Source organism: Melanotaenia boesemani, chromosome 9, assembly GCF_017639745.1.
Source record: "Melanotaenia boesemani isolate fMelBoe1 chromosome 9, fMelBoe1.pri, whole genome shotgun sequence".
NCBI lineage: Eukaryota > Metazoa > Chordata > Actinopteri > Atheriniformes > Melanotaeniidae > Melanotaenia > Melanotaenia boesemani.
In genome coordinates this window covers 11,104,106-11,248,284 of record NC_055690.1, presented here as the reverse complement: position 1 = coordinate 11,248,284, position 144,179 = coordinate 11,104,106, and the positions used below count along the sequence as shown (strand labels likewise).

General features: G+C 38.7%; 4 protein-coding genes across 4 annotated transcripts; 1 reads left to right on the top strand and 3 right to left on the bottom strand.

Moving 5' to 3' along the window:
* Positions 1 to 74,740: 74,740 nt before the first annotated feature.
* On the bottom strand, positions 74,741 to 86,236 carry treh (trehalase (brush-border membrane glycoprotein)). The gene is made up of 15 exons (XM_041994861.1): positions 86,097 to 86,236; positions 85,546 to 85,646; positions 85,308 to 85,455; positions 85,130 to 85,217; positions 83,666 to 83,766; positions 83,435 to 83,527; positions 83,132 to 83,248; positions 82,803 to 82,925; positions 81,889 to 81,938; positions 81,177 to 81,377; positions 80,873 to 81,090; positions 78,844 to 78,955; positions 77,079 to 77,191; positions 76,528 to 76,581; positions 74,741 to 76,319 (listed from the first exon to the last, which is right to left on the bottom strand). Exons 1-15 carry the CDS (start codon positions 86,174 to 86,176, stop codon positions 76,182 to 76,184), a joined length of 1,737 nt encoding a protein of 578 aa, XP_041850795.1. The 5' UTR covers positions 86,177 to 86,236; the 3' UTR covers positions 74,741 to 76,181.
* Positions 86,237 to 86,331: 95 nt separating this feature from the next.
* Positions 86,332 to 98,686, bottom strand: ddx6 (DEAD (Asp-Glu-Ala-Asp) box helicase 6). Its single transcript, XM_041994862.1, has 14 exons — positions 98,565 to 98,686; positions 97,278 to 97,860; positions 97,114 to 97,177; positions 96,795 to 96,899; positions 95,644 to 95,773; positions 94,315 to 94,461; positions 93,728 to 93,822; positions 93,473 to 93,595; positions 93,235 to 93,363; positions 92,856 to 92,972; positions 92,376 to 92,439; positions 90,547 to 90,648; positions 90,223 to 90,402; positions 86,332 to 89,404 (listed from the first exon to the last, which is right to left on the bottom strand). The coding sequence occupies exons 2-13, from the start codon at positions 97,469 to 97,471 to the stop codon at positions 90,227 to 90,229; spliced, it is 1,446 nt and encodes a 481-aa protein (XP_041850796.1). The 5' UTR covers positions 97,472 to 97,860; positions 98,565 to 98,686; the 3' UTR covers positions 86,332 to 89,404; positions 90,223 to 90,226.
* Positions 98,687 to 101,412: 2,726 nt separating this feature from the next.
* LOC121646015 (C-X-C chemokine receptor type 5) lies at positions 101,413 to 104,542 on the top strand. The gene is made up of 2 exons (XM_041994863.1): positions 101,413 to 101,507; positions 103,333 to 104,542. Exons 1-2 carry the CDS (start codon positions 101,442 to 101,444, stop codon positions 104,356 to 104,358), a joined length of 1,092 nt encoding a protein of 363 aa, XP_041850797.1. The 5' UTR covers positions 101,413 to 101,441; the 3' UTR covers positions 104,359 to 104,542.
* Positions 104,543 to 104,976: 434 nt separating this feature from the next.
* bcl9l (bcl9 like) lies at positions 104,977 to 131,151 on the bottom strand. The gene is made up of 10 exons (XM_041994860.1): positions 131,078 to 131,151; positions 130,839 to 130,972; positions 115,385 to 115,461; positions 114,846 to 115,251; positions 110,217 to 110,336; positions 109,726 to 109,900; positions 109,491 to 109,575; positions 106,801 to 109,171; positions 106,402 to 106,656; positions 104,977 to 106,315 (listed from the first exon to the last, which is right to left on the bottom strand). Exons 4-10 carry the CDS (start codon positions 115,165 to 115,167, stop codon positions 105,153 to 105,155), a joined length of 4,491 nt encoding a protein of 1,496 aa, XP_041850794.1. The 5' UTR covers positions 115,168 to 115,251; positions 115,385 to 115,461; positions 130,839 to 130,972; positions 131,078 to 131,151; the 3' UTR covers positions 104,977 to 105,152.
* Positions 131,152 to 144,179: the final 13,028 nt, after the last annotated feature.

Sequence of the window (144,179 nt, the reverse complement as noted above, 5' to 3'; positions counted from 1 at the left end):
GCAGCATGCTGTGGGGTGTATGGCATGAGTATTAGTCCCCAGAGGAAACTGTGCAGTTTCTGGGTTATATTGTCTGGTGGTATATTGCAGGTAAACGGGAAGGTGCTTGTCTTATAAATAGAATGAGAAATATTTATCCATATTCAGATTAGTTTTTTTTTACTTCTGCTTCTTTTTTGGAGCTGCTAGCAGATCTCTCCAGTTCATTGGTGTTGGCCTTTGCCCTCCATCCTTGCACTGCATATCTTGGCAGTAATTCAGCCTTTATCCAACAGTGCTATGCATTTCAAATTAGCATTTCATTTGATGGCAGCATGATGCAACTTTGTGACAAAGCTTGCCAGCACATAAATTAAACAACCTGGCATTCACACATCCTGTCCCACTGCAACAACTTTGAACCTGTTTGTTAGCATCCCAAATAACCGCCAATGGCTCTGAGATTTAGCATAAATAAATGAAGGAGCAAACAAACCAGTTCAAGCCTGATGTTGTTCCAGTGGCAATCTGGGGTTCACACTCGCTGTGTAATGATCTGCAAATAGCTGGCCGCTGAGATAAAATTCAATTGAAACTACACACCGCCACTGCCGACCACATGGCAAAGAGGCTGTTATCATTTTAACCAGGAGATTTGCCATGTGCCCAGTAAAAGCCAAACACTTCAACGGAATAGGGCTGCAGGGGGACTTTGAAACAAGACCACATGTTGCCCTGTATTGTGTTTCCCTGCAAAGGTCTCATCCATGAGAGACAAAAAAGGCGAAAGGATTTAATCAAATGCCGTGCATTTATACAGATAATGGGTATGAAACAGAATTGAGTATTGAATGAATCTCCTTGTTGTTAATATCATGGAAATTACTGTTAATGCACATGCACCTAATAAAGCGCATTGCTTTGAAGTCTGGGATGTTTGTTTCTCTGTCCTTATCTACAGGCTTATCACGAAGGGAGATCTTACAGGGAACTGCTTTAAGGATTAAAGAAGAATGGTCAGCTCTGGAATAGCAGTGGGGGAGTTAAAAGTAATGTTCACTCTGACAAAGCTATCCTGACCTAAGGTCCACTTTCCTTGTTTTTTTCTTCCACTCAACTTTAACCCAAGAACTTTGTCACCATTTGACATTTGCTTTGTTGTCATGGGGATGGTTTTACTGCTACACCTGAGCCTTTTCTGTTTCTCTCTATTTCTTTTTACCTTTTTTAAATTTAGTGGTGTATAATTCACATCCCTGCCCCATGAATAAGTACAATTATTTGAACTAAAGGTTCAATTACTGGCTTTTTCTAGTGCTTTCAACTGAATTGCATCAATTCACCAAATGGACCTTTATCCAAGCACTGAATGCAAGCAGTTAGATGGAAAAAGCAGCATTTTTCTTCTGGGCTACAGCTGCTTGAGGTATGCTCATGTTCTCTTATGTAGGGTAATGTGAAAAAAGTGAATAAAAGCTTGGATATCAGCCGAGTTCACCGTGAGTCTGTGAGCAACTTAGCTTATGTTTAGTAGAGAATTAAGGTTAATTTTACCATCTATAAAAAGTCGTAAAGAGTGTGTTTGATTTATTTTTTCAGTGATAAATTACACCTATAATGATGAATGGGTTATTATTCTGTTCAATTAAAAGCCAGAACAGACCTGAAACACATGGATACCTGTGGATCTCAGACATTATTCATCGTGTAATGGCTGTGATCCTCTCAGTGCTGTTTAAATGGACATTTATGGCAGACATAAGGCTGATAGAAAAATCTTTTTTTCTCTTCTTTTTCCCCCAGCAGTGGTCACACCACTTTCCTGTTCTATTATATATGAGCTAAGTAGAGATTTTCACTTTTGTACCAAAACATAATGAAGCCCAGATGTATTAAAATGAACAAATTGGTGTGGGACTGAAGTCCAGGAAAAGCACAGATGAGAACAGCCAGTTTTGTAGGCGATACATTTCACTGATGAATGCAGATACATCAGTTTATTTCGTTGGTGCAGGAATCAGATTTGTTCTGAAACAGTATGAAACTGCCTGCTATAAATTTGAGAGCAATCTGTTTAATCAATATAGTCAAAATACAGAAGGAAATGAAAGCAAAATTGAGGGTTTCAAGACATTATGGTCTAACAGTTTTATGTCTTTATTCTGGCTTAATTTGTCTTTTCTCATGTTATTCTCACTTAGAAAAACTGTTCAAAGTTCTAAATCTTCATTTTAATTTTATGTCCCAGATTGTAGTTAATTATCCTCCAAAATATTGCCACCATTGTTTGTGTACCGATGCAGGACAAAAGACATGCACTCTGTGGCCACTTTTTTGGGTACACCAACTACTTGTTAACAAGAGTAGCTATAATAGTTAATCAGCCAATCACAAGGCAGCAACTCAATCAATCAAGACATGATTGCTACGACTTTCTTAAGTTCAAACTGAGCATCAGAATGAGGGAGAAAGGGGATGTTAGTGACTTTGAACGTGGCACGGTTGTTGGTCTGAATATTTCAGAAATTGATGATCTACTGGGATTTTCACACACAACCATCTCTAGGGTTTACAGAGAACGGTCTGAAGAAGAGAAAATATCCAGTAATAGCAAGTTATGCAGAATAACATCACTAAACATACAACAGATCCAGCCTTGAAGCAGATGGACTACAGCAGCAGAAGACCACACCGGGTGCCTGCTGTCAGCTTTCAGCAGAAAACCTGAGCCTACAGTTCACGCAGACTCACCAAAACTGGAAAACAGAAGATGGAAAAATGTTGCCTGGTCAGAATTAGTTGGAAAAAACATCAATCTATCCTGACTTGTATCAGCAGTTTAGTGTGGTGGTGATGTAATGGAGTGGATATTTTTATGGCACATTTTTTAACCTTTAGTACCAACATGGCCTGGTTTAACCACCACAGCCTACCTGAGTATTGTTGCTGACCATGTCCATCCGTTTATGACCACAGTGCAACATCTGATGGCTACTTCCGGCAGGATAATGCACCATGTCACAAAGCTCAGATCATTTCCAACTGCTTCCTTGAACATGACAATGAGTTCACTGGCCTACAACAGCCTCCACAGTCACCAGATCTCATTCCAATAGAGCAGCTTTGGGATGTGGTGGAACGGGAGATTATCAGCATTGATGTGCAGCAATTTTGTGATGCTGTCATGTCAATATGGAGCAAAATTTCAGAGGAATGTTTCCAACACCTTTTTGAATCTATCACACCAAGAGGGCTGTTTTTAATGTAAAATGGGTTCAAACCTGCTACTAGTAAGATGGATCTAATAAAGTGTCTGGTCAGGGTAGAATTACATGCTAAGAAATTGCATCGTCTACTGGTTATTAAAGCATTTGTATGTGAACTTTAAAATAAAAACTGTAAAACTAAACTTGTAAACTGTAAAAATAATGTATTTCAGCTCTAACATAATAATTTTTTAAACCTGATCAAATAGTTTGGTAATTAAACTCACACCAAGTTGCATGTGTTGCTAATTGAATGTTTAAAAAATCATTTCATAAACACATGAGCGATTAAAAGGAATGTCTTTCTTTCATATTTTGTTTACAAATGATCGCGTGGTTGTTTTAATTGGAGATTTTCCCTGATAAATTAATATGACATTTTTTTTTCTAACACAATGTGCCATTCTGAAACCGTTTTTATTAATTTTTTTTGTATTTACATCATGACAACAAGAATAAAGGAGACTTTTTTTCTCAAAGTGAAAAAAAACGAAGACTCACCACAAAAAATAGTGATGAATGTGCAGCAATAAGATGCTTCCTATAAATATGAATGTGTGAATATCACATCTCTCGCTGTCTGATGACGGATATCAAATATATGCTGCCAAATGACTCCATCTTCATCTTATGTTTGTGACTCATCACTTTCCCAGTGCTGTGTGAGAGTTTTCCTCTCGCAGCTGAGTGCTCATTTGATGACTGACTGACTAAATATGATACACTTGATTTACAAAAAAAAAAAAAAAAAAAAAAGCTTCCTAAATGGGAAATTCAGGTTTGACGATTAAACGACCAGCATTTCAGTTTAAGGAATCAATGTTTTGTGTCAATTCAGTGCTTACCCTGATGAACAAGACAGCAAAGATTGGTGTAAACAGCATGAAAATCTTACTTAAAATTGACAGGTTTGGATTTGAAAGTTGTGTTTGAAAAGATTAGTTAGTTCTCTCTCATTTGAACGATGGTGGGGAAAAAGTTTCAGGTCTTTAACTTCAAACTTCATATTAAGAAGTAAAAAAAACAAGCAAGTTTACTACTAAAGTTGTATTAAGTGAAACAGAATGATTGAAACAGAGACCCCTGTAACTAAAACTCCTGAAGGACTTCAGTTTTTAATTTACACCTATTTGATTTTTTTTTTTTTTTAAAGAACACATATTTGAGCTTTAATGAGTTTTATTGTGTGGAGATTTGCAAAAGGCCAAATTATTTATTCAAAGAAAAAAAACCTGAGAAAAAGTTAAAAGAAAAATAATAATGAAGGCCATTTAGTTCATTATCCAGAAAAAGTATGAATAGGAAGTATTTCTTGAGAGTGAAAGCAAAGGTTACCTGTCAGCCCCTTTTGTTTTTACTCATCTGCCCCACGTGATTGATGGAGGCAGGTATGATAAGGAAGGTGACTGTTTTTCCTGCCTTCATAATGTATTCCCCTTAACTGATCGATGTTTCAGCCCTCAGGCTTTCCTGAAGATCGCTGCTAATAACCTCTGAGTAACCGCCTACATTTTCATTTTCTTACAAATGCATTGTGTTTATTGTTTTAATAGTTATATACACTCTCAGAGGTAGGGATCTTTTCTAAAGGTATCATATCATATCATACCTAACCCTCACACGAAATCAGGTCTATTGAAGCAGTAAAACATCTAAAACCTAGAGGACAGTGGCCCTTGAGGACCAGAGTTTGAGATCCCTGCCATCATTTTATATAATCTGATTACTTGTCCTTGTGGTGAATCTTGTGTGGGGAAAAACAAGTGAAGCAAAAAATCCTTGAATTACAGAACACAAACACCATTAAATTCAAAACCATGAATTATCCAGGTGCAGCACGTTTCGTCATGCTTTAATCATCATCTCTGGGAAATATTAGGATTAAAAAGGTATCGCTTCCTCTGAGATGAGGTACCTTGTTTTACTTGTTAACAGGGAAAAATATTGGATTCAATTCCTGAAAACTTTCTCATTACATGGTCTGAATATAGACTTGGGTTTTAAACTTTTCCTGTTTGTCTATAACAACTCAAATTCCAAAAAGTATAGAGTGTAAAATGTAAATAAAAACAGAATGTAATAACTTGTGAATCTCATAAAATCTTATTTTGCTGAATTATACGTCTTTTATTGTCTGTGAATGGACTCTTCTCCTGTGAAGCCATATTGTTGTGATGGATGCAGTATGTGGTTTAGCACTGACTTGCTGAAATATGCTAGGCTTTCCCTAAAAGAAAAGTTGTCTGGATGGGAGCAATGTCTCTTTGTACATTTCAGCATTGATGGAACCTTCACTTATGCGGAAGCTGCCTATGCCATAGACCATCTCACAGCCTGCAGCCCAAATTTGGCCTGTTAATGAATCTGACTGGCCCACAGTCATTCCTATATATTGTTCTAAACTGAAATATTTCATACTAGTTTTTGTATGGGTTTTTTGTTGTTGTTGTTGTTGTTTTCAACATGTAGATGTTGAACAGCAGTGGCCCCAGGACGTAGCCTTGGGGAACTCCACAGGTTATTTTGGTTTGCTCAGAATTATAGTTACCTATAGACACAGTAGTCCCTGTCAGGACTCGAACCAATTAAATGCAGTGCCAGAACACCCTACCCAGTTTTTCAGCCAGTCTAGTAAGATGTTATGGACAACCGTGTCAAATGCAGCACTGAGATATTTTTTAAGACTCAACAACTGACCTTGTGATGCATGAATTTGACCCCATACCTGTGTTTCCTGGTTCATACTGTTTTAGACAAAGCTGTATGTGTTTCTTAATTGTATGCTTTTCTTTTATTGAACAAAAAGACTTCTGAAGTACGCCAATATTCGCACTATGCAGATATGTGTTTAACTGAATCATTACCTTTTTATATGTCTTTTTATACACTAAAAGAGCTGAAATGTGTTCTTTTTTTAAGCAGCCTTTTTGCTAATTTTGTATGACAAATGTAGATTAAACAGTCCCCAATCTCATTTCATTTTCCAAATCTGGCCCTCAGCCATATTAAATTGAGTATCCCTGCCACAGACTCTAAAGCAGCCACATTACAAACATGCAGGCTTTAGAACTGTCCACAAATAACAAGCTGAGTGGTCCCTTTTCTGTTTAATCTGACCACAGAACAGTTTTCCACTTTTTATCCGACCATTTTAAGTCCATTCCAGAGAAGACATTAACTGTGTTTCTGGACCATTTTATCGAGTGATAGAGCAGGTTGAACTGAGCAGACTGTGATTTCTGGAAGAGAATGATGTCTGTTTTTAATGCAGTGTGTTCTGGGGGCCTGAAGTCACAACCGCATGTTTATTGGTTTGGTTAATTGTCCATATTTAATCCTTTAAGGACAGGCCCAAGGAAAGACAGGGAGAAAAATCTTTTTTTTTTTTTTTTACTAAAAAACGGGGTTTTGAGCATAGTTTTCACAGCAGCACTAAAAGGCTTCTTTTATACACGCTCATGTTACTGACCCAAAAAATCTAATTAGTTGTCTAATTATTTATCCAGTTCTTTTTTATTTGAACCATATACGTTACAGTCTTTTCTTGCCCCTGTTACACCTTCAGTGAGATCATATTTTCCATGATATGGTAAAATGTCTCTATTTCAACTCTGATGTGCTGTTTATGTTCTGTTAGGAATAAAATTTGGGTTTATGAGATTTGCATATGATTGCATTCTGTTTTATTTATATTTTGCACAAATTCCATTTTACAGATTATTTAGAAACAAACAGTTTGTGGCAGCATATTTGAAAAAAGATTTATTAAAAGCTTACTGATTGTTTTTTTTCCCCGCTAATTATAGAGTATAATTATTTTAATGATAATGGTAGCATATACCCTTTATCTAAGGATTACTGATCTTAAGGAAAGCTTGAGGGTCGAACCTTTAATCAATAAAAACATATGGAACTGGAATTTTCAGCACCCCATTATCATCCTTGGTGTGCTATACTTTCTTGCTAAAGGTCTAAACAACAAGTACAAAAGGAAAAGTATATATAAACTGGAAAAAAAAAAAAACTGCTTCAGGGCGACCTCACACTCTGCCCTCTCTTTATCAACATGATTACAAAACCAACTTGCTCTTCTTCTTGGGTTATGTGTGCTCTCCTAAATTATCTCTGTGCACACTAAGTGGACTGATTAAATCCTAATAACCTAGGATAGGTTTAATTTATTCATCTCTGTGGGGATTCTGAGGCAGAAGCTTTGAAATAAAAATATATTCAAATTCATAAAGTTCCACATAAAACATGCTTTTTAGTATTCACGTTACTTATCTATCTATCTATCTATCTATCTATCTATCTATCTATCTATCTATCTATCTATATATCTATCTAATATCCTGTGTACAAATTGGCACTCATATATGATAATAAAATAAATAATCTCATATTTATTGTGTGTTTTTATTTGATTATTGTAATTAGGTGTGAAACAGGTATCTCTATAAAGGTTCAATTAAATTAAATTAAATGAAGAGTGTAAAATAGCTCCATAGATGAAGAGAAATATTTCAGGTCAGATGACATACACTACCGTTCAAAAGTTTGGGGTCTCTTTGCCATGGGATTCAATAGGGAAGTGACCCCAAACTTTTGAACGGTAGTGTAAGTGGGAGAAACTCAGATATTCTGCTTCTGTTATTTAGAGAAATGCTTCTTAAAATAAAAGAAGGCTACTTGAAAAAGCTGTGATGAGGAAAGGTATTCATTTACTACCGTTAAACATGATGAGGGCCTCAGGTTGTCTGTCAAATTAAATTACAGAGCAAATGCAAAAGAAAAAAGGTGTTAATGTCACCATATTGTTTAAATGGATATGTATTCATTTCCCTTTTTATTATTAAAAAAACCTCATATTTAATAGTTATTAATAGTTATTAATTCATTCTGACTGTGGATGGCAAACATCATGGCTGATTTGAAAATGACCACATTCAGATCTGAAGGTTGTTAACATCATGCAAACCCTGTAGTTATCTAAAGCCAATTAAATTATCACAAAAGGCCTAATTATATGTGGTGTTCTTTTTTTTTTTTTTTTTTTTTTTTTGCTCCTGAAATATACATCCATACATACATGTGCAGCCATGGCAACAACCCTTCCCCACCACACACACACACACACACATACATACATAATTAATCCCAATTTAACTACATCTTACAGTTAGATTCACCTTTTTCATGACCTGAAAACTAACAAAGGACTTATCCATGCTGGCAGCCACAGCTATGCAGTTACTGGTGGGGATGGACGTATCAGTATCTAGAGTCAATACTCCAAAATCAGCCAGTCAAAATACTGGATTCTATGCTTTTTTGAGTATGGAGATACCACTCTGCTGATACAAAACATGCCATTTGTTTCCACTGGTTATTGCACATTATGTTTTATTAAATTTATCATATTACTATTACACATATTTATTTTTGACTTACTGATGTCTTTATGTACTGGTGTTCTTGAGTTTATTTATATTTCCTACTGCCCTTGCAATAAAGAGATTATGCACACTGAACAATCGTAATTTTCCTTTATGGGCCAGATGTATCTATATCGATGTGGTATCAGTATTGATGAAAAAGTACCATAAACTTGTAAAAATGTTGGTATTGCCCATCTCTAGGTACTATCACATAATTGACTTTTTCTTGAAACATGTATTAATAAAAGTACTTAAAAGTTGGAAAATTTCTAAATTCCTAAACATTTAGAGAATTAATAATCAGAAAAAGTCCAATTCACATTGGACTGATGGGAAACATGAAATATCTGGTTAAATTAATCAAATGAAAGTGTGTATGACAATTAAAGTTTTACTTAAATCACTACTGTATACATAAAATGAACACTTTAATGATTGGTTATGGAGAAAAATGTAAATCACAGGAGATGCTAGCCACCTTGTTCAGTATTTAGTTCAGTGTGCAGCATTCAAAGTGAAGCCCTAATCATCCCACTTTGATGTGTCAGACATTCATGCTTAATCTTAATCAAAATAAAGCTGCCTGTCATTAATCCTCTTTTTCTTCACTCACCCAGATCAATGTTTCCTTTTTCAGAGCAAAGATGGTAATTAATCCCAAGTCCAACAGAGCCTTCAGGCATGACTATTCAACAAAGACTCCAATCAATGCTTCTGCTTATTCTTTGTTTAGAAAATGAGTTGCTTTTTTTTTGTATCATGCTTTACATTCCATCAGAGGGAATCAATGATTCCTATAACAGCCGAATAATTAATGCTTGTGCAAAATCTGAACATCTAAACTCTGGCAGATCAGACCTGCAGCTATGTGGGGAGGGGGTTTGGACTGATATGCGCACTTATAATATTTTCAGAAATAAGTGTCTATATGGGCATCTTTTAACTTCATTTACTTTTCACTATTGACATTTCTGAGGAATTTGATTAAACCTATTTGGGAGAAGTGAAACTCAGAGGAGTGGAGTTGGGTAAAGACTGGCAAGGCAAGAGTAGCCTGGGCACAACAGATAGGGAAAGGACTGAAGGAGTGATGGGGCCACTGCCTATTTATCAAGGGTAAGGTGCATGAAATTGGCTCTTAACCTCACAGTTAGCGGGTTTAATTAGAAATCATGCTTTTGCTACAGGATGGAGGAGGAGGGGGAGTTGTCCAAACAGGGTGATAAATGACTTGTGGGACAGAAGGCTTCAGAGGAATCAGAGGAAATGGCTTGGTGAGAGTGAAATGTGGGTGACAGCTCTGGTCAAGGCAGGAGGTGAGACAACAGGGCTGAAGCAAGCAGGAGATTGCAGCTGAAGTGCAAAACCTCACTTCAAGAGCCGTGAGGGGTGGTAACATGGGGAAAACATGGTGGTAGACAGGTCCACCATCAGCAGGACAACAGAGGTCAACAGTGGACTAACCTTTCTTAGAAAAATAATCAGACAAGCAAAAAGCTCCTGACTGGGAACTAAAATCCTGATACTTTTCTAATATTTTTCATTTTCAGTCCTGCAAAGTATATATAAGGGTTCATAAAGATGTTTGAAATGAGAAGCTTCCCTAGAAATATCAGTATTACTTATACTAACCATGAGCTAAGTGTCAAAACACATCTAAAAAGAGAGTTTAAAAGTAGTCATTTTTTTATGATGATGAAAGACACTAAAAAGGCCTCAATCCACAGATAAGACAGGATGTGACAAGTTCTCTAAAATGTTCAGACATCCTACTTTGAAGTCATTGCACTGCTGAGAATGATGAGCAAACAAAAATTTGGTTTGATGGGAAGAAAAACAGCGTTCACTAGGTTAGTTTGCAGACAAGTGTGAAACAGCCTGAATGAAGGGATATGGTGAGATGGCGTGAAACATCTGAGGGGAGAGGTTCACTCAGACATGTCCAACTGGGAGGAGACACCAGGACAGACCTGGATCCTGATTGAAGGGATGAAATATCCCTTCTGGTTTGGGGATAAATGAGTGTCAGTGTTTTCCTCTTTGACCTGGATCCATCCAACAAAAAGAGTTGGGATTTACAAGAAACAGTAAAAAGCAGCAACGCATAGCAAGAATCACAATAAAATCATAAATTACATTAAAATGGTTAAAAGTAAGATAAATTAAAAAGTTAACATGCAGATTTCATGCATAGGCACAAGAGAAAAGAAATGTTTTTACAACTACAGACAGTAAAGTTCTTGATGGGAAACTAAATGAAACATTTGGTTTATTGGAAAGTAAAATTCTCAGATTGTGAACAGGAAGCAACATGAATTATTTGAGTTAAGTCAGAGGGATAGTAGCTTGTTTGAAACTTTAGCTCCATCATTGCCATTATCATGTCATTAGCTAAATTCATTACTTCAGATCAATGTGCTGTTAATATTTTTAAAAATAATGATCTTCTGCTTTGTTCTCTTTCGGACGTCAGAAGAGGTTCTCTGCTACGTTTCTCTCTAGGTGTTGCATTGGTTGTCTGATTTGTCTGTTTGGGTTTTGATTGTATAGTTATTCCGTGCTTTCTATCTTTTGTTATCTTTATCTCCTTTATTCTTGTCTTTACTCTCTCCTTTTCCTTGTTCCTGTTGGGTCAAACATTAATATGTAATTTAGCAATAACCAGATTAGAAAATAAAGAACAATACTATAGTGTCAAAAGGAGCCAGGCCAGCTGAGAGACATGGGCCCTCCAGCATGTTCTGGGTCTTCCTCAGGGCCTCCCAACAGTATAATATGCTCAGAAAAAAAATAATTAAGTTTACAGGAAACTATGTAATACGATTGGTTAAGAAGAATATCGATGAGAGGCACTATAAAGATAAGCAAAACATTTGGCATGTAATGAAATAATAAAGAAAATACCAGAAGAAGCCCAGAGGAAATTATTTGAACTAATTCCTTTCTGTTTTTAATTACACCTTAAGTGTTCCATTTTATTTGAAAATGGGACAATAATCCCAGACACAAGTCTACTTAACTTCACTAACCTGCAGCTTCACTTTTATCAAAACCAGGTAGTCCGGTGGTTATTCTTGACATTTTAAAACCAAAGAACAGAAAACATATCTATTACATGCCTGCTGTTTTGGTGTCATAAGTGTCTCCTTCCAACTACTTAATGATGACCATAAAATATCTTTTTTGGTGATAAAGTGGCATAAAACAGGATGCAGTGACAGACAACAGTGTATGTCTAACACCCAGGTACGTAACAGAATGCAAACGAGTCAACATTCTGAAAAACACAAAAGTAAAACTTTCTTGTTTTTGCAAGCGTGTTGTCATAGATCCAGCCTCTCTGGCGCTCAACAGAGGTGACACTACTCTTTGACACAAGGTGCATCACATGAAAAGGTCGGGTCCTGCACAAAAGGGCAGACTGGTGATATGATTTCAAAATGCTGCAAAAATATGAAGGATTTTTTGTAGTACCAGAGGTGCTCTGGCATCTTGATGTAGTAACATGCAGTATGCATCACTGAAACAGCTCTTAATATGTCATTCATCATGTTTTATTGATCCTTTTTATGTGGATCAGCCACAGGTCACAAATTTACAAATGAAAATTCAGTTCTGACCGAAACTGCATTTGTAAATCAAAGCACACTCTTAATGTTTTTAACCCTAAATTGGTTGCCCCTGACTAATTATCAGGCTGAATTGCTGCTTTATTGGTTGTTTGGGACATTCATGTTCACACATCTTACAATTCCTGCCTAACTGCCTAAAGTTAACTTCCTTGGACTCATGACTGACCTCAGGTTTCAAGCTAGGTTTTGAGTGAGGGCACTAATTCATGGCTGGTCAATTGATCTGCACATTAAGAGGATAACATTTGCAGGCTGAGGCTGTGCAGGAATCCTGATTAAAAGTCTATAGTTTGAGTTAACACCATTCACAATATTAATAAAATGAATCTACTGAGCTTAAATAAACAATTAATGCTGTAAATAGCATAAATAACAGCTAGTTTGGCATCCGACTAAGTCTGCAACCTTGGCCTGTGCTTAAAAAAACAAAAAGGAATAGTCTATCCTGTTTCATCATTTAACAGAGAACACATGCTTTAATGAATGCCAGGAAAAAATCTGAGTCTCATATAAATCTGAGTCTCCAGGAGATCGCTGGGAAGCATTCATGATCGGGAGGAAAGCTAGTGGTTTTGATAGAAATATCTGACTCCCTGAACCTCACCACTTTCTAATTATATTACGATTAATTGCCTGGGGTCTGTGGGACTCTGGTTACCAATGTTAAAGTATTAATGTACAGCACACCTTGTCGAATGGGCCCTGTACTGTCTAGAAAAGCCAGTTAATTAGGCCTGTGGTTAGGTGTGATGAAAAGGGAGCAGCACATAAACAAGCCCCAGCAGAGCAGGGATGCTGAGGTCACCTGCTACTGGACCTCTGACAGCCTCTCCCTGTATCACACAGGGCCACATGCTGTTCCTCTGTCTTCAGGAATGGCTGGCGGTGAAACTTTTCACACTCAGGAAAGCTCCAGCTTTTGTTAATCTCCTATCTGTCCAACTGATTTAGCTGGAGGTGTATTTCTCTGTCGCTTCCTTCAGTGTGTACCTGCACAGCTGAGAGATCTAATGTCTGTCATAAAGTTAAGCATTGCAAGCCGCATGGAGATTTTTAATGAGGCTTCCATGCTTATTTCACGCTCTGTATCTGTCCTTTTCATTTCTATCTTTTTCTTTGCTCTCTGGTCCTCTGCTCTATTCCTCACCCATGAGAAAAGTTCTTACCATGAATCAACTCTTGGCTCCTGCAGACTGAGACAGCGTCATGCTGGGATCTGTGTGTTGCCAGATAGGACCACCGTGTCCCCAGCTTACCCTTACACTTCCAGTTTGACACCCATGGTATTTACTTGCCATGGAGAAAATTGAAAAATACACAGGAGTTTGAAGTGGGCACACAGAAGTCAAACTCTGGACTTTTGAACCATGTTTTCAATCAAAGCTCAAAGCAAAGATGGTTGTTTCTGTCTACTGCAGTCCTTCATGGCCAAAACTTCTCAGACGCAGCCAACAAGAAAATGTTTCATCAAACTCAATCAGTCATGTGGTGCACAGACAGGCTTTCGTAATGCATTGTTTCACCAAGCAGGAGTGTGAGCAAAATTGGATTTTAGTTGTTTACTTGCTGCCACCATGAAAAAGAGAGATTTGAGTGTCACAGTAGGGAAAAAGTCAAATTGCCAGATTGTGAATAGGGAGCTACACGAATGATTTGACTTCAGTGAACGGGATAAAAATCTGAGGCTCGAAATCATGATGTCGATAGTGTGAAAATAGTTTGTTTTTGTTCATACAAGATGCTTTTCACAGATCAGGTCATAAAACGTTCTGCTTTTCTGCAAAAAAAGAGACACATAAAAAACATTGTTTAAAGAATTAAAAAAGAGGGATTTGGTAATTCAATTGAGAAATTGTAAGACTTAAGAAAAAAATGTATTTTAAAGCTTTTTAATTGTAGTTATAAAAGAGGAATGCAGCCCTCTTGTTAATTATCATGATCTTTATAAGTAAAGATAATGCAGGTTTGCATTAAAGTACAAACCCTCTGAACAACTTCAACAGAAGCATTATCATATCATTAGCTATAGGTTCATTACTTCTGATCTCTGGGTTTTATAGGTGCTCCTGATGATTGTCTGTTTTATTTTCTTACAGAGGCCGTAAGATGTTTTTTGCTAAGTTTTTTTGCAGGTGTAGCATTTGGTTGTCTGTTCGGGTTTTCATAGTACAGCTGCTGCTGTTGCTTTCTATCTCTTAGATCTGTATTTTTATTTTCTTGTCTTCACTCTCTCATTCTCTTTTTACTTTGCTCTCCCTCTTCCCTTGCTCCCCATCTCAGGGTCAACATTAACATGTAATATAGCAATAACAAGGTCGAAGATCACCTTATATCTGCAAAGCATCATTCACTTTTAATCTATCAAGCTTTGGTAAAGCAAATTTGTATTTTTGCCGCGACACAGCAGCCAGACCATCATTCCGCTTGCTAAGATGCTGGACAGGACAAGTTTAGAAATTAATAAATATGACAAAATTATTAACATATTTGGCTTTAAAAGTAAGTATTTCTGTCTAGTCAGGTTTCAGATGTCACTGTTTATTTGACTATTTTATCCAAAAATGATCACCTCTAGTTTCAAAAATACCAATATCATTGATGATGAACAAATGCTTCAGAACAGCAGTTCAACAAATAGGTGACGTGACAGTGGATCCTTCCTATCTGCAGGCATGGCCACATTTGTTTTTCTTATCAAACCATTATCTTTTTCATATGAAACACAGTGTCCCTCCTCTTCTAGCAGCATCATGGCATCGTGTGTATTAATAGCACACCACTTCCTGCACGTTTTCCGTCTTCAATGTACTTTCAGCTCTCATAGCTGCGTGTCATAGCTGTACGTGGCTACAGTAATAATGTGCAACATGATTTAGCTTTACATCGTTACACAGAACACCTTTTAATGAGAACAAGCTGCTCAGAATGTATTAAAGAATTTTTTTAATAATGCTGATGTGACTCCTTGCTTCCCTTCCACATGTTCCTTCCTCACATTTCATCTGCTCCCCAGTAATAACGCAAGAGAGACAGATTTTAAGGAAAGTTCTGCTCGATGGAAAAGCAGAAGATGGCAACTAATGAACCTTTGACTCTACAGCATCAGTCTGCAGTAATGTCAAAGTATTTGCAACATTTATACATCATGCTATTTGATAAAAGACCTGCCTCATTGTCTTCTCATGGAGCAGATTAAGTTTGGGGAAGAGGTCCAGCTATGTGTTCATCACTTTTGTCCTTAACCTTTTATCCCTTTTTAGATTTGAACATTTTTGGTATGTTTGCCATGCTTTTCTTTCCTAGCTGGATGTTTTCAACCCATGTTTGCTATCATTTCTCAGTTTGCTCTCTTTGATTTCATATCCAAGAGGATATTTTTGTATCAGCTTATATTATTAAAGCTCACTTTTCCTTTTTCATCAACCTTCTATGCTGACACTTAGGACCTTTTTTAAAACATAACAGCTTCTTTTTTAAGAGAATATTTATATTCCTCCTCCCCTTTAGTCTGAACTGAGAGAACAATCAGATTACTAAAAGATGCTATGAGAATCTGAGTCTGTTTCAAAGATTAAGTAGAGGAAAGGATGCGCATTAACACATTCGATCCAACTCGAGATGAAACCCAAGAAACCAAGGGGGCCTTATTTATTAAACTGACATCCAATCAGTTTATATCTGAAGTATGACTTAAGCAGAAACATCTAAGCAGTTATTTATAACAACTTTATTTCACATGGATATGGTTTTATCTTTTAGCAGAGCTGATTGAAAAATATTTGTCTTCTGGCTTTGTCAGTGATTACATCGAGACATTCAAAATGTGTCTAGCTTGAGGAGAAACACCTTTAGGAAAAATGTGCAAAGAATTGTAAACCTTACAGTGTGATCACTTATGTCTGCATATCATTGTTTAAGGGGCAATTTCTTTTTAATATAAGCCAGTTTTGTTTTAATTCCTCACCTTGTTTATTTTAAATTTTAAAATAAAACCCTTCTGATCATTTATCAAGTCCCAGAAGGATGAATTCTGCACGGTAACTTTTTAATTTATCTTGCTTTTAATCATTTTATTGTAATTTATTATTTCATTGTGATTCTTGCTATGTGTTTCTGCCTTTTACTATTTCTTAATATCTGTAATGCTTTTGTTTTATGTAAAGCACTTTGAATTGTCCTGTACATGAGACGTGCTATACAAATAAACCGCCTTGCCTTGTTCATATTTGTATAAAGCAATGAAAAACAGAAAATACACTGGATCGTTCTTACCAATATATGTTAACAGTTTTGATATTATCACTATATAACTGTTGCAAACCCCTGCTCGCTGGAGAAAATAAGCTTGTGTTTGGAAAAGTGACGTGTTAAAAAACAAACAAAAACAAAACATAAATGGACAGAAAAAATATATTTAAGGCGTCTTTTTTATTTCACTTTTAGTCTCTTCCACGACACAATTCTTCTCTCCAGCAACAACTACTACAATTATATACCAGGTCCATTATGCAGAATTAACCATGACTTCAATGAGCTTCAGGTGACCTCTTTTAGACAGTCAATAACTGTTTTTCTTTGCTGAGGAGTTGGGAACAGTGGATTTTGTTGCTCGTGCTGGCTGTATTAGCATCCAGGAATGCATCATGCCATCATTAGATTTCAGATCTGCTACTGTAGTTAATAAACTTTTACCTAATGTTCTTTCCTTCTTTGAAAATCTAAACTATTTTCAGGCAGTAAACTTGAGGATTATTGAGGAACATTGGATGTTTTGTATGTTTACCTTGCAATCAGCAAACATGGTTATGTACTGCAATCTTCTTTCAACTCCAGGAGGCTTTGAACAGTGCCACTAAGTACTGCCATAAGCAATATAGAACTGTTTGATTAATTTTACTGTGACATTGACTCTGTGTTGGATCTGAAGCTAAAATTTAGTCAGCCATTTATGAGATGTTTTATTTGATCTTGGGTCTGTATACTGATATTATTACATCTATAACGTTAAAATTCAGGCAGTTCAACCTACAATCTGCTTTAACAACCTCCTTTTTCTCTTTTAAAGACTTTTAAAGACCTGAACTTTTGAATAGAATATAAGTTTGCCTTTAGGAATTATGTTAGTGTAAGATAAAGTTCAAGAAAAATCTAAGGACAGTTTTATAACTCGGACCCCATGGGTCTATTGGCAAAGTTCCTCACTTTGACACTTGACACAATCTCTGTAAATGATCACCTCCATGCACAACCCAAGCTGTGATAATGTTAGACTGAATATCTCAGCTTCACATTCAATCATTTGTGACACTTGAGATTCTCCTTCAGCTTTCAGAGGCACAGGATCTGGGCAGAAAATCACTGTGCTCCAGCAGTTTTGGTGTGATTATAGCATTTCATGTGCAGCTGCATTGCTAGAGGAGTTGATGAAATGGTTACAGTTTCTGTTTAACAGCTCAGATAACTTGTTAAACTCTGCTGAAACCTGTAGTTAACACCAGCTTGAGCTGCACAGCGAAAACCAAAGATGTTTATTTTATAAATTCTTGAAGAAATATAAGTTTCAAAAGTTAAAATCTGGGGAACACTGAAAAACTGCAGAAAAAAAATATTGTGAGTACTGACAGTTATGAGGATGTACAATACTCACACAGTCCAGTTTTATACTTCACAGTGAATGCATAAACCTACAGTATACAAAAAACCTGAATGTTAGAATTGATGTAACTTGTTTTACGATGCTGTTACTTCACCAGTGTTTTGATTATGCAGAAGGTGACTGGACCTATTAGATACAGTATGTTTAATCTTCTATTAAAAAGGTTCAAACTGACCTGTGGCTAAGGCCTCCTGGCTGAGACTCTTAGGATTATCACAACTTAAATGACTGAAAATCTACAAGACATCTTGTTGCATGTAAGCTTTTCTGTTGCATTTATTTATTTATTTATTATTATTTTTTTTTTTTTTATAAAATCTGTTAGTTGATTTCAGTATTCACTTCCAGTGAAGTAAAACATGAGACATTGCGTTGCTGTGTGATGAATCCTGAAACAAAGCCTCTTCAGAGCAGCTGCAGACATGGCTTCGTTCATCTTGGCACCAATATCAGATGCAATCCGGTGTCAGAATGCTTACACTCTGGAAGAACTCCATGAATTTTCTCCAATTGGTAAAACGATTGCAGTGTGTTTGTCAATTGATTTGGCATCAGTTTTCCAGGGCAAAGCAACTGAAGGCAATCAGCCCCCCGCTTGTCTCCACGCAACATGTAACCTACTGATTGCTATTTTCACTCTGTGTTGCTGTTGATGGGCCTCTTCTGATGCACATAGCTGATGCCAGGAGGACACTCTACTGCACTTATTTCAAACTGAGGCTCAAAGATGGCTTATCATCCATGCTCAGTTTTTTGTTAAGCTGCATGTGCTTGTCTATCAGTTGTTGAACCTTTGCTCAAGTTAGATTGTTGTAGGATCAATAATTTTTCTCACTCAGCCATTTCAAATCTGAGGTTATCTCTTTCTCTTTTCTTTCTTTCTTCCTTTCTGTAAAAGGGGACATTTTATTAAATTAAAAACAAATAAATATGTGGCAGACAATTTTATTCTCAAGTTTACTGAAAAAGCAAATTTCATACATAAAAGCAATTTAATGTGCTTCACATAACAGAGAAAAGATATGAAGAAAATTAACAATATAGAAACAATTAAACTTGTGTTAATACATGTAATAATTAAACATCACAATAAAACAAATAAAATAACTAAATGAAAATGGTTAAAAGCAAACAACAGTCTAGATCCATTAAAAGATACGCTGATTCCTTACAGGCACGAGAAAAGAAATCTTTCTAACCTGGATTTAAGAGTGTCTGCATTTGGTGAATTTTTAATCACTGGCAGTTTGTTCCACTTGTTTGCAGCTACAGCTAAATCCTACATCTGTTTATTCTGAACTCTGGTCTGGACTAGTTGACTTCAGTCTCTGCTAGGTTTCTATTCTCTGCACATATCTCAGATGTATTCTGAGCCTAAACTGTTCTGAGATTTGTTAACTATCAGTGGGATTTTAAAATCTTCTGTGAGTGACTGGAAACTAGGGTTACTATTTTAAAACTAGTGTGTGTTCAGATCTCTTAGTCCTGGTTAAAACTCTAGCAGCAGTGTTCTGGTTGAGCTGCAAATGTTTTATGCTCTTTTTAGAAAGTCCTGTTAAAAGACCTTAAGTGTTCCAGTCGGCTGGAGATGAATGCATGGACTTTTACTCCTGGTCTTTTTGGAATACAAACATACTGAGATTTATCTCACTTGTTGGTCACCCACAGAAAGTTGGTACTGAGACCTCATCCTGCACAATTTCAAAGTTGAGGAAACACCTCATGGCAGAAAGCAGCACAGCAGTAATTTAACACCAAGTCAATGTGCTGTCATAATTCCTCTAAAATATATCAGTTCCACAAACCCTGGGCTTCACTGGTGCTCAATCCTGTGTTTTCAGTTTGTTAAGACACAAACATTTAACTATTATTACAAGTTTACCATCATAATGGCAAACATGCTGTTGATGACGCATTTAATGAAAAATGAAAATGTGATATTTATGATTTTTGACTGGTTAAAAAAAAAAAAAAAAACAACAACGAAAATGTGAACAGTGTGTACAACTTTCAGGTCGACAGCCTGTGTTTTTGCAGTAATTCAGGTCTTTCGGCCCAAGTTTGCTACACTCATGCTACCCCACATTTTCACAGCTTCTCTTGGTCTCTTGTTAAGGATAAATTCGGTAGCTGAATAATTCTTCACCTGATGTTCTTTCAAGCACTTATTTGTACTGAAGAAAACCCTTGAGTGTTTTCTCCACCTATGGAAAGCAAACTTTAAGTAATGTATGAACTACACGTCGATTCACCCAGCTGAAAAGAAAATAGTCGAAAGGCTCACAATTTATCCACTAGCTGAGATCAAATGTTATTCTGAGGTTCACACCTACCCCCTTAGTGTGTCATTTAAAGTTTTACCCTAAGTTCACATTAGGATTTCTCTCCTGCTCATGCTTGTCCACTGTGCATGCTTTAGACCAAGAACCATAGGAGTCAAAATGAGTGGAGGCACATTCACAGATATCATGAAGATCGTGAAGGTGTGAATAGCTACAAGGGATGTCTAACCAAAGAAAAACAGTCTAAAAAAAGCTTTTAAGACCTTGTCTGGAAAAACAAAACACCACAATAGCATTGCCACTCCTACAGATTTAAAATTTTTCATCACTTTCATCAGTGTGAGCACAAAAAACTTTGCTTCATCCATTTTCATGTAATCAGTTTTCTCTAGAGAAGCTTTATTTGAAAGGCTAATTGTGGAGGAACACAGCAAACTACCTGCAGAGAATAAGAACAGCGAGGTCTTGTGGAAAAATTGTTCATGCTAACCTTTTTTGTAATCGGTGAATTCCCATAATGGCAAAGAAAAAGCAAATTCAGAAAGAGTGTTCTTTCCTTCAAGTCTTTAGCAGAATGAGCATGTCCTGTTTAAGTTGTTTCCATCCAATAGTGGAGGGATGGGATGGCCGTAACTACCTGGTGTTGACTCCTGGCCACCCTATTGGCCATAGTAAGCACTGCATCACAGCCATTGTTTTTATTTTTTTCCCCATGTGAAACCAAATTCTTGCACTGCAACAGCGACACATCCTGTTTTTAGATAACTGCCACATAATCGGAGGTGCCACTCTTCAACGGCTGTGCCAAGCAAATGATTCGGCGCCACGAGGGCTCAGCAAATTTAAATTGCTGCAAAGCAGTGCCAGTGTGGAGAGTTTGCAATGACAGTGATTGACCAGAGCAGGACTGCCTGAGGGGTGGGAATAAGTTGCTATGAATGCAAGCAGACATGTCAATGTTTGGCTACTTCTGTGTATATACAGTACTTGCTGCAAGTGATGGAAGCAAAAACGCTCATTACTGGAGGTCACCACAGGGGGCAGTACACAGCACTTGGACATTGAAATAGTGAAAAGGTCAATCTACTGGTCACATTGTATTTCAACATTCAGCTTTGACTGACGGCATTGACATTTTCTGAGTGTGGCTGCTGAAACTCAGGCACATTACCACCTGATGCAAGCCACATTTGAAATGTTCTTTTGGCCCCTATTTGGTGTTGATACTAAGCAAGCGTGGCTGCCGAAACTTAGCCACTTCCCCACCATTACAAAATTGTTCTTTTCACTTACAGTGCTCTTACACTTGCGTCAGGGCGTTTAAGAAATGTGTTCTTCTGGACCACATTAGATCTAAATTTACAGCATGGACTTGGGGCAAATTTGGCATTCAAAACTGTCACACACCCAACTGACCTGGTCCTACCCAGATAGCAGACATGTTTGGGTCGGAACCAGGCTACTTTGGCCACTTGCGGCTCAATTACAGCATTGGCAAGTGTTGTGTGGGCCAGAGGTTGACCAGGTGTCAGTTGCCAGCCTGGCTTGGTTTATAACAAGCCTCCTGTGGGCCACATGTGGTCCAGATGTCAGTTATTGGCCTGGACATGTATTATAGCTACTATTTTGTGTCCAGAAGTAGTCATAATACAGGATGCCCTACTTAAAGACCCACTCCAATGCTTATTTGGAACTATTTACAATGTTCTCAGTGATCTTTAAATTGTTACTATGATGTTTTTTTGGCAAAAATCCTGAATAATCCCTTTTCCAGGACTCTGTTTCTGCAGGGGACTAGTAGCTCATTAGCAATTTGCCTCTGAGTTGTGGGCGGAGTCAGCGCTGCTCAGTGCCCTGCCGCGTTTGCATATGTATACTATTCTGGTTTTATTCTTGTTTTTATCTCTGTCCAGCACTTTGATCAACTGTGGTTGTTGTAAAGCATTTTATAAATAAAAATTGATTGATTGATTGATTGATTGATTGATTGATAACCTGTTATTTTCTAATAAGCCACGTATGTCACCCCAAAATGATCACGGATATCCATCATGGCCGCCCTGCTGAAAACATCCTGGTTCCGCCACTGCTTCCACCTACAGGCTCATATAATCATTTAGGGCTTTTGTAAAGCCTGTTATTTCTATTCCATTTTTTTTTTCCTCCACAATCTGTTTATTAATATTTTCAGAATTAAACGGAAAAAAAACAACATCACAAACAAACAACATCACAAACAATACAGTAACATTTGGACAATACAATAGTGACAATGCAAAAGAGCAGGTAAACAAAAAAAAATGTAACAATATAAACCTGGGACAGGATAAGTGCTAAACAACACTAGAATAATATTAATAAAATTAATAATAAAAGAAAATCAAAATAAAGTACCAAAGTACAATGCTGGTCAGTTGCTGCTCATCATGTTTCATGTAATGCACGTAAGGTATACAATTTGCAACTAAGGAGTCTCTCTGAAGTCTAGTTTTTGTACATATTTAAAAAAAGGGACCCACACATTACTAAATTTTTTTCAAGGACCCATTCTTTATGCACCTTTTCCATATTGACACAATTTAAGATTTCTCTCACCCAAGCTGTATGTGATGGGGCTGTCAAAGACTTCCACTTGAATAATATCAAGAATCTGGCAAGAAGAGTGAGGAAGGCTAAAAAGGCCTTTAGGGAGGAACGTTCAATCACAGCATCAGGTTTGAGTAGTCTCCCAGTAACTTTGGACTCTAAACATTTCCGACCAATAGGACTGCAAAATAGAGCAAGACCAAAACATCTGGGCTTGGTGATACCTGTCACATGTCAGGTCCACATCTTCATAGATTTGTGACAGGCTAACCATTGTAAGTTGGTGTGATGTACAACATTGCACCAGATCAGACCCTGCTTTGAGCAGATAGATAATTTATGTACTCTATCCAGGACATTCTCCCAGAGGTCCTCAGTGATCTGCCTCCCAGAGTCATTTAATTGGGTCTAAGAAAACCAGTTTTAAGGAATTAATCTGAGCATAGAGCATAGTTTAGGGAATGGTGATTTAATGGGTAGACTGGGGAACTGGGGAAATTTGCTTCTAACAAAACTGTGAATGTGGAGATACCTAAAGAAATGCTGTTTAGGAAGAGAATTTTGACATCTGTCAGAAAGATGCAAAGCTGTTGTCAATATATAAGTCTTTAAATGACTTAATACCTTAGTTGGACTAAACTATAAACGCACCATTGACCAGAGATGAAGGTAAAGCATAGTTTGCCATTAGAGGAGCTAAAAATAAGTATGTCTGTAGATCAAAATGGTGCCTGAATGGTTCCAGATTTCCAGAAATGTTTCAAGTATTACATTTTTTGCATAGCTTGAGGAATGACTCTAAATAGAAGAATTAACTAATGCTGCATAGGACACTGGATAACAGGAGTCAGCATCCAATGTAAGCAAAGCAGACATTGAATGGGGAAGAAATATGGGTACACATTGAAATAAATGTAAAATTTAAATATAAAAACTCCTTCATGAAGGTCTGAATTGTTCCAGCAGATTTTAAAGTTGTAGTGGCCTTTGAGGAGTAGCGATCCCGCTTTGAAATGAGCCAACAATTAAAGTCACCCTCTAAAATGAGAAAGTGTGAAGACATGTCTGGAAGATTAGAAACGAGCTGCTCAAAAAATTTGCATTTTCCCAATTAGGGGCATAAACTTTCACTAATAAGACCAGTGTATTACTGTATATAACTTGCTAGTAAGAATCAAGTATCTGCCATTCAGATCAGACACCACACTAAAACATATAAGTGGAATTGATTTGCGCAGCAAAATTCCAACCCCTCTTTACTGGCGTGGCCAATCCACCCACTTTTAATTCTACAATGAACAGACGGTTTCAAATGTGTTTCCTGAAAATTATACTGCCCTTGCTAATAAACTTACAAATAATAATAAAGCATCAAGCTATAGGGCAGACTAACACTAGCATTCATATTAGCATCCACATTTTAACCAAATAACTTTGTTTTTTAACTACTTAAGATTTTTATATTTATGAACTAACTTAACTCCAACAAGGATGTTATACATACAAGCATTTATTTTGTTGCAGAATGAGAAGGTAAGTTATTTTTCTGGTGTCTCCAACACTTCACCAGCCTGCCACTTCCGTGATTCTACCATGACTGCCATAGACTTAGTATACACAGACGCCTCGTAGACTGATGCTGCCTATTGGAGCTGACGTATCATAGTGGCCACCATCTTGGATGGGTCTCCCATCCACCTCCAATGAATTTATTTCTAAGGTGTATGCCCAATTACAATCATCGCAACTCCACAAATTTTTACCCAATTTTCTCGCAGCTTGGTTTGTTACAAACAGCAGAGATGTAGTTATGATAGAGGTCACTGTTACACATTAAAAATACCTGCTTTCATGCTTAAATTTTTATTATGATTTTTAACAAAGACATATAGTAAAATATTAATGAATGTATAAATAAATTGATCTGACACTTTATTAATAATAATAACAATAATAAATTTTATTTGTATTGCATTTTATATTACAGGAAATCTACAGAAAGTGCTGCAGAAAACAGGAACAAAAAGAACTTTATAGACAAGTTTGATCATTTGACTTTATCTCTGTTACATGAACGCACACACACACACACACACACACACACACACACACACACACACGCACACACAGGGAGCTAAAACCCTTGAAAATGAAGTGTTTTGCACAGCTTCTAGCATGTGCTCGCACTCATAACTCCAGGGTAGTTCATTTTACAATGTGGTGCAGTCTTACTTTGAGAAATACAGAGACAACAAAAGACAAAAGCATGGCATAGTGGTTCTTAATTCCAAATTGAGTTTTTTCACCTCAAACTCCTCAATTGGGTTCCAAATTGTGCTGCCACATTGCCTGACCCACTTGGTATGACACCACAATGGACCATCACACGACAAAAAATGCCATTGAATGGCCCTGAAGTGGAATTGTTATTCCAGCTTCAGAAAATAAAATAAAAAATAAATAAATTTAAAAAAAAAATTAACACACTTAGAGAGCTGTTTGATGGGGACAGTGAGAGTCATAAAATATATACCTTTTGAGGGTTAGTAGGGAAACTATACCAATTTGTCCCCACCAGTAGGCTATAAAAGCTAAGTAAAGTAATGACTGTATAACCATGTCCCCCCCGCCCAGCTCGCTCCTTGGCCACGGAGGATGTATAATCAGGAAATATAGAGATCCTCTTGCCTTTGAAGAGAAAGGGGGAGGATTCCTACCGCTGTATGATCCTGTCCGGATGTAGAAGAAGTGTAACCTTACAATGAAGGGTACACTAAAAAAAATAAATAAATAAAAAAACTGTAGCGGAAGAAGAAGAGGACAAAGAAGGACCAGTCACGTGGGCCATGGAGCCACCAATAGTTCCAAACAAACTCCACGCTGCCAGACTCTACTACGGAACAGACAGCAGCGATGGGATTACTGACGGTGAAAACTAAATAAACATATTATTGCTGCACATACACGTTTGTCACTGAATGCATTATTATGTTAATGTTGATTTAGTCATGATCAAGTCATGTTTGACAGTAGATTAAATAAGAGTAACCAGCACAATAATTTCATACATTATTGGAGGGAAATATTCAACTGTGGCCGTGCGTAGTCATTTCATGAGCTTCCACAGCTCGCTGAAGTGGTCCAGTGGAGTTTTTCAGTTCTTGGACAGAGCATCAATCTTTCTAAATATATTGTAGCATCAAGAACTCCAGTAGCATTAGCTTCCTCAGTTTTTAGCATGGCTGGCCCGGGGGAAGCGGTGCTTTGTGACCTTACAGACTCTTGTTTGTGACAAGTGTTTGACATCATACTCGGTTAGAAAACAGATTAATAAACCCAGAAAGTTTTAAAAGTTTGTTATTATTTATCTCGGACTAGTAAAGTGCAGTCTGAACAATTAAAGCCGAAATTAAAGTGACTTATGCATGCTAACAGTGATTGGTTTCTACTAAGTAAAGCACTTATACTCCTTCTATGCTTTTACTTTGTTAAGTTTAATCTGTTCTAGTAATCCTTACTGAAGTGAATATTGAACATTGTTCCTTATTTGCAAGATGCTTATGATAAATATATCTGCTAGATGACTAAATATAAGTACAAATGTGTCTGGCCTAACAATCCATCCGTGTCTTAGTAAGGACATGGTTGCCTCCCACCTTAACCACTGCAATGATCCTCTTTGTAATCCACAATAAAACTCCTACTGACAGTCCACAAGGAAGCAGCTCATCTGGTGTTCCAGTTTCCAATAAGGACACATATCACATCACACATTATCCCACAAATCATTCCACTTCTAATTTGTGCTGGCTGTACATGGCTGCCTCAATCACATTAAAGTCATTAATTCTTGCCTGCAGTGACTTATGGGTCTCTGCCTGGCTATTAAAACTTATCATACAGGTTTTTGACCATTGTACACTTGACACCTTCATCCTTATGCACAAGGCAGCCTCTTTTAAGTCTGTCCTTATGTGGTACAATGGTGGAATGAACCACTAATTTCAAGAATCTCTTGAATATTCACCCAAGAGCATTTCCTTTTCAAACAATTCTTACCCACGGGGACAGTATTGAGCCATATAGCTGACATGTGACCAGCAAACAGAGCAAAGAAGATTAAGAAGCTAAAATGTATTTAATAGCAGCACAGATCACTGCCATCTGCTACACTGCCTCCTTCTATGTTTCTAGTTAGATACCAAAAGTTGTGTGATGGCAAATGTTTCCAAGAAAGACTTAAGCTCATTTCAGTTCTCCGATATCTCCAACTGTTTGGTGCGTCAGATAAGCTTCTACACAGCTAACCAGATGAAAGCATGAAAAGGCTTGGATGCCTTTACCTACCTCATGTGTGGATTGGTAAAGCAGAAAATATTTAGATCCTTAAAATACTCAGTTTAGTGTGTGTTTTGTTTTTGTTTTTTTGGGGTTTTTTTTAGCATTTGTGCCATGTGTACTTGGTGTAATGAATGAATGAAATGAATGAAATGAAATGAAAAATACTTTATTAATCCCTTTGCAGGGAAATTCATGTTTTCAGTACAACCCATCCAAGACTAGACAAAACAACATATGATGACACAAACAGAACAGGCATACTGACGGAGCAGCCATTTCTACAGCGCTCCTTGTCTTAGATATAGGTGAAAGGTAACATTAGGGGGAGTAAGATGTAGCTAGAGAGGATAAAAAAGGCATCTCCACACTGGGCCTAAGGGCCCATTATTGAGATACAAAAACACTCCTCAGTACATACAGACATAACTCAGACAATCACAACATCAGAAACACATGGCGGGGAGGGGAGGGGGGGTCTCCCATCGCAGCAAGTGCAGACGCAGCTGCATTCTCAGAGCGCGTCCAATCACCCACTGTCCGGGAGTGGAAGGAGGTGGAAGGACAGCAAGGCAGTGAATAACGGGGAGGTGTATCTGTAGTGGTGTTGTGGTGTAAACCAGGGGTTCAAAACCTTTTTCTACCATGCCCCACTTTGGAGGAATAAACATTCCTAGCTTTTAATTCTTTAATATATATCTGTATATCTGTAATATTTATATATATATATATATATATTAGGGCTGTCAAAAATAACGCATTACCGGCATCAATTCATTTATGTAGTAAATTTTTAACATATTTAGCTCATGTGCAGTATGACAAGCCCCATACACCCGTCATTTCTCTGTCATGACGGCGACATGTGGAGAGGTACATGTAGAAGATCAGCTAGCTGGTTCTATGGATAGATTTGAGAATAAACACAGCATTTATGGAGCGACCCAAGGACGTTGCCTTCATGGAAAATGTGGGTGTATTAACACAAACTCTTTTCCCGGTCAGAGGCTTCCTCACCTGCACTTTTCCCGCATTCTTTATAACACTTATCCTGCGTTTTGCACCAGCATGTCTGCTCTAGAGGATCTCTGGACGTCTCAGCTGCTTCTTCCCTCTTGTCCGTGAATTACGACGGCTGTCGGTGATCAGCTGATCGACTCTTCTCTTTTGTTGCAGGTGTTTATGAATCCGCTGAGAAGAAGGAAACTAGCGATTCATGGTTCACAATGTCACATATTCACCTCAAAGTATTGCTTTTGGCAGGACCTTCTCTAACAAAGTAGCAGACTAAAACATGTAGCCGACGACAGAAAGTAGCTGCAGAAAAGAGTTCAGCTATGCAGGGGTGGGTCTAGAAAAGCTCTGACAGGGGCCAGGCAGGAGCACCGACCAGGAGGGCACAAATTAGACCTTTTACAGGTCTAGATTTTATGAAATATTGATTACAACATAAGTGATCATATAATGTCAAAAAAAGGGGAAGAAAAACTTCCCAATGATGTATTTTATGATGTACTTTTAACAGTTGTTTACTTTGGGTGATGCTGCTGTAGGACTTTTATCACTGCTGCACAAACACTCACACTTCAGTGATAAAAGTAAAAAGCTGTTTTTATCCACATCATCAGTTTTATCAGAGTTTATCAGAGTATATATAAAATTAGAAAAAAAATTCATTCAGAATTATGATCTAGAACAGGGGTGCCCAAGTTCGGTCCTCGAGATCTACCATCCTGCAACTTTTAGATGCAACTCTTCTCCAACATACTTGAATAAAATGTCATCTGCATGTCATTCAGCTCTGCAGAGGCCTGGTAATGAGCCAGTCATTGGATTCAGGTGTGTTGGAGAAGGGTTGCATCTAAGAATTGCAGGATGGTCTCGAGGACCGGACTTGGGCACCCCTGATCTAGAACACGGTACAGATGTTTTAGAACAGCATGTAGAAGTACAAATTGGTTCATTGCTGCCACCAAGTGGTCTGGAGTGTGGATGCTGGCAGAGGAGCTCATTAACTGACCATTGGACATCTGACATTTTCCCAAGAGAAGGTCAGTTAACAGTAAACAGGCAAATTTCAGGCATAGTTGCGAATCATGATTAATCATAATTACTTCCTTTGAAAGCTGTGATTAATCTGATTAATCATTTTAATTAATCATCATCATTAATCATTGTGTGTGTGTGTGTATGTATAACTATTAGTACTATAACTATATTATTTATAACTACATAACTTACTATACTTACAGACATAAGGAAGATTTAATAAGAAGCACATTTACTGTTAAAGTAAGAGCAAGATATCTACCCTCTTTCATCCCAGTTACCTGTTTCTCCATATCTCTCTCATTCTTTTCTCCCTTTGATGCGTTCAGTAAGCTCTGATCTCTGGCTGTGTCTGAATGTCCACCCTACTCCCTAACCCCTCGTTCACTACATAGGGCTGTACTACATAGTGAATTCATTGTCTTGGCGATTCAGACACGAAGCTGCCTATTTTTTCCTCGCCGCAAACCACTTGACTACCGCCGTCACCACGGCAACCACAATGCATCAAGATGTCATTACAAATCTAATCCAAAGTTGTTGTCACGGTCTGCGGTGGAGGTGAGGACCCAAGTGCAGGCAGTTAGGGCAGGAGGCAGAACGCGGTGCAAGTAACAGGGTTTATTTCCCAAAACGCAAGACAGGGAACCAAACAAGACAGGGGATAAACCATAACATGTACCGCATATGACCACATAAGAGGACATACGAGGATCTGACAAGGAGTGACTGAAAACCAAGGACATATATACATGGAGGGAGTAATGAGAAACAGGTGAAGTGGATGAATAATTAGACCAGGTGTTCTAACAAGGCAGAAACAGAAACCACAGAGCACACAAGGGAAAAACTAACTTAACCTGACAAAACCAAAAACCCAAACCATGATCTTAAAGCAGAAACTAATGACAAAAACCAGAACTATAACCCAAAACCATAACTAGAAAACGAACATGACCCACACACAGCCCATGATAGTGACAGTTGTGTGTAAATATTTTTATTTTTCTTCCTTATGTTGTATTTTATTCTTTGTTTGTTTGCTTATAGGTAATTTTGCGCAGCTAAATTTTTTCATCTCCTTGCGCCATGTTGAGCTTCAGCCAGCAATGCATTGTGGCCTATATTGACCCGTCTAGTGACCATCGATGCTCACTACTTTTCAAGATGCATTGTGGGTAATTTTAAGTGCCCTACTTTTTTCTCTCCGGACATTCGGACACTCCGAAAAAATGGCGTGACCCCTATATAGGACACTATGTAGGGAGTAGGGTGCACATTCAGACACATCCTGTGTTATGCAGGTCTTCTTTTTCTTCTTCTTCATATGTTTTGGCAGTTAGCAAAAACAAATTGGTTTACTGCTGCCACCAAGTGGTCTGGAGTGTGGACACTGGTGCCTCATAGCCCACAGCAGCTTAACCCTCAGTGTTGAAGAATGTGAGGTTAGGTATACACTGAGAGCCGTCAACCAGAGGAAGACCGCGGGACCTGATGGTGTCCCGGGACGGGTGCTGAAGGACTGTGAGGATCAGCTGGCTGATCATCCCCTCCAGAGATGGAGGGGATGAGTCGTTGTATAGGGACAAGGTGGAGCAGCTGTTGGTGTGGTGTAAGGAGAATAACCTGCTTCTAAATATGACAAAGACCAAGGGACTGGTTATCATCTACAGGAGAAATAAAATGGACATTTTACCACTTTACATTGGCGGGGACTGTGTAAAAAAGGTAGAGGACACCCATGAGTTGCGGAAGAAAGCCCAGCAGAGACTCTACTTCCTCAGGGCACTGAGGAAAAACAATGTCAGCCAGAGACTGCTGCTGTCATTCTACCAGTGGACCATAAAAAGTATCTTAACATACTACATAGGTGTTTGGTTCTCCAGCTGCACTGTGGACAGTGCTCCAGAGGGTCGTAAACACGGCCCAGAATATCATTGGATGCCCTCTCCCCACACTGGAAGAGCTACACAGTTCCCACTGCGTCAGGAAAGCACATCATACCCTGGACGTTCCCTGTTTGAACTGTTACCATCAGGAAGGAGTTACAGATCTATCAGAGCTAGAACAAACAGACTGAAAAACAACTTTTTTCTGCACTAAACAACCTCAAATAATTTTTTGCTGTCTGTTTACATACAATATGTGCAATATAATGAGTATAAGGTCGACTGCGTGGAAGATTAGTTGTTTTTTGTTTTTTGTTTTTTGTTTTTGTTTTTGTTTTTGTTTTTTTTGTTTTTTTATTTAACTAGCTGTTTCTGTTCAGAAATCTGTGGTTGAATGTTAAATGGATGTTGCTGCACTGCATTTTTGACTGTTGTTTACATGTTACAATGACAATAAACGTCTATTCTATTCTACAATGTTTCCAAGAGCCCAAGTTGTCAAAACATTAGTTTGTCTACTACATTTTCCGAATTCCCACAACACAACAGAAGCTTAACAGAGAAGGTCCCTAGACAACTTAAGTGATTTACAAAGCTTTAACAAAGTGATCACTGCTAACTCTGGCCTTCTTTGACTCAGCTCCTTGTTAACCCAACAAAAAGTTCACAAGTCAATTTTCTTGATGTCTTTTAGTAAAATCCTTAACTCTTTTACATTGACTTTGCAAGGAACCTGAAGTAACTTCAATCAGTTTAATGATCTGATAGATCAGATCAGACAAAAACAATGCAAATATAAGTCATCTAGCAATGAACAAGAACACATTTGCTACACACATTTTGGTCTACAGTGAGTTTCACTTCCTGTTATGATGCGGATTTGATATCACATCAATATAAGCAACTGGGGATTGCCCATCAGTGTGGATGGATGGATGGATGGATGGATGGATGGATGAATCAACCAAATGAATGAACTGTAAAAACTGTGCATGTTAAAGGAGTCAAGACTGAACATTTCACTCCCTGTCCTGTACAAAAATTTTCAGCATACTGCTTCTTTTTGTCTCCACTTTATTTGAGACATAATAATAAAGAAAAGTGATGTCCAAGTAGCTCAGTGGTGGAGACAGCCATATAATCATCACACCCCATGATGAACTTTTGCATGTCATTCTCCCTCCTTTTCCACAGCTCACAAAAGCACCATGCAGAGCAGTCGACACAGGGCACAAATTAGATTATTAAAATGACCCAAATGGCATTTCAGCGACTTATAATGGTCTCCAGTGATGGTCGGTTTTCACAGTGAAAAACTTAAAAAGTCTATAAAAGTTTAGAATTTGCTTAAAATCTATGTCTCAGCTGTCAGTGTGTGGGTTTGGTATGTTCCAATCACTCACATCATATTGCCAAAATATGGCAAAATATGAATATTTCAATTAACCATCTAGAAATTTGATTCTTGGACACAGTTTTGAAAAAACCTTGATTATTTGAAACATTCTGAACACACAGATGGACAGCAGAGGAAAGCTTTTAGCATTCAAATGCTTCTGAACTTGCTGAGAATAAATTGATTTGTGGTTTAATATCACTGTAAGGGTAACTTAACAGGTAAGTAACAGAACTGTGCATTTATTCTGTATTGGTAGCAGCTAGCCATTAATCTGTAATGCATTTTGATTCAACACCTCAAGCAATTTGGGACACCTTCTGTCCCACACTGACTTTGATCAAGCAAAGAAGGCCTGTGTTAGCATCACTTGACATCGGGAAAAGACACATAACAGTGAAATCTTTTTCAAACAACTGTAGGGATTGTGGGTGTTTGCTCATTTGAACTCAGACTAGCTTCTCCAGCTGCTCAACTTCACAACCTCCTGCTTTGCTGTCATGTTTGAAGCTGGACCGCTTGATCTCTTTCTCAAGTGATGAGATTTATTCACTTTGAGCAAGTTGTACTTATTTTAGTTTAAAACGTGTAGATTAATGTTTGGCTTGAAGTTTTTTTTTAAGTCAAGTTGTGATCGCAAGAAATGACATTAACCCTTTAAAGCTCAACCTAAGGAAAATTTGGGAGAAAAGTCCCAATCTGAAGTCTTTATTTGGCCCTTTAACAAAATTTAAAAATAAATAAATAAATAAATATTGCTCTGTATTGCTGTGAGGGAGACACATCATCATGGCACATGTTGGCATAGAAAAGGTAGATGGAAATGGAAAAAGTATACTTCTAAATACTGAGTTTTGTTGGGGGTTTTTTTTTATTTGTTTTGTTTTTTTAATAAGGGCTGATGAGCAAAAAGGCAAATGAAAATGTCCTTTATTTGTTCAATTCACACGTTACTTATATCACATGAACAATCATCTGTTTCTGCTTCCAGAGAATGAACATGTTTATTTACTGACATGAAAGAATAATCACAACAGTTACATTATTGTCAAAGTATGACGAGAATAAAGTTTTCTGATTCTGAATGGCTGAAAAGAACATTAAAGACTTCTCACAAATTATCTCTCAAATATTTGTGTGTGTGTGTGTCATCTTTGAAGTTTTCTCTCATTTATTACAAACATAAGAATGTAGCTCAAACCCTCTCTGCATAGTGACACTGTGTAGTCTAGTTTATTCACACTAAAGCAAGTAATGTAAACATGTCTGATGCATCATTTTTATAAATTAACATTTAAAAAGATTCAAATTCATGTTGTTGCTGAATGGAAACGCCATGCTCTGCAGGGGTTTGGGACTCAGAGGATGTTGAGCGTCGCTATCTTCAAGTCTGAGGCTGCGGTATTTATCCTAGTTCTCCACTGAGGGGAGGGTGGAACATCAAGTGATTACTTGTACTGCCACATCAGCAGAGGATAGAGTCCAGATGGTGAGTTGTTCTTTTGTCCTAAAGAAAAAACTTAAAAAGGACAACCATACACGATATGTATGGCAGCCATTAAGCATGACTGTACTGTTTGTGCTATTGTTCTACTATATGTAGTCTGACAGTTAAGACCTTTTCAAGAAGAAAAAATGCAAATGCAACATGTCTGTGTCATAAAACATAAAATAGTTTAGATTTAGCTCACTTGTCATTTGAAATGAAATGCCATGGTATTTCTATAAAGTTGTTTTTCATAACGAGACAAATTTGCATGAAAATTTGACTTCTTATATGAGATGTCATTATTAAAAAGACCTCCAGGTCATTAAATTTGGAATGATCATTGATATTAAAGCAAAATGAGAGTGTGCTTGTAGCCTGCAGTCAGTGTCACCAGGCAAACAGGACGTTTAGGAAAAGACAATTTGCTGTGTTGCTCTTTAGCAAGAAATGTCAGGGTCCTGGTTGGATGCTTCACCGGATCCCTGCTTGTCTTGCTGCCAGTCCCAGGGAATTATGGGAATAATAAGAGCCGACTGTCTTTTAAACATTTTTCCAGTACTCAGTAGAAAAATTTTCACTTTTGGACCTGACACTGAATTTCTTCTCTGCAGTAGCTACAGCTGTTTAAAAAATGAGGATACAGGATGTAGTTTACAAAAGGCAACCAGATAACATCAGAAAATGTGAAAGGCCCACTCTAGAGCCAGTTATTGTTTTTTTGTTTGTTTGTTTGTTTTGTTGTTGTTTTGTTTTGGGTTTTTTGTTTGTTTGTTTGTCTGTTTGATTTTTGCTTTTGTTTGTTTGTTTGTTTGTTTGCTTCTTTTTCTCTCGGTTCCTGTAGTTACATTGTAATTGAATTCATATTGTGCCAAATATCAACAAAAGTCATTAGAAGTCATTAGAAGACTTGACGTTAAGATCACAATTGCAACGTCAAACATGTTTTTTTAACAGAAGTTCCCAAAATGTAGCTTCAATACCTTGAAAATAAACAACATGTTAAATTTGTAATGTGTTGGATTTCATATTAAAATTGCTAACTGATGACAATTCATAGCTGAAACTGGAGCTTGTGATACACTATTACATACAAGTCTAAATCAGCATTTCTGGTATACTTTGGTATTTGATACAACTTAGCAGCTTAGTGTTGTTTGCAGCTGAAGGACAGATGTGAGACTGTGTAGTTACTTCCAATAAGAAAATTCCAAACAGAAGATCACTTGCAGCCTTTTTCATATGCATACATGATGGCTTCAATGGGGACAAAATCATTCCTCTATTTGCAAATTATCTCCCAGCCAAACAAATAAATTATTTGCAGTTCTTTCATGGAAGAGCAGCCAAGCATATTTTCTATGATCCATGTGGAAATTATCTGTAAAATCTAAGCAGTGAAATATCACTGCATGAGGAACATCTGCAGTCAACCTGAGCCAGGGAGGAGACACAACTTCATAAGGAAAGAAACTCCATCTATTTCTATTTGCTCTTTATAAGGGTATAATTTTATTCTCTTTTTATTCTGTATATGAAAGTGATTTCTGCTTTCTGTCTGTTGTGAGCTCCTAAATCTATTTCACACTGTTGCCCTCAGGAGAACACAGTCATGTCCATACTTTTCTTCCACACAACACTGACATCTCACTGTTTCCTATCGGCTGCTTATCTTCCTGCTCCTCATCACCTTTTCCTGACACCAGATAATGCACTGACAGCCCATTACTGTTATCATGCTGTCCTCCTCAATCACCGATGCCACAAGTTGCATCAAAATATCTTAGAACGAAATTGCAGCCCCTGTTTCTCATAGTTTTGTGTCATCATTAGAACTCAGTCAGAGGTCTTTGCTTCTCTCTTTCATAAAAGTGTTTTGCCGACTTGCAGGATTTTTGATAAATATTAACATCAAGCAGTCTTCAGGCACAGAGATAAACCAGATCAATTTTACAAAAGTGCTGACATAGTTTAAGGTTTCTTTGTAAAATGAGTAAACATGAAGGATTATAAGGACTGTACAACTTTCCTGATTCCCTGCAGAAATAAAATTAAATATATATAGCTCATATTTGTTCAGAACAGATCACACTTCTTGTAATTATCTTATAACATGATAATGTTATGGCACCGCGTCACACCCCAGCCACCACACTGCCCATGTTAAATGCACACCATGACTCATTTGTCAAAGAAACACAAGACAATTATTGGAGGAAGACAAGATAAGGAGCAAGAGAGAGCAAGAGATAAGACAAGAGTTAACAGCAAACTGACTTATACTGGCTGGAAAGAGCTCAGATTAGAGGCAGAATGCAAGCAGAGGCACTGCTTGCCGACAGGTTGGTCGGTTCGGACCCTGAGCCAGAAAGGGGTCCCTGAGGACTAACAAACTTTCAATCACTTCAAAGCAATGACAGTAGCTATGCTTACATGTACAAATATTTAATCTGTTCTATTGAAATCAATCTGTTCGGAGATTCTAACTGACATGTTTGAATGCTAGATAAAGTGATCGAATCAGTTGTGTGTTTACACGATGGAAACATGGTGGAATAATAATTCATGATATGATGAAGAAGAAGGTTAATTTTTTCTATTTTGAACATTTTGACCATGGAAATCCTAAATAATTGGTAACCCTTCTAGTTTCCAACAAAAACTTTTTTTTTTTGTTTTTTGTAACAAAAATAGAAACACCTGATTTAGAAAATACTCTGTCTTTGGTTGTCAGATGAAAGCTGCATCCAATTAGGTTCAATTATCAAGCTATGAATGTTGAGTTATAGAATTTATAGGTGAGAAATGTAGATAAAGCTGCCAGACAGCATTCAAAAGTTGTATTTGTGTAATCAATTTCCATGACAACCAATCGTTTCTGTTAATAACATAATAATGCTAAAAGTAGCCTATATAACATCATAATTGTTACGGCCCAGGCTAGTCAGCCTGTGTCTGAGTATGTTAATTTGAGTGTGCGGTTGCTTGCAGGTGATTGGCCGAGATATCTTTGGGTGCTGCGCCTCTCCTCTCCACTGGGATTGGACGGCTACGGCTCCGTTCTTCCTTGGCCCTGCCCTCCAGAGACTCTCCCTCTATATAAAGGCTGGAGCTGCCTTCAGTCAGGGCAATTGTGCGTGAATACAGCACAGCTTGCCACAGGATTCTCTTGTGTAGTGACAGCACCTGCGTGTGCTTTATGGAGAACTTTGTTGCCCTGTGGGGTTTGTGAACAGTGGTATTTGTTTGACTTGTACTGTTGAGTGCGATTTTGCCTCCAGTGAGAATATTTTACTTTTGTTTGTTAACCTGTTGTATACAGTTAACCTCCTTTTAGTTGTTAAATAGCCGGTTTGAGCCTTACCTGAGTTTCAGGACACTTTAAGTTGTTGTTATTATTTACAGCTTCTTGGTCAGGGTTTTTGACAATTGTTATAGTGCCTTTCTTTTTGTTTTGGTATTATTTGTTGTTGGCACTCAACCTTAGTTTGTGTATTTATTTATTGTAAATAAATGTCTTTTATTTCAAAGAGTTGGACTCCGACACCATTTGTTACTTTCCCTCTCGCCCCTAGACTATAGAGGGGTCGTCACAATAATATAAGGTTGATTAACGTTGGCTAAAGGGGCCCACCATGAAATTTTGCCCAGGGCCTCAGCAGACTCTAGAATCACCTCTGGATGTCAGACGGATGCAGAATTGGTTGCTGCTTCACTGAGAAAATCAGCAGTGCTTGTTTAAAAGGGCTTTTAAAACTTGATCATCATTTTATCCAATGTTCTTTCTTTTTCCTTTTTCTTTTGTTTTTAATGTTAAATTATGTTTCTTGTATTCTGTAAAGCACTTTGAATCACCCTGTCGTTGAATTGTGCCTTGCCTTGCCTTGCCTTTAAACTGAGACTGGGAAATTATTTCCATTACTCCTCCATGGCTAAAGAAGAAATGTCTGTTCACTCAATAATCAACTTTGTTTTGCCATTTTTTGTGCTGTACCAGTACATAGTTTCAACACATTATATGTCAGCATGAGAAAATAGGTCATTTCATGTACTCCTTTGAGATCAAATTGAACCTAAAACAATGGCAAGTTGCCCAAAGTGTGTGTAATAAAAGAACAGAAGCCTATGTTGCTATAATTACTTAGAGAAATAACACTCCTCTGTAGATCCCATCTGGTGAGTTGAAAAATGTCAGTACCAAACTAATCACTGTGGAGAAAAATATGTTAACAGTGATGCTGGAAGAAAGACGTGGACTACAAACGAAGGTTTTACAAACTATTTTGAACACATAAAACCAAGATATTTAAAAGAGAAAACAATCTGTACTGAATTCTTTGGTAGTATTGATGAGACAAGAGTCTGACCTGAAGGTTGCTGCCACGGAGACAGAGAGCGTGAATGGAGAAAGTGGAAGATGCCCTTTGAATGCATGAAGAGGGAAAATGACTAATTTAAATCTAAATAGAGCCCGTCTGGCTGCTGGTCTTCTCTCTTTATCTCTTTTGTCTCTGTCTATTTTTTTACTGACAGATGAGAGACACTGAATGAAGTGAATCTATGGAGGAGTCATTGTTGATCAGCATTTACGTTGTTGTTGCAATTAAAAACAAAGAAAGCAGAAATTCACTCTATTGCATCACATCCTTCCTTATTTCTAATACTGATGCATACTATATATTTCTTTATAATCATATTTTGAGTATACAAAGTCTTAAAAACTATTTCTATATTACATTTCCCATTCTGACTTCCTTTAATAACAACAGCACACCACATTTGATGATTGCAACTGCAGGTCCAAAGATGAATAGTTAACAAGAGAATTTGAGAGTTGAGAGAATTTATTTATTTATTTATTTATTTATTTATTGTACATATAGACAAATAAAAAAGGAAATGAAACCCAAAAATAGCTAAATCACAAAATGTCACAATTCAAAAGGTGTGAGAAGAAGCCAGATATTATTTCATCTAACCTCTTCTTCATACCCTAATGAATTATAATAAATATAATTATCATAGTCACTATATATTCCTTATTAGTAGTAAACACTAGACAATACCATAAAAGACATCATATTATAATGACACAATAATAGTAATAAGGATAACACTTGGTAAACTATATTACCTAAAACAACAGTTTTTGTAATGGCTATGCATTAATAACAATAACTATTTCATATTCATGGTAATAATGATTGTAATATGAACTCCCTAATTCAAAGAATGGGTGTGCATTAGTTTTGTTTTTTTTTTTAACCTGTGTGCATTAGTTTTAACATCTAAAAGTCAAACCTCAAAAGTCAAAAATCTAAAACTACATAATTAACTGTTTTCAGCCAAATAAAATCCCCAAAGTCCCATCCAGACAGATTCCGCCAGGAGCCAGTCTGTGTCATCCTTGTGAATGCTGTTTTGCTTTAATAATTTGGCATTGATATCAGAAGTGGAAACAACACAAACATTTATTTGACCTTTTAAGCAATACTACTAACCTGTGGCACACTTATGCACCACTAATGAAGATTAATTCAGCATCTATCTCGCATCCTGTCTCGTCTCTTTTCTCTTTCTGGCAGTAAAAGTCATTCTGTTGTTGTATCTTGTTTTATCTGTTGCTCCGTCCCTTCCTCCTTTTGTTCCCTCCCTTTCCCGGATGATTTCTCGCTTTCTTTCTTTCATGAGTCCACCATAGTGCTCGTTCAAAATGATCAGTGTGTTGATTTTCAGTTGCTGATGTGTGAAGAACCATGAAGCAGAACACAGCTGTAGACAGTTACTTAACTTACGGATGCTACAGAGCAACGATGGCTCCAGGAATGTAAATAATTAATGTAAGTCTGCCATCGAAATGAATCAGAGACACAGTGTTTTAAGGTTAAGGAAAGTTATGAAGTTGGTGGTGGATGGACAGACCATGACAAAGAGATGAGACCAAAACTTTTCCCTGCTAATTATTTCATTTAAGTTTCTAGATTAATCCTGGTAACACTGAGTGTCTTTGAGGGGTCAAATGTAGTTTCAGTGATAGACAGTACTGTTTACAAGTCCTGAGTCACCTCTTATTTTCTTCATGTGCTGCTAGAAAAACAGGAAAAAGGTGCAGTGAAATATGAAATCTGGTTAGCATATTTATTCTTCAACATAGCTTGAACCCTCTTTAAAAAGCTTTCTTGTCATTGTTTAGGTAGTCTTTAGGAATATTTCTCCAGATTTTTGAGGAACACTTCAACGCATTACAATACATTTACTGGTAAAAGGCCTGCTTTTCTTAAGGACCTGCTTTTATGGTAATCATTCCCCATTTATACTTTGATATAATGAAAATTAATCGTGGCATAAAAGTGGCATTTTTATGTCAGAAAATGGATTTACACTGTGACAATTATTCTGCATTTCACTTATGAAAGTGCTGCATACTTGTACAGAACTACCTGTGGTATATAGTATCACTATGATATATGGTTATGGTTATGGTTATCGAATGCATCAGGTTCATGCATATTTCAAATTCAAGAGTCGGGGAGGAAACTTGCATAATTTTCCTTGCATAAAGATTCCATGCACATTTACGTCATCTGAGTTAAGTGCCACATTTTGACTGGAGAAGACACCTGAGATATACAAAGCACCAATGTTCATGCAACACCTGGATGAAGGTGTCATATTTATTCAGTCAGTCTCAATGAGAGTGAGCAGAATGCAGCAGATGGGATGCTCTCAGATGAGATGACTGTTTAATACATTTAGATTTGTTCATTCTTCTCTGAGTCTGCTCTGCTTGCACAGTGGGGTGTATGTCCTGGTTGTTGGGACATCTGCTTGTTATAGACTTGAAAATTAATCCTTTTCATTTTCTGGTGCAAGTTATTCCAACAGTGCTTTAATTAAAAACATGTCATATTTTGGACAGATACGGATCAACCATGTTTAGACACAGTAAAATCCAGATTTACTTTGTTTTCATTTGTCTTTGAAGACAAAAATTTGCATAACCATAAAATAACACTTGAATTCAAGAACCTTTTAGGCATACAAAGAAGGATTATAACCGAGGGAAACATTATTAGTTTTTACTGAAAAAAAAAAAAATCACCAGCCATTTTATCAGATCCATCACTTTAATCACCCGTTAAAACAAATATCTAATCTGCCAATCAAATAGAAGCAACTCGAGTCATGTAGACAAGGTCATGATGACTTGCTGAAGGTCAAACTGAGCATCAGAATGAGGAAGAAAGGCGATTTAAAGGTCCCATATTATACACTTTATTCCCAATCTGAGACCATTCATTAATATCTAAATGAAATATTTCCGCCATGGTATGGACAAATCGACCCTCAGTTTGAGTGCAGCGGCTTCTCTTCACCTCCCTCTTTTTAGCAGCTTCAGAAATGTGCCGTTTATGGTGGGCGGAACCCTGGTGGAGCAGCTCAGCTGTTGGCTCCGCCCATCGCATCGCCCGTCATGAGGTGATTGACAGGTTAATATATTTTCAAGCTATCAGACTAATAAGGCCGAAACGATAAAATAACTGCCAGCTCTTACCTCTCCAGCTGTGTCACGGACAGTTGGTATTGAACCTGGCTTCAGCTTCAAACGGTTGGCGAAGCCTGCTTTCCATGCCCACATGTTGTGGAAACAGTCCTCTTTGAAATGCTGGCCACAGACATGCAAAACCTTTGGAAGTTTTCCGGGTACATTTCCTCCAAAAATAAAATTAATCCACTCAGTCCTCGTGGGTTCAGTGGATGGAAGTAAAAAAACGTTTTCGTGTTCATTTATGCAGCCACAAACAGAACAGTGCTTCTGTCGCTTAGCCATGTCCGCTAACGAGGGTTGCCGAAAAGGAAAAACACTGGGCGCTAGGTGATTTTTAGAGGGCGGGCTTTGAGAGCCGGTAGACGGGTCCATCGCTCTGTGGGGAGTGGTTATTGTCCCTTATGACGTCATAACGTACACGCTTTCAAACAAGCTCATTTCAGCGCTTACTTCCCTAGAGGTGGAGCAGGGGGGAGAGAGAGCGCCTGAAAGAGTTTCACACTTACGGGTCTCCTACACATGCGGGGGGACCAGTATGACTGTTCCACAACCATTAAAAAGTGAATTTTGCATAATATGGGACCTTTAAGTTACTCTGAACACGGCATGATTGTTGGTCTGGTATTTCAGAAACTTCAGAATTTTCAAACCCAACCATCTCTGGGGTTTACAGGTCTGAGAAGAAGAAGAGATGTACTGTAAAAGTCCTGCTTTGGATTTTATTAATCAACAGATGTCACAGTTTGAAACAAAAGAGAAAACCAGATTAGCAGTGTTTGGAGGGGAACGCGCTCCAACTGCTAAATTATTGGCTTGAATATGGAAAATTAGGAAAAAGAAAGAAAGTTCTACCTAGATGTGTGAGATCCACACATCTGACAGCGGAGCCATTCATGACCTGAACATCTCTGACGAGGATGGATTTTATCATCTAAAGACTCAGCATGTCGGGGGTCCTTCATACCTGACTGAAACTCTTTCCCCTCTCCAAAACTAACAGCAAATATGTTTCTGCTGACAGTAACAGTTAGTAGAATCTCCTTAACACATTCTGTGTTTAATTTTTATTCAAAAACGGTCTGCTCAACGTATCATTTTGATGTGCTTTAACTGTCTGAAGGGGGTGTTTTGTATTGTTATAAAGGCTATTGTTCTTCTTGAATTGTATTAGAGCTTTATTTTTATATATTTTAAAAGGGTTTCAGACAGTTCATCATTAAATTACAAAATAAAAGGCTTTTTTCCCAAATTGATTAAACTTGGTGAGTATTTGCAGATTAAATGAAAGAAGAGAAAGAAATATTTGCTATTAACCCACATTGATGTTCATTACTGTGTTCACACAAGGTGTATATTTTACAATATATTTATTTACAAAGCTACTTAGGATTAAACGGAAAGAATATTCAAGATTTATACAATGTTAGTCAATTTCTTATTATTACTTTTATTGTTTTGGTTCTTTAAGCACAATTCTTTATTTTTATCATACTTTATTATGTTGCTTTATAATAATCTTTTTTTTTTTTTTTTTTTGTTCAGCTGATTTCATTAATAATTTTTATATTTGTATCTCTGCTAATGGTTTCAATAACATACAACTAATAGATGTGCTCACACATTTTTAAATAAAGATATTCCAAAACAAGGAAATGAAGAAATAGACACATTTGTGACATAATGCCAAACACTGATATTCAAACCGAAATTGATCTTCTACCAAAGTTAAGAGACTCCATCTGCTCTGGAACATCCATTTCTACAGTATGTCTTCTCAGTCAAGTGTTGAAAACCTCTGACAGGATAACTCCCTCTCATGGGTGTCATAAAGATCAGTGATGCCAAACTAGCCTGACGAGGTGTCTATAATCATAAATTAATTGACGACACGGTTGCGTCTGCTAAGTCTATTAATTTATGATAATGGACACCTCAAAGGGCATTATCCTGCTTATACCCTGGTGACTTACAAAAGAAATAAATATTAAATTATTAATGCATTATTGTTGTTTTTTACCTTTAAAATTGTGAGTTTTTCACAAGAAGTGGCTGAGTGGACTATTTTGTTGTGACGCATTGCCAGGGTAACCGGCTCTGACACAGAACCTGCAGCTTGTTCGGCCGCAGTTATGTTACGTTACACAAAGTATCATTTCAGAGGGAGGGTGCATCTCTTACAGCTTGTGTGTGTCCAGAGGATGATGCAACATTTAGTTTCAAAAAGTCAAAGTCCACAGATGGTTTCCTAAATCATTTTTATTGCAAGAAATATTATCCACCATCCACTCTGATCATTAAATGTGTATCAAAAATAAATCAAATAATAAAATAAATAAATACATTTTTTGTTTTATTTTGTTTAAAATGTTATATTATTAGTAGAGGTCAGAGGAGAATGGGCAGACTAGTTGGAGATGACAGAAAGGCAGGAACACACATAATTACTGGTTCCAACCAAGGTATGCAGAATAACATCTCTGAACACACAACACGTCCAGCCTTGAACAAGATGGCTGTAAAAGCAGAAGATTGCACCAGGTACCATTTCTGTAAGGACAGAAACCTCAGGCCCCGTTTACAAGACAAAATTTCCAGGCAAAACACAAATAATATTTCTTTGGGTTTTTGAAAATGGCATTTACACAACAGTAGAATGAAAACTATGTCCGTGCAGGAGAAAACTCAAAGAGGACCAGAAAGGATGTAGTGTGCATGCCAGGCCTCTAGTAGGCAGTAAAACTTTACATAAGACCACGAAACACAACAGAAGCATTACCTGTCAACCACTAGTTATCTGGCACCTGTAACCTCTGCACTTCACTGACGGCATAAATACTCTACTAGAAACAGGTTTGTATTTTTTTTCAATCCAAAACTCTGTCACCCTGTAAACAAGAGGCCAGAACACAACAAAATATTTGCGTTTTACTGACTCAGCAGCCTGAGGCTACAATTCACACAGACTCACCAAAACTGGACATTAGAAAATGGAAAAATATTGCCTGGTCTGATGAGGCTTCACATTCAGATGGTTGAGTCAGAATGTGGTGGAAACATGAAAACATGGATCCATCCTGCCTTGTATTGGTGTTTCAGGGTGGTGGTTATGTAATGGAGTGGGGGATATTTTGTTGACACAATATTTGGACACTTAGTACCAATGTGGCATTCTAGTCTACAGTCATTTAGATTTTATCCAAAGCGACTTACATCTGAGAGTAGTCCACCACAGGTAGGCATTGGTTTAACCAGCACAGCCCACCTGAGTATTGTTGCTGACCATGTCCATCCCTTTATGACCACAGTGTAGCATCTACTAATGGCTACATCCAGCAAGGTAATGCACCATGTCACAAATCTCAAATCATCTCCAACTACTTTCTTGAACAATGAGTTCACTGTACTCCAATGGCCTCCACAGTCACCAGATCTCAAAGCAGCTTTGAGATGGTGGAATGGGAGATTCTCATCATTGATGGACTTTGGGATGTTATCATGTCAATATGGAGCAAAATCTCTGAGGAGTGTGCTTACTTCAGTACTGAAGAAAGCACAGATGCATCTTGAAGTTATGCTACAAAAAAACATGTCATAGTAAAGTTGAATAAGGGTACAAAATGGAAAGTGTTGCCCTGCCCCTTTGTTTTTTACCCTAATTTTAACTATTAGGCTGTTGTTTTAAATATGCAAAAAGCTTAAAATGCATATTAAACGCTGGTAAAATTAGCTGGAAATGTTGTGCTTTTTATTTACAATGCTGTGATAACATGTTATCTTAAAAGCTTAGCACCAGAGGCACCAACTTGAGTTCTTTGACCACCAACTCCAAGTGAACTGATTTCACTTTCATGACATGTGAGGGTCCAACTTCCTCAAGCACTAGAAATTCAAACCAAATTCAAGCAGAATGAGTCATGACTGGCATGAATTCTGCTTTCTTTTCTTCACAAACACCATGACTTCCAAAACTATATTTGACTGCAAGCGTATTTTTGTGCATGTAACATATCTGTCTTTTGAGCTTGAATAATAAGCAAAGAGGGAAATGTGTGACATTTTAACTTCAACCAAGTAAATATCTAAAACCAAACAAGTAGAGAGTGAAAGCAATAATAATAAACTTAAAGACAAAATTAAGTATGAAGGTTATGATGTCTGGATCATGTGTAAAACCCTCCAGGGCCTGGAGTATTCATGTACATCTAATTAAAGGTAGAACCAATCTTTTTGATCTTCTAGGTACAAAAAAGAAGCTTTGCAAACGTTCTAAACTTTCAAATACACCGTTTATATTGCTTTTAGAGAAAGAACAGTGGGATTTTTATCTTCTGGTGCTTCCAAAAGCACATTACAGTACTACAAACATCTTCTACAACCCTAGTTTAAAAATGGGATGCTGCAAAAAAAATGTAAGAATGCAATGATTTGTAAAAAATTTGGAACAGAGGGATGTTTAGCATTGTGTAGCATCTCACCTGTCTGTAAACATCTAGGAAGGGAGGAGACCAGTTGTCCCATTCTGGTCTGATGCAGGATTTGGATGCTCAGCAGTCCTGAGTCTTCATATCCAGGGTTTCTGTGTCATGATGTGCCAAATGTTTCATATTTGTCTGGACTGCAGGCAGGCCAGACGTGGAAGAACTAAAGCAACCTCATAGCATCAGAGATGCAGGCCTTTGAAATGTTGACTGACAACAAGCCGAATGCTCCTTCTGCTCTTCAGTCACAGGACACAGTCTTCCACTTTAAATGAGCTTTGGTCCAGAGAAAATTCTGGGTCGCTTTCACATATGGCTTCTTCTTTGCATGATTGTTCTTTAATCTACATTCATGGATTTTACATTGAACCGTGTTTTCAAACAGTGATTTCCAGCGTAGAATCATGACTGCTTTTAATACAGTGAAGCCACAAGCACCAGTTTTGATCTTTAGCCTTGTTCCTTTGCCCAGAGATTCCTCTGGAATCAATGAATATTTTGATGTTATAATAAAGATGATGGACTCTTTACAATCTCTAGTTTTACACTGAGGAATGGGTATATTTTTATTATTCTCAAATTACAGTTTGTTGCAGATTAATGAACCTCTGTCCATCTTTACATCTGAGAAGCTCTGAAAGTCCTTTTTTACCCAGTCATGTAACTGATCTTTTTCAGATAACCTAACTAAATTTAAAATGTTCTTTCAGTTGTCTTATTATTTTTCGGCCATTTGTTTCCCATTTGATGGCAGCAACATCAACAGATGTGTTGCCACCATCAAAGTCTAAATGAGCTCATATTTTCCATGAAATGGTAAAACGTCACAGTTCCAACATCTGATATGTTGTTTATGTTTTAAAATATGGCTGCACAAGATTTGCAAATCATTGTTTTTATTTACATTTTACAAAGTATCCCAACTGTTTTGGTTATGATTTTACATACATGTGATTATATAATAAATTAATGTATAATTGTATTATATATTATTGATTAAATCCAGTAAAACAAGATCTTTGTTTAGACCAAAAAAAAAGTACAAGTAAATAAAGGAGTACATCTGTTTTCTCTCTGATAGAAAAAGCAACCATTAGGTCTTAATTCCAGTCTTCCAGCAATAAAATCCCTGTTTTTGTAAAACTCCAATACTTGAATCAGTTTTACTTTAAGAGCAGCAGAGAAGAGCAGTTTCTGTTTCTGTTTCTACATTAAAAAAGTATTAGGAAAGCCACTTAGTCACCCACTATGCAACATACTTTTAACTCCAAAACAGAGTAAAAACTCATTTTGAAATCCAAAATTAGCTCATGAATCCCATTATCTACATAAAATGAATCTGTATGGACATACTTGCTTGTTACAGTTAAAAATATTCATATGTGAACCTTTAATGTATAAAACTGCCTGCATTAGTTGGCAGTGTACAAGCTATATAAATCTGTGTTTAGGACTTCATACAGTATATAAAGCGATTCTATGTGCTGAAGTCTGTTTTAGACCTTAATTCACCAGCTATTGCCAAAATAACTTTTTGTAAAGCTTTCATGCTGATGAGTATTGTTTGCCTTTTAAATCAGAAATGTAAAAGATTATGGAAACAATGATGTAACTGCTTAAAAAAGAAGGAAAAAATCCCTCAAACTCAACGTGAAGTCTAAGTTTGTGCTCCTGTGGTTCTGCTTAGGGACCCTCTTTGACTGACCCCTCAGTATTAACGTGTGCGTTGTTGCTCAGCCTCAGATAGATCTGTTGCTGCTGTTTACTTTTCTGAACATATCTCAGAGCATTCAAACATTTTCTTTCCTCAGCCACAGGAACTCATCTCCCATTAAACACATTTATCCTTCTTTAACCGTCTTACTGTCACTTGCTTTTTCCCCTAAAATGAGTTTCTGTTTATAAACTTCTGCCCCTCTGTCACTCACAAATTACTGGGCTTACTAAAGTAACCTTGCACCCTGAGCTACCATGACATTGTGCAACACCCTCTCTGAAGCCTGTTATGAACAATATATTGAAAGTACAGTCTGTGTGTGTGTGTTACATAACGGTGTCATGGTATATTATAGCAAAAGGAAAGCTTTCATATATTTTTTCATAATAGGCAACAAAAGTCTTCATTTAATACAAATTTTATGAATAATCATTAATTCTCTGCGAGGGATTTATAAACAGACGGTTTAACGTGTTGTCCTTAAATTGGATGTCCAAACATACAAATGAGATTTTTAACAGTGAAGACAATCTCTACCAAACCCAAACCACATTATTTATTTTCCTTAACATGAATATATCTTAAATATGGGTCAGTCTGGATAAGTCCGCTGAAGATTTATTCACAGAGCACAAAAGTCCTGACAGAGCAGCTTAGAAATCATTCGCCTTGAACCAATTATGACAATTCAATAGATCAGATGATACTGCGTCTTCATTTGAATGGCCCTCATGCCTGAGTGAATAAGTGGCCTTCAGATCGAATATACAAAACTGTATATCATTTGCAGAGGAAGACTGTTTCAGCAAATCCTCTACTTTCCTTCCTGAGAGATGGTCCATCTGTAGAACCTGGGCATCTGTCACCATCGCTTTCTCCTGTACCCAGACGGGCCTGAAACTCTCCACAAACCCTCATGAATTATTCATGAACACATATAATGTTGGCAAATTATTTTATATAGTTGGGAAAGATTCATCTTAGGAGCAGGAACTGGGAAGGGAGAAGCTAATGTGTTTATTATGCTAAGATAATAGCATGAAATAGAGGCCAGGGGTGGAGAATTTGGAGGAGTGTTTATACTTTATATTCATTGGAGGGTAGCATCTGAATGCCTCGTGGCCACATGATGGCAGATGTCTTCTGAATGCAATTTGTGTGAGTGTTTATGTGCGCACAGAACCAAATTTCTGCAGATGTCTCAGGTGTTTTGTAAGTGCACGCCTTGATCTGCCCACATCTGAGCTGTGTTTTTATGTAAGGTATGGATTTGCTTTTAGGTTTCAGTCCACAGCCAGCGTTGTCTGCTTTTATGGTCGTTGCTGAGAAAAGAATTCAGTAATCATTACGCAGGCACTTTTCTATGAGTGGCAGAAAACACCATTAAAGGGAGAAAGACGGTTGTTCTGTTACTGCTGTTCGGCTTGCTTAGCAAAGAAAGGCAGAGACCCATCCATACATGGCTAATATCACCACTATAATGACATCGTACCATCAAATAGAAAGTCTGCTTTTGAACTGAAGGCTGACTGCTGTGTTGAAAAGCAAAGACAGAAACTCCACACAGATGTCAGGAGTGTAGTGTGAGAAGAGGGAGGAACTCGGAGTTCAGTCATCCTGGAAATAAAAAAGCTTTTCTCTATTCATTTATAGATTTCTGGATGCACTCCTGGCCGCATTTTTTCGGTCTGCGTCTGACAGTCACATTGCAGTTCCTGGAACCATGTGGGTAAATGTTTTTGCATCTAAATAAAGTAGCTTTGTCTTTATTTAGGTGAAGGCTGTTCGGATTCCTCTCCGATCCTTCAATATTACTCTCAAGTGCCGAACACAGCCCACTGCCGGATGATAATATATTCATATTGTACTGCAGGAATGTGTTTTCTACGCCTTTCGTAAATTGAGGTCAGGTGATATCTGTCGCCGCAGAGAATGTGCTTAGAGCTGACAAAGTCGTGTTGACTTTTTTTCCCTTATTTTTTTGGTGGAAAAAGAGAGAGAAAAGATATATATATATATATATATATATAGTGTGATATATATATATATATATTCATATAGTCTCATATAGGAGGCAGGCAGGAGAAGAAGAAATTAAATTGCCTCTCCAGCCCTTGTGAGGAATGAAAACCAATCAGCCAGCCCTCAATTCACACTCACAGCTCCACAAAGATTATGGGAAATATTGATATTAGCATTAACTAATGCACTGCCCTTTTCCAGTCTGACAGGTCCAGCAACAACTGTACTGATAAAAAAAAATCTCTTTTTACATTGACAAAACAGCTTAAACTGGATTCATGGGTTTTTTACAAATATGACCATTAGCCAAGTGTGAATAGGCTTATAGGTTTCCTTAAGCTGAATAAATAGAGATTCCTGCACCAGTGCATCCCACTTCTATTCTTCACATTTACAAACTTCACGTTAGAAGTAACCAGATCCTGATTGCTAAGCTCTGCGTGGGATTTTCTCTTTGAAACATCACTGATGAGTTTTATTTCAGAATGACCAAAACTGTCAGCACTTTTAACAGTGTCCCCCACAGAGAGCTTTTTGCTTTTGTTTGGCCCAAATTGAGAATTTTCTGGATTATTTCACCATGAAATCCTTTCCAGTAACATGAACTTACATTCAAAGCAGTGGAAATGGGAAATAATGAGGTTTGTGGACAGAAAACTGGTCACAGGGGCTTCAGAAAGAAGTATTAACAGTGGTTATTACAGTTAATTTCACAGTGATCAGTTCAGGGAAAATTCTATATGACTTAAACTGTGTGCTGGTCAATATGTGGCTTAGTGATGTGTGTGATGCAGGACAAAGCATTTGTTTACAGCCACAATGAATAAATGTAAGTGTAAGTGTAAGTAAGTGTAATTCACTTTGAAATATATAAGCTTGAGATTAAAAGCCCCTTTCATAAAACACAGTGTAGAACTACATTCATTTTAAGAACATAATCATCATTAGAAAAGTCCAAATGTGTCTGCAGACTGGAGTAAGACAGGTAATTAAAATTTTAAATAATTTAAAATATAAAATAAGTTAGTCATAACAAAACAACTTGCAAAGATACAAGTTTAAGAATATATCACACATAGCTACTGTTGTTGAACAAAGTGGGCCAACTAGCTAGAATATAAACCTGGACTTCTTCATCCCATCTATCTATCATCCTTCTATCATCGATTCATTTTCCTTTGTTTATCTGAAAGCTATAAAAGCAACAGGGCCAGGAATGGAACCCCAGCATCCCTTTGACCAGTGACACCCTCAAGCTCCTTCTGGGGGTTCCTGAGGCCAGAAAAGGTACATAATTCCTCCAACTTCTCACCTGATCTTGAGAACAGCTACCTTTTGAAGTAAACTTGTTTCATCTGCTTAAATCCATGAGCTCACTCTTTCTTTTACTACCTGTGACCATAGAGCACTGGAGGGGAAATGGACCAGTTAACTGAAAGCTCATTCTTTGGTTCAGCTTACTCTTCACAACACTAGTCCAGTGCAATGTCCTCATTACAGCTGACATGCCCCAATCCATCTGTGCATCTCTCACTCAATTTGCCATCACTCCTTAGCAAGATACCTGAACACTGATTGAGGCAAAGATATATAATGCATCATTTCACAGGCCAAAAACATGCATTTTAGGTTAATTGGGAACTTTAAAGTCACTTTAAGAGAAAGTGTGAGTAATTGATTGTGTTATTTTTCTCTATGATGGACTAGCAGCACAACCAGGGAGCATCCTGCCTCATGTCTGATTGCAGCTGGAATGGGTTCCAGCTCCGTCATGCAAACCTGCATGTTCAGCATTATTTCAATCTCAGCTGCTTCTCACTCATTGGCAAACCATTTCAGTCAAACAGTTTGTAGACGGATGATGGAGTTCTTTTGGTTTGAAGAAACCAACAGGAATTGTAGTAGAGACGCAACCCTGAGCTTCCCAAACCAGACTCCCTCCTCTCCCTGCCTATGCCTGGACACCTTGGCCGTTAACACTACATTTAAAAATGACAATAAAGCTCAACAGAGATTCAGGCTGTGTTGAAGAATAAAGATGGTCACACCTTATATTGGCTTTCCAGCTCAATATTTCCAAATTGCATTCATGTTTGCACACTTTTCAATAAATCACTGTCTCTATTTTAAATTTTCCTGGCAATATATTAAAAAATGAGGGATAAAACTTAAATTTGCAGATGCCAGCAGAAAGCCTTTTGCAGGATCTGGACCAACAACAGAGAAGATGCATATTTTCTGTTGCTGCTGCAAGCTCTGAATTACTATCTTGGACCTTGAGGATATTTATTATATTTCATAGCAGACCTTCCAGCAAGTGTGGAGTAATTTCTGAGAACCAGCAGGGATGAAATGTTATTAGCATTCTGGCTCTAGATAACTTTACTAGAAAGGCCTCAATACCTGACTAAAGACATTTATATTTCTCATAGATCTGAACAAACTTCATAAATATTGTCCTCAGTGCAAATCGATGATGCTGCTGCTCATCTTGATGTGATGCTATGTCTCAAATTAGGGTATTTGATTTTGAGTCGATTTTTAAATCACAGGGGATCCAGCTGCTTGAGCTGTGATGAGAATCCAGCCTTTGTTGTATCAGATGTGATGGTTTGCATGGCACATTGTGCACAGATCTCATCATCACGCTCATTTGGGATGGCTTAGACAAATCCCAAGCACAGACGGCAGTTTGCAGCTGAATGATAACTAAGATGTTATGCTGTGCTTGTTATGTGTTGCAGCAACTTAGAAGAGTTGGCAGGGATAATCCTTTTTCTTGCATATTTCTGAAAACAAATAACGGATATGCTTGAGGAAGTTTATTAAGCCTTTATTATCAGTTTGCAGCTTGGCCAAACACACCTTGAAAAGCCATAATTGAATGATCTTTTTTCTTCTTTTGTCAAACTGCTGTAACATAAATCCCTGCAAAAGCCACTGAAACTCCTCTTAGCATTACAGCGTGTAACATGCTGCAAGGACCGCTGTGTACATACCAAACCTCTCAGGTGTTCCACATGATCAGAGGCAATGTACTATGGGACGTATGAAGAACAGGAGGAGGGGAGCAGGCGTGATGCGGTGCAGGGTGGGTGAGAGGCTGAGTGTAGGGCTGGCTGATATCTACATTGGGCAGTTTCAACTTAATCGTAACACCCATCAATCATTATTGACTGAGTAACAGGAGTGGTAGGAGATGAAGATGAAGCTAGAGGGAGCGAGCTAGCGAGCATGCTCCCTAGAGGCTATAAGCACCTTTTAAGAAGCAGAGGCCTTGAGGGCTCCTACACCTTCTCCCCGCTTCAAGATCAAACCCAATGCTCCTCCATCTCTCCTCATCCTCCTCCTCAAAATTCCTCCTTATTATAGCCTTTTGAAAAGTACCTCTTAACAGCTGGAAGTAAGAGCTATGTATTAGGAAGCAATGGACAAGTTTCTCTTGAGACTTTGGTGTGAGAGGAGGGCAGGGTGGAATACACACTGCAGCATCTGCAAGTTGAAATTCACTATTTTCCAGCAAGATATGTGTTGTACAAATGCATTAGCAGCCACTTTTGTTAAGTTGTCTGAGTAAAGAAAAAAATTACCATAGATCTTACACTTTCACTGTTATCATCTTTAATTGAGACTGTCAAAAGCTTTTTACTTCCTGTGTGCTCACAGCTGCTAATACACCCAGCAGGGCAGGAATGCACCAGTACACACATCATTCTGATCCACCTCCAATTATCATCACATCTAACTCCTCCTAGCATTTGTCTTGTACTACACTTTATATCCTGGCATTCGTATCAAAGTTACGCTGCAAATATTATTTCTCTTTTGAAGATGAAACGTATCCAGTCTCAGGTAAAAGATATATATGTTTTCCTTTTAATACCCTTTTGTGAAACGAAAACCGCTGGAAAATCACTGAACTAGAATGACAAATGTTATGTCTGCTTATATCATTGGTGTCATAAGCAGTGTTGTGCTAAGTAACTAGTTACAGTTACTAGTTACTACTATTTTGTTGCCTAATTAGCAGCAACATGATTTTAAAGCCGTTTCTCTTTCATTGTCACTTACTTTTCCAGATTTCTGTTACCGTTTCCTAAACTTTTTTTAATGTGTTCATGCCATTAAATTGAAGATAAGATAATGTTTTTTTTTTTTTGCCAGTTTCTATGTTTTATTCCGAATAAATGATTGGTTTATGAGATTTCCAGATAATTGTATTCTGTTTGTATTCACAGTTTACAAACCATCCCAGCAGTTTTGGAATTAGGGTTGTAATTTTCTGGTTAAAATGAAACGTGAGCATAGGACTGTTTTATTAATGAGCCCCTGGAGTAAGGATAGCGAGAGACTCGACCTACTCTAACCCCAACCATCCATTAATCATAGTAGAGCACCCTTTGCATCCCAGTCTCCAATCCAATCTACCAGGTGCCCTGGAGTGAGGTAAGTGAGCCTAAATGAGAGCACCTGGGTTGAGCCTCATTAGGTTCAGTATGAGCACATGCTGTTGGTCTAATAGTGCTCATAAAAACTTGGGATGGAACTGAAAACACCATTACTGCTATGAAATGTGTGACAAAACAATAACATGGGTGAAAAAAAGAAACAAACAAACAAACAAACATTTGGTCAAGAAACAGAATGAGAAAATACAACTGAAACGAGTTCTGTCAATTCATCCAGGGAAAAAAAGGAAAAGGGAAAAAGTGCTTAGATGGCAACTTGTAATAACTGCTATACATATGAAAATATAAGTACAAAGAGAGTAAGACACCTTCAGGCAAAACATTATTCCATTTTCAAGACCCACTTAAATCTGTTCAGGGTCAATAGAGGGCTGGAGTCTATCCTAGCTGATAAAGAAAGGGGGTACACACTGTTCTGGTCCTGGTCCATAATGGGGGCCAACACAAAGACAAATGAGACAATCAGACTTACATCCACAGTCAAATTAGAACGACCACTAAATCTAACATGCAGGATTTTGAAGCCAGAGAGCCCAAAAAGATCACTGAAATCCACACAGAAAATATGTACCAGGAACCATCTTGCTGTGAAATAATTATCATACCACCTTGCAGCTCACCCGTATTTCATATTTGTGTCAGTTACATCTATAAAGAGATAAATGCCTTCACAGACCGTGGGACAACCTTAAAGTGGCTTAAATGCTAAATCAGAGGACAGCTATTTAAGCAGCAATTAAAATGATGCATACAAGCTTAAATAAAGTGGCGTAAATCCTCCGTGATGAGGCGAGAGACTGATAATGTCACACAGGATTACTTATCCAGCAATTTGAGGGTTTTCCATGTAATATGTGATGATTATTGATTAAAACAGCCATGTACTGTGCTGAATTCTTTTTGTTTTTGCAAAACTATTTTGTCTGTCTTACAGTTTTGTCTTTATATAGAATTGATAACACATTAGTTTAAAAAAAAATAAGATTTAGATAAAGTGATTACTAGAATAGTTGTCAGACCCCAAGAAGAATAGCTACAGCTTTCCTTTGTTTCTTCTTCTTTGCAGGTAATGGAAATCCTAAGAAAAACTTAAAGGAATTTCCAACCACTTCAAGTTACATAAAAACAAAAGGGATTCATTAGAACCTCTTTAAGCAAAGCTTTATACATGACCCCTATCAGAAATTACTGTTTCTTAAAACTCATTAAAAAAAAACGCACATTTTAATTAAGGAGGCCTTGAGTCTTCAATTAACTGAGGCTCTGTGCACACAAACAGTCATTTAGATACATTTTTATAAATATTTCCACATATCATTAAGAAAAAGTAGCTTGCAGTAGGGAAACCGGTCTCTTTGGCTTGTAACATCACATGGTATGCCATTATTTCCTTGGTTCAATGTTACAAATATGCCCCTTGTTTCCATGGCAATGGGAAACTTAGCAAGTTTTGCAAACACATGGTGCGTTCCAGTTGTCTCGTAACACATAGAGCCCAAGTGATGCCAACTACCTGGTGACATCAATACCTGGTAGCTGGCAGTCTCGCCTCACCTACAAAATAGCTCATTTGCGAGCATCTACAATTACGTCTTATAAAACTAGAAACTCACAAACTAAAAGTAAAAAATGTGCACCATGAGAACACCAGCCAATTTTGGTTATCATGATTAATAAACCACACATACTGATGCAACGTTTAACAAACACAACGTAACAATATAATTACCAGTGACAACAACTCTGTTTACACCAGAAACTAGTGGACAGTTGGGTAGTTTTTTGGTGAAGATTGGCAAGTGAACTTTTGTACATTCGGGACCTTTTTGTTGCTTTTTTTTAAAGCACACAATCTTGTCAAAAAGTTTCATGCAAAAGAAGTTGTCATGTGGTTTGATATTTTGTAAACTGTGCTGTGTTGTTGAAGATACGGATGTCTCTGTGTACTTAACCTGAATCTCCAACCAACAGAGCCAAATTTCAGTCCTATTCAGGCCCTATACACCTGGCTTTATCTGTGCTTAGTGTGCTTCTTTAAAAGTTGTTCCTTTTAACAAAACTGTGTCAAAACTCAATTTTGATTCAGTATTTCAATTCCAATGTACTTTTAGAGTATCAGAGTCAAATGTGAAAACTGTATTTTATTTAGTCTTTAACTCTTCCTGGGTCAATTTCAAGTCAGTCGACAAAATATAATATTCTAATAAACTCAGTGCTAATGTTGGTGGAGTCGGGCACTGGTGGAAGTTTATTTACCTTGCAGCCATTTTGGCAGGTACCCAGCTACAGCTTAGAGGCTTTGTTCAATCCAAAAGGTCAAACTTTGCTCTTGAATTTCAGCATTTTAAAGCTGTTTTAGTCCGGGAGGAAAAGAAGTTAATTTCTTTTCTAATGGGAATATGATGGAGTCTGTACAAATATGTGAACAAAGGGTTCAAGTTCAGTTTGGGAAAACTGTAGAGAAATAAAGCTAATAAGTAAAAAAGAGCTGCTGATCAGTTAGTTGCCTGAAAGCCACAAAGAGTACTCCAGTTCATTTTTCCCACTCCTCTGCTGCCCCTCATATTCCCTTAATGAAATGACCACTGGCAGAGTTCACCAAGTGTGTCTTTTGTGAAACAGGGATACTGTTGCAGCACAAAGAGTGTCGGCCCTCCTCAGTCTCTCTTTCTAGTTAATTTCCTCAGAGCCTGCAGGGCCAGCTGGTCGGGGGATTTGACAGAAGACTTCTGACAATCCTGAGGAGAGCTGACACCCAGAGCCCAAGTCTCTCCATCGCTCGAGGCCAGATTGGAAGATGCTCAGCATGCAGAGAGCAGATGAGACAACTATAGGAGCCAGCAGAGCCCTCCTTGCAGAGCTGGCTAAATGTGAAACGCCTAAGAGGGGCAGTGTGAGCAATTACTACCACACAGAGGCTACAACTTATACTTCAACCACAGCTCATCGCTATATAAATCTGTCCTTGCTGTCATTTTCAGCCCATTTTTATGCCATTCAGAAATCAGACACTTATTGTAATGGTAAAGTGGCTAAATGGGCCATTACACATTCAGGATGTTCACCATATCGGCCCGTGATTTTCAGGAAATAGTGTAGTAAAATGCAGCTATTCAGAGATGACTGTCACCTCAGTCTGATAGGAAATGTAATATCAGCTTAGTCAGTGAGTAACTTAGCTTTTTGATGGAGTCCCATTTGAAATGCAGCACCATTTGCCAGCCTGTAGCTCAGCTTCAATCTTTTTTCAAGGCTTTAAAAGCAGAATTTACATTTCTTCGAAAAAAAATAAATAAAAATGTTTAAACATCCAAAGAGAAATTCAAAGTCCAAAGTCACGTGGCTCATTTTTTCCACTATCTCCACAAGTGTGCTATACTTGCAGTATAAATGTGACGAGGTATGATGTGCATACAGCCATTTGCCCCCATCAATGTCAAATCACAACAGTCTGTTTCTGACTCCAGGGAATACAAGCCAGGGTTTTCAGACAGATGTGGAATACAGCTAAAAGAACAGAGGGAGGCAAGTTCAAACAGCAGCACAAAGAGCTGCTGAACGTCTCTGGATAGACAGAATAAAATGCGTCACTCATGTTGTTGAGTCTGATTAATTCTTTACATCAGAATCTAAATGTAACAGAAAAACATCCTCTAACTCCAAGAAAAAGTGGGGGAATATCCTGACAATGAGTTTAAGGAATTTTCTTCCTCTTTTGTGTTACAGATATGCTCTGTATTCAGTTGACATGCTGCAAAATATGAAAAAAAAAAAAAATTGAATATCTTCAGGTGCCAAAGAGTATAACTCAGACGATGTCACGCAGGTTTCCACCAAGAAGGTTTAAACCAATGATTATAATGTTTTGGGGGGATTTCATGAAATCACAGGATAAACGTCTCGTCATCCATGACAAAAAAAAGATCCCTGCTGTAATATTTACATGGTTCTGCAAGTGCAAATCTGCACGTTTATTTTGAAAATTAACAGAAGCTTCTACACTGATATGTGTCTGATTTCCTGTCTGAACTGCTGAGTTTGATGCGTTCTGGAGGCATGCTCCATCAAAGATAGACATGGCATGTATGTTTAGCAGAGAGCCGTGACACAGGGCTTCTGGGATGCTTCTGTGGCGCGCCCGGTGTGAACTACACCATTTACTAAAGCGGCAGCAAATAGCTGCAAAAGCCGTGGTTAAGCTGTAATGCGGCACACACACACACACCTGGTGAAAATTGGGGGTTAGGTGTTTAGATTATTTTCACAACCATAAGCCAACTTGGGAACCATTAATTTTCTGGTGTAATAACACATTTATCTCACAGTTGATCTGTGAGACTCGCAATATTCATTTTAACCTGATTTAAATCTGAGGTTGTTTGACATGTAAATAGCACTTAGTCTTGGTAATAGCCCCCATGAGGTCTTAGGATGTGTCTTGCTGCCTCTCCCTGTTTTGAATCTGTGTTTTCACACCTGGCTTCAAGGTGAGGTAGCTGGAAGGCAAATAAGGATGTGTGGGAGTGAGAATATTTCCACAGCAGCCCTGGCCATTTGTTCTTTCAACTAACAGTGGTCATGTCCAGCGTCTGATTAATTAAACATACCTTGGGGTCATGGAGTCATGGAAGGAAATGCAATTTATCATCTGGCTCATGCATAATGGAGTGTGGCCTACTGCAGAGTCTCTCATTAAGAGTGATAAACTCAGTTGTTGTATCCAAGGCCTCTCCAGAATCCAGCAAGGCCAGAGAGGAACAGAACAGGAAGGAGTTTACTCCTGAGAGAACTATTGTAATCGCTTAGCTTTCATCTTCAAATAAATAGAAAACTTCCAGCTCTCTCCATTTCAAGAGGACTCACAAACAAGTGTATGTTTGTGGGGAAGACATTTTCTTTTCATTTGAAGCAAGTCATGCAAAACACAGCAATAAATTTGAAATCATTGGTATGATCACTAGATCTGGTGTAAGCTGGGCTTATTTTTTCCCTTTCCTGCATGTTCTGGCCAGTCATATCTAGTTTACACATCCCACCAGCGTCTGTGTGGATTATTGTCTTTAGACATTTGCAAAGAGTGAGTTCAGTTCTGTCCAACTCCAACTCCAACTAGAAACATCCATCCAAACATCTTTCTTCTTGTTCTTGAGCTAACAATAACAAAATTATGTCATTTTGTTCTCACGGATGTGTTTGGGGACATCTAGCGGCTTATTCTAGACAAAGCAGATGAATAGAACTTCCTTCTTATGGGGGTCCAAGAACTATTGTGTTCAGCCAGGCAAAAAGACTGAAGAGCAAAGTTGTCACTTCAGTATTCCTGCTGATGCAAGATTGAAAGGATACCTTTAATTAATAGCTGATGGAGGTGGTGAGAAAGTATGACAATAAACACAGCACATGGTAAATAAAGACATGGACATTGCTGCATGCTTAACCCCACCCTGTCATAGATGAAGTTTATTGTTAAGTAACCAAAACAAACTTTTTTTTTCTTGTTCTTGCTGCTTCGATAACAAGAACAAAGTTCTTGCGAGAATTTAACAAGCTTTAGTCAGCGCTAAGTAACGTGGATACTGAGGTATCCACACTCCAACATGAAAATCTTGCCTAACTGAGCTGATGTGTTGTCCCTAAATCTCTCATGAAAACTACGTATGACATGGTGTCCACACGTTATCTTAAAACTAATCCAGTGCAACCATATATACCGCACAACAAGGCTAAATAAACTTATAGTTTTTGCACTGCTAGCAAAATATGGACAAAAAGTACCAATGGGCAAATGAATCAACAACAGAGAATTCAACTACCAAAATAAAAGGCAAGAAAATATGATGAGGCATATCTTGCCCCACGCTTGACCAGGTAATGGTCTCATTACCTGGCATCTCATTACCTAGCATCTGTCTCATTGAAAGCTCACCTGAAGTAGATTTCAGAGTTTCCTGGTTTAAAATGCCTCACACTATAGCAGAGAAACTGATTCCTTTTGCCACTGACAACTATAGTGAACAAAGAAGCCACCAATAAACAAAAAAAATTTCATGGGACATTTCTTCGTATGTTTCTTTGTAATCATCAGGGTGCATGTGGTAGCGGCATTGAGGGGGTGGGGGGCTTGACATTATTGTTGTCAATGAAAAGGGGCCCTGCAGAAAAAGTATGGGAACCACTGGCTTAGAAACTCCATTCATTTCATTTTCCACGGGGGCTTCAATGAATAGGCACTGTTCTGCCCTCACTGCCCTTACAGAACTCCTCAACAAAATGCCAGTACACCTTCTTTATTGACGTATCCTTTATATTGGTGACAGGGTAAAAACTATGAACAGAAACAGTATTTGTACATTTACAATATAATCTATTTAATCAGTTTTAATCTATTTAGCAAATTACCCAAATCTCTATGAAGTGTAAAGTATCAACATTTCTAAGACATTGCTAAAATGATAAAGTATTAAACATCCTACACAACTTACCATTAAACATACTCACAAGGAATGCTCTCAGTGAGTTAACAGGCTAGAATGGATAAGGACTGCATCGCAAAAGAGCAGCAGCCATGTCAGTTGTTATCCACACACTCAAGGATTTGTACTCGTGCTGCGTCTGCTTGCAGTCGGTTACGCCGTAGCTGACGCTGGTGAGTTTGCTCTCGCACTCGAGTGTAGGGGGTACATGTTGTTTTGGCGTTGTGTTGCAGTTTCTCCTCCTGGCAGCAGGGGTGGTATCGGCTCTCCAACCAGGCTCACCAGGCTGGAGTTCTTTTGATGGTTCACTTCAGTTCTGGTAGGTATTTTCTGTTTTAAAACAACGATGGGGTCCAGTATGGTTCAGTGTCTTTATTAGCTTAGAAGAAAACAAAGAAATAATTCTATCAGCCTCTCATCAACTTGATCCATTGGATGTTGTTTTTTAAAATGGTGGTCACTGCACAAATAAAGTGAGAAGATCCAGAAATCCAGAAACTCGTAATTCCAAACTGACCAATCATAAGAGAGTATATCTGCATAACCGTCTGCGTAGCAGGGGTCCACGTCAGGTGTGGAAGAGGTGTGCATCGGGCTGCTGCAGAGCTACGCGGTGCCTACCGTGGTGATGCAGACGCCATGCGAGTATAAATCTCCCTTCAGCATTAGCTTGACATCTTCTAATAAAAGGGTAAATATTGAACACAGAACTTAATGTGTAGCAGCACCACCACTGGCTGGGTTGTATAACTGCAGGCACAGACTATCAGGCTGTTTTCCCGTGTCTGTCATGTGAATTTAATTTCTGACTCGCAGAACCTGAGTCTTTTAAAAGCAATGGATTTTTTTCTATTCTTTCTCTACAAATTATATATTGGACATATTTTACACAAGACTTGCATCTTCCCAACACTGAGAATGATTTGGTGTTTTCCAGACCAACAAAACAGAGGAAAATCTAATTTGAAAGAGGCTTTTCTGCAGCTTGCAGCACTCTGATTTCTACTAGAAAAATATATCATGTAAATATACGATCATTTTATATTAACTCATGAGTTCAGTACCGACAACATTACACATTTTGCATCTAAACTGTCTTTCATCCATCCCTACTTTACCATTTCAAACCAATAGCATAGCTTCTATTGTGTAATCTGGTCAGTAAATAGTCTGCTCAGTTGTTATATTTCCCTTAATTCCCATTATTTCACTTTGGGATTAATAAAGTATTTTTCAATCATTCATTCATTCATTCATCACCTGCCCCATACTAAATAGCTGATGTGATGGGCCCAATGCTGGGAGGAAATTTGTTTGAAGTTCAGGAAAAAACACACACACTTCCTGCCATGTGCTGCCAAGTTAGCAACTTTTCAAGAAAGCTCCTTGCAACAAATCCAGGGGGTCTGGTTTTCTTTGCATCTCCTGTGAAGCCAGTGAAAGATGGAAATGTTCTGCACATGTAAAAACAGCATATGGCTTGTAGCCCAGATTTCTGTGATAGAAATAAAACAAGATTTTGTTCTCGCTCTATGAGACATTAGTTCTCATGTTAATACAGTTGAGCACACAGTCCTGTTGTAGCCTTCCCTCATATGTTTGGTGTTTTTTTGTCAGATTATGTCATAGTCAGATTTTCACAAAGCAGCAGTTTAGAAACTTCTACTGTTTAACATGAAGTCTTATCAGGTCACATTTTAGACTCTGCTCCACACAGAAGCTGGATCACAGAGGACTTTCACACTGCATTGTGGCACATGGAATACATCTCAGTATTTTGGAAAAAAATATATGAATGATAATACTATATTTAATATTTACCTGCCACTATAATCCATCTATACTCTTTGAAATAACACATTTCACTAAGGTTGGCTTTACCTTTTCCTGAGTCTGTGAATAAACAAAACTCACCCCACCCACACCAACCCTCAAATGGCACAGCCTGTTTTGTCTCCTCCAGGTTTGGACCAGAACTATTCTAAAGCAGAGGAAGCTAAATTACACAAGCTTGCATGCACTGCCTGGCCAAAAAAAGAACCAGCTGACCTTTTTTTTTTTGTGTGTGAACATAACGTTGTGTAACAAAAATGTGACCAAGTGAAACAATTTAAGATCGAAACACTCCCCCCACTGGCTTGTATGGTAAGTAACTGGCAAAGTGGGTCCAGTACCTCATCCACAGCTCTTACACTTCAATCTCTCAGGAACAGAGCAAATCTGGATTACCTTTTTTTTTTCTCACTACTCCAGAGTCCAGTCGTGTTGCTCTTGATAGCAAACTGAAGCCTTTTTCTTTTCCTTTTAATTAGCCTCACTGATAAGTGGATTTCTTGGAGCTACAAACACATTTAGTCCCTATATTGTGAGTTCTGCTCTCATTGTGTGTGTGTGTGGAAATGCTCCTACCGTCACTAATGAACATCATCTTGCTTCTTTTGTTTTTCTTCTACTTGATTTTTGAAACTTTTTTAAAAAGAATTTATTATTTTATTTTATCTACTAGGGACCATGTACAGTTTCAAACATTAGCGTCTCTATTCGATGCATTTTACCCGTTATCCTTGGGGTAATTTACACTTCCCTTCAAAATTATTGGAACAGTGATGCTAGTTTCTTTATTTTTACTGTAAACAACAAACATCTGGGTTTGACATCAAAAGGTGGATATGAGACAAAAGATGAACATGTCAGTTTTTATTTCCAGGTATTTACATCTGGATGTGATAAACAACTCAGGACATAGCATTATTTGCAACAAAAGACAAAGTTCTTTGGTGAAAAAAATGTGTTGGAACAAGTGACTGACGGGTGTTTATTGTTGCCCAGGTGAGCCCTATTACACTGATCATTCAAACAATAAATAAAGCTGAATTTCTGTCCTCTGTTTTTCAAAAAGCATTTATAGATACTGGAGTAACCATCATAAAAAGTCAATAGTCAAACACTCGCCATAGCCAGTACAACCAACTGGAATGTTCTGAAGAAGAAATAAAACACCAGTGTTCTAACAGACGTCAAATGGATAGACCAAGAAACAGACCCTAAAACAGCTGGTGTAACATTAGTGAATCTCCTGTTTGCAGAAGATTTATAAACAAACTACAGAGGCTACACCTGAAGATGCTAACACTTCATTAGCAAGAAAAATAGGAGGCCAGACTGGAATTTGCCATAAAGTACAGGGACAATCCACAGACAGTCTAGGACAGGGGTCTGCAGCCTTTACAGTCCAAAGAGCCATTTTTCTTTCAGCCCAGCTTAATAAAACTGGTTTAGAGCTGCAAATCTTATGAGACCTTTTGAAAAAAGACAACTTATAATTTTTGATAAATATCTACTATAGGAAATTTGTTGTCATTTTTGAAGAACCACATTTTTATTTCTATTTTTAGTTTTAAAATAAAGAAAAACATAAAACTTTTGCAGTAGACAAACTTTCTTCTATGGGATGTAGCTATTTGTGAAAAATGATGTGTTAAAACAAAAGAAAAAAGAAAGAAAAAAGTCTATAGTTTCCAGCATAATGACAAGAAAAATAAATAAAAAAAAACTGGTACTTTTAGTGTCACTATGTTGTGGAAATTCAATGCAATTATTCCATTAAAAACTGAAACATTACTAAACCTGCATTTGTTTTTATATCTATTATTAAAAAACAGTTAGCTCTTTAGCATTTTTAACCATGTATTAAGAGTCATTGTGGAAGGTCCAGAGACCCACTTGTGGCTCTGGAGCCGCAGGTTGAAGACCCCTGGTCTAGGACAGTTTTATGGACTGAAGGGACAAAGATTAACCTTTACTAAAGTGGTGGCTTAGTTAAAGTTCAGAGAAAGCACGGATCAGCTCAAGATCCTAAGCATACAAGTTCATCTGTTAAACACAATGGAGGTAACATCATGGCTTGGGCTTGCATGGCTTCTTCTAGGATGGGCTCATTAATCTCCATCAATGATGTGACACACAATGGTAGCAGATAAATTAACTCAGAAGTCTACAGAAACATTTTGTCTGCCAATTTAAAGAAAGATGCAACCAAACTGGAAAATCCATTATCATGTACCAGGATAATGACCCCAAACACACTGCCAAAACACAGTAATTCAACACACCAAGTCAATCTCCAGATTTAAACCCCATAGAGCAGCATTTTACCTGCTGAAAAAGAGACTGAAGGGACTAACCCCCAAAACAGAATACGGAACGAAGTTGCAGTGAAAGCCTGGAAAAGCATCTCATAAGAAAATTTTAAAAATTAGGTTTTGTCAATGGGTCACAGGCTTGATGCAGTCATTGCAAACAAAGGATTTGGAACTAGATATTAAGTTCCAATCTGCTTTAAGTTTCTGTTGCAAAAATGTTTTGCCACAAATAATTATTCTTCTCTGGTTGTGCATCAGATCCAAATGTAAATACCCGGAAATAAAAGCTGAAATGTTGATCTTTTGACTCATTTTCATCTTTTGATGTCAAACCCAAATATTTGTCGTCTACAACAAAAATATAGAAACCAGCATCACTGTTCCAGTCACTTTGAGGGGCGAGTACATCTATAATACCATGGCAGGATAATATATAAAAAAAACATACAAGCACCAAATATGGTTAGATCATACTTCTTCCTCAATGATCATGGTTCATCATTATCCTATAAGGTTTTAATTATGCTTTGGACAGTTATTATACCAGTTTTAGTGGTTTCAGCAATCCGTAGTTGTTTTCTTTGGTAATGCAGATCAATAATGTGACCTTTATGAAAGAGAATAACATTGTTTCTATGACCACAGGATGAACTTTGTTAACCACTGCAGTCCAGGACAGAAAAAAGAAGCTAGCTGATTTAAAAGGGCAGACAGCAGCTGATGTTGCAAAGTCTGCAAACAGGACGTAAACCAGCACTGATTCTGCAAGTGACACACAAGCTCTGAGATTGATCTAGTTTCCAGGCAGCTCTGCAAGGCTGAGACTAACTTAATCTCATATTCAGAGTGAGTTCATCATTATGAGCGACCCATTTCCCATGAAATTCTGCTTACAGCAATTTGCTTGATAAATAAATGAACCATAATCAGCATTGATGTTGTTTAAACTAACACCAGCACAAAACACTGACTGGAGCTGTTGAAGCAAGGCAGAAACATCAGTTTAATAATAACAAATATATGTGTATGATAGTTTTAACTTTGCTGACACGGGCACTGGTAAGGTAAGTGCTGACTGGATGTGAAGAAGTGACATGGATGAACTTTTCTTCCATTTGACTAACGCAACAGAAATGCAATCTGCCTCCAATTTCAAATGAGCCAAATGCAACCAAGAAGCAACGAGTTGCAGTGAAGTCAGCACAGCATGCAATAACCAGGCAACTTTGACAAATCACACTTCACCATGTTAACCTGGAGACTGAATCTGTAGCAAAAACAAAAATACCCATCCTTCAGTCTGAGTCTAATTTCAAACATGAGTCATTTGCCATTTTGTAAATACATTTCTCTGCCTTTGCTCTGTTTTCAGAAACTCTCTGAATACTTGTGTCTCTCAGAGGCTCATAGTCTGACTAAGCAGATGTTAATAACTGCAATTAGTTATCTTCCTCTGAGACAGATTCAGGCTTCGGGCATCAGGAAGCTATCTTCTTTAGTGACGGCTCATTCTAAAAATCCTTCACTGGACTAAATTCACTCCAACTCATCTGGTGCGGGTCAGGGTCACATTTTCTTTTTACTGTGCAAAACTTTGCTCATCTATTCCACCATAATGTAAATGTAACGTGATACTTCAGGGAAGACAAAGGGATGGACTGCGACCAAAATGATGTAACCCTTACAATAGAGACTTTGAAGTCTCTTTCATCTTTGTGTAATGATGTGCTGTGAGAGAATCTCAGTCTGGCACTGTTTGGAGGTCAGTCTTATGTGCCTTATTAAACAATGAATTATTAATGATATTTATTCGACTGAGAATTTTATTTTAAACAGCCATGATCAGTTATAATGCCAGCAAGGTAAAAATGATTATAATCAACATGCTTCCTGCCTCCATATCTGCTCCTGTTTACTCAGATCCAGCAGACTTTCAGGCAGCACAAGAAACTACTTTTTTGTTGTTTTGTATAGGTCAAAAGCTAAAAAAAAATAACCTTAAATGTTATTGCATATTTGGACAAAATCATAAGCAAAACACAGACTCCCTGACATGCTGTAAAATTGTGTAGCACAAGCTGTGATCAGATCTTCCCTCATGCCCTCCATTGTATATTCAGCAACGTGACCTGAGAAGCACACTGCTGCTCATTGCCTGCCATTTTCCCGGTTTCACCCGCTGAGCTGCGGAGGCGTGACTCAAAGGATCGTCCCCCTGCCAGGCAGAGAACAACCACGAGGCCCTGCAGCGATACTCCTGCCGGAATATCAGAGCATCTGGCCCCCCCTGCGGCTCGCCTTTCAAACCGCACGAAGGCCATCTTCCCCCACCACCAGCATCTTTCAAAGGCAGAGGCAACACTTGGGGAATATATTATCATTGCATCCCGAGCCCATCTGGTGGAGCGACACCTGGAAGGGCGTTTTCACCAATTTTGAAGCCCAGACAAGGAGAGAAATTCCTGCCCTGCAACTTCAATAAAGAATCCCTCTGACATCATGAGCTGTTAATCACTAAAATTCATTTTCGTGGCCGTCTCTTTCACTGCCTTTCAGATGCGAAGAGTAAAGGTGACATTTGATAAGAAAATGACTATTTTTTTCTCCATCTCACTTCTGATAGCAGATATTAAAGTAGATGAAAGGAACCAGGGGCTATTTCCTTGTGGCCAATGCAAAAATTCACACAGTACAGCAGTGAATAGTTGGGTTGTAATGTGACATAAAACTCAGCAAATTTTCATTTAGAGTAGATGACAATCAAATACAATGAAGGCTGTTAAGATCCAATATTTCTTTAAAATGAAATCCCATTTTCTTTCTGACCTGAAAGGTGTTTTGCAGGATCTGCTGATTACATGCTTCACACATCTATGACAAAAGAGGAAATTGGTTTTTTTCTTATTGTTATTTTTTCCACCAATGAGACACAACAGATCCCCAGTGGACAATGATAGTCCTGACCTGACCTTATAAATGGCCTAATGTGCATTTTTAATAAAGGATGTTAAAAGAGGAAGAGAGTCCGAGTATCTCATCACATCCTGTGCTGACTTTCTGGAGAAGAAATGAATTTGCTTCTTCAGGTTTTGTGAAAGGCGTGCAGGGTAATTACAGGAGGACACAGTTTGCACTCGAGCATGCTGAGTTTGTCCATAAACAGAAACAAGAACTCCAGCATGGATTGCATATCGATTACCTCAGTAAAATGGAAGTAATTTGTCTTTTAAAGCAAATCAGCATCATCAGCTGCACATGCACATTTGTATGCAGCAAGCTCACGCTGGAGCCGTTTGTCAGATGGCGGGAACTTTGTGAATGTTCAATCAGGAGACCACTGGAGGTTTGCGTACTTCTTCATATTCATGGAGAAAAATGTGAAGCAAATACTCTGCACTATTGTCTGCGATTCTTCAGGTCGCATGTAATCAGCTGATGAGCGTTTGTCAGAAAGTTTTTACTGCTTATTCTGGGTGTCAGGACCTGGCTGCTGTGCTAATACTGGAAAATTATAGTCTGTGATGTAATTTAGCTTTCTGCAGTCATGTTTAAAATGATTTCATTTGTATACCAGCTTATCTGATATGATCAAATATAGGCTTTAATGACTACATTAAGTTTTTCCTTTAATCAAGTTAAATAATTTTTTGCAGTTGTGGGTATACAATCTGAACTTTTTTTTTTATTTGTTTCTCCACAGATTATAAATGCATTTCATTTTCATGGAAGAGGTTATTTTACATTTAAGTTTTGTATTTTAAGTAATTGATCTTGAGATAATTTATTGTTTAAGTATTTAAATAAACAGATGGGTTTTGGAATATAAAGTATCCGTCTTGCAGCAAATAACTGAATCTAAATTAAATTAATTGTATTTTTAGTGCTTCCTCTACCAAGTTGCCATGAATGTCATGTTTTTCCTTTCACAAATATAGATATGAGGGTCAAAATATTATTAAAATTGCTCATTTTATGTATTACAGTATCAAAATGTTTTTTTTTTTGGGGTGGGGGGGCATGAATATTAACCTCATTTACACATTAGACATGCATCTGAGATCTCTTCTATAATTGTGCAACGTGTGTTTATCACACACAAAGCATCCTTTCCATGATGTTAAATACTGTTCTCAATACAGCTGTAAAATCATGTTTTAAACTAATGCATACTGGATGTCCTGGTGCTGTATATTACTGGTTTTTGTTTTGTTTTCCTCTTGGCTGCTGTGCAGATTCCAGTCGGAAAGCATTATGAGTTCTGAGCAGGATTTAATCTCCTGAGGAGATTTAATTTATGTCTGTTCATTATTGTCCACACCAGTCATACATTTCCGTCAAGCACTCTCACGTTTCCTGATTAAAAAGTCATTTCTAATCTAAAATCTGCTGCAAATATCTCTAATCAAGACAAAGCTTGAGAGGTGAAGTAGAGAAAAGCTCCTGGGCTGGTTCAGGTTACTTGTTTTTTATATATAACTCTGAAATGTCATTTTCGTCTTATTATTACTTCTGCGTTTATCACTGGCAGACAGACAGAATGAATATTGACTGTGGCTGGAATAATAGCTTGCAAAGCACAAAATCTGGGCTATTCAAATATATCTGCCTCACAGTTGCAAACTCATGAGCTCTGTTGAATCCTCCTCCCAGTAATTTAATTCCCTTCCATCTCTTCCTCTACTTCTCATATGTCCTCTGAACCTTTTTTTCATCTGTGGAGTTTTGAACCTGCTGTTCTTCCCCTCAGGATCGAGCACCATATGCCACTCGATGCTTCCTACCTTTAGCGTGGCGCTTCTCTGCAGTGGAATTAATATTTCACAGATGGCTCCTCAGCCATTTTTCTTGCTGACGAACTGAAGGGGGAAAGAAAGATTTCAAGCAGCCACAGAACAATAAATATTTAAGTGTTTCCCTTGGAAGTTCTCCAATCGGGAGCTCCTTATGTACACTGTCAAACACGTGCTCTCCTGCCATTTTTCTTTTTTCCTTTCTTACTCCAACTCCTTATTCATCTTTCCCTCCCGTCTCATCTGCTGCACCATCTGTGCAGCTGTAATAACCAGGATGTGCTTTCTCTTCCACCCTGATTCCAGCTTGCCCTCCTCCTGTGCAGGCATGGCCCACCTCTGCTTGGCAGTTTGACTTGTTTGGGTGCCACGAAGAAGCAGTCAAACATACTACAGATATGGCCGGCTCAGGCTGTTGTTACACTAACCATCCCACTATCAAACAAAAACAAGATTTCTTTCATTTCTCTGCAGAAAACATGCAGCAAGCAGACGGGCAGTGACCTCACATTTGCTCTCTAGGTAACAAGCAGAATACACCATCGCTCTGTCACGCCTACAAAACAAGAGCATCGCACAGTGAGGAGTGTGCGGCCCACATCTAGCAGCTCAGGTCCTCACCAACAGCAGACTATTGATCTGAGCCAGTAATCATACTGACACTCCACTCAGCTGGATGATGAAAAATGGTATGAAGGCATAAGATTCTCTTGGCTTATGTTTCAAATAGCAAAAAGTCCTCAAAGACAACCCGGGGGTTTTTAGTTTTACCACAAAGCACCTGGTAAAACCCTCCCTGTAGCAGGAAACAGACTTGTGCAACACTGGAAATACTGATAGACTGTTGTGGTGCACATATTAACTGAAACCCACCAGAACAAAATGGGAAAACAAAGGACATCATCCATTACTGCAAAGCACTCTACCACCTCACTGTGGTGCATTTAAAACAATAATCCTCAATATTAAATAAATAATTGATGTTTTCAACCCACTGAAATTTCCAGAGAAAAACAGGAGTAGTTGAAACAGTTCTGGTTTGTTTAGCACCTGCACTGTCTGGAAAAAAATTACTTCTATTCATTTATTTCTTCTAGTTCACAATACACTCAACAGCTAAAATTTGGTGTCGTTTTCATTGATGAAAACATATTTAAGTAACAGATAAATGACACAAACAGACTAAGAGTGTTGATCTTGTATTGATAAGTTGAGATGAATTCCAAACTTTTTACATGACGCCTGGTTAATTATTAAGTTTAACAATTAAACTAAAGTTTACAGGTGATTAGAAGTCTGTGGTTAAGGAATTCTTAATGCAAATAAAGTAGGCTATTCTTAGGCAAAAGAAAATAAAACTGAGTTGTTTGATTCCTCTCAGTCTAAAGTTGAAGTCTTCAGGTAAGCTGAAAAAAACAGGACCCAGCCTGCTGCTGGTAACTCCTCCATCCACATGGTTTCAAAATCCTCAAGACTTATTGATTATAAAGAGTCTAATATCTCCGGACAGAGAGCAATCAATATCACTAAGCTATCACATATCTATCTGTATAATGCCTCCAGTTAGCTAATCCTTCCAGTTTAGAGGTCAAGGAGTTTACTTAATCTCCAAACAATTTCACTGTTAAACTGGAAACATCCCATTTGTGTGTGTGTGTGTGAGAGAGAGAAAGAGAGAGAGAGAGATAGAAGGGGGGGTCATTATTGATCAGAATGTATTGAATGGTGAATAAGAGCCATCATATCTGGCTCCCTGATTCACCATCACAGGCCAGACAGCCTCCCTGTACATCTCCACTGTGGGTCTTCAGAGACTGCAGGGATGTGGGTGGGTGGGTGGGGGTGGGGATTATCCTGGCAGTGCAGAGCAGGGTTCTGCAGCACAAAGCAGCACGCGGTGGTACTGCGATGACTCAGTGGATAATGAACAGGTTTGTGATATGTGCTGCAGGGGCTACTGAAGGCTGAGCCAGGTAGCAGTAATGAAGCCTCCATCTACAGTTACACAGACTCTAAAGATATAAATCCACCTCTATCATCTTCCATGCCTACTTCCCTCCCATCCACAGCCCCTTGATAAGATTCCACACATATCTGCATATCATCCTGCATCTTTTTCTCATTATGGAAATGAGGGTCTTCATGGCTGAAGGTTCAGCGCTGTACAAAAGACTTGAGCCACCTCTGATTTCATTATATTTAGCTTCCAAGCAGCCAGACTTTATCTTTTAAAGCAATAAATCTCCAGGTTTTCTGAAGGTCTTTCAAAGTTTCTCTTGGGAAATTTGATTGCATTTTCACTCATTTTTAATCCATCAATCTTTCAAGCAAAAAAAAAAGGTTCCTAACTCAAAGGATGAACCAGCTTTGTGTCAACACAACGAACCACTTAGCAAAGAACCCGTTTTACATTCAGTCTTTAGGCACTTTTTCTGACACGCTGTTAGTAACAGACACATAAGTTGTTGCAATTTCTTTAATTGCATCTTTGGAAAAAGAAGCTAAAGATAATAGTGTGACAGACAACAGAACACATTTTGCAGTTATTAACTAAAAACATCTCAGCATGAGCTTTCCAGTCATTAAAAGTCTGTCCAGTGTTGACTCATGTTATCTCTAGCTCTGTCCCCTTCTCTCTGTCTTTTCCTGTCTTCCTCTAATTGTGTTGTAGGAGCCATATGTCGGGTTATTTATTTTCCCATATAATTTATGTGTGCACATGAGTGGTGACATCACCGGTGATTGTGGGTGGCACCGTGGATGTACATACATAATAAATGTCCTTGTGCCAATAAAACAAGTAAGAAATGCTTATTTTTACAGGTCAGAAAGTTACATCGTGCTACTCTAAGGAAATGAAACAGCGGGATAAGGCCGAGGTATGTGAAATGACACAAGAACTGGACTGAAAATGAGTGGCCACTGGTCTGATGGAGTGATGTTTCCTTTTCAAACCGCAGAATTCACCATCTTTTGATGGACAGAGAACAAAACAAAAAGGCAGTCAACATCTAAAGAAGAGCTTTGGAAAGTCCTCTTAGAAACTTTTCCTGAAGACTACTTAAAGGAATGTCAAGAAAGCTTGTCTAGGGCTCAGACTGTTGCAGACTTTTTGTTTTGCTCTAAATATATAAAAAAAGAAGACAAACATGGCTCAATACTTTTGCACAGCTCTGAACAGACAAAAATTATCTCAAAATCATCTCCAAGAACCAAGCGTCCCAAAAAATAACAATCAGGACTGGTAAAAAATGTGAACACATATGATACTCATTTGTATGCAGAACTTCAGACTTAATGGTCACTGAGGATGAGACATCCTGACCTTTACTTGCTCAACAACATGTAAAGCTCTTGTCACCGCTGCTTTACACTTCACAGACTGCACACCAAATGAGCTGCTTAGAATTAACGTCCTCAGATTTGTGTAATTAGATGCATGTGCACACGCAAACGCTGCAGCGTCGCCTCATCGCCACTTAACTGCCGGCTGACTTCTTACACACTTTACAGCTCGAGCTCATTAACTGTGCACAAGACATTTCTGTGAAAACAGCGTGGTAACGTAAGAGCATGTTCAGTGTGAGTTACTGTTCTCAGCAAGTGCTGAGATGACGGAGGCTGCTGCTGCTTCTGCATCAATAAACACTGCATAAAACACATGGCTGCTACTGTACAGGTGCCATTTAAGCATGAGTTAAAAAAAGAGCCGGTGATGCACGCTGTAGATCAGGCCCTCAATAGGATATTACTGGAGTGTGATTTTTGGAGTTGCATGGACCACTGCAGCTATTCGCCTTCTGCTTATTTAAATTGCACAGTCAATCTGTTGTGTCCACTCACCCTGAGAACAGAGAAGAGGTGAAATCCCTACTTGGGTCTCCTATCGTCACGGCCAAGGAGGATGCAATTTCTTTTTTAAAAGGCAAATTTCTCATTACTTTTTTGGTAACAGTCATTTGAATATGTGTAGGGACTTAATTTCATGCTTGACCAGCATGTTACCACAGCTGTAAGCACAAACCATAAAAGTAGAATGACTTCTTGGATGAATCAGTGGCAACAAATGTCGTCTTTGTTTCTTTTTAAATTATTGACACGTGTCTCAGCTAAAGTTCACCAAAGTCTTCACAGAGCTCTCAAATCTTTCTTGAACTATAATGTGGACCTAAATATAGCATTTTAAATGTAACATTCTCCACATGTAAAACATCTGCTAAGTACCCAAATCTAAACCACAAAGGGTCAGTGTGTCATGATGAACGGCCTGAATCAGCTCATTGGCAGTCCACACTTTTCTCCAGTTAAGCTGAGGATACACTCTGTGATCCTGGACTGTCTTGGATGAAAGATATGACCGAGTGAAGCCGCTGGATTCTCATAAATCTTTCCTGTCAGGCTTCGAGCTATGGAATGATAAAAGTCTCAAAATAAATCTTTAAAAACAAATAATGAAAGAAACCAAATATATAAATAAATAAATCCACACATATGAATATAGAATGTGGAAATATTTAGACCAATGATAAAGCAATTGCATCAACAGCATGCAAAACCAGCAGCACAGCATCAACCAGTCCAGGTGCCTCATTTATTAAACTGTGCGTAGCAAAGCAAACTACAGGTGGAGTGCATGGAGAAAAAGGGAAATGCGGTGCACAAAAACATTCAGATTTATTAAAGCGTGTGCATGCACATCCTACGCCTGTTTCCATTCATAAATCAGAATCAAAGTGGGCACATGTGAGGAAGCGGCTTCCCACGCTCACATGGTGGCTATAAAAGGTCAGGTGGACGCCTCCATGATAGCCCGGGAGGGAAAAAAAGAACATTATCTTTTTCTTGAAAATCCGCTCAAGTTTGGTTTTCATAAATCCCAAAAGTTGACTATATTTGGCGTACGCTGGTTTTTGTCAACTTTATAAATAAGGCCCCAGGTGTCTGCAACCTGTGGCTCTTGAGCCACATGCGGCTCTTCAGCCATTCTGCACTTAGTCTCGGGGAAACTAGAGTAGAATTCAGCAGATTAATTTACATTGTTTGCCAACAATACTGGCTCACTCATGCGTGTTTTTTTTGGCAACAAAAAACAAAAAATATGTATCATTGGAAGGCAGTATTTACTGAACAGTAGAAAGCTGGAGATGAGCAAAAACAAACCACAAACAGAGACTACAGAAAATAATTAATATCATAATATCTCATAAGACCTATTCATGGACTTGGACTAAAAAGCAAACATGAAGTAGATCAGAAGATTGGAGATATGTCTTTTGCTGCAAAGACTGAAGGGAAAATGACAACATACAACATGACTCAGCAAACTGATAGACCTCCAGAAGACTCAATAATGACGAGTGACAGACAGGTGTGCAGGTTTGGCCCAGGTTTCTTTTGTCATGACACATGAACACCAATAAAATGCTAAACACATCTATTTCCATTAACTTTTAAGAGTAAAATAGTTTGTTGCAGCTCTAAACTGTTTATTGGTGGGACAGGTGGTAAAAATTGCTCTTTATTGGTGAACGATGCAGAACCATGAACTACTCCATGCTTGTTGCAATTTTATCTGCATGTCCAAATAACTCCTTTAAGTCAGACTGAATCAGGTTTTCCAACAAACTAATCGGTGTTATTAAAGCGGAGAAATAATCAACCAAAATTAATTGCCCTCCCTCTTTGTGCTAAGTTTATTCAGCAACTGTAGTTGCACATGTAGTGGTAAAGGGTTGAACTTTCTCTACTTAACCTGCAATGTTTTACAGTTACCAGTCAATGACTTCTCTTTTAAAGAAACAGTTTTCTGACTATTAAGTCATTTCCCTTGATTAACCAATCAGTTAATGTTCATTAATTAGTCTGCAACCCCACAGCTGGATTAAAACCACAATGAATTAACTGAAAACAATGCATGCATGAAGTTTAGCATGTATTGCTCTGTTGTCATGTTTTGCACCAAAATCTGTGCATGTACCTGCACTAATTTAAAACAGAAGCAAATGTCACTTCATGCATTTTTACTCTGACATGACATCCTCATCTAACATTTGATTGACATCTAAATATTTAATATAACTATGTTTTATACATAATTAATGGTATAAAGTAATTAGCATTCCAATTTCATTATGTGTGCAGACAGAAGGTCTGCGTAGGAGTCAAGTTACAGCACAGCAATAAACTGTATAATGAGTAAGGTGAATAACTGAACTCTCAGTTCAATATGTGGAAAAAGTTAATGTTGTGATCAAAGCGGGGAACAACCCACAGACTGAAAGTGCCCGAATCATCTGCAACCTCTCATAAAGCCAAAGATCATTTACAGCCAAGGAGAATTACAAAAGTATTCCAAGAAATCCTCAACCATGATGAATCATATTCTCTTACAGCTACTAATTAAAGTTATTCCCATCACTCAGGATTTTAGAAGATGTGCACGCTTTAGTCTCTTTGGTAGTGTTGTTATTTTCTTTGTGTAGCTCATCAGTGGACCGGGCTGATGTAGTGGAGTGAAAGCAGGAATCACTCTGACACCTTGGATTTACTGGAGCATGAGAGCGACTGAGACGAGCAGAGGCAGCAGGAGGTCAGTGCACACACGTCTGCCTCCCGAGGTGAGCGTCGCCCCATACTGATCTAGGAGCTGCAGGGCCACACCATTTGTCCAACCAAAACCCAGCTGTGGAGGAGAAAGCAGGAGAGAGTGAGGGTTGTTTCTATTTTTATAATGAACACCAGGAAAAAAAACAGTGGGACAGATTTAATTCTGGGCATTAGCACTGAGAATTTGTGCCTGAACTAGCAAATGAGTTCAAATAAAGAGGCAGATGCATCAAATTATAAACAAATGGGAAAACATGAGATTCAGACCAAAAACACAAGAATACCTGAACTTCATATTCTCCTCCACCGCCAGGTTTACCATCTCCATTCACATCGTACTGTCAGAAAGAGGAAACTGCAAAGTCAGAACTGGTGGCGTTATCACCAGTGGCGGAGCTAGACTTTAGAAATGGGGTGGCCGGGGGGGGACAATGCTGAGAAAATAAATTATGTTCCTCTCACATCCACAATAAGAATATGAAGGTAAGTTGCTAGACCACAATGACTAGTGTGGCAAGCTCCACATTGGGAACTGTTGTGCCTGCCAACACCAGGGCTGGAGTCCAGTTTAGTCTGATCTGTGTCCTTCCTCTTTATGAGTGAGTGTTAAAAATCTCCCTTTTTCTTCTTAAAATGGACTTAAAACTGGTGTGGTAACCCAGGTAATCCATGTGTGTCGGGAAAGACGTTTCTGTCCTCCCCCTCAAGTGACTTGTAAATCACCTGAGGTGGCAGCTGGGGTGTCCAGTCAGATTTTGGAGGTGGCCAGGCCCCCTCTAGCTCCACCCCTGGTTATCGCAGTGGAAAATGAGCTCTGAAGTGTAGAAAGACTCACTTTTTCAAACATGGATTCATACTTAATATAGGCCAGCCAAATTGTCTTGATCCAACGCTGGGCCAATTCAAAAGCTAGCTCTTTTGCGTCTTCTGAAGGCAAGTTGGACAAACCTAAAAAAAAGAAAAAAAAAAAACATGTAGGCACAGAGCTGGAATATTGGGCAGGCAGCATGTTTTCTATTATGATTGAGTTGTACTTCAGCCCAATTTAAAGCCATGAAGCAACAAGAAAAGAAAGGACAGCACAACATATGTATTTATGTCAGATACAAGAGACTGTACAAGTAGGACACAGTAAAAACAGAACAGACAGAGCCGCATCCCAAAGAGAGGGGCCTGAAATAAAAAAAAAAAGACATTGCCCTAAATCTGAAAGTTGAAGTGTGCAGCATTTGCTTTTTGTGCAGCAGACGTCACCTATAGTTTGCTTTGCTATGCACAGTTTGATAAATAAGGCCCCTGGTGAGGTAAACTATTCAGAGATCAAAAGTATTTGTATTTAACTGACAAGAATCTGCATCATAATGGTTTCACATGCTCACACACAAACACTGATGACAGCACAGTTTGATATAAAAATGATCAAATCTTGTTTTATGTCAATTTATGGACTAATTATTTGTGTAAAGTAATAATCTATTTCTTAATCATTCCTTTTAGTGCTGACGTCCAGACAGAATAAAGACAATGCCAGGGTACGATCCTCATAATTATGACCATCAATACTTCAGAATCCATCTCTGCTCTGATCAGAGAAAAAGTTTGAACTAGTGTTTCGACCATAATTCAATGTCACAAAAATTTTGTTCAGAGTTTTATTGATTTTTCAGCAGATCTGGGCTTTCTGATGAAAGAGTCAGACTGCTATGTAGTCTTCAGCCTGTCCCAAAGATTCTCAGTGGAGTTCAGAGCCCGATGAATCATTAGAAAATACCAGGAGAGAAAAATAATCTGATGATGGTAAAACGTAGTCTTTATGTTTATTCAGGTAGTCAGCTGACCTTTTCTGCTCACATGACGCTGCTGAGCTCCACGTGAACAAGTGAAACATGTCCGAGTCATTTACTGATGTTTTTATTTTAACATACTGTATGTACAGCTGTTCAGACACATTTTACTCATTAATACTTTTAAATATTAACCATTAGTACTGTTAGAAATATTTAAGTTATCAATTTCACATTCATGTACCTGCCTGTGTTACACTGGAAATGTTTAATAAAGTTGATCATTTTGGTTTTCTCTTTTATTAAACTCTGCAGGTGTTGGGAGGCACAATTAGCACTTATAGATACTTCTGCTTAATTCAATTTAAAATAATGCAACCAGATTGTGAAATGTTTTCATTATAGGTGAAATACTTTTACAAGGTCAACACCACAGTCCGTACCAGAAGATGGTTAAATTGTTAGATTGCTTGTGTTCCTGTGTTTTGAATTTAAGCTGCAATACTGATTTGAACCACTTGGTGTCACTATTAAATAATGTACCTTTAAACACCCTCAAATTAAATCCAAATATTAGCAGATGACGCTATTATGATGTTTGATCAGTAGTATGTGAGAAGCTGAGCTTCATCACTGAAGACTGCATCATTTTATTGCACTAGAGTACAAAGCCACAGCAAGTAAGCCTACAACTCAGACTCTACAGGACATATTAAAAATCATGCAGAGAAAAAAAGCATTGTACAGAGCAAATGCTGAATCATCACTGTTTTCAGTAAATTCTTACAGCTGCAGACCAAGTTTTTTGTTTCTAACCTTCTATGAGCATGTGCTGCAGAGGAGGCCATGCGTTAGGATAATCCCACTGCTGCCCAGACTCCCTCAGTGACGTTGGGACTCCATTGGGGAACTGAAGAGCACCACTCCCCTGTGTACACAAAAAAAAGGGAAAATAAAAGAACAAAATAAAGCAGTAGAGCATGTGTGCCATCTGCTGGAGAAACGAAGCTCATGTGCTGAAGCACATGAAACATCCTTGTGAAAGCGGGCTTCTGAACAGAGTCCAGGCTTGTGGCTGAAAATCAAACTGTGGAAGCCAGGAAGTACTGAGCAAAGCACCTTCAAGCTCTGACTGTTAGAGAGGAGCTGTGATGGCTGACAGGAGCAGGAAAACAGTCTTACAGGGTAGTTATTGACGTACACAGCTGTACTGGAAATTTGTGGAAAAAAGTAAATCTAATCCTAATTATCTGATGCATATATATATATATATATATATATATATATATATATATATATATATATATATATAGAGAGAGAGAGAGAGAGAGAGAGAGAGAGAGAGAGAGAGAGAGAGAGATTGCAAAGTATAATTCAATTCTACTTCATATATAAAACACAAAATGTAACACGACTAACTCAATCTTGCTAAGTAATTTTTTTTTCTTTCCTGATGCAGACATCAAAACGTTTTCAGTTTCCACTTCATTTCTTTCCATTTTGCCCCCAACCAACCAGATTTTCTTGTAATCTTTTAAAGTGGTCTTGAACAATATTTCAAGTCTTTCAGGAGGTCTTTCAATGTCCTATTTAGACATTAGCTGCTATTTCCTTTAGCTTATAGACCAGTCCTGGTACCTGTTTATTTTCAAAGGGATGTCTGTTTTTGTACTGACACAAAACAAAAAGACCCAGTTTTAATTTGGATCTTAAGGCACTTTGATAGTAATAGTACACCAGAAAGACACAAAATTGACTCCCATTTGATTAGATTCACCTGTAAAAATACTGAACAGTTAAACAAAAAATAAGATTTTTTTTTTTTTGCAGCAAGAAGGTGATTCTTAAGGAGTAGTTAGCTGTAAACATCTCCACATGATAAGCAAGGTGCAACGACATCCAGTGGTAAATATGGGCATAGCAATGACTTCTAAATGCTAAGCACAGTTGTGAATGGACGGTGAACGTCAGTGGCCAAAATTCTTCCAGACAAACATGTTTTAATCCACAAGTGGATTCAGTGGCCTCAGGTACACCAGTGACACGACAGGCAACTACTTCAAAACAGTGTGTACGTTTTCTTCTATGGTTCTTTTAAAGACGTTACTTATAATTTTTTTTTTTTTTTTAGTGCCACGTTTCACATCTATAGACATTAACGGTGATGCTTTTCTATATTTTTATGTGACTATAAAATAAAAATATTCATAATATAATGTCATATCTACGTAATATAAATATTCTATAAAAATATAGCTGTATCATTTTCCATCCATCAATTATCTAAACCACTTGGTCCATTAAGGATCAGGGGGAAGCTGGAGCCTAACCCAGCATTAAGCAGGTGTAAGGCCGGGTACAACCTGGACAGGTCACTAGTCCATCGCAGGGCCAACACAGAGAGACAACCATTAAATCACTCCTAGGAAGAATTTAGATTGACCAGTTAGCCTAACATGCATGTCTTTGTACGGTGGGAGGAAGCCGGAGTACCAGGAGAGAACATGCAAACTCCCCACACTGTTTTCACTCATGCATATTCTAGAAAACAGCCTTTAAATAGGCATCCACTGCAGTGGACACTATGCCCAGACCTTAACATTCTTGAAGCAGTGTGGGATCATTTGGACAGAATGGAACAAAAAGGCAAAAACATCCAAAGATGATCTGTGGAAAACCTTCAGGAGGCCAGGAGAACTACTCCTGAAAAGTTGCTCTCAGAGGGTTTGGGCTTCACCTTTATTCACTACATTTTCCTTTATGTTTGCATGTTTTATTAAATCATTAACATATAAAGAAATGAGGATGGCTGAAGACCTGTGCACAGCGCTGCACACACACCAACCTTCAGGTACTTCACTGCCTTCTCTCCCATCTCAGGCTGAGAATAGCACTGTGCCCAAACAGGCGCCAGGTTGGAGGGGAAGAAGTCAAAGTGTTTGGAGTGCGTCACCAGGCTGTAGTCGAACCACGCTCCTCTCTCAGCATCCCACAGGACTGACTCCATCGCCTTCATTCTGCGGGCTGCAGCTTGGTTGTACAGAGCAGCTGAGTCACCAGCACCTGTCAGAAAGCAGCACATCGCTGTTATGTAACACCAGTTAGGAGCGGAAGCTGTGTGCAAGGTCAGAGGCTGCTCAGGTTCTCACCCAGCACAGAGTGAAAGGAAGCAAGCGTTTTCTCGCTGCGGCACAGCAGAGCGTTGAGGTCAGCGGGGAGGATTTGGCTGGTGCGGGTCTCTCTGAGAGTGCCGTTGTTGTGTCCGTCGCCATCTATGTACCAGCGGGAGGTGAAGTCCCACCCAGACTCTGCACCTGCTTTCAGATCCATCCACAGCTGCTGTTTTTCCTCTGAGGCCAAGGGGGGCGGGGGACACCACAACAGCATTTTAAATTCAGCACTTACACATGAAAATCTCTTTTCTTAACAAGATTTAGAAGATATTTAATATGCAGCCTCATGCAGAGCCATTTATGCTGCATTTTACAAAAGCTTTACAGACAAAAGGTCTGCAAAGGAAGCAACTTAATGAAATGGAATATCTGTAATTATAAGATTGATATTAAAGGAAAATTGCTTCAGTGATGAAAGCAAACATTTCGCTGTCAGAAAAATCTAACATTGCAGCAAACTGGCTTCCTGTAATGGCTGGCTCAGAAAATGGATGTGTTGGAACATTAATTATTCACTGCAGCATAATAGGGAGGAATTTTCAGAGCAAATTTGTTTTGCACAAATGATCCTTGAATCTATGGGAACATATTTAGTGGGGTTTTTTGTTTTTTAAAAACATCTGACCATATATTCCGAGTTTACAGAGGATTCATTCAGCCACATAAAACCACATTAATAAGACATTACCATCAGTGAGTCCTTCCGCTAATTCCAGATCATCTGCATAGGATTCAGGCCTAGAAGGAAAAATAGAGCTGTGATGACAGTTTTGTAATTATTTTAATTTCTTCACAAGGCCTGTTTATTCTGCCTGTCTGAAATGACAAACCTAAAAGAATAACGAATAGCTTCACAACTACAAGGGCTGTATGTATAAATGTTGGTCTCAACAGGAAGCTGGCATGTGAGATTCCTACAGATGTGTCAGTATCTTGGATTCTAAGATAAATTTAACTGAAACACAATAGAAAATGTAAATGATCTCCTAAAAGAAAACCACATTACTTTCGGTGAAAACGTGGATAGCAGCCCAGTTCATCCAGGAATTAGTAAAATAATGTCTGATGAGCAACTGTGCAAACGTAGAAGCTAAATAAAGTGAACCCAAGCAGTTTTCTAGGTGCTTTAATAGGTGTTATTCAGGTTCTCAGGAACCCAGGAACCAATAGTGATGACCAACAGATCAACGATCAATCAGGAGAATCGAGGGATAACCCATGATTAGAAACACCATGAGGATCCAGGAAGAAGTGTAGCCCAATTGTATGATAGGAAGAGTGAATATTTCACTATAAAACCCCCTTCATGGAAACTACCAGAACCTTCATGATTCATTTAAAAGAACTACAGTCATGGGACGACACATGAGATTTGTTTTGTTAAGGTTTTTTTTATTAAAAAAAAAAAAAAAGACATGGTTTATGATTGTTTATTCTTTGCACAGTGATGAGACATATTTGTTATCAGTGTCTGTTTTCATATGAAGTGGAGAAATTAGCAAAAGCTCAAAAAATTTTCTTGTATTTATGCTATAGTCCCATATAATTGGCTTGGGGTCATTAAGAACAGGTTAATATTCTGAACATTTACTTCAAACATACCTGGGTAAATCCACCTGCACATGAAACCGGTTCAGCACATGTTCTTCTCCGTTTACCTTCACGGTGACAGAGCGGTTCTGCATCCAGAACTCATACTCCTTCTCCAGGACTGGTAAAGCTGCTCTGAATGTGCACATTGGTAAAAGTAAGTATTTTAATTGAGAGAAAGAAAAAAAAGTTAAAAGGTGCCCTATTCTAGCAAAGAAACCCAAAGCACAGACGGGCACAAGCACTACTCTTATGATAAATATTAAATCCCGGAGGAGCCACGAGGCAGCTGAGGAATGATAATGTGTCTGGAAGGACGTCAGCGTAAGCCTAAATATCACCTGAGGAACTCTTTATCCTTGGTTGCTTGATAGTAGCTCTCCACCATTAGAGTGAGGAATGGAGGCTGACTGCGCCTTTCATAGTAAATCCGCCCACCGTTTGGAACGAAGCCATATCTGTGGGAGGGTGAGAGAAAATCTTTTATTCCACAAATCTTGAAACCCCCCTAAGAGCACCATTTCCAGGGCACATGACTCCAGAAGCTAAATGACTTATTATTCAAAACAAGCATGCAGAACTACCTGCAGCGAGCTGGTGTTTTTTCTTCCAGGTATAAAGGATGAGCGAGATTTAAGACTTACCTGTTGACGAGGTAGAGAAAGTTAAGAATCATCCCATAGGCCGTGTCTGTCATCTCTGACAGAAGGAGCCCGTTGATGACCCAGTAGGAGTCCCTGTTGAGTACATAGGGGCTCACGTCACTGTCTGCACAGAAAACCCTGATGGAGTCTGGGAGTAGACCTGAGTGACTGATGTCTCCTCTGTCTCCAACCTGTCAGACAGCCGAGCAAAAAGCCTCACCATTGACTCACCAATAGTAGAGTTCCCTGAAGCGGCCCCCTGGCACGATGACGGGATGGGGGGTGTAGATCTGCGAGTACAGCTCTGGGTGATCTTTGACACTGGTGTGAATCTGGAGGGGAGACCACTTTCATTTTTATTTTAAGTGTGTGGACCCAGTGAACAAGGAAGTTGAAAGTAAAGCCAACAATCTTTCAGTTCTAAGGTTTTATGTAACAGGACATAAAAATAATAGTTTTCCCAGGACTGGATGTTGAGTCAGCAAGTTGAGTTCAAAAATAGATGGTTGCAGTAAAACAAGCGCTACATCTCAGACTTGCCAGGCTTCAGTTAGCATGCAAAATGTTAAAGTTAATTAGAGTATAGTTAGAAAAAGACTGAACAAGTATGGTTTGTTTGGAAAGGTTGCAGGAGAAAGCATCTTCACCAAAACAGATCATAATGTACAGAAACCAGAATGCCACTTAGCACAAACTCCTCATACTGTCAAGCATGGTGGTGGAGGGATGATGATTTGGGCATGTTTTGCAGCCACAGGTCCTAAACAACTAGCTATCACTGAGTGGATCATGAACTCCTCTGTATACCGAAGTCTTATAGAGTCACAGATAAAACTGTGCTGAAATTAGTTTATGCAACAGGACAATGATCCCAAACAGCTGAAAAAAAATATCAAGGTGTTGAAATAGTCCAAAGACCTGAACTCAGCCTAACTGAACTACTGTGGTGGGACCTTAAATGCCTACGTTTAGGTCTGTTAGAAAACTCCATACCCATAATGAAATTAGTACATCTGTTCAACAAAAAGGTGTTTGAATACTTTGAGAGTCACAGAGAAGGGAAATTTGTTAAGCTGTGTAAATATCAGTATGTGTGTTACTGGTGAAGAATAAACAAAGATGGCTCTCTTAAAAATAATAATAAAAAACATTCATGATGAATATAAATATTCCTTTGAAACCTAAGCCTCTATCAAATCATATTATAGTCAACTCATGTGAATTTTATTTCTGCAAAGGCCAACTCTGATAAACAGGCAAAACAAAATGAGACTGTTCAGATGAGGTCCCCAAAATGCTCAACAGCTCAGCATCTTTAACGACCTCAGATTTTCGAAGGTAAACAGTAGTGAAAAATCAATACTGCAAACCTAAATAAACTGAAGAAACATGGTAAAAAGGGGTGGATCAGACTTTCTCCACAATGTGACGGAATCAGTCCAAGTTATTGCTGCTAAAGGTGCTTCTGCAGGCTGTTTAACCAAGAGGTCTGCCTCCATCTGGCTTACTGTTTTGTTCAATAACAGTGTTATACTTTGCTGGTCACCTCAAGCAGCATTTAACCCATTTTTAAGCCCAGTTTGGGGTTGGGGTTTCACTTACATCCAACTGTAGGGATGCAAGCTTATTCTCGCCACGAGTCTCCAAGCGACAAAGGAATAGGAAATAATAAAAAGTAAATCTATCCAACATCACCTTTCTGCCCAGAGACTTCCACAGGTTATGTATCTCTTGTCCCCATTTTCGCAATTCTGCATCTGCTATGCGGCTCAGGAATTTTGGCCTGCATGCGAGAAGTAATTCCTGTTTAATGAGGTACTTTTCCTTTTCTGAACAGGCTGATCTAAAGCATCATGTAACAGCTGGACCTCACATGCTCTGCCAGTCTGGGGGAGTCCATGGCTCAAACTCCGTCCCTGGTTTCTCAAAGTGTGTACTGAGGAACTCCTGCAGCTTCGCAGGCGGGACGGTCGCATTTGGCCACTCGTTTGAAAGGTTGTGAAATGCCAACAAAACGGCATCTGTGGGGAAAAAAAAAAAAAAAGATGAGCAGCAGCTGAAGCATGTGTGTCACTGTAGTCAAGAAAAACCCATTTACAGACTTGACTTACCAGGAGCTGACCTCAGCTTCATGTCAACAAAGTATTTGTCATCATCAAACAGTTTAGCTGTTTGAACCTGATGCAGGATGGGCCCTGAACAGTAGATTTCACTGAAAGAGTTGTGAATTATTAACACGTCATATATAAAACATCCCATCTGTATCCAGGGTATACTGGTATTGCAACAGCTGGGAAGTAATAAACCCTATCAATGCTACTAAAAAAGCAGACCAGGGCAAAGGTTTTCTGAGGTAGTGATCAACAATCCTCAACTAGAAATAAAAACAATGTAAAATGGGATATGTATAGATAAAATAAAAGTTCAAACCCATTTTCAACAGATGTTCGAAAACATTCGATTATGAAAGAAAACATCAAGTTTTGCAACAGCTGGAAAAAATGCCATGAAAATAATCCAGCAGCACTTTTGTATTTAAAAATAAAGGCTTGGCGGGGAAAAAAGGAAAACGTTCCAGAAGGGTAGTCAGGATAAGAGCTCCAAGTTTCCCCATGTATAGAATGAAAAAACACACTTGCTGGTATGGAGTCATTTATCTTACCTGTCACATGGTGGAGGAAACAAACCCTTAACAAAAACAAAAAGAGTTGCAAATAAACAAAACACCACAAAGCTCCGCATCTCGAGCTACAATCTGAAGCAAGTGTTAGCGAGGTTGTTCTGAAACCTGCCTCCAGGTCAAAGTTTCTATCAAGATAAGAGATGCACGCAGAGCAGCAGCAGCATGCCGACCCGACAGGACAAGTACAACAGAAACACGAAAAGACTCAGCATTATAAATTTCAGTGAGCTTTATTTTAAACCAAACTTTTACTTCAATATCCAATGTTTGATGACATTTGAACTTGTAAAATTTGCATCACTGAAAACTGCCAATTACATCATCAAAAAAAATCCAAATAGAAGAAATTAACTCAGGTTTTAAATTCTCTTAAATTTTGAGACTTTAAGTAAAGCTGTACTCCACTTAATTCCTTAATTAAACAAAAATCTAAGGGCAACTCTGAAATCTTTTCACACCCCTATCCAATACTCTGGATTTTTTTTTTTTTCTTTAAATCACAGCATCTTGTTTTAAAGTGCCCATCGATCCCTCCCAGTTTAACTTTACTGATGCATCAGTTTGGAGGGAAATCGTAAAAAGGACTCCTCACGCATTCTCTTGATCGTAAATGATGGGACTGCCAAATCGCGCACAAAGCTGTGCATCATTAATGTGTCAACAATCTAGAGGATGAACCGATGCATCAGGGCAGCAAGCGCACCAAATTACCCACCCAACAAATTTTTAAAAGACCTTAAAGAATGAGACAATTTGGTTGCAGAAGCTACGCAATTAGTCACCCAATCTGGAGTAAGATGCTCTTGTCTCAGTCTCGAAGGTTCTCAAATGGCCGGCTTCTGGCAGTAACGCTGTAAACCATCGATCAGTCGCCACACTAAATCTTCAAGGACTGAAGATTTAACCATGAAACTTGAACATTGGCGATTACTGCCAGACAGCTGGCAGTAAAAAAGAAAAAAAAAAAAAAAAAGAAAAAAAAAAAACAGACAGCTGCCAAATGTCTGCACAGATCTCCGTCCCCTCAGCCAGGCTTCACTTAATTTGGATTATTTTTATTGTATAAATAAAGACCTCCCACCCAAAATTATTCTCAAATCAGATGTGCAAGTATTTCTGGGACGAAGAACTGAGAGAACGGGGATCTTAGTTCTAACCAGTGAGAAACAGGAGTAATCATAATCCCCACCACACTTTGGAAATGAGCTGAAATTAAAATAGTTGTACATCTCAATGATTAGAACAGTCAAAAAGCATCTTACCAGGACAAAAAGGGAACCTCTTTGGCAAAAACGTTTCAAACTGAACAAAAATGTTCAGAGAACCTTAATGCAAATAAAAAGGTTATGCTGCTTATAAATAATCCAAAACCCTAAAATAAAGCCAGGGCAGAGAAATGAGCCATAAATTTAGCGGGCTGGGGTGCCCAAAACATTTTTATAATCCATCATGCCCATTCCCCCCACAATGCCAATTTTCCCAAAGTGTCTACAGCACAATTTACTTCTCCCACCTGGGCGTTGTGAGTGTACAAAAATAGCAGTCCAGTTCGAGAAGCTGGCTGAAACCACCTCTCTGTTAAGTGCAACCCAACCTGCTCAGGTCGATTTGAATGATGAATCTTATGTTAGTCAGTTTTTAGAAAGTCGACTAACTTGCAAAGAACAGAGGATTATTTCCTGCTACATTTTAGGTCAGTTGGGTAATTTTAATGCTTTCAGCCGACATTCTTCAAAAGGGGAATAAACAGCTTCTGCCCAAAATTAGGAATTTATGTAGCTGTGCTTCAACATAAAAATCAATGTAACAGCTAACACCTCGCCCCAGAAAACAAATTTACCGCCAATTCAGCTGCACTGCAGCAAGTAGTACTACTAAGTGACAGGTTAAACATTTTCTCTTCAAACACCAGCGTTCACTTTCACTGAAAATCAGCCTCAAGAGTAAGTTTCACAAGTCAAGGCTGGTGACAAAGAATTAATCAAAATGCACAAGCTTCAGAAAGCCATATGTCTTAACACTTGTTAACACTGGTAGCAAGAGAATAAGGGCAACGATTTTAACACCAAGTGCATTTGTGACAAATTGCACCTACCATCAAATTTGGAGACTAAAAGTTACTGATAACTGGCTCCAAATAAACATTTCATGAACAAGATCATTTCAATGTTTTTGCAATTTCTAAAATTATAAATAAACTCACAGGCCAATGATGCAGAACAAACAAACTGGCAGTTAAAGAAAAGGTCTCCAGTGCTAACAAGAGAGAAGGGGCGGGCGGCTTTCCAGTTTGTCAGCCAGCCTGTTGCTCTTGTTTAAAACAATCATAAAATGAAGGTATATACACAAGGTGTAAGGTGCACCCCACATGTCGGCTGCACATCTTGCAGAATTAGGTATGGCCATCCATAGGAGGGTGAAACAAGGAACAAAGAAAGGAAAAAAGCGCTCTCTCCAAATAAACTCCACATTAACAGGAATCCTCATGACTTGTGGTGTTGCTTTGCTGCCTTTTTTTTTTTGTTAGTGTTTCCAGGCTGAAGACAGAGGAAAGAGTCTGGGTCTCTAAGAAGCATGAGCTTCTTCACAAGCGAATAGAAAGTCTGGCTGTCTCTTGGAAAAAAAAGAAAAAAAAATCCAGCATTTCTGTCCATGGAAAATCCAAGTTAGTCCTCATTTATCAGCCAGACTCTAGTTCAGCTAAGCCAGCAAAAAAGATAATTCAGACCAGCCTCACTCCAAATGATCTCCATTCCTTACAAATGAATGACCCAAACAAAACAAGTTATGAATGCACCTTTTTGGTCAGACATTAAATTAGTTAAATTTTCAATTAGGTGAGCATGTGGTATGAAGTGAGCTAAATGGTGGATAATGAAGGGTTATTACTTTAGAACGAGTTGAACTGCTTGTTAAGGCACTTGATACAAATTGGTTAAATCTTGAAAATAAAACATGGAGAATGGAGGGTGTCGTCTCTGGGTCTGTTGGTGCTGGCTTTGTGTCAGTGGTGGATATGAATCATCTGTGCACTGATATTTTCGACTTGGTCCCATGCTTTCCCCCTGGTGCTTATATGTCTTCAGTACTTTGTGGTGCAGCATAGGGCCTTAAATAAAGGCAGATGAGTTCTTCCAAAAAGTGTCCATCAACATACGCATTCCTAATGGTGGCATCCAAAAAAGGAAGACAGACAAACTGTACATGGAAAAAAAAAAATCCAAGATGTTTGGGATGGGGAGAAAGAAAAAAAAAAAGCATACAAAGGGAGAGGAGGATGGACTGATCTGTTGAGAAAGAAGAATGAAATCAAGTTACTCATCAGTAAACCTTGTTTATATTACACACACACACACATATATATATATATATATTACAGATGCCAACAGACAAATGACGGCGCATGCAGTTGTGTTGCTGGCCCATCCTGACTCATAATGTACCAATGTTGAAAATCATTGACACAAACGAAGACTCTGCTTTCAATCACCACTTCTCAGTCATATTCTTTTATTATACACGTAGAGTTTGACATTTTAACCCCTGCTGGTTAACCCACATTAGTAACTTGGCAGGTCACAGCTTTGAGTGTTGCTAGCCATGGTCCGTTAACAGCCCACTAACACGACAAGTCTGTTAAAGTTTATTTTCTGTCAGAACAGCCAGTTATTGGCAGATAACTAATATGAACAGTTTGTAATCGTGACCCTGATACAGAAAAACCTCCTGCAGCTGGCAGAGATGGGCTTTCTGTCCTAAACGCTACTACTGTTAGCATGAACTGAAATAGCAGGTTTCAAATAGTTTTGTCATCAAGTTTTTAAGAATGAGTTAATGTTCAAATGTTTTACTGAGCCCTATTTTGTCAAAGTACTTTCCAAAGGGAATGGTCTTGTATTAAAAAATAAAACAAAAAGCAGTCCAGGCAATGATAGCTAAAGATTAGTTTAGATTAATTAGACTTTGTTTTGACAATGAGCATGATTTATTATCATCTATTCAACTGTTTAATGACAAAATACATTATGTCAGAAAGAAAATGTAACAATGGCTGTTAAATCTTCCACGATTCAGCATGTACTCATGTACTAAAGTGTGTACTTACTGGCTCATGGCTTGACTTCTTCGCCACTCTCACTGTGGTACTCTGCCACGTATAAGCTTTTGTCAATGATGCCAGGGATGGGCTTGATCTCTGTTCCAAGCTGCTCTTCGATCCCTTTTAGGTTGAAACGATCATCATATGTGATGAGGTTGATGGCTAGACCCAGGTGTCCAAAGCGTCCTGTGAATCAAGGAAGAGGGGTTTTAAATAAATAGTGTAAACTTAAAATAAACACCAAACACAGTTGTGAGAAACAAGGCTCACAAGTCAGTGGTGATAAAAGAACTAGAAAAACACACAAAAGAAACTTTTACAGGCTCTTACCAGATCTACCAATGCGATGAAGGTATGTTTCTCCTAGCTTGGGGAAATCAAAGTTGATCACAACATTCACAGCTTGAATGTCAATTCCTCTTGTGAAGAGGTCTAGAGGGGACAAAGACCAAAGCATTTCCTCATCACACATTAAAAGCCGCAGCAAAGATTGCAAATAAAACCAGAAACTACTAATTATATTAATTCTACTTCCTGCTTTGCTGCTTCACTCTCCCCTCTGCTTGCATTTTTCTGCCATTATTCTTATTTTTCTACTCAAGAAATTTATGGGCAGGGGCTCCCTGATACTCATTAAACGTGGACAGTATTTTGTGGTTAGATACTATTACATTACTGTTTAGTCTGTTTAGTATGAATATATGGCTGTTGGCTGCATGTACCACACATTCAGTTCATTTCATGGACAATTTCAACTTCAGGGGCCACAGGCACTTTAAAAGGAACTCTGGCTATGGTTTAGAAAAATTGTTTCCAGGAAAATTCCTAATTACTTTAAAAATCTAAAAAATATATTTACTACGTCTCTGAAATACGAAGGTCACCATTTTTTTTTTTACCTGTGCAGTCTGGGAGATTACACTATAAAGCTCTAGACTAGAATACACGGAGGCAAATGCTACTTGTATGTAGTAATGGTTTAATGAAGCCCTGTGAATGTGTTGAGTCTTTCCGGCCAATTGCATCGCCAAAAGTGTCATTACTCGAGGCCCCATTTAACAGCTCATTTGGTAGTACTGACATCTGCTGGTCATTTGACGTCCAGCAGTCCTGTAAACTACATATTGGTGGAAATGTAAACACAATGATGCAACTGTATTGTAAATCAATATAGGTTTACTATGAGAGCTATCAAGAGACTGAGGATTTAAAATCTGGGGCTGAAAAATGCAAGATCATCTTTCTTTTCAGACATTGCTAAAAACAGCAATAACACTCGTTCCTTGTTTGTTACTGTTGACAGCCTAACTAATCCTCCTGTGTCAGTAACCCCAGAACTTCTGTCCATCCAGGCCTGTAATGAATTTGCTTCTTTCTTTACTGACAAAATTAAAAAGAAAAATCAGGCAGTCAGACTGACTAACATGAACACCATGCCACACTTTTCTCCAATCAGTCCAAAAAAATCTGGATGAGATCACTGGCCATCTGAAAACCACCACTTGCTGTCTTGATGCCCTGCCAACCAGGCTTTTTAAGAATGTTTTAGGATGCATAGCCTTAGCTATCTTACAGATTGTAAACACACCTCTGCTTTCAGGCATCTTCCCACAGACCCTAAAAACAGTCATTAAAGCACCACTGAAAAAGAAACACCTAGACCCATTGCTCCTGAGCATCTACAGGCCGATATCAAACCTCCCCCTTCTTAGTTCGATTATAGAAAAAGCTGTCTTAACAGCTACACAACTTCCTGACACTAAATAACAGTTCTGAGCAGATAGGGGAAACATTTCAGGTCTGGTACTATTAAATCTCAGTGCTGCATTTGACACGGTTGATCGTGCACTTGTTATTGCTTCCTGCACCCCACTGTAATATTTTTAATGTTTTATGTAAAGCACTTTGAATTGTCTTGTACATGAAATGTACAACACAAATAAACTTTCCTTGCCTTATGAACAAACCAGACTGAATCTTTAAAAATGCCTTAAATGACTAAACCGACTAGAAATTAAGCTAAATTGACCTGAATCGTCTTAAAACATGTAAAATATTGGTCCAAACTGACAGTACATGCCAGATGCTGATGTGTGAACATTCATACATCTTGGAGTACTTTTAAAACACAAACAAGAGGAACAAACACCATCACTTACCAGTGCAGACAAGATTCCGGCACAGGCCATTTCTGAAGTCGTGGAACACACGGTTGCGATGCTCCTGAAGAAAAAGAAAAGGATTTTACACTCCAGATTCACCCATCTGTGGGACTCATGATGTTGTGCCATGCTATGTAGCTCTGTTTCATAAAAATTAAACTCGAGCTTGAAGGAAGAAAATATATGCAGCAGCTGGTCACAACAGATGAGTTCAAAAGCTGTTGGTGCAGTTTTTTTTCCAGGTGTAAACAGATTCAGTTCTTGTCAGTAGACAAAAACCTTGCAGTGGCAGTATACTCCGAAAACATAATGGTGGTGTAAACTGTATCAGCACATTAAGTGTTGAAACATGCACATCCAATCAACGCATTGCTTTAAGGACCATCTAAAGCAATTGCAGCAGCTGCTGTTGCATGCATAAACTGCCATCTGTGTTCTGTTTTTAAATTGTTTTTCTTGGGCAGTACGCCAGCTGACCTGTCTCATCTTGGCATGAATGTAGAAACACGAATAACCAAGCTGGGAGATCTTCTTGGCAAGAAGCTCTACTCTCTGGGAGGAGTTGCAGAAGATTATAGACTGGTTGATCTGGAGCTAGAAAAAGAAAAGCCAATAAATTCTGGGGAAAACAAGTTTTAAAATTTGAAACTCAGTTAAGGTGGGGGCATTTTTAAATTCCCCCATAAACTTAAAACTACTCTTTAGAGCAGATGACATTTCAGAAACCATTCCTGAACAACACTAAAGAAAACAGTCACAATAACAGCCTGCAAACAAGTTGGCATTTTAAAAACATTGTTCAGACAACTGATACTATTCAGTAAGAGTCAAAGTGCAGAAGAACAGCAACACTTACCCTGGAAAATAAGGTGTTAAGGCAATGGACTTTTTGCCTTTCAGTTACATAAGCATAATACTGAGTCACACCCTTCAGTGTAAGCTCTTCCATTAGGTTGATCTCATAGGGTTTCTGCAAGTGCGCATTCTACACAATTAAAAAAAAAACAAAAAGGAAAACAAAGTATGTTGAGCTTATCCTACAGGTGATGAAGGGACATCTGTTTAGAAGCTTAAGACAGTTAAAGAAAATGTACCATAAACTTCTGCACGCTGAGAGGGAAGGTTGCAGAGTAAAGCAAAATCTGCCTCTGTTTGGCCAGGAAGCCCAGTATCTCCTCCATCATGACCACAAAGTCCTGAGACAGGAGTTTGTCAGCCTTTAAACAGAGACACAAAGAGGAAGAGACCCATTTAAGTTGTTTCTAGAAGCTGTTCAGATATTCATATTATACATATTTCGAAAATGTAGCAAAGTCAGAAAAGAACGAGGAAAACATTATTTAACTCACTTCATCCAAAACAATCATCTGCACTTGATTGACTTTGGCCACTCCTTTCTTGATGAGGTCTAAAATCCTCCCAGGAGTGGCAATTACCACATGTACTGTTAAAAAAGACAAAACCAGTTTGTCAACAAGATGTAGCCAATATTTTTCATACACCAGAACCAACCATCCAAGCAGATCTTAATTCTCTACTGTTAAACAACAGCCTCAGACCATCTCTTATTTTGGGCTGTATGCACATTTCCACAAGGAGTTTCACTGCAGAGATGCAAACAAATTTCATAATGAATTAGACTGATTGCTGCCAATTCACTACAGGTTTATTTTTCAAACAAATTTTCAACTTGTTTTACACATCTGAAATGAACCCGTCGGAAGCACAACAGAAACGGTGAAATATTTTGATGATGCAGTTTTGTTAGCTAATAATCCATAAATCATTTATATTCAAAGCAGGATGATTCAGACTCAGTTTTGAATATCCACATTCGTATGCATGTTGTTGCTCCAGCACTTCAGGCAAGAATGAATAGTTAACCAAGAAAAACAGCATCATCCGGTAAACAATCTGTGTAAACTGAAAAGATTACCCGTTTCATCAAGTCTCATTATGTCATCCCGAAGGTTGGTTCCACCTGTGGTTGCCATTACCTTCACTCCACCCATGTGTTTGCTGACCTGGATACATATTTGGCTTACTTGCAGTGCCAGTTCTCTGGTGGGCACTATGACCAAAGCTGGAAAAACAGGAACACTTGCTCAAAAACAACTCAAAGTTTATTCCTAGTCTGACCAAATTAACAAACAAGAGTAGAAACTGAACATACAAAGTTAGTGAGACAAAAGTTCAAGGAAATATGTAGACTGGAAATGGGTATACTGTCTCCAGAACAAAAATTTTACAGTTGTGAAACTAGTTCTACTGTTTTACATTACAACATAATGAATTACAAGATGTTTAACCTGGGTATTTGTAATATGTGTATTGTCAATAGACGTTTCTATTTCCTTTACCATCTTTTGTCTGAATATTTAAGGGTATGTTGTATTTTTGTATCATGTAGTCCCAATTTTATTCTTTATTCTATAATGCGGCCTAAACGTTGTAATTTCCCAATCTGTGTTCACATCTTGAAAATTCTGAAAAGATTTTCATTACTATGTGGTCAGGTTTGAGTGCATTTACAAAGTCATTGGGCTTTAAAGATATTTTAATGACAAGTAAACTCAGACACTCAACAGAAAACACATCCCAAGTTAAAAAAATAAAAAAATAAAAAAAATAAAAAATAGTTTGTATAAAACCGCCTGATTTTCTTTTCAAAATAAACAGTCTAAAAACTTAAATTGACTTCTGTGGAAAAAAAATCCTCTGGATCCATCTACAACATCAGGGCTCTAGATAAAAACTATCTTGCTCGCACAAGTTTTCATGTCAGTCTCCAAAAACACCCGAAAAAGTTGCTAGATTTGTCGCTAGTTGCCTTTCTAACAACAAAAAAAATTACAAAAAAAAATAAAAGTTGCTAGCAGGGTCTGCATACTCGCCAAGTTGGCACTGACAGCAATGTCGGAGGGTCTACTTCTGGTATTTGCCCAAATTCGCCTTCAGAAGCAGCAGAAGTGTGTTTGTCATTCAGAACAAAATGGCAATTATGGCTTTTTTGCCAACCTCACCATCTTTGTGATCACTTGGAGGAAAAATCTAAATAAAGTCTATACCACAGACATGAAATGCTGTGTGCCATTTGAGACACAGATCGATTCTTTCGATCAGATTATTCCTTTTGACACAGGAAGAAATCTTTACGTAGGCATGTCAATGACAGACTTATCTTTGATTCCAATTTCTCCTCAAGCTCCAAATAAATGATTAACAACAGCATCACATTCACAGAGTAAACAAGTTCAAAACTCACCTTGTATAGAGTCCTTCTTCAGGTCAATGCGTTCAAGTAAGGGAATGAGGTAGGCTCCACTCTTTCCCGTGCCATTCTTGGCTCTGGCCAAAATATCCCTTCCTGACAATGCAATGGGAATGCTTTCCTCCTGCAGACAAAATGGTTTGAGCCCCTCCATTTCTTAAATGTGATGCTTCTTTACTGTTGGTGCATTTATGGCACATACAAATTCATTTTTGAGCTTTTGTCATGGATAAATTTCAAAGAGGAAAATAGGTTTATTTTTAAATCCCAATTGTTTGCTTACTCCACATGTTGCTGTGCTGTTGCTCATGACCCTCTTTCACTCTCTCCTTACACAAAATGAATGAGAATTTATATAGAGTGGATTGAAACTATGACTTCCAAGTCATTTAATGAAATCCAGTAACAAATGTTCACCAACCAAAGTCTGAATTGTGACGCTCAGTGAAACAGCTGTCCCCTAGGATGGCTAAACTCATGTCTGAAGGGTTTTTTTTTTTTTAAAAAACAGTTCTGTCGATATTTGGACTATAGGATCTGGGATTAGTGCATTTATCAACATTGCTAAAACCTTGTATATGTAACGTTGTTACTTCTGCCTGGACCCAAGTAGTGGACCCACAAAGCGACACACCAACATGCCCCAGAGCCATGTAGTCGAGCTAAAAATAGTTCAACTTCAAGTGAAAGGGCTCTTATATATATATATATATATATATATATATATATATATATATATATATATATATATATATATATATATATATATATATCACTTAAGTCTCATCAAAACAATTCTGACCCTGTAGCCATTTCAAATCTGAACCTACAAATCACCAACAACAAATGCTGAGCTTCAACCAAACACTACTAGAATAAGACACAAAGAACTAAAATCTCTCTTCATTTTAAAAGTTATTTTGAAAATGGGTTGGGTAACACATAATTTTAAAGAAGCGTGTGATGCATTTCCTCCTTTGCAAAGACACTGAAAAGCTTCTGATATGATGTAAGGAAGGACTGAAGAAGTTACCATAATTTCTTTTTACAGCCAGCTCTTTAATAATTAAAGCATGCAATCCATGAGGCACAATGGCATCTTCAGGTGGAAAAATGTCTCAAATCAGGGATATGTCTGAAAGTACCTGAATAGGAGATGGCTTTTCCCAGCCCATTTCAAAGATCCCCATTAGTAGCTCCCTCTTTAGGCAATAATCTTCAAACTCATTGCCTTTAGTTGCAGTCACATCCTGTAATTATTGAAAAACTATTATTTTAATACACAGACTGGTTCACGAGCTGCTAGAAAATTGTAGGCTTATTTGAGACAGGGGGCAGCAATTAACAAGAACTGAATAAAAATGTGCGAGTCAAAAAACCAAAGGGAAAAAACATGGCACAGATTTTAACTTAAAAGTTAAAATAACCATCAGCTGAATGAGAGCGCGACCATATTGTACAAACCGAAGTTTTCATCCTCATGTCCTTGGGGGGCAATTTTAAATTTTTCTTCCAGTCATCTCCAGGCCTGTGGGTGGTAAAGTTCTTGTGAGCAAATACAATACCTTGGCAGTGTTATCCACAAATATAAAACAAATGTAGGCTGTTTTACTGAGATCAGAACTTACTTGATGACAGCATTTGTTGTAGGGGCTGGCTGGGAATTCCCATTGATTGTGCCTTTCATCTGGTTTAACTGCTGCTGTTGAGGACCTCCTCCACCTCCTCCTGGAGCTCCAGTGGGCTTCACTGAGCCTCTCAGCTGGCCATTCTGGTTGGACATGCCCAAAATCACTGGGTTCTCTGTCCTAGTGGTGCTCATGTTTATTTTGCTTAATTGCTCTGTTCCAATAGGTATGAAACCTTTAGCAGTCTCCAGATAAAGTGAGTCCACTCTCTTTGGACCACTCAAAACTCAAGATTGCCCTTATTTTTTTACTTTAATCATTAACTAATAGAAAATTGTAGATCTGTTCTTCCTCAATAATGTTAGAGCATCAAATGTCAAGAGACAAATTCTTCTTTTCAAACTTTATAAGACTTCTAAGCATGGAAATTAAATTAGGGCTTCACATATGGTTAATCTGCCAGTGTTATCTGGAAAACTATACACCAACAAGGCTGAGCTAGCTTTCAAGTGTTAGCCGCCAATCCAGCTAGCCATCTTGTTAGCTTAACTGAGCCTCTGTGTCCTTCCAAGTCTGTCCAACCCTGAAACATAGGAAGCAAGAGTTAGAATATGTATGTTCGACCAAAGATAGCACAATTAAATAAAAAACATGCTATGCTTTAGCTAGTCACACCATGAAATTAATATTTTGATGATCAAACGCAGTTAGAGTAGCTAGCTGGCCGAAAGTCGAATATTAGCCGATACAACGCTGAATGTTTTTTGTTTGTTTGTTTTTTTTATAGCTACGTTAAGAATGAAAAAATAATTATGCGAGAACATTTGTGGAACAAATTAACTATAACTGTGCCACACATTGGCTCCGGTAGAGACATATTTGACTGACCAGATATTTACCTGCTTAGTCCAACGAACGAACCTCAAGAAGCTAAATGCGTTTGTGATAGCATACTATGCTAAAGCTACATGCTAATTATGTGCGGTTTCGGTGAACGCAATTCGCTGACTTCATAAATACTTTGTGTGGTCTCTGTGTGATATTAGCGTTGTTATTAGCTATTGTTACTCTGCAAATATAACTAGTGTTAGATATATTCCATTATTTAGAACAGGCTGACCCGGCCGAATAGCGGAAGCCATGCAAGGTCTTTTATCGAGCTAACACAAACTGGCGAACAGTGGCGAATTAACATTTACAATGTACTTTGTAGTAAAACTCGCAATTAAAAAATTAATATACGGTAACACATCTACACTGTGGTCTATTGGGTGTTAGCGTATTTACCTTGAATTACTGGGAAAAGCGGCTCCGTTTGCGGGATTTGTACGGTGTACTCAATATTTAGCTGACTACGAAAGAGTCTTGTCAAACGACCATTCAAGATGGCTTCCAGTCGTATTTAAACCCGCCCCCGGCCAACAAATCAGCTGATTCAATTTCAAATCAGGGATTTATCTTTAACGTGGCCTAACAAAGTAATACTGTCATACAGTTAGTTTAAATGTCAGAAATTATTTTATGTATCATCTACTGCATCTAATGAGCCTGCTTATTGAGTGGTGGCAGTAAGAAGGCAGGTTTATGTTGATCTCACTGCAGCCTCTTTAGTTGACTGATAAATTCCTAGATCGATATAAAAGCTGCAGATCTGCTTTTGCAACATAGGTAAAAAAAAATTTATGTTAGGGAAATCAGAGGTCATGAGTAGGTAAACAAATAAAATAAAAACATTTTGAATGGCTGACTCACCCTGATCACTTGTGTGAAGATTCTTCCCGCAAACGTCTTTTGTACCAAATCACTGAAGCCTACTTCCATTTTCACCTCACAACAGCTACGCATATCTTTAAGTTTCCTTTCCACCCAGTTTCATATATGGTACTATAGTTTCACATCAATAACTCCCCTTTAATTGTTCCATTGTACCAGCATACAATAATATGTTAAAAAAAATGGAAATCATACCAAATGCAAAGATTAACTGTTGGCTTTTTCCTGCTTGAATTTATTTGGTTTGTTTCTGAAAAAATGTCAGAAAGTAAAGCAAAAAAGACTGCAACATTTTTCAGATAATGTAAAGCAGAGGCTTTGAAAGGCCAGCTAAGAAAGGTTTCAAACTGTTTCAGGAAAAGCTTTGTAAATGTTATCAAAGAAATATTACATTAGCTATAAGTTTTTTTGTCTTTGAAAAAAATAAACAAACAAATGGCCCTAACATAGTTTGAGTATGACTCTTCACTTTTTCAAATAAAATGCCAAATAAAAGGTTGAATATATTCATATATAATATATTAGATTCAATAGAGCTTTGGATAAAAAAAAAATTACTTGAGCCACTCACCATCTTTTGTTCCAAAGCTGCAGCTCTTTGGAAAGTAGAAGAGGGAGAATCTTTTTCTTCTTTTTGTTTATTTCTTTTTCTTTTACTTCTTTGCCAACGTGTCCCCTACAGTATGGCGTCAACATGTTCATGTGCCATTGCACATCAGGACCTTGGTTGTGGTAATGCACCATTTAACATGTTGTCTTTCTGTTATTTATTTAGTCAAATCCAACCTTTAACTTGTAATTGGTTGAATTGCTTTGACATTTGCACACTGTTTTTAACACTTATAGAATCAGCTGTAGCCACAAAAGTAAATAAAATGAATCTATTGTGTAATGAAATGAATAATAATAAACCGAAACTTACACCCACAACATATCTGCGGTAAATGGTGCAGCAGAAGTACAGGCCTGATGCCCCTGGCTGCAGCTGCTTGGTGTTTATAATAACTCACAGTGCTGTTACTGTAAATGTCAATGTCAAATGTATTTCTATGGTACATTTAAGAACAACAGGTTGACAAAAGTGCTTTATAGGTTCATTTAAAAAAAAAAGAACCAATATGAAACTAAAACATAAAAGCAAAATAATTAAAAAAAAAAGAAAAAAGCTGTAAAACTGACTAAAAAACAACCAAAAACCTGATGGGACTCAAACTAAATTCCAATTAAAAGCAATAGTTAAAACAAAAATGAAAAAAAAAACCAAAAGTTAATTTCAGACAGGATTTAAAGGACTGGAAATATTCAGAAGTATAAATACTGAGCAGCAGATTGTTCCAGAGTCTGGGGGGGGGGGGGGGGGGGGGGTGCCTCAGCAACAGTTCAATCCCCCCTCGGCTGATTCACGACAACTGGTTGGATGATCCCACTGATCGGTTGGGATTATAACAGCTGAGCAGCTTGGTTAAATATCTGGATGCTGTACCATTTAAAATTTTAAAGGTAAGTAATGGAATCTTAAAATCAATCTGAAAACAGACTGGCAGCCAATGGAAACCTGCTAAAACCAGAGTGATCCTGCAGCAGCATTGTGGACAAACTGCAGGTGGATGGCGAGATGAGAGTTCAAGGCCAGGATGTGAAGAATTGCAAAACAGGTGATGAAGGCATGAGTACATTTCTTAATAATAAATAAATAAAATCTATCCACTTTCTGTAACGCTTAGTACAGAAGCTGGAGTCTATCCTGGCAATTAACAGGTGAGAGGCAGAGTACACCCTGCACAAGTCACCAGTCCATCGCAGGACCGGTATAGAGACACAAACAACCACTCACGCTCACTCCCAGTGACCAATTAACCCAACATGCATGTCTTTGGACGGTGCGAGGAAATCAGAGTACCTGGAGAGGACCCAGGTATACACGGGGAGAAATTCTCCATCACACTTCATGCAAACTGCACACAGAAAGGCCGAAGCTCGAACCACTGACCTTTTTGCTGTGAGGCCACGGTGCGAACCACCACACCCCCGTGCAGCACGAGGATAGGGTTTTGCATTGGTAATTTGCTTTAAATGATGATAACGGGACTTGACTAATGTGGTTACTTGCTTCTCAAGTTAATGTCTGAAAAGTCTTTCTAAGGATATTTGTTTAATCCCAAGAATACCTGTATAAATCTGACCATATCCCAAGTGCTATCTCATTCATATCAAAAGTTGTAGGAAGCAGTTACATGGATTATATTACTGGTAACTGCAAGCATGTTTTCATCTGTTTTGGTATGATATTTGTGGAGAACACACCCCCAGACCACTAAAACATCAAAGCAAATAAAGAGGAGAATCACAAGAGTAAGTACAGACACACTTCACTGCACCAGTGTGAGACATATGTTGAAGAGCCCAAGATACACCAGCATGGATACAGCCAATGCGACAAGCTTTATAGAATATAACGTAAGCCAAGACACATTTTCAAATTTATTTAATTATTCTTTAAACTACTTGGACTTTTGGTTAACTTCTGTATTTTAGTGAGACATTTTGTATTTGTATGTAATTGTAGACATTCACACACCAAATATTTTATGTTTTGTTGATAAATTCTGTAATAACACTGAATGGGAAATACAGTAAGAAACTAGGTTAGAGCATATTATGTGTTAGTCTGCAGATAAATGTCTTTTAACTCATGTTCAAAACTCCATTAGCTAATTTACTTTCTCATTTAGTGTAGCTTAAAAATGTAGCAGAATTTGTCCAATCCTTTGCTTTTTTGTATATTTTACATTTTCTTTAGTTTTTTAAACCCCTTCAAAGTTTAATGAAAAGAAAATCAACACTTTGAATGACTAAGCTGTGCATTGTAAAGATGTACTTCAACAGATGTAGGCAAATCAAATAGCTTCTTTCCTGTTGTCTTACGAAAGAAACAAATCAGGGAAGAAATTCTCCATCACACTTCCCATTAAAGGAAAGTGGGTGGTTATTTTTCTAATGACAAGCATATGTAAAGATAAAAATATATTCTGTACTGTGCAAAAGTCTTGACCCAGCCCTCAATTCTTTATAACTTTTTTCCAGGCAGCCAGACGATCATATTATCTTTTAAAGCGGCCTTGAGCAAGCAGATTTTTCTTTTTATTATTTTTATTTAAAAATTGGAGGCTTTGTCAGTCATTTTCAGTCCAGTATTTGTACCTGACCATTTTCAGATACATTTTCTTTTTTATTTGTTTAGGTCACTTAACACTGATGAATCATCCGAGCATAAAAAAGGCTTCTACAGTAACTCACGGGATGAATCAGAGTTGTATACAGAGACAAACAGAGCAAAACAACCAGTTTCAAGTAGGATCATTATAGCAGCCTGTCACAAAGACACGTTATTTGTTTAACTTTTTCAGTTGCATATATGAAAAACACCAAAGATGACAGTTAAACAGAGATGAAATAGTCATTTTTGTACCAACAAGGCAATTTCAAAGGAGTTGTCTGAAAAGATCTTAGCACGGTGAGCAGCGTGTTAAAAGATTTAAATCTATACAAGTGAAGAACAGAAGTTGTGGCAGAAGTGATGGAGAAAAAATATCTGTTACCTGGTAATATATAGTGAAATGAGGGTTTGCTCAAGACTTTTGTACAGTTCTGGAGTATATAAGAAAAGTGCAACTAATTTTACGAAAATCTGAAATTACTAAAATGTTTAGGCTGTTCAGTTCAGTCTGTAATAGATTAGATGCGTATGCCTGATTACTGTGTGTATAAAAACAGAACATTTGTACAACATATTTGACTATTTTTGGCCATAAAATGAGTTTGTCTTAGATAATAACACAGTCATCAAAGTGGGATAGAAACAGTCCACATTTATAGGAAAGATTCAAATCTTAGATGGCGTAACATCTCCATCAGATATATATTAACTTATTGAACATGTGTACTTTTTTGTTGGCCACAGTATGTTTTACCACATTTGACCAAAAATATCTTCAAAAGCCTGTAATGGGGAAGCGAAAACAATCTGGTCCATTTTGTGTTTCCTGACAAGTAAATCTACTAGGGGAGCTGCAGGAAGCAAATGAAACCATAATTACACAAGGTCTATTTTTCTGTGATGTTTTCATTACTCAACATAAATGCTAGATATTCAGCCTGCCTGGAAGCTGAAAGGTGTTGTGAAAAATGTGACTGGAACTAAGCTGAAATTTGTCACATTTACAAGAGATTGGTGTTTCACGATATAAAAAGATTGTTACCATATCAAAACTTTGTTTTCTAGGACTCAGATGGCAATTACACAGACTACAACGTAACTACCGACTGCTCTGAGGATCTGGAGATTTTCTACAGTGTGTTCCAGCCTGCGCTTTACATCATGATCTTCCTCCTGGGTGTCACAGGGAACAGCCTGATGATCACAGTCCTCCTGAGGCGTCGACGTCGGCTGCGCATCTCAGAGATCTACCTGCTGCACCTTGCTTTGGCTGACCTCATGCTCCTGTTCACCATTCCCTTTCAACTGGTCAGCTGCTTCACAGGATGGATGTTCGGAGTATTCCTATGCATGCTGAAGGGGGTCTTGACAGAAATGAACCTCTTTTGTGGGAGTCTCCTTCTAGCTTGCATTGGGTTTGATCGGTATTTGGCCATTGTTCACGCAATCCCCAGCATGCAAAGTCGACGTCCAGGAACGGTGCACCTAACATGCATTTCACTGTGGGTCCTCTGTTTGCTTCTATCACTACCCAACGCTGTGTTTCTCTCTGTAAATGAGACAAACACATCCCAGCTCGACTGTTTTCATTATCGCTTTGAAGTTCACGCACACAACTGGGTTGTAGCCAACAGAATTTTAAAGAATATGTGCTTTTTCTTCTCCTTGGTTGTCATGAGCTTCTGCTACAGCGCACTAGCAATAACTTTGTCTAAAAGTAAAAAAAGTCAGGCAAAGAAAGGAGCCATTCGACTGGCTGTACTTGTCACACTTGTATTTTGTTTGTGCTGGCTGCCATATAACATCACCTCACTGATCCGAACTATAGTAGAAATGGGCTATATGAATTCAGAATGCGCATTTAACACCCTCCTGTATCAGGTCTATGATGTGACTCAGACTTTGGGTATTTCACACTGTTGCCTGAACCCACTATTGTACGCCGTTGTTGGGGTGCAGTTTCGCAATGAGCTGGTGCAGTTACTTTGTCAACTGGGCTGTGGCCGAATTTGTCTTCCTTTTATCCGAGCTGAGGGTCACAGTCGACAGTCCATTTCTGAAGGAACCAACAGCACAAACTTCAACTATTAAACCCTCCTGTTTACTTAAAACAACTGGAAGTGCTGCGGATCAGCATGGCTATGTCAGAGTTGACTGCTTTTTAATGGCGTTATTTACCAAGTGAAGAAAAATACTTGTGCCCAAATCTATTATCTATTCTATAATCTATTCGATCTATTATCTGCTTGTAAATACTGCTGACTGTATTCAATAAAGATTTCCTGTTGTACAGAACTCTTGTCCCCTTATTTGTCTTAGAAATAAATAACAAAATAGCCAAAACAATTTCAGAGATTATTATTCTATTTTTAGACTTCTATTAAAACACAGTTATACAGAACTGCAAACAATCACAAATTGCATGTTATGTACAGCAAATGTGTGTGAATATATATATATATATATATATATATATTCCTTTGCACAACAGTTTGGTAGTTGGACAAAATAAATCAATGATATTAAAACAAATAGAAACTTGAGGCACTCCTCTCCTGACTGCCACTCTGTTCCCACAACAAATACACAGATCGCTTTTTGTTTTTTGAAAATTTACAGATTTTACAGTGTTTTAGAAAATGGCTTCAAATTTATTATTGAACAGTGTTACAGTGGTTTTAAATGTTCAATTTTTCAAATCAGCTGTAATCCAAAATTTGAATATGATCACTGATTTGTTTTTTTTTTTTTTGTTTTTTTTCTTCTTTTTTTCCTCCACAATTTAAACAATTACAAGAATAACAATGAAAAAATTTGGACACAATGGTAAGCAAACGCATGTTTTTTTTTTTTTTTTTTTTTTTTTTACAGTTTGTTGAGCTGGATCAGAACGGCATATTGGCCATACCTCCATAGCCAATGGGACTTTCCAGAGACATTCCCCGCTGTCTGAGAGGCTGTGGGCCCATCATACTAGACTGAGGGTGGGGAGGGCCCATCATGGGACCCTGATGTCCAAAGGGCTCCCCTGGAATTGACATGCCTCGCTGTTTAGCCTGCATCATCATAATGTTTTGCTGTGTCATTAAATTATGCGAGTGCTGCTGGGAGGGCATCATGCCAGGGTAAGGGTTGGGGGGATGGTGGAGAAGGCTGTTGGCCATCATGGCTTGTTGTTGCTGGAGTTGCTGCTGGGACATCAGGCCTGTCCTTCCCATCATATGCCCAGGGGGACACATGGGGCTCATGCCCCCACCGGACACCATGCCCCTAGAGCCCCCCTGAGGAATGCCCATGCTTTGGCGTATTCCACCGTGTGAGGGATGAGGTGGCAGCTGCTGTTCGGCCATACTCTGCAGACTTGCTAAGTGGGGGTTGGATGACGGGCTGCTGCCGTGCTGAGGGCCAGATGAAGACAGGTGTTTGAGGAGCTGCTGTGGAGTATGTTGCTGGGGTGGTGGCCCCTGGTGTGGATTCTGATGTGGCTCACTCTTGGGGAAGTACTGAAGAGTGCTACTGGGCTTATCGGAAGGAATGATGCGGGAGAGATCAAACTCAGGGATACCCGTGTGGGTGGGTCGTATGACCTCACTTAAATCGGGACCATCACCCATGGGAAGAGAGGGAAATGAGTCAGATGGGTGAGACGAGCGTTGGTGAGGATGGCCTTTGCCAAGCAAATGTAGCTGTTGATGCTGCAAAATATCATCATTAGACTGAGAGAAATTCTGAGGCATTCCTCCGATTGGTGAGTGCATGGGCCTGTGTGATGGAGGCTGCATGCGAGGAAAAGATGCCATCTGATTCTGAGACAACGGTGATACGTTGCTGGGTCCCATTCCATCAGGTGCTCCCCCTCCCATGATGACAGAACTCATGGTGGGCATGCCCATTTGGTTTGGAGAGGAGAGCACAGGCCCTGAGGTGTCATGGGAGATGTGCTGCTGACCCTGGCCAACAAGACCCATGGGGCTTTGTGGGTCACTGTGGGGACCGATGGAGCCCTGGGAGACGAGCATCTGTGTCGTCTGGGTATTCCCCATGTTTCCTGGTAAGAAAACAAGGCATACAATCAACACTTGTAAATAAACTAGCATGTTTACTGTCCGTCACGGTAAGATCTTGTTTTCATACCTCCCAGACTGACACCAGACAGTAGAGGTCGATCTGGTAGCATTTCATCATCAGAAGTAGCGATTGTTTTGATAGCCTCATGGTAGAGAGGAGTAGAACTGGGAACGGCATACTTGGACATCTGAGACATGATAAGGGACAGAGGATTCTGAGATGGGGGGGCATCAGGAGAGGACGTAAATGGCATGCTGGGATTCATGGAGCCTGGCTGGTTAACAGGAGTTGAGGTGGAACTCCTGGGGGGAAGTGATTGGCCTGTAAAGGATACAAAAAACAGCCATCACATCAATAAAAAGAATTCTATTCTATTATTCTAATCTGTTCTACAATAGAATAGAATAAAATAGAATAAAAAGAAAAGCATTTGTGATAATTAAATACAATCAGAAATGATGGTACCTGTTTCATTTGAGCTACTTCCTCCATTCCCCATTACCTTCCCAGTGGTTGGACCTCCTGGACTCGGAAGTGTAGTTTTAGGGGAGGAGGTCCACCCTGGAGAGCCCACAGCCATGGCTGGAGACTTCAGTCGTCCAGGAGAGGCAGATGGAGAGTGCAACCCAAGATTAGAAGACCCCATTATTTGAGGAGACTTCATTGAAGAGGAGCATGGAGTCCCAGCTCCAGATGCAGGGGGAAGAGGGGGGTGTTGCCCCGCAGAGGAGATTGGGGACTTCAGTCCTGGAGCAGAGGGGGAAGGTAACAGAGGAGATGGCTCCTGGTTGAGGGATGGGGACTTGAGCTGATGAGAAGGAGGAACTGAGGGGGAGGTCAGGGGATTAACACCAAGTGATATGTCAGAGGAGTGTCTAGGACCAAGGTCTGCTCCTCTAAGGCCTCCAGTTGGGGGCATATGACTGAGGCGCGATGTGCCTCCCATCTGATTGGGGCCTGGCTGGTCAGGCACAAATATCTCAGGGCCTGGATGTTGAAGATAGTGTCCATCCATCTGTCCTCCAGAGAAGGGGCCGTGATTTTGAAACTGGAAGGAGCCATCGGGTCCGGGAATTACTCCTTTAGTTCCTCCTCTTCCATTCTGTGAAGCACTAATTTGTGAAATCTCCCCAGGGCCAAACATCTCACCTAGAGACCCTCCACCTGCATGACCACCTCTGAGCCTGTGTGACAGCATCATCTGCTGCTGCTGAATATTCATCTGTGGGTTTATGCTCATTGCAATATTGCCTCCTAAAGGAGAATCCACCAAGTCTCTCATCTGAGGACCTGCTCCAGGAGAACCCATTATCTCTCGTGAACCAGGAAAGTCCATGGGATCACCTCGACCAGCAGGTGGACCCCGGCCCATTCCCAAATTAGGAAAGTCTGGCCCCCCAAGACTATCCATAATTCTTGAACTCAGACTTCCTTGTTGCTGCTGTTTAACTAATCTGTCAAGTTCAAACCTGGAAACACCCTGCATATGACGTTTCTCCATGATCCGGAACATTTCTTCACGTGTAAGAAGCTCGGGGTCACCTTGTAAAGGTCCACTGGGGTAGCATCCATGAAAGGGACCGCCACCACTGATGTTGGGCATATCGTCCATCCAGATCATTCCTGGACGGGCAGGTCTTTGGGGTCCTAGACCTTCCATTGATAAACCACCTCCTGGACTACTGGGAAAACCTCCTCCTCCAGGTTGCCCTCTCTGCATCTGTCCCACAAACCTTGGGCCACGAGGTCCCTCTTGGTGCATGTCTAACATTCGTCCATTTCCACCCAGTCCACCTCCCATCATATTGGCAGGACCCCATTGCTGGTCTGCGGGCTTGCTGTGGTAAGGAGGAGGGGGTCCTCTCATCAGCATGGGACCTCCATGCATGCCCACCTCAGTCATCATTCTAAAGTGCTGGGGATGTGCTGAGGGCTGAATTTCCTGCTGCCGTCTTTTTTCCTGGTAGTATTCCTCTTGAAGTTTCCTCCAGGCCATTTGCTCTCGTGTAAGTCCTTCTGACACCAGTAAGGGACCCATGTCATCTCCAGGGGAAGACATTTGGTGATGGGGGTGTTGAGGCAGGTTATGGTGAGAGTCCATATGAGGGCTTTCAAGGGCAGGTCCACCAAGGGTCTGTGTCTGAGAAATTATGGACTGAAGGGGCTCTTCATATTTTCTCATCCCTCCTACTGGAGCCAGAGCTGACGATAACATATTACCACTACTGCAATTTCCAGAGCTGTTGGTACCATTGTCATTGTCCTCGATGCCACTCCTATCAGCATTGCTGTTATTATTTAGGTTGGATGAGTTATTAGGAGTGTTACTGTTCGAGCCTCCTGGGTCTTCAGGGCCTCCTCCAGGTCCACTGCGCAGGAACAATCTTTTTATGTCCTCCAGGGTCTGTAAAGAGCGCTTTCTATGTTCAAGCTGCTCCTTGGAAAGACCGTCTGTGTTCCCTGGGCCACTCCTTTGGACTATATCGCTCTGCAGGTGTGTAGATAGGATGGAGGGACTCTCTGATGGGGATACTGCACCAGGAGGAAGTGACATACCCCCTGCACCATCTCCATTTCCAGGGTCTGGACCTGCACATGTGGCCATGCTTCCTCCCTCTGATCTGTGAGCGACGATACTGTTGTTGCTAGAAGCACCGCCAGGTCTGGCCTGAGAAGAGTCATTATCAGAATGTCCGACAGATGGGGCAGGAGGCAACGAACCTCCAACTCCTGCAGAGGCTGGCCGTGGAGTTCCACTTTGGGATTTAGGGGTTCCCATGGGTGGAGAGCTGTTGACCTTCTCAGTCAGGCTAGAAAGCTTCCCTGGGGGGTGGCCCTGTGCCAAGAGAAATGCTGTTACTTCATCTGAAATTATACAAATCTCCATTTTATCATTAATTTTAGTAAAAACTAGAATTACACTGTAACATCTGCTGGCAAAAACAGTTAACTTCACTTTTTCAGTATTACTCAAGCAGCCTTAACAAGAGAAAAATAGAAACAGGAACTAAGAATTATGGGAGATAAAAATAGCTAAACAAATTCAACTTCCCACACGGTTTGCACCTGTAGTCTTTACAATGAAGAAAAACATTAACTTTTCTATGATTTAATAGGTTAAACATAAAACTGACATCTTTAACTTGGTGCCTGACCTGCTCCAACTTGGAGTTTGGGACATTTTGCTGGTGAAACCGAAGGATGGAATCGGTCTGTCCTTTTATCACTGCCTCTGCAGCACTGTCAAACAAATAAGCAAAAACACTAATTAACTAACAAATGCTTTAAAAATTGAATCTAAAAAGGTATTCAAATTGCTCATGAGACAGTTATGCTGATTAATACAGTGGGAAAAGTCACCTGCACCATCATGCAGGAAAAACCGCTCACCTGTTGGCTAGGCTGGTTGTGAAAACATAAACCACTTGCGGTGGAGGCTGAGGCGGCTCTGCTTTTAGCCCTGGTCCCACTCCACATCCCATTACTGAACCTCCAGATTCAGACATGCGTCCTGCAGACAGGCGATCAGAGAGTCCCTGGATTGAACCAGCTGGCCCTCGTTCACCTGAAGAAGAACAAGAAGAAAAAAAAAACTCACTGTGATTCACTCCATCTGCAGTAGCAGCTTGGATCCAGATGGTACATCACTGTGACACTAGATGGAGCTAAAACACATGTAAAACCAAATCAGACGTAAGAGATAGGTGGTATTCCAATCTGCCACCTTTTTTGAGTCTTGCAATGTATGCAGGATCTGACACAACTACTGCTGGCAGAGACCTGGCAGGCGATTTCTAAGCAGAAATCACATGGTTGTCACTGATTTGGTCATAATTACACTGCTGTTAGTGAGGATTATGTGTTGATGTGGACGGACTCACGCTGGGCTGCAGCGTACGGCTTGTCTTCATCATCTGTGTCCGGTCCAGAACACCATTCATCTCCACTGTACGGCTGTTTCTTTGCCAGAACACAGCGCCGTTTATTGCGCGTAACACCCTCTAGAGAATCACACACACACACCAACATTAAGAAAACTGTCAGACTAATGCGCTTTAGAACAATATTACACGTTATCATTTTTGTCATTAACCACAGACCTACAGCCAGGTCATGTGTAAATACAGATTGCTTTTAACCATCTTGGTGCATGTTTATCATTCATCCATACAGTAAACATTTGGGAGAAAATGTTTGCTTTGAACCATCTGCAGAAATCCTCCTGCTATTTAGACAAGAACTGATGCATGAATGTTTTTTATATTTGTGTTCAGATGTGGAAAACAGACATATGGAAAGAGAGTAGTGGCTTGTAACTAAATGCTCTTGTTTTACCTGATGCTAAATATATAATGGAATAAAGAAACTGCACTGATTTAATAAAAGCAGCTGAGATGGTTGAGGAATCTCACCAAGATGACCCCTGAATACCTCGACAGAGCGTTATTCAGGAGAAATCCAACTAGGAGACCACATGATGGAGGGTCTGCATGTTCCTTCTAGACTTGAAATCCCCCAGCTGTGTTTAAACCGCTGCTGTTATTAACTATTGTTGAGTGTGTGGCCGTGGATAATTTCCTGACACAACACCTGAGAAAAAATATAGTTTCGATGTTTCATTTTATAGGAAAAAATACAAATATTACAAAATTTGATCTAAACGCTTACCTTACATGCTGTGTAAAACTTACATAAACTAGAAGCACTCAGTAAGGGCAAACCTCTACCAAGCCATTGTTTATTTATTTATTTCTTTGCCAATGATTGTGAGTGTTATTTTTGATCTAGAAGCTCTAATGATAAAATAATCCCTATCTCCCCATAGTAAAAATCCTTTAAAAAACTCCTGGATCCAGATAGTGAGCTGGATCACTGCCAAAATTTAATTACTTAATTCTGAGATTTCCTGAAAATTTGATTAAAATCCGTCCATAACTTTTTGAGTTATGTTGCTAACAAACAGACAAACCAATGTCGACAAATACATGGCCTCCGCCTTGGTGGAGGTAAAAATGACATAACTGTTGTACTTAATGACTGGATGGAAGAGATATTAGTGATATCAGTGATTAATTACAAATCTGGGCTGGGCAAGGAGATGGTGCCAGGACTTTTGTTTGTTACAGATCCAGTGAAACATGACTGTCTAGAGCAGGGATCTCCAACTCCGGTCCTCGTGAGCTAGTGTCCTGCAGGTTTTGGAGTTTTCCCTGACACACCTGACTCAAATCACTGGGTCATTGACAGGCTTGTGCAGAGTTTTAGACCCCTGGTCTAGAGTCTGTAAAGACCCATTTACACCACGCTGGGCCAGTAAAACGCAGAAGTTCGGTTGGGTTTTGGCCTTTCGTTTACATGGTAACCGCAAAGGTTTGAGAACGGAATCCTATGTGAAATTTTCTTGAAGCACCAGGCAAATCTTGTCCGTGTAAACGTGAACTGGAATCTTTTGGCGACAACGTCTTTCATGACAACTTGCGCTTGTGCACTCAGGCCCTGTGTACACCAGCAACCGAGTTCTGTTTGTGCTTCTGAATCTTTTAAGCTATTTAGTCTCTTAAAGCAAAACCTGCTTGTTGTGCAACATTAATGCGTACAGACAATACATACACCAGATAATCAATACACCTCTATACAAACACATTTGCGGTGTGTTCTGTTGTTTTAAAGTTTCATTGGCCACTACAGGTCTGGCATGCACACTACTTTGTTTTTAGCCCCATTAGTGTTTTCCGTTTGCACGGAGGTGGTTTTTATTCCACTGTTGTGTAAACACAACTCTTTTCCAACACCCAAAATAAAAAGGTTTGCAGTTTTTGAAGAAACGTTGTGTAAACAGGGCCTTAAAGTAGAATGGGAGAGCTCCCAGTTTGAGGCAAACACCCTGCCTACCATTAAAATTAGGCTTAAAATTTTCCTTTTTGATAAATCTTATTTAGTTAGAGGTGGTGCAGCTATTCCTTTATTTATGTTGCCATAGAAACAGACTACAGGGGAGCAGCCAATGATGCCCTGAGCTTGTTCTTCCATCTTCATCTCTTTGCTTTTCAGTATCCATGTATACAACATTATTGACTTGTTTTTCTCGTCCTCTCTCAGCAGGCATCCCTGGCTAAAAGTTATTGTGCTTAAAGATTTCTCTGTCCCCTCCTCTCCACGTCCAACTGGTCGAGGTGAATCAAAAAGATTCAATGAAATCCAATGGCTTTCCTTTGCTAGGCAGTTATTTATAACTGGCTTGTATGAACACAACTGAACTAATGGAGGTTTACAGCAAATTGTCTTGAATTGGATCAAGTTGGTAAAGTGCTTTGAGTTGACTTTGTTGTGAAATGGTGCTATACAAATAAAGTTGAACTGAATTGAATAGAAAACAAGCAAACCTGTTTATTCACAAGCCAGATTTTCAAAGACGAGTCTTTGCAGTAAATAAACTGGTCTGCTTTTTTAATTAATTAATTAATTTATTTTTATTTATTTTTTTTTTTTTATTAAAAAAATAAAAAAAATAAATAAACTGGTCTGCTTTCACATTTTTCTCGTTCCATGAATCAAACAAATGTTTGGTGATGCTGAGCTCATTTTTTTAGGATGATGATGATGATGATGATGATGATGCATCTTGCCACAGAGCGAAGGAACCTTTTCTTCAGGATTGACAAATCAACTTAATGACATCACCGGCTAAACAATTCAGATATTAATCTGATAATTTAGGAGGAAGTTCTATGTATAACACACTCATATTAAGGGTGTAACAATACATCGATCCAATGATCAAAGTGGATCAAACATCAGTAATCAACTGTAAACACATTCACAATAGTTTCCATTTGCTTTGTTCTTAGTTTAATTTGATGAGGAATTTAGTGATTTCCAAAGGTGTGTGTAACTATGAAAAAGTAAGACTGTGCTAACTTGGTCATAATGACCAAGTTTTAGAAATATTTAGTTTGAGGAGTTTATTCTTTCAGTTTTCTTTTAAAATGATGTGAACATTTTAAAGCTGAGTATACAGACTAGTTGAAATAATACTGTTTTTATTTAAATCTCTGAACTCAGGAACAAACTTATTTGTTGATATTTTTGTTGCTTTTTGGTGATTTGATGTGAATGGAAATGAATTAAAATCAGAATGTGATAATGTCTCATATTGATCACTGGCTGCTTAATCAAATCTGTGACACTGGCACACATCAAACTGTTGTCCACTGAATCAATTTAATATCCTATCATGATTTTCACCCCTAACTCAAAAGCAATTGCGTCCGTGGTAAGCTCTGACTCGTCTTACTGTGCAGTGTTTTTTAGGGCCAGCAGGGGCCAGCTACCTTTCAATACACACATCAGAAGAGCTTGGGAAACCACAGACCTAAAAACCAGTGACAGTACAGTAAGAGAGGAAGTTGCCATGACAATGCATAAAAAAATGACAGCAGGAGGTGGATTGCTACCTTGTAGAGGCAGCATAAAAGAGATGACCTTTGTTTTTGTCACCACCAGATTCTGGTTTTATCGAGGCAAGGCCAGTTATTGAGCAACATCATGCTCAGACTTCTGCCCACTGAGTCTTCATGCTCAAGGAGGTGAAAAAAAAACATTAAATGGAGGCAGAAAAACATTTTCTTCCAATTTTCCACTTAATCTTTTTTTTCTTTTGTCAGCTTCTGCAGCTCATTGTGAAGGAGCCAGCCCTCGTCTTGTGGGTGTTTTTGACAGCACACATCTTTGTAATCTGTTTTCAGCCATAATTCCTGACATTGAAGGGGGGGGGGACTAAAACAAAACAAAACAAAAGTAAGTCACCACACTTTAGTATAAAGTAGTTCTAGCTAAGGTTAAAACAAGTCTTTGGGTGAATTAACAGAAATCAATTGAATGTTTTCTGAAGTGGTGGAAATGAGAGTGTGTATGCATGTGCATCGTCAAAGAGGACGTTCAAGTCGTGTACAGGAAGCCCACATGAGTTTCACAAAACACATTAATGTCATCTGAAGCCAAACCCTCACATGACGACTTAAATAAACAGCAGCAAACAGATGCAAATCAGGCACTTCTTTTCCACAACCACATGCACAGAAATATTTCCCTACTCACTCACAAATACTCATCAATTCCTGCTTTAACAAGCTCTTATCGACTATTAACTTTTCACATCTCAATGGCCTCTAAACAGCAGAGAAAGCCAGATTTTATTCTCTTTTTTTTTTTTTTAATTTGAGAAACGTCACTGCTGCACAGACATGGCAGCACAATCAATCAAAAACCAGAGGGGAAATTCTGAAGCTTCAGTGAAAGGTCAGGGCATTTCAGCAAGAGAGAAAACAAGTTAGTCTGTCCTCTCAGTCCTTACATTCACTTCCTGCTGTGGAGGAGGCAAATACACGCAATCTAGTTTTCGGGTAAAGATCTGGCTGATAGGAAGTTAAAGGAAGTGAAATGTATATTTAGAACAGAGCCACACCATCTTTAAAGATGCTGAACATTTATTCCACCGGTATACACCTTACCTCCTTTGGCATCGGTTTCCAGGACTGGAGGAATTGCATTTCTTGATTCGCCCGAGTCAATGGAAACGCCTCGCTCCCGCTTTGATTTGGTTTTCAGCATCCCTCCGACGCTGCTCACCGATTGGCTGACAGCCTTCAGCCCAGGGTTGCCGTGGGAAATCTGGTTGGTTTTGACTCCATGGCTGCCGGGACCGACTCCTTTTGAGCCCAGGTGTGTTGCAGCTGTCTGCTGCTGAGCCTGTTGGTTTACGCTGGGTATCTGAGACCGACTGTCGCTGCTGACCTGCTTGCCATGATTGGCCAGTTTATTGTCCGTGTGCATTTGAATGGCTGGTGATTGAGGTGGATGTTGGGTAGGAAGAACTGCTGTGCCTGTCACTGAAGTTTACATTATTTACAGGCAACGCTGGTGGAGGAAACAGAAACAGCTGCATCAGTATTTAGCAACTAACTTTACTTATTTAGATTATTTATCTGAAAGACAGAAAATTAAGCTCAATGGATCATCTAACTCACAACTGTTCAGTCTGGTTACTCACCTCTTCTCACCTAGATGTTCAGCTGACACATTTCCATGATTTTCCTCTCCAGCATGCTTCACTGACCGCACACACATCTGGAGGACAACAGCAGAGTAATATCAGTGGAGGCTGATAGATAACATTGACTGTGAAGTTTGCTATCAATATATGTGTCCTCAAGCCTTTGAGTTGACTTCATGTGTTCAGAAGGGGAAAACAGAAGAAGCCAAAAGAATGATAAGAGAACAAGGTCAAAGCGATGATGAGAGGTAACTGGCCCTTTAAGGAAAAGAGATCAAGACTAAGTTGGAGCTGGGGGAGGGACCTGAAACTCAGAAGTAGCTCAGCAGTGTTTAAGGTCCCACCCCCCTACAAACACTTTGCAAACCACAAAAACTCCAGGACACATTCTGCAGCACTGAGCAGCAAACATCTCTTTCCCTCAATCAAAGAGCACAAAACAAGCACAAAGTTAAAGCCTGATAAACACAGATTTTAGTTGTTTAGCAGAGACAAACATTTTCTCTCTATCATTTGCATTTTATCAGTTTTTGCCTGTTTGTCCAGACAAGGACTTCCCAAAAGGCTCACAGCTATCTGCTTCCAGCTTTCCTGGAGAAGTAAAGGTGTAATAAACAGCCTTAAAGGAAGCAGAATTTAAGCTTCACATTGAGAATGGAGGGCATTTTCCCACCACATGGGGCTTTATTCTGGGTTTAGCTCCAGAGCTGCAAGCTGACGCCCTTTTGACACCACCACCTGTCTGTGTCCATAACCTCGAGTTTCTGATTTTAACCTTTGCCACTGGGATAGGCTTCTTTCAGGCAACAAATCTACATACAAAAACCAACCGCAAACACTTTTTTATTTCCTTTTCTTGGACTCTATCCCAGGATAGCTGCTTGTGAAAAGAAAAAGCCTGAAACTGCTTTTCAATATTTGCAAGTCTCAACATGACCCTCCCACACCTGTTTCTGCTGAAGAACAGTTGGTCAAAAGAGTTATCACAGTCAGTTCAAAACAAACACTCAGTCCACCTATTAGGTGACATAATCCAGATCCCGTGCAAACTTTTCCAGTGGGTTCCATTTTTGGATGATGACACAATCCCACCACTGCACACAGCACAACAACGTCAGCTGCTCTGCTCCAACAGAACCATCTGTACCACTCGCTCACCTTGACAGGTGATGGTAAACAGAAAGCTGTAATTAGTCATTAACTAACACCGGCTCAAATCAGCACAGAGAGGTGACTTGTTCACCGGCTCAGGACTCCATCACTCATTAACTTCAACAGGGACAGTCAGACGTCGCTCCTGTTGACTAAGTGTGACTCACATGCTTTGTGCAACAAAACGGGAGGCAGACTGATCACAGGGTGAGACGCTGACCTTCCAGTGGACGCCTACGAAATGATAGGCCTATCTAAAATCAATGTCAGTACAGTGGATATCAAGTAGGCTCATGGTCATTTCTGCTACAGAGAAAGAAGAGGCTAAATCAAGAAGAAATCAAGGCTATAAAAAAAAGAAAAAGAAAAAAGAAAAACAAATCAAACAAGAGAATTCACTTGAACCCCAGTTTAAAATGTAAAGAGTCCTTTCTTGCTACACAAACATGGACACCAGCCTCATTCAGCCACCATCCCGTATAACGTATGTTAACCTGCATCATTTGCTTAGTTAAAGTAGAACTGTAGAACTACGGCAGATTTTCTCTGTGAGGACTAATGACGGCTAATTCGGCATCCATCTTACATCTTACTGCTACTCTGAGCTTTCTCCAGCCAGTAAACGTCAGTCTCATATTAACCCTTATCTTATCTCTTGCGCCATCCCTCTATGTTTTTCTTTTATTCTTATCCTCAAATAATGTCCTCTTGTATTGCTTTATTCTTTCTGAATCAGCCACAGTTAGTGTGTTGATAGCCAGTTGCTAGCACGTGATGCAGTGCGTAAAGTGAAACTCAGCTGTAACAGGAAGTAGCGTTCTCAAAGTAAAATGTGTGGTTAGGAAATGTAAGGTAACATAGTGCAGATTTAAGAGTGTGTCAATCCGGTTATAATAAGATGTCTATTTAGTGTATTCTTGATTACCATCCAGTAAAAGTAGCATTAGTCTCTCATCAAAGTTTGTTAAACGGGTACAAACCTGCTTGCAGTGTAAAAACAAATAAACCATCCAGTAAGTCAAAGAGAGAAAGTGATATAAAACATGCTGGATAGCTTGCTGCCTCTCCTGCTACTCATACTGGACAGATGCCTGTCAAAAACAAACTTCCATTTTCAGTCCTGGCCAATCAACAAGCCAGATTTTCTTCTTCCTTCTGGTTTGTTCTTGTTTGTTAGTGGTTGTCTTGGGAATACTTCCCCCTAGCGAGTAGTTGATCTAATTGTATGAAGTTATCCAGACAGTTTGGTCTGCATAATGATTAGTGAAGCACTTTGTAACATTTCTTTTGATAAGTAAATAAACATTATAATTATGTATTAAAAGACGGTGTGAAATGTTTCAAAATTCCTGCCCAATCTTACTGAGTCCTGGTTTATCCTGTTATGAAAGTGCCATAAGAAGGTGAAGAAAGAATGATGCAACAGTAAAAAAAGATTTGGGTAAAAATACAGCTGATGTGGTGTTACATGTCTATCTTTCGAGCTGCTGGACAGCCACTGCAGCAGTCAGAACTGAAAGAGAAGCCAACTGATTACTGCTTCTACCACTGGGTCTTCCACAAATGAAGCGAGTAGGTTGACTACACACCATCCGTAGAACATACATTTAAATAGCCTAACTCAGGTCAATCAAACACTGGAAAAATTATTTTTGGTGTAAAGATCTGAAATGTTGCTTACACACTCCCCCATTGTTACTAGAGGCTAGGCTGCTAATAGCTTCCATTTGTGCACGCAAACTATGGTTGTTTATTGGCCTAGGAAGCAAACCCCCAGTTGTCCACAGGCTGGTCTTCTTCTTGTGGCTTTACTAGCTTTTCTTCCATCCTATCCACACAGTACATGCTACATAACCTTACATACATACCTCGCAACAGTCATTTGCTAAGGATTCAAGTTCTTTATTGTCATTAAACAAGCATAATGAAATTTTGAGAAGTCTCTCAGCTTAAGCACACTTGGGAGCAAAAACTTTCATTTTTAAAATAGTCTCAAGTCAAGGAGCCCTGCCAGAAGATTATGATCATATGTGGAAATCTGGGAACTATGGGGCCACATTGCTGATAACATTGAACACTACTGGATAAATAGTTTCCCTAATTAACAACCTTAAATCATGTTAACAGCTTTTTTTTTAACATTGGTTGATGTTTAGGAAAATAGAACATTGTTTTAACAGAAATTTTGCAGAAAACACCCACGTCATGGGTAGTAAGCTGTCCAAGATCTGCAAATTATGGCATACGAAGAAGCATTATCAAGCAAGATGTCGTAAAGCAGGCAGGTTTATGATGATACAATGTTAGTAGCAGGGCAAGCTTATGTTTGCTTTAACACTGTGCTGCATTGCGAAGTCAAGATTTCAGATCCACCCCCAAAATCAACTGCTTAAAACTGCAGATCAGCAGTTCAGTCCAGCACAGTTCTCAGTCTGTTAACATGTCTTAAATGATTACTGTCAAACATGTTGAAACTCCTCCCATGCAACCTCTGAATTTACTTTACTCTGACTTTAAACTGTGTCATGACCACAAGTATGGAAGTGTGAAAAACCTTCATTTGTAGTGTACAGTAGTTTTGACAAGTTTAAACCTGTCAAAGGCCTGTTTGATGAAGAGCTTCAGTACAGTGCACTTTTTTATTTTTATTTCCAGTTGGAGACCACTACCCAGTTACGTGTAGCCATGTGTATCTTTAAGATTGCCTTTAAAGCAGGATGAAGCACCTTCATTGGACATGCTTGTAGGGTAACAGCAAAATGGGAAGTCAAAGTTGATCTACTTATGATTCAGAAACAATGATGATCACAGAGCCAACACCAACATTAACAAGTGGGTGCAAGGAGCAGCAGACCCAGTAGAACACGTAACTTGATGACGACGTATCTCTGCACTTTATCAAGCCAGTTTGCAATTTGAAAGCACATAACCCTAACCCCTTTTAATTAACAAAGGCTTCTTAAATAGAAGTTTCTCTTGCTGCACCAAAATGAACTATAGCTGTATGAAAAAGGCTTATTTGCTCAAAACAAGAATAAGATCCTGCCCCAAGTGGAGAGTAAACAGGAGGATCACTGTGGCATCTGCAGTGATGCGGACTCTGCATTTGTCTGTCACGGTGAAGAAGGAGCTGAGCATGAATATGATGCTCGATTTACCGGTGTTTTTACATCCCTGTGGTCATGCGCTGAGACCGAAAGAACGAGCTCAGAGATAAAAGCTACCAAAATTAGTTTCCTTTGCTGGGTGTCAGCCCCGTTTACACCACAATGCTGAGACAGTAAAATGCAAAGGTTTTGTTGGGTTCTGGCCTCTTGTTTACAGGGTAACAGAGTTCTGGGTGGAAAAAAAAATGCAAAGATTTGACACGGGTGAAAACCAAGGTGAAATTTTCTCACAACACAGGGAGAGTACTATCAGTGTAAACTGGAATCTTTTGAGTGCACAAGTGCAAGATGACGTGAAATACGTCATCTTGCACTTGTGCACTAAGACCCTGATTAACCCGCAAAAAGCACAACATCAACAATGGCAGACCTCCGTGTCATGTTTGTGCCACCACATATTTTTAAATTTATTTGTTCTGTTGAAGCAAAACCTGCTTCTGGTAATGTATTTATGCTCTGAGCGAAGATGCAGAGGTTACATGCGCCAGGTAACCAGTGATTGACACGTATCGCTTCTGTTGTTGTGTTTTGTGGTCTTATGAAGATGCTGCGGCCTGGCATGCACACTACATCGTTTCTGGTCCCCTTTGCATTTTCTCCTGCACGGACATAGTTTTCATTTTACTGTTGTGGAAATGCTTTTTGTTTTTTTTTCCAAAAACACCAAGGAAAAATATTTGGATTTTGCATGGAAACAGTGTCGTGTAAACAGAGCCTGAATTCTTCCTTTGGGGTAGGGTGACACGTTCAGTCATCTGGGATGGGCTCAGAGTAGAGTCACTGCTCCTCCACATGGTGAGACACTAGATGAGGCGTCCAGGAGGCATCTAGTTAGGATGCCTCCCCTGGTGAGGTAATCTAGGCATGTCCCACCGGAAAGAGTCCCCAGTGAAGACGTTGGAGACCAAGGATGTGTACCCTACTCCCTACATAGTGCTCTATATAGGGGCCACGCCATTTTGTCGAAGTGTCCGAATGTCCAGAGAGAAAAAAGTAGGGCACTCAAAATTACCCACAATGCATCTTGAAAAGTGCAATGCAGGCAGAGGATCAACATGGTGCGAGGCGAAAAAATTGAGCTGCGAGAAATTACCTATAAGCAAACAAACAACGAATAAAATACAACATAAGGAATAAAAATAAAAATATTTACACACAACTTTGGATTTAATTTGGAATGACATCTTGATGCGGGCTGTGGTTGCCGTGGTGACGGCGGTAGTCACGTGGTTTGCGGCGAGGAAAAAATTGGCAACTTTGTGTCCGAATCACCAAGAGAATGAGTGGATTATGTAGTGTGCTATGTGGAGCAGCCCAATGTAGTGAACGAGGGGTTAGGGAGTAGGGTGGACATTCAGACACAGCCTATGTCTCTCATCTGGCTTTGGAACGTCTCAGGATCCCACCAGATGAGCTGGAAGAAGAGGCCGGGGAGAGGGAAGTTTGGGCTTCCCCGCTAAAGTTGATCCCCACCACAGTGGATGGATGGATGGACAGATGGAGCCATCTGCATTTGTTACATCCTAATTTCCACAAACGGAGGAATTTAATCCCTCAGCTTGAGAATTAACTAGTATTTAATCACAGTGGCATTTAACTGATGCATTAAAGCCAATCAGCCTGGTTGATAGACAATTCATTTACAATATCATGACAGGTATACAATCAAAGTTTATTTCCCTTCAGGGAGACATTCTCTGTTTCTCTCCAATATTATGCAGTCAGTTTTTGCCGAAGCAGTTTTGAAGTGATTCATGTTGCTCCATCTGGACTCACAGACTGGAGCTTTCTTTATCCGACAAGCTTTTATGTGTTTAAATGTGCTCTATGATGTTTATTCCTGCAAGTTTAAAAGGCCTTTTCCGTTTGAGCTCTTTAACCAACAGATAAAACTGATGTACAATGGCAAATGTCTGCCAGTAAATGAAGAGTTTTGTGAAGATTTCCATGCATTAGTTGGAATAAGTTAATAAAATCTGACTAAGATCTAAGTTTAATTGTGCAACAGAAACACCAGTATGGCTTGTTATGGAAAAAGGTACTGCCTAAACATACCTGGAGTGTAAAAAAGTCAGACAAATAAAGGATCTGGTGTCACTCATAGTGAGCATCAGCTGACATTCGCTAGGCAAATAAACTTAAAAGGAACTAATTATCACTCTCAGTCCACAGTAGAAGAAAATATTAAATGAACTCCTTCATGCTCCTTAATGAGTTTGTTGCTCTGATAAACCTGTCAGGAGATCCCAAATTAAACACTATTCAGCAACATTAGTTAATGAAACCCAGAAGTAACCAGCATCATAAACACTCAGTGAATTCAGGTTAACCGCAATAAATCTGAGGCTTAAAGACCAGAGCACTAAGACTGAGACGATTCTACAGTCCTCCAGACAAACAAGGAAAACAAATTAGAAGAACATAGGTGGGAAAAGCCTGTTTATTGTCACTGAGAGAGCTCCAAAGTACGAGTCCACTGTAGTGATGGTCTGCACGTGCAGATGCCAAGAAAAAAGAATACAGCACAGCAATACATTACGCAGATCTGTCTGGTTAACCAAGTTAAACCCAGATCCCCATCAAACTTGGCACATGAACTAAAGAAAGCAGAGCTGCTCTGGGTTTTAATGGAATAAAATGGAAAGCAGTGATTACCTGGGATATATTTTCAAAAGATGATTTACTAATATCTAATGTCATATTAATGTATGTGTGCAAAGGATGTCTGCACATAGACAGAGTTTTGAGAAGTCAGTTTCAGCTGGTTGCTGTTTATATCTCCAGCTCTTACCATGGACGAGCTTTTTTGTATCCATCTGAGAAAAAGTTAAATTACAATTTAAAAAAAAAAAAAAAAAAAAAAAATGGGCACAAATTTTGTAAAGAGAATCTTTGAGTTTGATAGCAAAGAATTTTCACAGCCAAATTACTGAGATAAATTCCTGCTCTTTATGCCAGCTTCTGCTCAGTCAACAGGGAGTAACAAACAATTCTGAGCAGCTAAAGTAAAATAAACACTTGTGGGACTGACTGACCAACTGGAAGTACGCCTTTTATTTAAATTAGCATCTGAAAACTACAATTTAAAATTCAGCAAATCCAGTTTAATAGAGCAGCTCTGCAGTAAAAACCTACATTCATTAATATTATAATCTCCAGAAGAAACTTTTATTAAGGTGTTGATTCAACTTTACAGTCATTCTGAAGGTTGTACTGTAAGCTGTAAACGGTGCTGGTGCTTTCAGGGTGGGATGCAGCACACATCCGATTGGTTGACAATTCCCAGCATCTATATTCACGTCTGTATCAGTGGCCTCATGTTACATCCCAACCGTAGTACATAAAATCCTTCAGCTTTCATTTTCGCAGCGGAAACTGCTACAGCTGTTTGTAAAGCAAAGATTAAATTTGGCCATTTGTGTCCATTTCACAAATCAGACAAATGAAATATTAACTGGGTCATTGTTCCTAGTTTTGTTTAACTTTACATAAAAAGTGCAAAAACAACATGAAATTAGTTTTTTGTTTTAGATTTGTAAAAGAATAATGAAAAACAAGCTGATTATTTATCTTTTTTTTTTTTTTTTTTTTACAATTTTTAATATTAAATTAATGAATGATGCACAGCCCCACCTCTAATACTGACCTATATTTATCACTGTCACTAAACTGTGAAGAATTTGTTGCATATCAGAAATTCATACCAAAATACAAGAGAAGAATTGCACCCAGGTTAAAAAAAAAACAAAACCAGTTTTAATTGATAAAAATCCAGTAACAAAAGCTTTGATAACCAGTTAAATAACAGGCTGACTTCCATTAGGTTTTTGTGACGTTAACAAAATGATTTATAAACTTGGCATTAGCAGAGAAAACAAAACCTAAAATTCTTTGTTCATGACAACATGTGCAAGCTTTTAGTTTAGTATCTTATCAATATGCCTTTTACTGAACATGTGACTGGGGTTGCTGCTGTTATTCAAGCAGACCAGAATAAACTTTTGAGGTTTTGAGCGAGGAAAAAAAAAACGCTCCACATTTCCTCGCTTTGGCATTTGTGCAACTTTGAAAACAAATTCAATTTAAAAATTGGATGTCGTCCAGACGGCTCCAGTCACTGCTCCAAACAAATACGTGGAAATAATTCAATGAGTTCCACAGTCCACAACACATGATCTTTACGTATAAAGCCAGGTCACATACGGGCATGATGATAAGTGCACAAAGACAAACACTCCTACATTCCTTTAATAGAAACATTCTCAGTTAAAGCTGCAGGGTTGATAGATGACTTAAAATCCATTTATAAATATCAGAGTGGAAAATCCTGCTCTAATACTTCGTTTTCAGATGGCCATTCAAGGTGGTTGTGTTTTTAAGTAAATCAGATTGGATCATATATATATATATATATATATATATATATATATATATATATATATATATATATATATATATACATATATATATATATATATATATATACATATATATATATATATATATATATACATATATATATATATATATATATTATATATATATATATATATATATATATATATATATATATATATATATATATATATATATATATATATATACATATATATATATATATACATACATACATATATATACGGAGGTACAGGGAGCTTCAGCTTTTACGTGCACCTTCCTGTACCTCCGTATATACATATATATACGGAGGAAGGTGCACGTAAAAGCTGAAGCTCCCATTCAGTCCCACTGGGTCACATAGACGTTATAAATAGACGCGGAGAGTCCTGGAAAGTCCAACTGAGTGAACAAAATACGAAGCCCACTCTGCAACACAGATGCCATGGTGCTGCTATGTGGACTGAAACAAGCAACACTGAAGCCTAAGTGTTTAACAGTACCGATGAATGAATAATGTGTGTGTGACGCAGGAGCACATACAGTAACACAGACACAAAGTTGAGCCGCTTGTGACACGAGCTGGTTAACAAACTCTATTTGCCCTCGGCGCCAGTCAGAATGAAGCCTAAGAGAAGGAAAATGAGTTAGATGTGCTTGGTCACTTCATGCCCTCACTTAGGACGAGGCCGTGGCTAACGCAACATGTGTGACTGGGAAATGAAATCCTTAGTAAAGGACTCAACAAGTCCCTCCATGCATACCAACTTAATCTTGAGACCTGATTTCTTAAAATTATTGGCTCCGATGGCACCACCACTAAAAACAACACTTTTTGTTGTTTGTTTTTTACATGACTTGGGTGTTTAGGTAGAGTGAAATTAACCCTTATTAGACTGCATGTTTAACTGTGATTTTAAAAATATCAGACCAGCTACAAAACAGTAAATCTGGAATAAAAGAACAAGTGTAAGAATATGTTAGGTTTGCTCAAAATATTCCCATTCCTTATCTAAAGGTCTAGTCATAACAACAACTTCTTCCCCGACTCTGACTCACACTTTAGTGGAAAAAACTTTAGGACGATTTCTAGAAACACAATCGTGAGCAGGAGATTTCAGCTGAACTGTGTTAGTTCTATGTTATCTTCATCTCTGTAGGGCTTTTATTCACCTTAACTTGGGTTATGAATGTCGGCAACTCTTTCCATGCCCACAAGGAAAGTACTGTATGACTGTGTGTGTGAATGTGACCTGTAGAACAAAAAACTGTAAGCGGTCAACATACAATTAGAAAAGTGCTGTATAAGTACAGTCTGTTTACCACCTGTCTGGGGACTTTTTAAAAGGGCCATGAGAACATAACACACCATATGTTTAGAAGTGATTAAAACAACACAATTTGTAATTTTTACTCATTTAAAAAAAGTCAAGCCACTGGTGACTGGACTGGGACACTTCAGCAGTTTTAAGCAGGGGCCGGTGCCTCTCTGGCCCCACCTCTAGATCCACCCATACCTGACTGATAGAGATCAGTCATTCGAGCTGGATGAATAATCTTGTCTTGCATAATCCCTGCTGCAAATCATTCATGCATTAAAAAATGTAAAACCTGTTTTATTGTAGAGCGGTGTGCTGTCAGCCTATATTTTCTATGTGGTGTCCAGATCCTACATCTACAAGTACAGCAAATGTTTCCAAAAATAAAAATAAATAAATGTAAGTTTAAATAAAACAGAAAATAACATTAGAAAAAAAAATGCAAATTATTTTGAAAATGATTCAAGTCAGCACTTGTTGCAGTAAACTGTAAAACCTTGCGGAACAACATGCAGGTGACCGATCAAAGAAAGAAACAAAAAACAAATAGAAAACTATGTGGTTTAAAGTTGCCTTGACAACAAAACATGACAGGACTGAGTAAATATGGACTAACCAGACAGGCATGTGCAGAGAGGACTTCCTACGACACGGGGAAGGCTGTAAACCTCTCCGTCTTCAAAGAAGTCTCCTGTTTTAATCTCATTTTCTAACTTTGACAGAAATCAAATACTTTAAAGATGCAAACGTATAATTCTAAGAAGTGATATGAGGGTTGCACCAGAAGATCCATAATTAATGTATTAGTTCAGTGATCTGAGAACTACAAACAGCTGAAGCAGTTATTAAATAAAAGATTTGTCATTCTAAAAGACAATAAACTGGAAATCATCCCAATAAAACAAACCAAAATCCTGTCGAGGCAAGGTGAAGGAGTCAGGGTTAAAAATTGTTGGGTAGTATGTGTGCTGAACAGGAAAATTAAAAATAGCTGGTTTCGGAGCTGGTTGGAAACTACATGTTAAAAAGCCTCCAAAATAACCCCAATCTATGCTTTTGGCTCAGCTGAGGCATGGGGAAGTAATGGGTTTATTTTGTACAGAGGGTCAAGGGTTGTGTCCTTTCCAATTCTGGGAAGATGGCCAACCGGAATAAGGAAAACGACTAAGCAGCAGCCTTGGTGCGGACAGAAGGCGAGCATTATGGCACAGAAGCAGCTGGACTGAAGCACAAGACTGATGGACAGAAGCCTTTCGGTGTGAAACTGAAAACTTCCCCCCCGTTTGCTTCTGAGAGGACGGTCAGTCTGTGCAGCCAGAGACAGAAGCAGAGTTCCCATCCAGCTGCTGAGCCACTTTTAAAATACCGCTTGATAGCAAATTAAGCTTGTTTCCATCACCTGGTCAACAGACGGCAGCGCAGGTTACGTTACACATGGCTGCAACAAACAGCAACGTAGCAGGAAACAGTGAAAAAAATGAACCTTCATGCCCATATGAGAGAGAAAAAAGGAGACGGGTCTTCTGGGATTTCTGGTTAGCTGCTGACACTAAATTTATTCATTTAACTGAAAAGTTTCAATTTGTCACAACAGTTGTTATCTTGAGGGGCTTGTGTTTCTTCATTTTCACAGTTTTTCATAAATGTTTTTTAAGATCTCTGCTTTTAAAAACAACATGTGAGAATTTAGGAACTGAGGAAACACTCGTTTTAAAAAGGAAACATTTTTCCATTCTTGCTCAATGTGGATATTTCAGCTGGTGAAATTTTAGTTAAGTTTATGATGCTGGACGTTTTTCAGTGGGCGGCAGGATGGGACTGCAGGCTGGTGCGTGTTCTGGCCTTGCTGATGTACATGCAGAATACTTTACTAAAAATAGTAAGGCCTTCTCTGGAAAAAAAGATGTTATCTGGATGGTAAAGTACAATATTTGTTGCTCCAAAACCTGCATATAAAAGCCATGTCATGTGCACTAAAAGTAACCTAATACTGTCAGATGGACAGAAAGACAGAAAAAGAAAACAGTGTATATGTCTGAGATAACGTGTTTATATGGCTTTATATACTGCTTAACACCCACTACATTTCTCAATTTCCTAAATGATCTCCTTTCTACTACTTCAACTAAATGTTTTATATGCAATGATTTGAAGATGGCAGCAACAACATCCTTACACCTTGCTCTTAAAAGGTCCCATATTATACATTTTTTCAACAATTCCATATGGTTAACAGAGGTCCAACAACATTGTTTTCAAAGTGTATTACCCCAAATTCAGCTTTGGTCCTTCATTTCAGCCATTTCAAATGTGGCTCTAGTGAGTTCTAATGAGAACGGGCTTTTTCTTTGTCTGAACCTTTAAATGTTCATGAGTGGTGCCTGTCCACGCCCCTCACTGGGAGCAGATCTGGCTTTCGCTGGCACCCGCTCGGTGATTTTAAAGGGCAAGCTCAGTTAGCCAGGGGTCAATGACAGTATCCACTACCAAGGGCAAGGGTTATTTCCCTTTGTGAGGTTACATAGGTAAAGATCTCTGACACACCCCAAACGTGGGGCAAGCAAGTGAGAGAGGAGACAGAATTTTCTCATTTTTGGGCCTCATACACAGGCTATGAGGACACATATGATTGTTAGAAAACCTTTAGAAAGTGAATTTTGCATAATATGGGACCTTTAAAAGATTACATTTTTATCAAAACAAAAAAACTGTGTATTTCCCTGAGTCATTACTAGCAACCACTGCCAGACTGTCCAAAGATTTGGCCTTTGTGGCCAATGCCTAATAGTTGAGTCACGGTACAGTAGGAGTGGACAGTCGTTTTGAAGCCTGCCATTACTCTTATAGCAGGTTTTATATCTTAAAAAGTACACTTTGATCATTTTTTTTTCATCAGTTTTGGTCAAGACTTTTGATTTTAAAATGCGTTTAACGGATCCCGAGGGGTGGCCAACGTTGGTCCTCGAGAGCCACAATCCTGCAGGTTTTCCATGCATCCCTGCAACAACACACGTGACTCAAATTAAATGGATCCAGCAGCCTATAAGGATTTGCAGGGATGCATGGAAAACCTGCAGGATTGTGGCTCTTGGGGACCGACGTTGGCCACCCCCTGCATCAGGAGAATAAAAAAAGCCTAAATTCTTCTTCCTGACTGCAACTGCATATAATGCTCCACATTAAACTACGTTTTCTTATGTTCACAAAACTATTATTGATCACAAATATAGAAATGCTGCTAATGCATGCAGTGACATTACAACTATAATGCTGCACCAAGAAAAAGTGATAATAGCATCTGATTTTAACATCTGCTGTCATGCAACAGTGTGAACTAAAGTAAGGGTTTAATGTGTAGCTGGCTAAAATTACTCACTTCTGGCCAGAGGCACCTTAGTTTGCATGAAGAACGGCTGCAGGCTGCACGCGTGTTGTGTCACAGCTTTCAGTCTTTTTATGAAGCACAGAGTTCAAATGGCACCATTCTCCCCTGGCCAGACATAACCAAGTTCAAGAGCCTGCCTGGGTTCTGGTCTCTGTATCCGCCTGGTGTGACTACATGTATCGAGGTCATTTGAAAGTTTTGAGAGCCAGCTGACAGAAGCTGACAGGCCTGTATGCAAAACATGCAAACGATAAGCACACAGACACAGGTGTCGAAAAATGCTTTATCTTTAAGGATTATACCGAGCCTTTTTTTTATTTATTATTAGGCCTGTACGTAACCATCTTGGTATGTCGTTAGGAAACGTTCTCAATATCACATTATTCTTTCATAGCTCACCTTAGCCGTGCTCCCTGTAACTCACCCCAAAGCTCTCAGATCACCTAACCAGATAAGAAACGCTCTGTCAGCAGCTCACCAAATCTGTGTCAGCTTGCACCGGAGCGGTTTGTGCAGGCATGCAGCGGCCATACATTTAATGACTCAAATCAGCTCTGGAAAAGAAAAGATGCAGGAAATGGACCTTTTATAGACGCCCCTGCCGCACCATTATAGACACAATAACTTTCGTACTGATCCGAGATGGCTTTATCATAAACACACTAGTAACGCACTAATAAATTTGGCTTTGCATACACACAATTCGACAATTGTGTGTATGCAAAGCTTAATTTACTATATTTATCATGGTGCACAACGTTTCCTTTATTAACCACTACAAGTCCAAAAAGAAGATGCTCAAAGAGGAGCGAGAAATTTCACCTCCAGTGGAAACATACAGTTCACTGGAGCCCTGAAAGACAATTCGGATCAAGTTGCAAACTCTGTTAGGTGCTAAATATAGAGTCCACCAGGATATTGTAGATACACACATGGCATGAAGTGCTTGTCCAAGCACACACACACACACACACACACACAAAGAAAAAGCTTCAGCAGACCGCTCTGCAAACCGGTTTAAGTGCAGCATTATCACACTGCATTCAACAGGCTGACTGGACAGGGTCAGGGGTTGTCATGAGTTTAAATTGAGACACAAAACCGCACACACAAACACACACGTATGTCCCAGGATATAAATAGGAAGAAGAAAGTAGCAGAAAAAAATTAGTGTGCTTAAATGATCAACACCAGTTTACAGAATCAGCATGTCAGCATTTTGCTTTACAATTCTAATAATTACAGCTGGAACTGGAGTCCAGACTATTTGTGGTCCCAACATATTAATCTTATATATTGCACAGTTGTTGCTGTACAGTGGTTTTAAATGACTGCTTGTTGAAATCAAATGTCACATAAAACTTAAAAATATCTATTCTGCATTCAACAATTTAGATCTGTGATATAAAAGTTGATAATATACGGTGGTATCAGCAGTAAAATAAACAGCTTGTGTCTCCACATGCCCACTGTGACAGTGTAAGTGACAGGTTTCATTACGCAGTCTGTCACCTAGTCATCACGGTTTAGCTGTTTAGCACAAAACCATTCAAATCCTGCTTTGCTTGAGTCTGTCAGATTAGCTAGCTGACAAGCTAATATTAGGAAATTTGCACATCTGGATTAAGACAACCTCGCCGACAGACCGAGGACGGTGACACATAAAGTTGAGCAAGCATCGCATTCTTGTTAGGAGAATTTAAGGACACATGCCCCTGACGTGAACCCCAGCGCTCATGAGTGGAGACCTGCTGCGCCAGCCAGGTCCACGAGCTAACTTAGCATGCTAATTCATGCTTTCGCTAGGCTACTTGCTTGTAAACTGACGTTGCCGTAGCACACATCTGCAAGCGAACCAAAGCTAGCTAATGGGATCTGAACTTTGTTATTGGCTTGCTAGCGACGCGCTGACTTCCTACAAAGAAGACAAAGTTGTGCGGGTCGTCACATAAAGAAAGACAGCTCTGAAACGTGCGACATGTGGGCAGTCTTCGGCTGTGACAGTGTTTTGAAATGCGGGTGTACTCTACCCCATTAGGCTGCTGTTTGAGATCAGAAGAGGCCGATGTCAGGACTGACGGCCAGTCGACATTCCCCGGAGTGGCCGCCGCCGCCGCCACCGCTTGCTCCGCTCGCAATATTACTGCGCAAGATGATCCCGATCCTGTTGTTTGATAAGAAAGGAGCTGCTGCAGTTTGACTCAGATGGTGATAAATATGATCGGCATGTCTACGCCGAAGTTTCGCTTGAAATCAGAGGACGCGTCACCTTGCAGCGGTTCATGACTCCCACTATTCAAGATGAAGAAGGGCAGGACGTTGCATTTCTCTGCGAGTCCATATCGCTCCCAATAATTAGTGTGGCCACGCGGGCATCCGTATGTCACTGTACTGATATGTCATAATAGACTTCTGTGCTGGCTGGGAGTCGGGCGTTTTCCACACTCTTCAATATTGTTATATTAATATTTATATTATTAACAGGATAATACCTAATATTTAAAATCACATTTAGCGTTGACCATTTAAAATCCACCATCTCTTTTATCAAGTTGCGGTTAATTTAATAATTAAAGTGTTTTTTTTTATATAGGAATTATCAGCTGTCCATCTAAATCGCATTCCTGGTTTACAGTCCAGTGTAAAGGAACTAATTTCAGTCATCCACGCTTGCAGCAAATCACTGCAAACTCAGTTAAATTCATGTTTAAAGCAAAGATTTATAAATGAATGAGGTGCCAGTTGTTGCACTGTTAAACCTGCTGTTTTCCTCAGATGAATGCTCCCTCTAGTGGTCTGGGCAGTTAAAAATAAATAAATAAAAAAGCTCTAATATTCTCCAAAATCAGCTTTTGGGAGGTTTTTGCAAATATACATAGTGTTGTCCAGCTTTAATGTAAAATAATTTAAATGAACTTGTGCCCCCCGATCACAGGTCCGCTCACATCCACCATCTGAATTGCCCGTGGACTTGTTTTTTTTGTTTGTTTGTTTGTTTGCTTGTTTGTTTGTTTGTTTTTTATCACTGATGCAACGTAATTCTTATTCATTTTTAACACTGTATTTATTGCATGTTTGAAGACGTCTTCCTGTGCGCATGTGTGGGTAGGTGTGGGTATGTGGGAGTGAGTGTTTAATGAGGTTTAAAAAAAAAAAAAAAAAAAAAAAAGAAGTTGTGTTATTGAATGCATTGACAATTAAATTATTCTATTTCTAAAAGAACTCAGGAATAAATAGGGTTTAAATAAACCATTATACAAATTATGTCATCTGGACAAAGAAAAAATTTCTCTGGCCATGCAAGAAAAAAAGACTGTTCAAATGACTTGAAGGAAAACTGTGAAGGTTTTTTTCCCCCCTTTTTTTGTAAAAGTGGGGGGTGCTTTTTAAAAATGCATTGAAAACTTAAATGTTCAATTTGTCAGTATCTTTGCCCATCATGTATATTTTGTCTAGAAAATATAAGCACATTTAAAATTTGACAACATTAGAAACATTTGCTATGTTTTTTGTTTTGTTCTTTTTTTTTAGAAAAAGAAAACAAGTGTTTATACAATACACAGTAACATTGTGTGAAAGACTTAACAATCAACAGAGTAACAAACAGGTGAGGGTGCCAGGATTGGGCATAAAAGGAACATCCATCAAAGACTTAGCAGTCTTTCCAAGCATGGTTGGTTGTGACTCAACATGTTTTCCAAGTGATTCATGGTAGTTTTAAGGTTATAAAATATATAACACATCCACAACTCCTCACAATCACTTCACTGAGCAGTAACTTCAGTCAGTTACAGGTGGACCTAAATACAGGAACAACAGATACAGTTTTAGAACAGAATGTAAACTGATGATACGTATCTTAATGTAAACGTTGCAATATTTTTCTGTAACGTAAATGCAGTTTTGAGAATAGTTTACCTTTTATATGAAGCTCTCTGCTAAGCTCAAGTATAAACAGATTTTCCATCAGTAACTGGACACGTAATTCAAATAATATAGTGTAATTTTATAAATTCACCTAAGGTGACAGGTTCTTGGACAGAACATTAGTATGATAAATATATGTTAAAAACTTATTTATTATTATTATTATTATTATTAATATGTTTGTTTGTTTATAATTGAAGTAATGAAGCCTAAGGTATTCACAGCTTCTGTATTTTTAATACTGATAAATGCAAATTAAATTCAACTGAATGTATTTATTAAAAACTGTGACATATGTTTGTTTGTTTTTTATCTGGGTTTTTTTGTTTTAGCAACACTGAAAATGTACAACTTGTTTTATTTCCACTTGTCTCACATAAATAAGTCATTGTACAGGTTTCCATAGGCTGTTGGATCCACTTAATTTGAGTCAGATGTGTTGGAGCAGGGAAACATTGAAAACCTGCAGAACTGCAGCCCTCATGGGACCAACTTGAATAGCCCTGAACTAGGTTGTTATCAGAAAATGATGCAAAAGTCAGCTTCTGTTAAGTATGGGGGTGCATCAGTGTTCATGTCATGAAATTACTTCAGTAAAGATACCATTGATGCAGAGGTGAATTTTGGAATTTTGGAAAGACATCATCTTCCAGGAGGCAAGTGGTTATTCCAACAGAACCACGAAAAGAAGAGTGAAACAACAAATACAAATGAGCGGCTGAAATGAGATCCTTCTACAAAACGTCTTCTTCAAAAGTCTCTTCAAAGAGAGTCTGTTGTAAGAAAATGGCGGTCTATTCTCGCTTTTTTTAACTGTACTGCTGGACTCAAATTGGAGATTTGTTTATATTTTGTGAATATGACGAAGCTGACGAGTGAAGGCACTGAAAATTATTTCTCAACACTTGTATCTTTTATAGAAATTCTCACTCTAATTTTTTCTAGAAATGGTGTTTGGAGTTAAATATTAAGAATGGAAATATATATAGCCTATAAAAAAAAGTAAAGCAGAAATAATATATTAAATGGGAGAGACTGGCACTGATAAGTCAGGAAAACACAGTGACACCTGTTGGCAGCAGACATTTTCAATTACAGAGAAATTAAGTGGCTTCCAATCTTTAATTACACCAAATGGATATAACTACCCATTTGGCATTCTGATATGCCAAATCCAAATGAAAATACACTCCAACAAGGTTCAGGATGAAAGTATAATTACCCAAATAATTAGATTAAAGTGAGAAGACAGAGTAACCTTGTTTTCCTCCCTGTTCTTTTTGATTTTTGTGTTGTTCAGACACACTAACAAGTGTGCTGTTGACTGTCATTTAAAGCTTCAGGTTCATCTCCTGACAAACAGAACAGCCAGACATATCTAAGAGGGAATAAAACACCCTGCATGCTGAGGATGCTTCTGCTACTGGGTTTGTATATTATGATGAAAATGTTAAAAGATGCTCTGAATTCCATCCTCGCCAGAGACATCTTTCATCCGAGTCCATTATTCTCTGCTGTTATGTGGTGAGCAGAGGAAGGAGCTCAATTAGGTGAGGAAATGAGCGGAGATGAGTATTTGGACCCTGGTATTTGGAGAGAGAGAGAAAAAGAACGAAACATTTGGAGGAAGGTCAAGAGAACAGAAGAAAGGCACAGTGGGAAATAAGAGAACAGGAGTGAGGGGGGCACGGAGTGAGACGGAGAGGATGAGAAAGTGAAACTATGTTGTCATGGAAACTGGCATGGATCTGAAGAGCAAAACAAGAATGTAAATTGGTTTACCCTCAGGGAACGTGATGGAGCTACAGAGAAAAATAAGCAGTTTAATGTGTTTTAGGGTCAAATTTCCTTAACATTAAACGCATATATGAGATTATAAAAAATAATAGCAATAATCCCAATGAAATTATTTAAATATAGAGCCATGATGTGCTGCTTCTAAGCAGCTTGCAGTTGGGAGGGTCTCTTTGCATTTCTTCCCATCTGCAGTTATTTACAAATGACTAATTCAAAAAGGCATCAGCTTGGAAGGCTAAGAGGTCAGTCTGAGGGGGTGAATTACTAATAAATCTAAAAAACTTCTGCATGCCAGGAACAATATTTTGCTTTACTAGGTTTATGATGCCTACATAGCTGACTTTAAATGTCTGGCATTTCACCTGCAACACCCGTCAGAAGCTTCTAGTTTAGGTCAAGACACAGAGAAAAAGTTTTTAGTGTCTCATTATTTCCCCTCTCATCTGTGTGCCTTTGCTTTACACAGCATTCTTGTTTCAGTTGATGCTGGTATCCCACCGTTAGATTGGTTCAGCTAGACTCCGCTAGATTTGATATGTTTGTTGCCAAGAGACTAATGGTTTCCGTGGTGACAAACAGTACTTCCCACATTATGTGTAGTGATGTAGGAAGTCAAGTCCCTCACCTACAATCTCTACCATCACTTTCAAAGTGGACACAGAGTGCTTCAGAGAGCAACGGGCATGATCGAGCTCTAATGTGAATTATTTTATACAGGAAGTTTCATACAGAGCTGTAATCCAAATGAGTATTTAAATGCAAAAGGTACGAGCTGATGCTGTATGATGTTGTCATGCCCATTTTCATCTACAGTGCAATGATGTTTAATGCTGCACACCAAGCTGTGCACCAATTTACACATTGAGTGTATTATCACACAAAACACACCAGACAGCAACAGAGCAAACAAATCAGACCATTAAAAGCAGTTTTGACATCCTGCCCTGGTGTTTTATCAAAATCTCCATATTAGCAATAAGTATTGCAACAGCTCATATTTGATTTATTTGCTTTATTTTAACCTTTCTTTCTTTATTATAATTATTATTGTCAATCAAAATCTTTTCCTACACCCAACCAAGTAGTTTTGGCTCTTAATCCTAACCAGGAAATTCTGTTCAGCTGTCCTTTTTCAGTCATTCTCTTTTCTTAGCAACTTCCTCCAAGTCAGAGTAATATAATCCCTTCAGCAAGTCCTGGGTCTACCCCCAAAACCTCCTCCTGGTATAATTTGAACACAATTCTCTTGAGAGGTTTCCAGATGGCGTCCTGACTTCAACCGTTGTTACCACTGTTTGTATAACTGCAGCTACCATGATTGTATTGTACATTTCCTACTCTTAAGGCTCATTTATGCTCGACGCAGACTGATGGACAGTTTCGTCATACGTTGCCGCCCTCACACTTCCATGCGTCTTTACGTTTCCATGGGTAATAACTCAGTTCATCCACAAGTGCGCAGAGCCAAGTTCAGAGTTACTTCAGTGTTTGGACCCCTGTTGGTGGTGGTAATGCACCACTATAAAGTTGTTTATAACCATCTAAAAACGCCCAGCTGTTATTTAAATATGCTTGTCCCTGTGCCCTGGCAACGTGACATCATAAATATGGCTGTAGCTTCAGACAGACTGACACAGCCTCTCTACAAATCCTCCAGCCATGTCTACAGTTGTGTCTGTAAATGTGAACGCTGTTGTTCTCAACTTCTTGGTCTGTGTCTTCTTCTTTGGGTTGTTTTTATTTAGCGGTTCTGCATCGTCTTCTTCTCTGGTTTTTCTTTCGCTGGTTGCGTGTCAGCTCACCACCGCCCTCGTGATTTCCAGTGGTATTGATGTGTCCTCTGCGTCAAGCGACGGATAGCCATGCTCACTGAAAACGGCCCAAATTTACGCGCGCAGGAGATAGACGAAAATGTCCGTCCGTCTGCGTGTCCGGGCCTTTACACACTAGTTTAAATCGGCTCCGAGGGCTCTATCATGTCTTTCTGCATTTGAACTATTTTTTCCTTATTTTATTCTTATTCTTATTTTATCTTATTTAATTTATTTTATATTATTTTTTAATCTTTACTTTATTTATATGTATTTTATTTTGCTTTTATCCATATGTCAGCTTAACATCTGTTTAGATTCCAGGTGTTTTTATTTCCCTAGTGCAGTGAGAGGTCGAGAACATTGTTGTATGTATATATGTATTTGTCATGTGTGTGTGTGTGTGTGTGTGTTTGTGACTTGTTGGTTTGTGGTCTTGGAGACTCGATGGGTTTAGATGGGATTTTTTGTTGTTTTTAACATAAAGCAATTTGTTTTATATGACAAGTGCTTTATAAATAAAGTTTGTTTGATGGATTTGGTGCTTTAAGTGCTGGAACTTAAATTATTCTGATAAGAACATCCCAAAAGGATCCGTAAAGTCTCTATTACTAAATCAATCCATCTATCTGATGCACAAGAAAAGAAACTCTACCAAACTATACATTACCATCCAGAGGAAGTTTACTCCTGCTGAACAAAACCCTGAGATATTTAAACATATCCTCTTGAGGCAGTAACTCACTTTTAACTAGTTATGGGTAATAATCCTTTTTCTGACTGAAGACCATGACCTCAACCTTAGAGCTGCAAATTCTTAGGAGGTCAGGATTTGGTCTGGGTGTTTCCTTTGCTGGTAGGGATGTTAATATTCTGGTAGAAAGGAGGTAAAATGGCTTTAAGGCATGCCTAGACACCAGAAAAGACAGAAAACCCTCAAACGGAACAGGCCATAAGTTACTAAAAGGCACTCTGTGCTGAACGATTTCAGTTCTAAAAGATTCAGTTTTTAATTTATTTTCTAAGTTTGAAAAGTGAAATGTGTAGAAATTTTGATTTTGTGACCTGCTGAGTTTTTGCAGTGGGAAACAAAAGTCTGACAGTAGATGGCGGTAAAGTTACTCTAATGAATTTTAATCACCTTCACCTTCACTGTTCCCTCCTCATACGGACAACTTTCAGTAAAAACAGGTATAAAAGCAGGAGTAAAAAACAATAATTCAGATTACAGAAAGCTTTCTCTTTTTTCCATTTCATAAACTAATACAACTTAATGACTTAAACTAGTATAATATTGTTGTTTTGTTTTTTTTTTTTTTTACTGTGAATACATGTTTATTTGAAGTGAAAATTGAGAGTTATTGAACAACTGAACCTTTTTACAAAGTAGTGGGTATTCAGATTTGAATGGAGAGCTGATGGCTGCATTAACATCATAACATTAAATGAAAAAAGACTTTTCAAGGATGTAAATTAATGCATAGCATCCAACCAGTTGCAAGTGTGTGTGTATTTACTTGGGTGGGGGTAATGGCAGACACAGGGCAGGCCAGGCCGGTGAAGTTTAATGGGACCACATGAGGTGAGGTCCTGCTCTATTTGTGAATTGACCCTAAAAAGGTTATGGGGACTGGAGGTGTTGCTGTAACCTTATGCAAAGCTGTGAATGCCTTGCCTGGCTTACTCAGGTGTCCTCAGGAACAAGGCGAGCTTACAAGTACAAACTGCAACATTATCCATTGAAACAGAAAGAGCTCAAAGCGGTCTGGATCCTATTAAATCCTTTTGTCTTTCTCCAATTCTCCCCTCCTGGTTGGCCTGTCTGTTTTTACTTTGTGTTATTCATATTCATTTCATTAGGACACTCCTCCCCTTTGTCTTAATCCCATGATGCATTTCGTTGAGACTGCTTGGCAGATGTGTTTGAGGTGCTGAAGCAATTTGCAGAAATAGTGTACAATGAACAAAAGAATCATCCTTAAAATTGAGTAATTGTCTTGTTAGTATGAAGTTGTGCGACATTTTTAAACTACACAGAGCTGTAAAAGAGACAACTAGTTTATTCTATTGATCCTAGCAGAAATCCCCTCCCCAGCCCACATGACAGAGCAGCTGGCTGAGAGCAGCCTCATCTGGATCTGCCATCAGTCACTTGTTAAATGCAGTGTGAGTGGGGTGGGGATGTGGCAGCATGCGGTCTCAGCCAATCCATAACCAGACACTGGGAACTGTGCACAAACTGCAGGTTGCACAGCAGTTAGCTTTTGTTTCTTTTAGTGTGTTGGTATTTGTGGGCTCCATGCCTATGTTGGACCCAAGCATGATATTGAATATGTGCTCCTTCCCTTTCTCTGAATCCCATCTATGTAATTGATCCCAGACTGGACATTTGTGTTGCCAGCAGCGATTCATATCATTTTTATCTTTTAGACAAGCTTTCTACTGCTTCCAGATGGCAAAGGCACTCCAGGGTTCAAGTTTGTTTAAAAAAAAAAAGAGAGAGAGAGAGAGAGAGAGGGGTGGGTGGGGGGGTGGGGGGGGTAATGCTTTAATGTCTTTACCTTACAAAAACCACGCAGTAAATGGAGAAACAGTCATGAATGAGATACAGCCTCCAGCAGATGTGTGTCACTCTCTGAAAGTGGGAGTTTGTGCTGTGGATCTTGTGTTTACCTTTGTTGGTGTTTGTTTTTGTGGCCACTGTATATGTGAAAGGCAGCTTTGGACTGGTGACAGTGGCTGTGGTTTAACGCTGTGGAACAAGTTTGTTGAATGACATCCATGTCAGACATTTGTCTTGATATCTTTACGTCTCTTACCTTTTACCCTATTTGATATACAAACAAACAAGATGTGTATATCATTAAGAATCGCTTTGTACATATCCAGTTCCCAAGTCTACATATGTTCAGTCAAACTTCGTGTAGGGAAAATAGATCATCAGAGCGAGCGGGGAGAAAGCTTATCTGTGACGTCATGCAGCCACAGCTGGGACTAACAGCTGATCAGTGGAGAAGCGCTAATGTCGGAAGGAGACTCCGCCAAACATTTCTGTCACACTGTTTAGCGGAGTCGGGGAAAAACTAAGAGACATCCGTAAGAGACTGGAGAGGCAGCTGGTAAGAGAATAAATTCTTTCTGATTTTAAGAATGATCGCTGATCTGCCTTTTGACGGACTGATTTAATATAGCGGTTAATCCAGCGCTGTGACGAGTATGACGGCTCTCTGCCACTGTGAACTTTTTGAATGACAGAGCTTCCTGTGTTGGACTTATGAAGAGGATTTAGTGTTGTTAATGTGTGTAGGCAAATGCTACTCTTGTGCTAAATGGTGACTTTTAATTTAATAGAAATATTGACATCAGTTGGGTTAAAAAAAAAAAAAATCTTAAAAAAAAATGTAGTAGTTGGTAAATCAATTTTGATATTTATACTATGCATATAGAAATAATGAAATGCATTTATTTGTTTTTTATTCCAAAGAATTGTTGTGTGTCAATTGAACCATAAGTTATGTGTATTCCTTTTGTTTCATTTGAAGGTTTTTCACCTGATCAAAGACCAAGAAAGATGGCAAAGGAAACATATTTCACAACTGTTCTTCCTACTAAAGTCTAAATAAAGAAAAGAAAGGAAAGAAGGAGGAAAAGAAATAATTGACTGCTGCTTGGTTATTCGAGTGAAGTCCGATGTAGAGCTCTAGGTGGATGTCATTCCTTATCAAGTTGGGAAAAATTGAAATAATACTAAAACAACTTGAAAACATATCAGCATGAAAAAAACACCCATTATCAACATCACAGTACATACATTTAAACACTTTTATGCAGGTCCGGACTGGCCTGCTGGAGGAGTGGGATGATTCCCAGTGGCCTGGACCTTAAGTGGCCTGACTGGCCTGCTTGTCTGTGGATGCCAGTCATCCATGGACATAAATAGGTATATCTGTCTATGCTGGCATCCATCCACAGACTAAACAATTTGTTCTTGTCAGTTATCACTAATAAGCTAATACAGATTAATCAACACGACGAAAGCGCACGGTTCAAGCAGAACAGCTGAGAGGACGAGGAACATAAGCAGAGAGGGGCCATATAAAAAAAAACAAAAAACAAAAAAACACATTTCAGGATGAGGGAACATTCTGATGTTTTCAGTCCCCGCCAGCAGCAGCATGCAGCAGTCAGCAGCAACAAACTGGTTAATAAATGTGTGATACAGGTGAAACAGCAGCAGATTTATGCTGAACATCACATGATGATCACAAGTTGAGTTTCTTCATGAAACCTTTCAGTGTAGCTGTAATAATGACCTGGTAGTACTTACTGTCAGAACGTCATTATATTGTTGCAGTTCTGCTTCCTTTTAGCTGAAACATAAAGCTACTGGTTATTCCAACCTTGGATATAAAGTAAGTCCTATATTGGATTTCCTGGTATCGTAGATAAAATATTAGTTAATATAATGTGCTGTGTTAAACTGCCGTGGGGAATCGAATACACTGGCTGCACACAGTCTGTCCTTGTCCAGCTTAGAAACAGCAGCAAACTGTGCCAACGAGGAACATTTTATTATCAGGTTAAATGATAATGAGGGAACTTTTTAACTTAATCAGATTATCAGTGTGTTAGTCTGGTTCTAAATGATGTGATTGCAGCTTTTTATGCTTGCTGGCTAAATGTTGGTGTCTGAGCTTTTTGTTTGGAGTGTGTGTTTGTGGATGTGTTTCTGTTTCCATGGTGAAGACACAGCTTATTTTACTACATGAAATATCTGGTGGGTCCTGCTGGACCAAACATACCTCCACAGGTGAGTTGCTGCATGATAAAGTTTGGGAATCCCTCCTAAAGTTGGACAGTCTCAGTTGAGATGTCTTTTTAATTTTCTAATGTTACATAAATCACATCAGGTGAAGTTGCTGTTGAATACTCCATGTTTTTACTTTAGTAGCAAATATTGGTGTATTATATGTACTAGTAGTTCTGTTTTCATTTTAAAGTTGGTACCATGAGTCAGACAGTTTTTCATCTATATGTAGCATTAGTGGTAGAAAGATGGTCTATAGGCAAAAATATACCAAGATGTACCTTTGAATTATTATCATTAAAAGGTGTGTTTCCAAGTTCAGTTTATATCTTAAATTAGGCTTGGATTGAAAAAAAATTTAATCTGGAACAAGTTGAGTCATTAAAATGAAATTTCCATGAAACTGAGTCAGCGTGATTAAGTCTTTATGTGTAAGAACGAAACATTTTGCATAAATCTGACTCAAGAATGTTAGTTCAAACTAGGGGATGTAAAGAAAATTAGTTAAGTAAACTAATGACTTTTACTAAAGATTAATGACTTTATAGATACAATTTAACCAGTTAGTTTAATCATTTTTTAAAACTGAACTGGTTTAGTGAAACGGCTTTCAATGGAAATTTCTAGTAAGCTCAACTAATCCAGGGTTACAGTGCAGAAGGAGTGGTACTAAGTTTTTAACCTTTCATAGTATTGTAGTTAAAAACAAAAAGCTAGCAGTATTAGCAGCAGCTAACAGTAGTAATGCTCACATTTAACTAAAGAAAAGTTAGCTGGTTGGTGATATGGCTTGAACATACACTAATAAACCAGTTCTTACAGCCTCTTTTAAGTTTATGTCTTCTAATATAGTAAGTTATGGTGCAACAGCAGAGAGAATTCAGACTTACAGAAATAAATGGAGCTCAATTTCGCATTCTCGGGGTTAAAGGAAAACAGATTAAAATGGCTAACCACAATTACCAAGATTATTTTTAATGTATTTAATGTGTTGTCATTTGTGTTTTTAGCTGTTTAACCATTTTTAGTAAAATACACTGGTCTTGATAGACAGTATTGTCGTGCAGGTCATGCTGACAAACACTCAGCATAACCATGAACTGCATGACAGTTCATGGCCATACTGGATTCAGAATCATTTCTTTAAACTCCATTCTGGGACAGAATAATTCTTGTATTTTTAAGAAAACAATGAGACTGAGATTTTGATGCTCAAATTAAATTTGCGTGTGGATTTAGATTATTGAATAAGTGGATCTAAAAAGTTCCAAAATGTTATTTTAACCTGGCAAGGCCTTTTCACTTCCCATAAGAAATCATGATTGACTACAGCTGGTGTCTCTTTGCCAAAATGGTTTTGTTGGACAGCATTCATTGGACCGATCAGCTTTCAGTACAATGAAAAGTTAAAGAGCCACAGAGCAAATCTCAGAATGACGATTGTTTACATAAGTGCCAAGAAAGTCTCCAAGAGTTTTTGAATAACCATACACCCCAAGATCATCAGTTCAAACATTTCTACAGAACAAAAAAAGGTTATAGGTAAAGTTGCATCACCAACATCCTCAGCTGAGAGGAAACTGGTCTGAGAGGTCAGAATTAGCAGCCACCAAGGCACAGGTCTGAACAAGAAGTTACTGGAATAATCCTTCCAAAGTCCTGACCTCAACTTAATCAAAAGCACTCAACAACGTTGTCTTGTGGTAAATCACAACGCAAACAACCAAGTTTTTTGGAGAGCTGCATGCAAGTCCATCTACATAAATCCATCTACAGCAGGTGTTAGCGAAAGCAAGACCTAACACCTAGTCTGCAGATATGTGTGTTTGGTCTGTAACGCTGAATGAAATTTGGACTAAGACCTCTATTGTTCAATGTGAAGAATTTAGATGGATAAAAAGTTTTACAGACTGAAAAGCAATGGGAAATACTAATAAAGTTTTATGGAATATGCATGTTAAATTATTATGATATAACATACTACCTAGACTATTCATACAAGGGAAAAGCTATAAATGGTTGGTCTGCCTTGTAGTCATTTTTATGAAAGACATTAAAAGTTGCATGAGCCATGAGCCATTATCCATTCACTCCCTCTATTACACAGCTTTCCATCGTTTCACTTCAATATGTCTAAACCTCTCAAAGGTCAACATTTTGCAATGTATTTGAAGAAATTCCAGAGGTAAAAATAGCTGAATGAGTTTTGCACACCTATTAGAAATAATAGGGAATCTCATTAAATGCAAAGACTCACACGCACACACTTGTATGTGGAAATAAGGCTTTAGGTTGAGCTGTTTTCCTGTCATGGTACAGGCACATAAATCCCTGAAGCACGATCAACTGAACATTTTTGTGACAGTTTGACAAACTGATGGGTGTAAAAGTCCGATTTGTGGCAGGAAACCAAACAATTCAGCTCCAAAATTAAGCTGAAAGCTTTTTGATGATTATTAAATTCATGAAACTTCCGTCAGATTTGGTCATCATCACCTGGATGGAGTACAAAATGTTTTAGAGAATTTCTTGGTCTCTGCAGGGAGAGGATTAATTCATCCCTGCACAGATTTTCTGACATTTATTTGTTCTTGATTATCATGATGGTGCAGATATTTTGTTGCTAGTAATACTTTTGATTTTCTCTGTTAAACGTGTAAAACAATAATATAAGCATCTCAAATTAAACAATCTGCTCAGTGATGGACCTCATGGCATTCCAATAAAGGCTGACAAACTCTGCTGTAAGAAACATCCACTTTCATCTGCAGCTGTGATTTCTGCCAATGCTGAATCTACAACCGTCATGCCAACCAGCATCACACACATTCACACCCCGACTTGGACAATTCAGCAGTGTGCTCGCAAATTACACACAGAATGTATTTTTCTTTGAGACCGAAGGAGTTAAACTATGTTTGACAACTTCATTACACCAGTGGAAACAAATCAGTAATTTCACCGTCATGCTGAAAGCTGTTTTGGAGCTAATTTTTGGTTTAATGGAAACATCTCGACATTTAGCCTGT

Excerpts from the sequence above, each read along its gene's own strand:
- ddx6 (XM_041994862.1), bottom strand. The coding sequence starts at position 97,471 with ATGAGCACCACTAGGACAGAGAACCCAGTGATTTTGGGCATGTCCAAC. Across the intron at positions 93,823-94,314 it reads AATGAGACTTGATGAAACGG|TACATGTGGTAATTGCCACT; the intron begins GTAATCTTTTCA and ends CTTTTTTAACAG. Across the intron at positions 90,403-90,546 it reads TCATCGCATTGGTAGATCTG|GACGCTTTGGACACCTGGGT; the intron begins GTAAGAGCCTGT and ends CTTGATTCACAG.
- LOC121646015 (XM_041994863.1), top strand. The coding sequence starts at position 101,442 with ATGTTGAAGAGCCCAAGATACACCAGCATGGATACAGCCAATGCGACA. Across the intron at positions 101,508-103,332 it reads CAAGCTTTATAGAATATAAC|GACTCAGATGGCAATTACAC; the intron begins GTAAGCCAAGAC and ends TTTGTTTTCTAG.
- treh (XM_041994861.1), bottom strand. The coding sequence starts at position 86,176 with ATGCGGAGCTTTGTGGTGTTTTGTTTATTTGCAACTCTTTTTGTTTTT. Across the intron at positions 82,926-83,131 it reads AAGGATAAAGAGTTCCTCAG|AGCAGCTTTACCAGTCCTGG; the intron begins GTGATATTTAGG and ends GTGCACATTCAG. Across the intron at positions 81,378-81,888 it reads AGCGGAAGGACTCACTGATG|AGGAAAAACAGCAGCTGTGG; the intron begins GTAATGTCTTAT and ends CCTTGGCCTCAG.
- bcl9l (XM_041994860.1), bottom strand. The coding sequence starts at position 115,167 with ATGCACACGGACAATAAACTGGCCAATCATGGCAAGCAGGTCAGCAGC. Across the intron at positions 109,901-110,216 it reads GCCGTACGCTGCAGCCCAGC|GTGAACGAGGGCCAGCTGGT; the intron begins GTGAGTCCGTCC and ends GTTCTTCTTCAG. Across the intron at positions 106,316-106,401 it reads GTCTGGTGTCAGTCTGGGAG|GAAACATGGGGAATACCCAG; the intron begins GTATGAAAACAA and ends TTTTCTTACCAG.